The 144,179-nt window shown below is 37.8% G+C and overlaps 1 protein-coding gene across 1 annotated transcript; it reads left to right on the top strand.

Moving 5' to 3' along the window:
* The first annotated feature begins 65,328 nt into the window (after positions 1 to 65,328).
* Positions 65,329 to 127,214, top strand: PRKX (protein kinase cAMP-dependent X-linked catalytic subunit). Its single transcript, XM_075094897.1, has 9 exons — positions 65,329 to 65,797; positions 96,204 to 96,372; positions 100,626 to 100,889; positions 107,410 to 107,529; positions 113,425 to 113,520; positions 117,714 to 117,771; positions 120,898 to 120,975; positions 123,965 to 124,113; positions 124,633 to 127,214. Exons 1-8 carry the CDS (start codon positions 65,605 to 65,607, stop codon positions 124,088 to 124,090), a joined length of 1,104 nt encoding a protein of 367 aa, XP_074950998.1. The 5' UTR covers positions 65,329 to 65,604; the 3' UTR covers positions 124,091 to 124,113; positions 124,633 to 127,214.
* The last annotated feature ends 16,965 nt before the right edge of the window (positions 127,215 to 144,179 follow it).

The raw sequence follows: 144,179 nt of genomic DNA, 5'->3' as shown, positions 1-144,179 counted from the left end.
TTTTCAATGTATAAACAACAGCCTGCAAAAAGGAAGAATTTTAACCAGGTTTCCTGGATGATCTGTTAAACCACTGAGCTTTTGGTTTAAAGAGGCCTGGAAGTCATCATCAGTTCACATCATCTAGGACAGAAGAATGAGAACAGGTCACAACTGCTGGCTAAAAGTGTTTAAAACAATCAGAGAATTACTAACCATATATTATTTCTGGCAGTGGTGCATTTCCTCCAGGGCAGATCATGTTTTTAAACCTATAGCCAGTAATTACAGCTTGTTTTCTTTGTCTTGCACTGAACAAGCTACACTGCTACAAGTCTCTTCTAGGAGTTTGCAGCTCCTTGTTAATGTTTTTGCACCCTCCCTTAGGGAAGTCATGACACTGCTCAAGATAATCAGCATTATCCACTGCTTTCAAGTTACAGCTCTTGGAAAAAAATATTTTGCTCTGTCTTTTCCTTTTTGGAGCCTAGCCAAGGAACAGCAAAAGTGATAGAGGGTAAGATAGGGGAGGGGTGTCCGTGCCACACTAACAGGCTTGGCATAGGCACAGAATGGCAGCAACTTCAGATAAGAACTTTTCTTTACACACAGTAAGGCTTCCCACCCCCACTCACCGGGCCAAACAAACTATGATGGATTGGTAAAGCCACATTAACCCTCCCTTCTCCACAACTGACTCCACAATTGATGATAGCACAAGATGGACAGATAGCAGAGACAGATGACCAAGCTCTAAATCTCTTAACACCAGGACCACTGAGCTCACTGATGCCCATGACCTTTTATTGTAGCCTTTATAGATTCTGGCCATGCATCTGCTGTGTACTACATGAGCTCCACACAATTGTTACTCACCTTAACCTGTTCCTTTTTTCCTGCTCCTAGCTCATTCCCTTAAATCTGCACAAAGGGAACTCAAGGAGTCTGCAGTAACTGTTATCTGAGCAATTACATTATAAGCAGCTGCTTCTCTTCCCTCCTTGAGACACTTACTTGAGAAGCTGGTATGGGCCCGGAGGTGGAGTCCCAGACAATGATACAGGAATGACAAGTTCCCTGACTAGCAAGGAAAATGTCCTGACATGGGAAAATTTAAGAGATTCAAACGGTTTAGTCCTTTGTATCTTGGGTAAAGAACATATGAAGCAACAAAAAGTTATGTCCCTTCAGTATATGAGTGACAGAATTATTTTGTCACTTACCAGCAATTTTAGATGATTATCCGGCCAGAAAAATTGCATGTCCCTGATACTTCTCTCAGCAGGAGGCCTTGTATCTAAGTAATATTGAGCTTTCATACCTGATAATAATCCATGGTGGCAAAAATAGATCTAATACGCTCAACTGGCAAAACCCTTCAAATGGAAGTAATGTCAGGGGGGAGGAACTATTTAAGATAAATCCATTTGGCCTTATCATTGCAACTGCTAGAAGGCTGTGGATGGTACTTAGACACTTCATATTATGGCCAAGAGCCCCCAAAGCACTCAGAAGAACAGCACAAATCTAAAGTGAGATCTCTGTTTTCCTCCAGCTGCTCAGATGACCTTCCCTGTGGATTAGGCTACTAGCCCAATAAAGCTGTTCTTCCCAGAATATGTTTGCCTTCCACTTACGTCAGTTCCATTGACAACAGTGTTGTGGTATCTAAGCTGGAGAGGTGCTTCAAGAGTGGCAAGAGGTTTGGGAGTTCATGCCTGAAACACCTGCAGTGCTTCTCTCTTGGGTGACCCAGACATACAGAAACTCTGGTGAATCACAGCTCTCCCAGCGGCGGGGTCAGTTTGCAGAGTTATGCAGCTGTATATTGTGTCAGGATGCTCTCTTCTCTTCTCCTCTGCTGAAAAATAAAATACTCTGTAGGAAGAAGCGGCAAAATTCTTATTGCCAAGTTATTGGACACAGTGACCTGAGAGAGTCTGAAAATTATGCATAATTCTAAATCCGTGAAGCTCATATTTATTAAAAAGAAAGAGACAAACACAATTTATGCATCATGATAAATGATCTGTTGCTTAGGGGAGATGAATAACCAGCCACCTAGTCTATGAAACACTGTGACATTTGTGTGCTTTTTTATTAAATGCATAATCAAGATGAAAAATCTCTCCCTGATCGAAGTTCTCTCCTTCCCAGCTTTGGAACGTCCTTCCAAAGGTAAATGAAGCATTGCAGCTACAGCCCCCTCAGGTGTTGTATCATAGCATGCAGAAAGTTTTTAAATGGGCTTAGAATAAAATAGCTATGCAGAATTGAAAATACATTTTCCTTTCAATGCAGTTTTTTTTCCAAAACTGTCTTTAGAGAGAATATTCCTGTCCAACCCTGATAGCCACAGTACCAGCAGTCCAAAATGTCTTTTTAGAAATCAGACTAGTGCAATTATCAGAAATTGCTTCCCAGAAGAAACTGAAAGCAGAAATGTACTCCAAGAGAGATTTCATAAAATACTAAAAAAAATTGAAGCAGATTTGCAAGCCTCGAGACGTTTCCTTTATACATGCTTTTATGCAGTGACGTGCACAGGAACAGGCAGCCTTTGAAACTTGGGGTTAGAAATGGAATCTTTCTTTTTATTGGTGAACATTTGCTGCCTGCAACACTGAAACATTCCTTGGTTTTTCGTTAGTGTGAATAAGTAATTTACAATTTGATCTCATCTGAATGAGCCACATATCTTCCATGAAGCAAAAGCTTTCTGAAATAAACCATTTCACATTATTAGCATAAACTGAAGTACAACAGTTGTCTGGTAGTATATCTGTAATTTACCAAAAAGGTGGTTCTGCAATTTCTGAAGGTTATTCATTTGAACGGTATTTACAGGACACTGATCAAAACCACCCTTCAGTAAATAGATGGTAGGCTGTACATCTACTCCTGGCAAATAAGTGCTAGTCTGCTTGTAAGTGAGTGCTATTACTACCCAAGCCTTGAAGTTAATTAAAAGACTAAATATCACACGCACCATTTGGCACCACTCAAATTACCATTTGAATGTTTCGTCCAAATATTATGGTATTTTTACCAAACCACTTCATTAACCCAATTAAGAAGCTTCAAGTGGTCTGCTTTTCTCCTTTTCATTCATCCTTTTACTCAACTTTATATTTATTGCTACATTTTTGTTTCCCTCTTACATAGATAATCCTGTTAATTTTCTTTCTTCCCATCTAACTTAAGTTCTGTAAACATTTACAGTTTTCTGTCATTTCTTAGATTTTATTTTTTTTTCCCCCTGGATAGGCTTTAATAATCTCAAATGGGAGTTTTTTCATAACTTGTTGTGGCATTTTATGAACTTTATTAAATCCTTGTTATTATACTTCACTTGCTTTTCTTAATACATTTTTTCCTTGTCTTCACACAATAGTATGCATCATTCTAGAATCAAATCAGGTCTGCCCTCTGAAGACTTTTTGCAATACTCAGACACTTCTCCTCCATCATTTATCTAACTCCTCCTGTTTATGGCAGACTCACTATTCCGCACACACAGTGGTTTTATTCTGTATATTCCATAGTGCTAAAAAGTCGTATTCATGGCTAGTCTGACTTTGAACATACTTTCTCTGGGTCAGATTTAAAAAAGCTACGTATATCACTTCCTTGTCTATCTTCAGCTTTACAGAATCTAATTTCCTCTTCTCAAGGTATTTTGGGGTTAATTAAGAAGCATCCTTTTTTGCCTGATTTTCAGATACTGAAGACTCAAAGCTCCTACCAAAGCCACTAGAAGCTGTGAGGATTCAGCGTCTCTTGCCAGACCCTGAAAAAAGACTTTGGCAACATCTCAGTTCGTCACTCAAAGTTTGCTACTTTGTCACAAATAATGGCTACTTAAAAGCCATTTTAGGCCACTGATCCATCACCTTTCACATAGGAATTTCCCAGTTCTTTTCCATTTACTATTTTCCTCTTCTTCAGCCACCCAGTTTATCTTCTTCCCTTATTCTATCCATAGGTCTGGCCTCTGGACACCACAGGACAGGCACCTCTGCCAAGACTGAGAGAACGCATTATTAAATCTGTAATCCTGATTCCCTCTTCCCCTCCCGTTTCTTGTTTGTCATGGTTGACACTTAGTCCTCCTGCAAGACAAACTGTTCTACCGCATTAGCAGAAAAATATTCTGAGGTGACGCTAGTCTGTGAGCCTCTCTTGGGGCTCTTACCATAGACAACACAGGGAGCGTCTTTCTTGTGAGCTAGGGAAAAGAATATAAGCTTGCAGTGTGCCTGGGGTTTTGATCTCCCAGGTTACACCACACTTCACTGTGTTAACCTCTGCAACTTCAAAAACCACTCCTTAGCAATCACTAATTGCTGAACAATGTGGCACTTAGAGGGCCTTAGTATGCTTTCAATTCACTACACGTTTTTAATTAAATAATTTCTTCAGGATTTTTAAAAACTTTATCTCTACTTTGGCTGGATCCATCTTCCTTTTTTTAATCCTCCATGCAAATCCAGTGTTTGATACTATACAAACAAGTAATGTTTCAGGCTCATTTCTATCCTGCTTGGTTTTCTTTTTATGTGGGAAAATATTTTCATGTCATCTCCAAAAAACGCTTAGAAAAAGATAGACAGACTCCCTAAGTCAGACTTACACCGCTTATTTCTTCGATGTTTGTTACTTCTTTCTGTGAGTCTTCCTACAGAAATGCTGAAAAAACCTTTGACCCCTCAGCAGGGATCTAACCCAGAAGCAGCCCGTAAAGCCCAGCTACACAACACACTACTGCTCGGGGTCCTCCTCCGGCTCTGTTTTAAGCGATGGAGAAGGACCCGGGCTTCCCCATTTATATAGTGCACAGACAGGGTAACAGAGAAGAGGAATGCACGGAAGTGAAAGCATCCACCTTTTAGGAAGAAGTCCCCCGTCAAGGTTTTCTTCGCACTGTACCAGCACCCAGAGCCTGGTCCCAGCAGAGGGTGCTGCTGCCCCTGCAGCCGGGGCTCAGCGCGGGAAGCCCTACCGCCCTGCCCTGCGGGAACCCCGCTTTTGGCTGGACAGAGCCCATTGCTCTAGGCGGAGTAACCTCATGTCGCGATGGAGGTAACGTCTTCTATAAATGCGAGGGAAAAAAAAAAAAAAAAAAAAGACCAAACTTACCTATTAGATACAAAACAAAAACCAACCAGATTACAGAAAAGAGAGATGCCTGAGTAACTTTACAGTCCACATTTCTACAGATGCAATCCTAGCAATTCAGAGTGGGCACTAAAATGAAGGATTTGGGAATATTTGGTGACCTCAAAGCTCAAAATAAACTAAAGTTTCCCAGAAAAGCATGAATTTTACTAAAATGAGACAGGTTAAGTAGCTTAATGCAAACAGTTCACACTAATGTAGTAACACAAGGGGGGGGGTTGCAGGGTTTTTTTAGCAAGTTCTCTAATTGCAGGTTAGCGCTGTCTTCCCTCTTGTGAAGACACAGAGAAACCGAAATACAAGGATGGAAAGTGTCTTCTATCAATCTCTCATCAAACAGTTGTTAGAAGCAGGAAGACACCAAATCCTCCTGAATCCAACCCCAATTCTCTAATCTGCTTGGCACGTTGGAGAAGGCCGGCAAAGTACTTCTGCACAAAACTCGGAGATGTTTAAATGTGATAAGCTTGGGGAAACACTATTGCTAGTTAGGCTTGGGATTTTCCACCTGTGTGCTCCCCCACTTCGTAACAAGAGCACAAAAATTATCTACCATTCTATGTCATACCAAAAGTGTATCTAGCACAGTATCATTTTTTCCACCAATGAATGGCAGCAGATGCCAAAACATTAAAAATTTTAAAACACAGAAAACACAGGGGAATCTTTCTATCACTTTGTCTACCATTTCTGAGCAGCCAGTTGTTCAGGGAGTTTCTGAGCCAGAGGCTGTGACTGGACTATTTTATTGGACAGCCATGGATAAATCTATTCTCAGCAAAATTTTCAAGCCACTTAAGCTTTTAGACTCCACAACATCCTGTGGCAGTGAGTTCCATCAGTTAATTATCTGTCAAAAGAAAAATTACTTTCTTTCTTTTAAATCTGCTGCCTGGTACATTAATGTTGTATTGTAGAACTAATTCCTTCTCTAGGTACCACAACAGCAAGTACATCTCCTGTAACTGACTGGGAGAAAGATGTCACAACTATCTTGCTTGCTTACACAACTTCTGACTCACAAATAGTTTTGCCACATTTGTTGACACTGGATATCAAACAGCAGATTCAAATCCATTTTCATTTTAATTATACCACATTATGTATCATGTTGACCTGAATCATCAGATTCTAAGTTACTCCTTATAGCATAAAAATACAGAGGTGATCAGCCTATTTATGAATTGGGAGCAGTTGTTTTTCTTTTTTTTTTCTTGCTGTGAAATTAATTACATCATTAATTACTGAGAGAAAGAGCATAACAGAGTGGCTGGCTTTTGTTCTGTTTCTCCGAGTCTGTTCTTACATTCCTGTATTATTATTGTTTTCATTTGAAACTCAATACATTAAAAGTATGACTTGTCATGGACAAAACATATTCTTGCCAGCATGAAGGATGCTATAGCTTTAATTAGCTATCACTTGCAGCCTCTTTCACTTACATGCTGGTATCAAAACAAAAGCAGTAACTATGTCTAAAAAAGCAACATGAAAAGATCAGTGTCATTCAGGCAAGGTTTATTAATTTTTCCATATATAAAATATATATAATATATATTTAGTATATTATTTAGTATATAAATTTTTAGTATTTACCTACCATTACACAACTTTTACATTATGTCATGTAGTTGAGAGAACTTTCCCAGTTCCAGCCCTTTATGCTGTTGCGCCTTTCAGTGAGCACAACCACCACCACCCCACCACCCAGCCAAAACTCCTCTCTCGGTTCTTCTACTTCTGCACAGACAAAGCACTATTGTACTTTGTCAGCAAAATAAAGACGTCATCTATACTTGAGAATTGCATCAAACTCTTGGCTGATCAAACAATAAAACTATACATTAACATCAGCTGATATTCCTCTGTAACAATTGTGCAGCACAAGTAAATCAAGGGCAAATATATTACAGATTACTTTGATAATTAACTCCCTTGAGAAACTCATTTTCATCTGGGGACAGTAACACTGGTTCTCCAAAAGGAAGAAAAAAGTCAGTTTTTCCTTTACCAATTCCCTGATGATGCAGAACAAACTTGCAATTAGTCCATGCAAGAAATAAATATGATTTTAAGGAACAGGTTATACCTCTTTGTGTTACATTGATTTCAAGACCAAAAAGGCAAGTCAAAATTCCCAGGCTCTTTGACATTATTAAAAAAATAGTGTATTGATTTGTTTAGCCTATAGCAGGGTTTGATGGGACGGAAACACTGCAGGATTTAATATGATAAGGCTTCAGGACCTGACTATGCAGGGTGGATTATGGGGAAAAATATGTAAATGTAAAGTCCTTGTTATGAAACTCCAGGCAATTCAGTTGGTGGGAGTTCTCCTTACAAAACAAGAGGTTACGTTCACAGTTGTGAAACTTGGGTGGGGCTATAAATGCAATATTCAGGCACATGATACACTTGGTAGTCAGTGGCTTAAGTTATTCCAAGGAAGTGAATCCCTGCCAACTGAAAGAGGAAAAAGAGTTCAGTCTTGGCTCCCTACAAACGGGGTATGCTGGCTGGTAAGTATCATAGCACAAGCAATGGAAAAGACCTAATGGGCTCATAGGGTTCATCTTTGCTTTCCGTTATCTTTACAGACAGTGGCTCAATGTTCTCCAGCTCAGCAGGCTCTACTGCAGCTACATGGGAGCCGCGTCCTTGTTACTGTCCTCAACAGCCAACCAGCGCATTGCCATTTCCCCATTCCTACGTGATGAGTTCCTCAAAATAAGAAACCACTGTAGCAAAAACCTCTCCACAGCTAGCAGCTGAGTATTCCCCAGAAAAATACATTATGATGGTTTTCATCAGAACCCAGGTCTTTTTCTGGATCATCTTCTTCCTCTTTCTGGCCATCTGATAGATGCTTGGCCTTTTAAACCACTCAAATCTCACACATCAAAACTGATACTCTCTCAGCGCATGCTGTCACCACTGTTTTGGCTTTAGCAACTCACTGCTTCACTTATTGCTCAGCCATAGGTGCAGGGGTCCAACATGCATGGCCTAAATCCCCACTGATCACACGACTGGATTTAGCTTATCTCTGCCAAGATGAGGAGAAGTTCTTCAAGTGCTGTAAATCGAATCTTGGTCCTGTAGGATCAAAAAGCAGACAACAGCTTTCACCATCCACCCAGTGGATATCTCCTGCAGAGTCAGGCCATTCTGCTGGTTCACCACCATCCTCTTCCTGCATGCCATTTCTCTTTCCTTCTTCCCATCCAAACTTCTCTTCTGCTCATCTGCTGTTGTTCTTTCTCTCTGTGCAGTACTGAGCTCAACCATGCTGCAAGCCTGCAGGCTTCCTTGCATGAATGGCTGAACTCTGGCGAGCTGAGAGAGGGAACCTGGGGGGCCAGGTGCAGCTGAGAGTTATGCTCTTCTAGTGAACATGGGGAGCAGGCGATAGACTTTTCAAAAACATGTTTCAGCACCATGTCAACACTCTACCACCCATATTCTCATTAACTATTTTGTAGAACTGGATGAAGAATATTACCCAAATGATACATGAGATTTTTTATGTTAAAAAAAAAACCCAACCTCTATGAATATTTTTACTTCAGTTTCACTCAGCCAGAAATAGAAATGGGGAAATTTATTAGTACATCTGCAAAATATTTCTATAGGATTTTTTTTTATCTTGGACAAACTGCAATAGGATATTTTGTTAAAAATATTTTCTGAGACTATCAACCCATTTTTTGTTTAAAAAAAAGGAAAAAAAAAAAGAAAAACATGATTGAGTTTTGCCTAAATCTGTCAAAGCCCTGCTAAATTTGTCCTTATTTTATTTTATTAATCTTTCTTCCCATTGTATTTCTATGAAACATTTTCTGTATCTGATGCCTTTAGAGAATGTCACTTCTATTCACTGTAAAAATTCACTTTCAAAACAATAATTTTGGCAACAGAAAGGAAAATGCTATCATTGGTAGAGGAACACTGTATCATATTAGAAATGTTCACTCCTATTAAGCTTTTTACTGTTGAGAACTAGAAACACTCACAAATCGTCAGGAAAGATACAGAAACACATTTGATATACCTAGCAGAACTAATAAGCTAAGGCTGCTTCATAACGCACTGTAAAAGCATGTGGAAAGCCAATCCAATCTCCCTGCTTTGGGTGAGCTTGTAAGAGTGTTTCATTCAAATTACCGGTACGTCTTTAATTTCATACATGTTGGCCCGATCAGGTTTCTAGCAATTCTCCTGGGAGTCAAAAGACAAAGCTGTCATGTCTAATGAAAACTTTGAGCTGACAGTGGATTTAATATAAAATACCTTTAAAAACAAAAGAAAGGGAAAGGGAGAAGGGAAAAGGGAAAAGGGACAAAGAAAAAGGCTGAAGAAAAAAGGAAAACGGGAAAGCGGAAAGCAGCAAGGGAAGCAGACAACAAGATGATAGAATATCTGTTTCTCTATCCTTTTTTCAGAATGAATGCCATATGGACAGACTGGTGTTCAATGAAGTCTGTGTCTACATTTTTAGGGATTTGCTAAAGTAAGGGCTAACATTTGCTTCCAAGAGCAGAAACAAGCAAATATAGCGGTGCACAGAAAGGCTAGAAAAGGGTGGTGATAACTTACAGGATAAGTGAAAAGAGCTGATGAAGAAGCTTGGGGGCTGCAAAGGCTGGAAAGAGGACATTAGCTCTAGAGGGAGGGGTGACTCTCCCAAGAATTGGGGACTTTGCTCAGGTAGGGATAGGACTGAAAGGTCACTGGCAGCATTTTGGAGAAAGTGGCTACGTGTGGGCAGGGGGACATGGCATAAGCAAAGAGTCTCTGGATGAAAAGGTCAAGAGGATGGGAAACAGTTCTAGGGTCAGAGGGCTTGACATGGAACAGGAGCAGCCCATAATAATACTCACACAGATACACATATATTTTTAAGTGGAACCCCCATTTTGGGTTTGGAGGTGCACACAAGGCCACTCTTCCTCTCGTCACCCTTGGTAGCAAGGATACTTTTGTGTGCTCAAAATGGACAGAGGCCAGTTCTCTCACACACAGTGTCCCAGGCATCACCGCTTTTCAGCCCACACATTCTAATAGGCCAGTCCCTACAAACAAGGTTCAGAAAAGGGAAGTAGTGGGAGAGTTGAAGGCCACAGAAGATTATATATAAGGCATAAAATAAACTAACACCAAATAGAAAATTAACGTAAGTTAGATTTGTGGTTTTTTTTTTTATTTTAAAAAAGGGTTAGACATTGGAGTGGTTAAAGGAAACTTGGATGAGAGAGGAGGGGAGGCACCAGAAACCTGCATGAGATTAAGGGAGAGATGTGTTTGGGAGGGCACCTGTATTACAGTCATAACAAAGGAGTGGAGATACAGCTTGAAGACTACTATTTCTTCTCAGTTTTCTTACCCCTCTATTCAGCCTATAACCCTTATGGGTCCCTCTTTTTATAGGAGCAAAGTACCTCCTCATACTCTTCCTTTGGCTCACAGCAAACCTCACAGTTGGTGACAGTTGGATCTCGGGGATCTCTTCCTCTGAGCATTTCTGCCTCTTCTCTGCAGTGTAAAGTCAGAAAAAATAGAAGTGGAAGAAAGAACAGGTGGAAATCTGCTTGACGGTAGAAAGGCCCTACAGAGGACAGGCTGGATCGATGGTCTGAGGCCAACTGCATGAGATTCAACAAGGCTCAATACCTGGTCCAGTGCTTTGGTCACAATGACCCCATGCAACGCTACAGGCTTGGGGGAGAGTGGCTGGAGAGCTGCCTGGCAGAGAAGGACCTGGGGGTGTTGGCTGACAGCCAGCTGAACATGAGCCAGCAGCGTGCCCAGGTGGCCAAGAAGGCCAATGGCATCCTGGCTTGTATCAGGACTAGTGTGGCCAGCAGGAGCAGGGAGGTGATCGTGCCCCTGTACTTGGCACTGGTGAGGCCGCACCTCGAATGCTGTGTTGAGTTTTGGGCCCCTCACTACAAGGACATTGAGGTGTTGGAACAAGTCCAAAGAAGGGCAACATAACTGGTAGGGGTCTAGAGCACCAATATTATGAGAAGCTGCTGAGGGAACTGGGGTGGTTTATTCTGGAGAGGAGGAAGCTCTCTCAGCTACCTGAAACTACCTGAAAGGAGGTTGTAGTGAGGAGGGGTGAATCTCTTCTCCCAAGTAACTAGTGATAGGACAAGAGGAAATGTCCTCAAGTTGCACCAGGGGAGGTTTAGATTGGATATCAGGAAAATTTTTTTCACTGAAAGAGTGGTCAGACACTGGAAGAGGCTGCCCAGTGAAATGGTTGAGTCACCATCCCTGGAGATATTCAAAAAACACGTAGATATGGTGTTTAGGGACATGGTTTAGTGGTGAACTGGCAGTGTTAGGTTAACAGTTGGACTTGAATACCTTAAAGGTCTTTTCCAACCTAAACAATTCTATGTTTATATGAAATATAGGGAAAATAATGCTGTCAGGGACAGGATATAGGTGAGGAATCATTTTACATTCAGAACAAATTTTAGTTATTTGACTACTTGATGGAGCAAAGAGAACTAATCCTTATTCATTACTGTTCCCATAAGGTGGAGGGTTGAGGGGGGGAGGAAGAATGCAAAATTTACACCGCTGTACTTTTACTTGAGTAAGAAAATCATGGTATGATGTAACTTTCCAGTTCCTTGTAGATTAATAAAAATGCAAACAAACAGCTGAAGCAGTCCAAGGAAAGAATAAGTGTAAGGGTATTTGTGTAAGACATGTAAGCTTGAAGTTCAGTTATTTGCCATGCATTTCTCTTAGACCAGAATATCCTTTCAGTCACTCTGATCTGCATTTTCACATGCATCCTCTAAGACACAGGATAATCCTTCAGATATGAGGTTCAAACTGCAAAGACAATTTGGATGGGTGAATGAGCAGGTATTTTTTCCAGATGTATTTTTACTTACTACATGTTGAGCTGTAGCCTAATCTACTTGGGGAGAAAACAGGGAAGGTATTTTGCCCAGGTTGGGCTTCTGAGATCCAGGTTTAAAGTTGAAATCCCCTCCACCTCAGCCAGTAAATACACACCTCTTTTAAGTGTACATTAATGTGAATTTAGACCCATGATGTAACACCTGACAAAACTGTTTTCCTTCTGGAATACAATGATAAGAAGAATACACAGCAGAAGAAAAGTGTTAATATGGATCATTCAAAAGAGATAATTTTTTAGGGTGTGAATGACCTTATTAGACCTTGGGTTGCTGTTGTTGGTTTTCCCCTGCCTTCTGCTTTGTTATTAATAGAAGTTTAAAAATTAAAAGCAGAACTCAGATGTGAGAAGCTAGGAAGCAAAACTAAAATGACTTTGCTTAAACTCTATTGCCTGAAGTAGAGAGCAGAGAAACAAAAAAATTCCCCTACTCATCCCATCTGTAACTCAAGGCAGGCTCAGGCTTGAAGCAGCACCATCTTTAGGCAGAGGCAGACAGACTAACTGGCAAAGACACAAAAGAGCCATGTATCCTTGGCTGGCTTTGCTTGCTCTGGGATATTGGAAAGTGATGCTGGCTGCTGTGTGGCTACGAAGACCCGAGGTTGTGACTCACACCCGGAGCGCTGCCCCTGGAGAAGCGCTCTTTGTTGGCACTGCTTTTCCCTTTGCCGTGGCCGGAGTCCACCCGCCTGGCTCCCCAGAGCTTTCCACATAGTTTCCGTCCATCTTGGCTCTCACCCACAGTCGTCCTCGCCCAGCTCACATATGGGGTGGGTGACACAGTTCTCATAGCAGAGAATTCCTCCTCAGTTTTGGTATTTCCCTTTGCCACAAAGTGGGAGAAGGGCCAGAGACACAGCGAACACAAAAGAAACCCTGACCTGTTTGCTACAAAGAAACACTTGCTAGAACACAGAGGCAAAGCTATAGCCACTTCACAATTACTTTTTCTGCTTCGCTACAAAATAAAGGAAGGAAAATTACTGAATGTTTCCTTTTTTATTTTGGTGGGTTTTTTTTTCTGGAGAAACCATCCTAGGATCTGTACCTGACACAGCAGCTTTGAAACATGGGATTTGCCCCTTTGGCAACAGTGTAAAGGGGTTGATATAGGCTCTGATACACAGCAGGAAGAAAATACTGTCACCTGAATCTCCTCTAGCCACTCACAGCACTGTACTTGATGTTTATGACATGACACAGTTGCTACACACAATTATAAAAGCACCTTTAACATATGGCAGTGTTGGTAGTCTTACACTTTAATTTCTAAATATCCTTTTTAGCTGTTACTCTATGTAAGACAAATATGAAAAATAGAATGGAAAGTATAGAATTCACTATCAACTTGGACAGAAATGCAATTAAGAGATGAAATAAAGCTCTTTCTTACCTTTTAGATAGTCATCTTAGGTGTTTTTCACAATTACTGAGAAATAGGTAGGATTAAATGTAGTTAAATAAGGGTTACAGAAAAACACAAAGAGAACTGAGATTAAATTGATAATGCTTTTAAACATATTTAGCGTTTTGTTCTCTCTCACTTAGCTTGTTATGAGCAAACGACCCTACCTTTTTTTACACGGTTGTTGCTATTTGCAGTGATTTTTCTTTGGTCTGATTTACTACTATCAAATAACATAACAGCTGCAGAAGTATGTTTTCTTCACTGAAATGTCAATGAGGTTTTGCCAGTTCCTTTACAATAGAGAAAATACAGCTGTGATGTGTACACTTTACATTTCTAGACTGAGAACTGTAATTTGTTCTACGGAACTCCATTTGGACCATTGGACTATATTTTATCTCCGACTGATACCAAAAAGTGGGGCAAAAATTAGCAGCTTGCCTTGGTGTATTTTATTGTAAGCATTTATGCTGTTGCTTCTGACATGGCCTTTAGCTTTGCCTCTGGCTTTCTGAAAAACAAATGGCTTTTCAGGGATTTGTTTTGTCTTCCAGAATCCCAAAATTCCTAAGAGTGAGACTCACCTGAAACCATCCTTCAAATTATGATCACAAAGATGTTTCAGGTACACACCCTAATTGGGCTTTTCAGCTTTTACAGAGGTTTTCTTTCATCAGCCATCTCATCTGCATAATTGACTAAAGACTTAGCCGAGAAACTCCAAGGAGTGCTGCAAGACCAGCTAGATTTCCGTTAGCAGGGATGGATTATGATATAGATCTTGAATGCTTGTAGCTATTGGTGGTTTCTGTGGAATGAGGTTTGTATTTCATGGCTGTTTATTTAAGGATTGCCAAAGAAGAATCTAGAGCAGAGTTAAGATGTTTCTTTGAGTAGATGGAACCTAAGTAAGGATATGCAAAAGAAAGAAATGTTGAAAGAAGTGGTTATAAGCTCTAGCACTCAAAAGCTAGAGAATGGCAAAGTAATGCATCCTGTACAAATCTTGGACTACACTGCAGTTTCTACTTCCCTGGCCATATATGCTTTTTTGTCCCTCCAGTAAATGTCTGTCTTTTTCAGTGTGCAAACTGAACTGGTTTACTTCTTGTGCTCCTACTCCTTCCTCTGCTCTACCTTCCAAGCAGATGAGCCAAGGTCCGCTTACCTGCCAAAATCAGGTGCAGCCAACATGTGATATCTGATGCCACTGCTGATCTGTTCTCTTTCCACAGTTTGTTTATTATTCATTGTCTAAAATGTGGCCCACACCCTGTATAATGCACGTGACTCAAGGCCTTCCTCAGATACAAAATTATTATTTTCCTCCTGGGCTTTCCTGTAGCCTGCTGTAGTTGCCAAGTGATGCACAAACACCAATTAAGTTATTTTCACAACACACCAGTGAGACAACGAAGTATTATTATCCATAATTTAGATGTGGAGAACTAAGGTATGAGAAACTGTGGTTCCATGTGTAAGCTATCAGCATCTTTAACTACACAAGCTTGGACCATTCCTGGAACAGGGCTGACCTATTAACTAAATGAGGTAGGGTTACTGTGGAAAAATATTATGCGATCATGTAATTAAAAACTAAGTCATACTACAAGTGCCCAACAGGGTCAAAAGAAGGTTACTCAATCAGCTGTCATTCGGACATTTCCTAATCTTTCAAGCTTAATTTCTAGTCCTTAATTATACAGCTAATATTTGTAGGATTTGTAGGATTAACCCCCCACAAAACCAGAAAAAAAGAAATTTCATTAGATCTCATTGTCCTGATTTTCACACAAGTCACCAGAAAGGTGTGAACTTGCAGGCTCGTGGTATAGTTCTATGGTCCTGCAACAGCAAGCTGCACTTCCGTGGAGGTTTAGACCCACCTGATGCTAGCTAAAAGGCAATTTGAGAGGAAAATATGTGCACCGATTTTTTTCTAGATTATCAGTGAAGGGTCAATGAGCACTCACAGTAGACAGGTGCTATGAAACCACAATGTAAAGTAGTAGCAGTAAGTTGTTCTATTTTTTGTGGATAAGCATTAGTTCCAGACATGCCATTTTATCAACAGGTTTCACAGGATTTTTTTATAACATCAGTGACTCAGATATAGTCAGATTTTTTTCCAGCTTTGAAAAGAAAGGTATTAATTTTCTCAGTCTCCCAAATATGACCCTTGACGTTCCACTTCTTGCACCTTGGACTCTGTTGATCATAAACATTTTGAGCATTAAAAATACACTCAAAATGAAATATAAATGTAGTTACGTGCTACATAGTGTCCCATCAGGCTCATGATGCCCCAAATCCCAGTTTGCTCCCACTCTAATGGACATTTTCCTTGACTGTTTCCCCTCCCCAAGTACTTACCCTGCATATTTTTGTCATCCATTTCCAAATGCTTACTTCTGTTAGCTGGACAATCACTTACCTGCCTACATTTCTCTAGCTCACCGGATTATAGTCACAGTCTCACTCCCTGAACATCTTACTCCATTTTAGTTTGACCTAGCAAGTTCCCATTCTTCCTTTTCTTATTGATATAGCTCTTCCTTTCCTACTACCACTTCCATTCAGCCTTTCAAATTTTTTATCCTGGTTTAATCACTTTCTTGAGTAATCAGCCTCAGTCTTCAACTCCATGCCTATTCCTTTCGTAACCTATCTATTCCTGGGGACTTCTTTCATACCTTTCCTCAGATTCTTTTCCATCAGCTCCATTGTCCTCAACCTCCTCACCCATACCTTTCCTTATTCCACCTCAACACACTCAACCACAGACTAAAGAGGGTCTGGTACCCACCCCATCTTCATTCTTCATTTAGATTACCCTGTTTCTTCCTACACAGATCCTGCACCAACTTCAGAATTTGGAGAAAGAAGATAAAACCCCTTCCCTCATTTCAAATGTCCAGGTCAGGATAGCTACTGAAGAAAACTAATAGGTGCAGGAAGGTAGATCCAAGCCCTCACATTCACCACAGCATTCAAGGAAGCCCACAGGAAAACAGAAGAGGTCTCCTCTTCACAAACCATGTTTTTTTTTTCCTTAGGTTTTGAACAAGGCCAAAAGTCTGCCAATTCTAACCTGGGTTTCAGAAAACATGTCCATGCATTGCATATCCAGTTCTCATACTGAGTTCATTCTTCAAACATAAGGAAGAAAGGTCAACAGCAGTTATTGCTATGTAGATATGTACAGCTATAATAATGATAAATTATACATAAGGCTTTTCAAACTTTATTATTATTTATAGAAAGACTGGGGGCCATATTTTGTTCCGTAGCTTTCGTCTCAATAATACCAAACTTTTATGGCTTCAATTTAAAAAACAAAAATCCTATTCCAGGCTCAACCCAGCTTCAGAAATATGCATCCAAATAATCCATATTTGGCAAATTCAGAAGAAAATGAAAACACAGAAAAATGGAAGAACGAGGCAAACCCAACAATGGGTAGGCTTGCCTTTAATAAAGCAGTTTATTAATCTTAATGAATCTTCTTGTAGAAACAGAGATTGTTTGCTTAAGTGAGCAATTTATAGGATTAACCTATTATAGGGAAAACTAGCTCATTTAGGAAACTGAATGTTTGAGAAAAGAAGTCCTTTATATGTGTTGAATTATGGAAAGCTTTGCTCCACATTGGGACAAACTGCACATTTCTCAAGAACTCAGTACCTGTTGTACATTTGCCAAAGCACACACATTACCCACTGCTCTCTCTTCCTAGGACTCAGCATTATATTCCCTGAGGAGAGGTCTACTGGGAATATTTTTGAATGGACTTCTACCGACAAAGAAATATCTGCTTTTGAGTAAACAAAATGAAGTGCTTGTCAGCAATCTGTTGATGAAAAACGAGTTCAAAAGTTGGTGTTGCATGATCTGCAGTATTATTGTAGCATTTATTCTACTAGTAGTGCTTAGCACAATCGGAATTAATTGCTGTATCTTTTTTTCTTTTTTACCAGACAAAGCTGGGCTAATAAAGCGATGATATAGAACTAGTCTAAAATTAATTGCAACAAATATCTATCTGTATATAAAAACTACATATTTGTTCTGTGTACTGCAATATATTTCATTTGTTTATAAATTCATAGAAGTCTTTTATAAAAAAAAAGACATGAATCACACAAAAAATATAAGTATATAAGAAAAAAAAGGGTTTGATTATTTGCTAATTTATTCCTCAAGGAATGTATTTTATTTCTTGTCACTGTTCTTGTTATCTTTAACAACTCCTGTGATTTAATTGTGGTTTTGATTTATCATGCAGACAGGTGCCATGAGTTCAGTCCTCCAATATCCAAGAATTTATTTGCATTTTTATTTTGTCAGGAGACAATAAAAGCAATGAGTTCTATCTAAATTAGAAGCTTTGTTTTATCTTTTAGTTTGAAACCTGTAATCCACTAATTTCTCTGGGCAGCCAGGCACAAAGATGAATCAGAAGACTTTAACGATATCTAGATAAGTCATATACACAGCTTGTGCACGTTAGCATTGTGACTCAGCGCATCAGCCTAGTCTGTGATTTCTGCCACACTAGTAATACATCCTGTTGATCCTTTGGCTACATTATGCAAGGCTGGCCTTGAAAAGGGACCTGGTATAGGAAACATAAAGATGCATAGGAAAAATTAAGAGCATTTATTACTATTATTTATGTGGAGGGTTCTTTTCCTATACAGAAAAGAATGTTTTCCTAGGGTTCTTTCACCTTCATGTTTTCTCCTACTCGTATGGCTGAGAAAATCCAGAAAAATCTGCCAGCAGCTGGAGCTGTAGGTTTGTGCAGAAGTTTACACATTAAAAGCCCTGGAAATACCTGTCGTAATTAATTTCTCAGAACTACAGTTTTACATGTTTAAAATAGAAATTGAGTAAAACAGAAGTAACACTAAATCTTAAAAGGATTACTTTGAAAAGGTTAGCTCAGAAACGTTTTCCCCTTGAATTTTCTTTGTTTGCAGACAGTGACTGTAAGTCTCTTCCATAGCAATATTTGTCCTATGAGCACAGAGTCCTCAAGGGTTTATCAAGGCTACTCCCTCTCTAGCGCTGATGTTGACGTATACGTGCTCTGGAGATGAAAGGGAAACACTTCTGATGGCACACCAGAGGCAACATCTGATTGTTTCAAATTCCTCTTACCAAAGAATGACCACCTCTTTCCAATTCTGAGGAGCCACCTCTTGCATAAGCACTATATGGGTTTGGTCTTTTCATGGTGCTGTGCATACCTTTAAAATGCTCAGTGCTCTCAAGTCCTGCTGAAGTCAGTGGGATCTGAAGTGCACTTTGCTTCTAAAAGTGATCAAAGCCTGGCCAAAGGGAGGCCCAAACTGATGGTCAGAGTAATTATTAAGACTCAGACATTAAAAACATCTATGAAAGCCAGAGGTGCAGCCAAAACACAGTTTCAGACACACAATATGAGTATTTTCCTTCACATACAGTCTGCCAATTATTGAAGGCTGTCCTCAGGCTCTAGCTCAGCAAAACAATTGAGGCAAGTGCTTAAATTCATGCTTAAATCACACTGAAATGTGTACTATTATTGTCCCTTATTATTAGGATTTATTCTCTCTATCCTTTCTTAGCTAAATTCTCCTTCCCTTCCCCTGAGACCCACAAAACAAGCTTTGAAAGCCCTTTGGAGCTTTCCTAGGCTGAGAATTCTCAGGAATATTTATCTGCATTTCTAGCTTTGTCCCTCCTGTAAACATTTTTACAAATAAAAACTTACTTACCTGATTCTTGGGGGGGGGAAAAAGGGGTCAGTGAAGTGGCAAGATGCAGTTTCCCACTTTTTTCTTTTTGTTTTCCTTGTTTTTCAAATAAATCCTTTTTAATTTTACCAAAATCTGCTGCTGATTTTTTTTTAACATATACTGCATAATTTCAGCTACAGGCTTCTCAATAACATTAGGCTATTGAGTACTATTTTCATTTTAATGTGTCAGTGTAAATCAATAGCAAACTGGGTATTTGACCCATTAGCACATTTTAATTGTTACCCTAAGTTTTTTATTTACCATATTTACAGATTTATTTCTTTTAAATGGGGAAACAAATCTTTTCTTTGTCTCTAGGAGGATTCTTCAGCTTGTCAATTAATGTACAAGTTACAAAGTTTGACTTCAAGCCCTTGAGGTGCTCTGATCCCACACCGAACACAGCAGAACTTTCCAAAATAAGCTTGCTAACGTCAGAACCTCTTGTTGCTAAGAGAAGAAGAAAGTGTAGCCTGGTAAAAGCACATTGTTTCAGCAAATCCATTTGAATTGGCAGCCAACCTGTCTAAAGACAATGGAAGTAGTTTTAAGCAACACATGCCAGATTGTTACATCAGCCTGTTTTACTGGAGCAAGAAAAAAGTGCAAGAGTATTGAGGAAAACAGCAGGGGAAAAAAAAACCCCATATCCTCTACTTAGAGAGACTGCAGAATGTAAATGTGTTCTATCAGTCAGAAAACTAAGAGGTGAGAATGACCTACCCCAGGCTAATAATGTACAGTACAGACAAGTTCTCAAAAGAATTTCCAATTAAGCTTCTTTTTATTACCACGCTAACCAAAGGCTCCACTACTGCATGGTACATTACTTTTAAGAATTGAACATTAATTTAGATCAGAGGTAGGTATTCCCATCCCAACTAGGAGGAATGCTATGCAATATTGACCCTCCTCCAGGAACAGCATTTACGTTCCTAAAGCACTCCATATGTCACAATGTACACTATACGTCATACGTACAATTCAGAGTCAGCTACTGACCACCTGGATAGATCTCTGCACCTTTATTTCTCTTCAATTTCTAGCCCATTAGAAATGAAACACCTTACAGTCTTGCATTCTGACCTTCTTAAAGGCACTTGCAAACACACAAACTCTGGAGAAGCTGAGAATAAAATACAAGGGGATCCTCGGCTTTCAAATTATAAAATAGCACAGGATACTGGTTGCATGAACAAGAATTAAAAACTTGCCACTTTTTTGAAGGCTCACAAGCTCTACAAATAAATGGTAGCTATCACATGCTTAACTAATGGTAGTGGAATGCAACTTGTTAATCCTCCCTGGGTCATGGGAGAAAACAGAACTGTGGCTCCACAGAACGAAAACCTCTAGTGAGTTTCACCGTGAGATATCTACCTTAACAGGCAAACCACTACATATGTATGGCTGATCCATTTATCACCTGTTTTGTAGAAATCATTTACACGTCAGTGGGATTGGTTTGATTTTTCTTCATAAAATTATTGTATTATAAAAATGCTGAAAATATAAAAATATTTTTAAAAGTTCAAAAGCATGAGAAGAATTTATTCTCGTGGTTTGTGTGTCCTACCTTTGCATCTTTTTTTTTTTTTTTAAATAATTGCATTTTAATTCCCTTTAAATCCCTGCAGGATGAAATGTCATGTTTTAATGACCGATTTTCGTAGCCTTTGGGGATACACATGCATTTATACCAAACCTGTTCTGTTTTGAGTCCCAAAAGAAAGAAAAACATTCCTGATTTTGGAAAATAGGTCTTGATTCAAAAACCTATATTTTAGAGTTCTTTTTTTTGGCTTAGAAGGGTTGTAAATCAAGTCACTGATTAATGCCTCTATCCCGGAGAATATACAACTGACACTGATTTCGGCAAAATTCTCTGAGTTCAGGGTATATATATGCTTATATATGTGATTGAGCTAATTGCTATTGAGGAAAAGCCTTTCAAATAACATAAATAAAAAAGAAACACTATTGCTGTAACCAGTCAGCCAATACTGAAAGGAAAAATCAGTTTTACATGACCCTGAACTATTTTCCCTGGGAGTCAGTAGAAAGACTCGGGATTCATGGTGGTCTTCCCATCAACTGCAACAGACTTTCACGTAGGACTTTCTGCTCTAGGCCACATATGTGTTCCTGCTTACTGTGTGGTTCTGCTGATTTTAACATCGGGCACCAAACTCTGCTTTGCTTTTCTCAGTTATCATTAATCTAATCAGTTAGGATTAATTCTGTGAGGTCCTGTGGTGCAAGACTCCAAGTTTGCATAATGCTATTATTTCACACGAGCAATTGAAAAATAGTTGTCCTTTAAATATAAGTTTACCTCAGCCATGATCTTTTGAGATCACTTGCAGCATATAGATGAATTGGACTCTAACTATGTATAGATTTACTTGACAAAATTTTCACAGGGTTTTATTTCAAATTCTTATATACAAGACCTTGAAGGTGAAATGTACATTTACTCAATCACAAGGCAAGGATTTAATGTTCCTCTAATTTGAAACATGACCAGTTGTGTTAATTTACCTGAAGGAGGAAAGGCTGTGCAATGGAGTGAGCATTAATCGGGGCCTCAGGAGACTGCCACTCAGCTCCTTGCTTTTCCAGGTACCTCCTCTGTGACTTTGTATGAATCGCATATACCCAGATTCTGAAAGGTGTTTCATTATCTGCCATTAAAATCTAATTCAATCTCATTCAGCTGCTTAAATCACAGAGCTAAAAATAACCCTATGAAAATAACCAGGGATTTATCTCAGAATATTCCCTACTCCACTTAAGCAGCCCATCTATACCTATTGCATTACTTATGGGTGTTTGCTTGGTATTGCCACCTGTTTGACCAGCTTTTAAACGTAGCCTGTTAAGGAAATTCCTTGATTTACCTCAAAAAGCTATTCCAGTACTTACTTAAATGGTTTTCTGTGTATCAGAACTGAAATCATTCCATGCCTCATTTCTTAACTTAGAAAATGGGGTTTATTATTTAACTGAACTGTTGCAAGAATAAAAATACTTTCATCTGAGAAAGTTATATTAATCAAGTTTAGGTGCTGAAATCAATGTACTGCACATTTTAACAGCATACTTGAATAACTAATCACTGTTGGATAAAGCAAGCACTGCAATTTGGCATATTTACAAGCAGTCCACAAAAAATAGCTATCTGAAACATTCAAACATAGTCAAGCTACACAGGTTTTTGACTAAATCAAATTCTGTTGACAGCAACAAATATATTTTTGTAAAATATAACAGATTACATTCCTCCATAGATATTCTAAGAAAAAGGACTAAATAATTGCTTTATTTCATGGTGTTATCTTCACCAATTGCTATATAGAAGTCAAAAGAGAAAATACTATATGCAAAGAATACACCCCAAAGGAAACACACTCTGTCTACTCATAAGGGTACAGTGATAGCATTCTTTTCAAAACTGATCTCTGTAAAAATATGACAGATGCTGCCAAACATGAAGTTTCAAAAGAAGATATAATGCCATGTTTCCACTTTTTTGAACTTTATAGTTCAGAATTCATATCTTCAAGAAAAAAGTTAATTTTTATTTTTAATTGTTAATTATATTTCTAAAAAGAAGATAAATAAATAGCAATCAAAATTGGAATTCAGGATCTTCAGACAATCAAAATGAAGTATTTGATTGCTCAGTAACAATTTTCTGTTTGATTACTGGACCCTGAAAATTGATTTATTGTCTCAGCGGCATCATCTATTTTAGACTTGAATATTCAAGTACCGCAGAGGATTTTTTCCTATTTAACTTTGCTGATAATCATAAAGTTAATGCTTTTTTCTCAGGAAAATCAGGTTGGATTTGTTCAGCAGATGGCATTCAAAAGCCAGTTTAACTTTAAACCATCAATTGCACAAATTTTGGAAAAGTAACCTCTTCATCTTTGTCCACATTCCCTTTCCCACAACAGATTTTAAAATCTGACACTCTTTCCTATGTGTGAGTTAATAATAAAGTTTTTTCTCTGTTTCTTGCCAGAATTTTCTAATAGAGTAGGGATTGTTGATCTCTAAGATCTAAAATTGAGCACGTACTCTGGACTCAATTTGTTCAGCTGCAGCTAACACACGTAAAACAGAGAAGAATCAGGACCCTTTTATCATTGTAAGTTACAAGACATGGAGCTTGCACTGTACCTTCATTCCCAATCACCTCTGTAAGTACCATCTGTGCTTCTTATTTATGTTGCCCTGCTTTCTAATTACCACCTTGCAAAGCTGCGCACCTGCAGCAGCTCTGTTCTCACCTCACCGCACATTACCCATCAAGTCTCTACAGCACACCCTATGCAGAAAGAATTTTGTTGCTATATCCTTATACCTCCTCCCATTCCAGGGAATACAGGCAAAAATCAACTGCTTAAAATTATGTTATTCTTGGGGAGCAATAGCTATTCCTTTTCTTTTGCATCTTTACTCATTTTCACATAGAATTAAAATCTCGCATCTTCAATGTCAGTATTGCAATTGGCTCTGTTAAGACCAGGGTACAGTGTCATAAACAAACAAACAAAAAATATCCCCAAACAAACAAACAAAACACCCCAGAAACCGAAGTTTTTCTCTTTGGATCTCATTAACAAGTATGCCAGACCACAGCCAAATGTTTTGAAATGCTCTCACTGTTGAAACATACTTTTGCATTAGTTGCATTTCTTGTAAAGTGACACCAACCCTGTTCTGTTGGGCTGGTTGCTCTTGATGAGGGGTTATTTGATTTTTCTGTGTTGCATCACATTTTGCGTAAATCACCTGCACATACAAACACACACTGCGCTCACCCACAAGTCCAGCTGCTTATGAATAGCTTAATTGGGAAGTAATACAGCCAACCCTGAATATCATGTGGACAAAAAGCATCACTTCAGGGGAGTCTGATGGTTAGTCAGATTTTGCACTGTAGTAAGGAACACTGTTTTCTTATGCATTCTCATGCAGTAGAAGTGTGCTCCTGAGCCTCTGTCATATAATCAGTACACCCTGTCAGAGCCTGTATTTTCCTCCGATTCCCGGACAGGTGTGCACGTGAGTGTATGCATGCAAGGAGTGCACAGAGTGATAATCTGCCCTAATACTATTTAAATCACCATAGTACACTTACGATTATTAGTGATAAATTGCACGTATAATGGAACTTCTTTTTAATGTTGCACTGGCTTTATTTTTCCTCTCCACTTACCTGGTATATGTCTTATTTAAGAAAAAAAAATGTAATATTCTGGGATTTTCTTAGTCCCCTAGTGCCTGTAAGTCTGTTCCTGTGTGATCACTTATGCCTCTTTGAAGCAGGTGGCATTGATGCTAAATGCTACCCAAGCAGAACTACCACAAATTGCTCTCATTTTGAAGCCATGTTGCAGAGTTGTAAATAACTTCACCAAAGCCAGTAAACACCGCTTGGACAGTCACGTGCTCTCTCAAAATCAGAGTTTTGCAGTCTTCACAAAACATAAAATCACAAAACACAGTAATGGAAAATTATGGCTGGGAAGAAACTGTGATCCACATTAATAAAATAGGTACGTTTACAAAAAATGAGGAACAAAGTATATGCAGAATGACATTTTCTACCTGACCCATGTCCTTTGTTTAGCAGGGTCTGTCTGTGCCTTCAGTATGGTAGATCGCTGGTCAGTCAGCCAAGGACTGGTCTGAAAGCTCTGTGCTGTTTACTGGTATTTTTAAGAAAAGACTATGCAACTGATCCTTATTGAAGAAAACAGTCATAATCCATTGACTTTCACAGCAAACAGAATTAGGACTAAGAATACACGCAAGCAACTTAAAAGCAAAGACTTTTCAAGGAAATTGCAGAGAGTATTTAAGATCAGAACTTTCAGCAATTAAAAATACTTCAAAAAAATGTAAAAAGCATGCTAAGGGATGGAAATAAGCAATACAATTTAACTGCCATATATTTATATGCAAAAATGACAGAAATTTGCAATGCAGAGATGATGTTACATGTTTGCAACTCAACAATAACCAAATACTAGCTTCACAGTGTGCCTCTTCTAATGATGCTCCAATAGATTGGCATCAAAGGATTTCTGCCAATGAAGTACACTTAATGTAAAGCTCAGGTTGGTCATATACCACAAATATGTCAAAGAATTTAATGTCTTTTTTTTTTTTTTAATATTGAATGAAAATAAATGTAGCCTGGAAAAATTTCATTAATTGGAATTTACTGGTTGGAAAACCATTTATTTGCCACACCTTCAGAAGGGGAAAACCCCATCCCATTTCCTGTCCTAATCCCTGTTCCAACTTGCACAGCATATTTAGTTCCAATAATTGCACTACTTAGCAGATACATTCCTGACCAAGAAACCCAGCCAAGTGTTGAGATTATATCTGTATTTAAATTGTAAGATAAAAATAGTGCCACATGCATATATTTGGGTAGTGCTTCTCCCTGCCCCATAGTATTAAGAGCTAGATATCAATCTCTGTAACAATGATTCAATGAAACAAGCCATGACTCTAAAATCCTGTTGAGAAAGCACACATTATACGGTCACAGAAACACAGAATGGTTGAGGCTGGAAGGGACATCTTGTGGTCATCTGGTCCAACCCCTCTGCTCAGGCAGAGTCACTTAGAGCCGGTTGCCCAGGACTGTGTCCAGACAACTTTTAAATATCTCCAAGGATGGAGACTCCACAACCTCTGTGGGCAGCCTCTGACAGTGCTCGGTTACCCTCACAGTAAAAAAGTGTTTCCTGATGTTCAGAGGGAAACTCCTGTGTTTCACATTGTGCCCATTGCCTCTTGCCCCATCACTGGGCAGCACTGAAAAGAGCCTGGTTCTGTCTTCTTTATAACCTCCCTTCATATAATTATACACATCGACGAGATCCCCCAAAAGTCCCAGTTCAAATTCATGTATCACAAAGATTAGCTCAAACCTGTTTCAGCGTTAAGCCAATGTCCAAATGGCTGCACTAGGCCACAGACAACTATCGTAATACCTAAAACATGGACATCTGTCCTTAACAAGGTGAGTCCTGATACTGTTAAACATGCAGGACGTTTTTTGGTTTGTGATTTTTAACATTGCAAATCATCCTGAGAGCACCTCTACTCGCTTTCCGAGTTAGTCAGCAGAAGCAGAAAAGCTGACTACTGGTTTAGTCATGGGCCTGTCCCTGTGTGTGTCCACACACTCCACAGCATGGACCAAACAGCCTGAATATGTCTGTACTCACCCATATAGTTAGGACTTCAAACATAGTTAGGACACAATACGTAGAAAAAGCTAAATATCTCTGACGGGGAACTGCAGCATTTATGCACACTAACCAGGAAACTGCCTGAAGCTGCCTGATAGGCCACGTTAAGCCCTTTCCGCATGATAAGTGGGGAATCCAAACCAGAGTAATTTCTTGGACTTTGCCCCCAGACTAGCAGGGGTCATGCTTTGTAAACAGAAGGAAGACGTCATTTAGCCATGCATGTCACCATCCAGATTTTCTAATACCCTAGAGGTTAACGTATTCAGAGCAGGTGTGAGATTTTTGTCTTTTTTCAGTGATTTCTTCTAGGAAAGTGTCCAGTTACCCTAATATAGAATTGACTCAGAGGGAACGCACTTCATCTCTATGCTGTAGCTGGACCACTGTGTAGCCAGGAGATAAGGGTAGTTACTTTTCTTCACAAATATTTCATCTAGAACACGCTATTATTATTCATAATAAAAATTATATTACATTTTAAGTACACTAATCATGTATAATTGACTAAATCTACCAATCTGCCTCTATTCTTTGTTCTTTCTTTTCCAAATGCATTCTGAAATACTTCTATGCAGTCATAGAAAAATTGCCTATCATATGTCAAATAAATTAGTCCCATAGAAGATATAGTTTATAAAAAATATCTCTTACACACATAAATACTGAAATGAATATGCTTATTTTGCAGTACCAATGCAATTAAGTCATGTCATTTTTGTATACAGCCTTGGGAATCACAGCATCAGTTAGCATTAATCAGAGGAAAGAATACAATAAATACTAATCTGTATAAAGAAAAATAATCTGTTCTTTTGCAACCACTACCAAAATAAGACACAGTGGGAACACAAGTCATTTATATTTATATGAATTATATGTTTATATATCCAGAGAATTTAACATTTTAACTAGACTTTGACTGATTAAACATAATGCCCCGGTGATAACCTGTACTCTGAAAATTCACACATGGCATCGATATAAATTATTTTAGTAACACAGCTGGGAGACTAACTCTAAATAAACTATTTCTCCAAAGAACTCTGCTGCTTATGAAATACACACTATATTCTCAAAATACATTTTGTTCTCAAATGTCTTATTACTCTCTGTCACTCCAGTTGGTGGGGGGTAGGGGGGGTAGGGAGTAGATCTTGCTAATTCTTGGAGCTGACTGTGAAAACTTCAGTGGAAGCAGTCACTGATCAATCTGCATTACTTCTTTTAGCCATGCAGTATGGTTTATGCATTGTGAATAGAAGAGTTCATAGCCCCTTTTTGCTTGAATGCCTATACCTTCAGGTATTAAAAAAAGACTCCTCGAACATCAGTGAAGACATTTTTACCATTTATGGCAACCACAACTCACTCACATGGATATTCACGCACACAAATAATAGAAGTTTTCTGTCGAATACCCAGTGAACAGTTATGCAGTATAGTAACACTTGCATCTATTAAGCGAACTCATAACTTAAAATTTCTCTCCAGTTTTCTCCGATATCTCTGAAAAATTTGTGGAGGTATGTCTGTCCAGCACCTGCATTTTGTGTCAAAATATTGCTAATTCTGATTTTTGAATAAGCTTTTTGATATAACAGCATATGTTCTACAGAAGCTATGAATTACAAACATTTTTACAGACATTTTTTCTTGTCGTTTCAGTGTCATTACGCTTCCAGTTGGTCTTGAAATGTAGTATTATATCCAGACTTCCTTTAAAAAGAAATATGGTTTTGGCTGTCCTAACTTTTAAGCCATTGTTTACAGCTTCCCCATAAAGTGTTGTATGGACGTGTTTCGTACTTTAGTTCTGCAGAGTCATGAACACAGAAGAGAAAATGAGCATGTGAAAAATCCATGGATTGTGCATATATTCTTAGGAACTCTCTGCTGGACAGTAGCAGTGCTGACTGCTGCTATTAGCAAAAAAAGGGTACGGTTTATCCTGTGTTTCAGCAGTAAAAAGTGGTGTACTTGCATCCCCTCTCCATGAATGTAGTTTTAAACCAGTTAATTTGGCCAAAATAAAAAGGAATTTTACTTTCATGAACTCAGAGTCACACAGTGAAAATAATACACTAAGTTCTATATGTGGCACTCCAATGTGTAAATAACTCATCTCTTAATCTCCTCTAAGATTGCTGATGGACAAATATGTTATCCAAATACAAGAGTTTCTGCTATTTTACAATTTATCAGGCTGTCCCATTAATTTTTCAAGCTTTTCCAGTAACAAATTATTTAGATAAAAGGAAAGAGGCAAACAAGACAAAAAATTGTTTATATCTTCCTTAAAGTATTTTCTCATCAATGGAACTGTTGTAACTAGCTGCTTATTCAAGTAGAACGCATTTTATCTCTCCCTGTTTAAATTCATGATATTAATAGCTGTTTGATCAGCTAAATATATAATTATGTAATGTATGCAGATACCCAAAGTTTAGGGCTTTTTTATTTAAGGAAAATGAAATACACCTTCACTAATACTGTAACACTGTAAATTCATTTTCCTTACAAACCAGCCTGTTGAGGAGGTGTAAGCTGCATTGCTCTACAAAAGGGCAAGGTATTTGCATATTTCACATCTGTGAAGCTTCATGGATGAGCAAACAAAAATAATCACTGCTGCACATATTTGTGTCAGACAGCAGTATGGATACATATTTCTGTTGCTGAAATCCTCTATTTATGTGCCAAGTTATTAGAGCATCTACAAGGCAAAGAAAGTACTTGAATTAATATCGTGCAAGACAAAATAAAGGTACTATAATTGTGACAGTTGTTTCCTCTTAGAGGTTTGATTGTGGGCTTTTATAGTTACTGAAACAGAATTCCAGTAATAAACAGGCCATATCGACTATTTTAAAGCATCTCTCAACAAAATGAATTTACATATTATCACAAGAACTAAACTGATTTAGAAGGAGTAGTTTCTACAAGTAGGCTAGCTGAAAAATATTTTGAAATATTAAGGCCACCATTTTGCTTCTATTAAAAACAAAGAAATGCAGAGGGTTCCACTGGAGTAGTGCAGAGCCTGAAATGAGCTTTTTGACTCCAAAGAAAACAAACAAACAGAAAACCCAAACAATCATTTGCATGTCTCTGCTCAGAAATGCCTCACAGCTGCGTATATTCCTATGGGAGCTTCTTTAGAATATGTGGAAGGGAATAATTAATCAATGTTTCACTTCGGTGTTTGGTTTAGATTTTATTGTTTATAAATAAATAAATAAATAAATCTAGTTGTTTTTTTATTCCCTTTTGTATTGTGCCTTACAGCAAAACTCAATAAAATTTATAAGACATTAAGTATGTAAGTTTCCATTAACATTAAACATATTTTGTGACTATTAAATCAATTAAAATTTAGTAAATAATTGCCTCAGAAAATTTTGTGGGATGGTTTAAGAACCCTAAACAAAGAATGCAATTCCATATTAAATTCTGTGGAAAATGTACATAAGCAATGCCGAGCTAGCAGGACAGACGCAAAAATTTTCAGAGCACTAATAAAAATCCAAAACCAAAATTTTTCACTGTTTAAAAGAAACAATAGGATCACTATGCAGAGACCATTGTTTATTAAAATGTTAGGCATGTTTATACATACTGTACATAGATTAGAGGTTATCTTTTGTGAAAAGTAGATAAAGTCCTATTGATGGACGATTTTAAAAAAAATCTGTCATGCATATAAGGCACAGATTACAGGTCCGTACTAATAACGCATTGCCATGAAAACATAACAGCTGTGAGGAGTTGTGCTTTCAGTCATGCTAAAGAAATGAAGAGCAAAGCCAATTTCAAAGCACAGAAGACTCGAAAATAAAGCAGGCTCTGACGTGCACTATGCATCACATTGTATACTTGGATTTTTGCTGTTACTTCATATAAATTTCACTGAATGAAGATTTCTGGCTTAGTGAAAAGAAGAAATAGTAGTCAAGTAGAGGTAGATTCACAAGTAAGAAGATTCAATATATTAATTTCCTACAAATTTATTAAAACATGCATATGCTGGTTCACAGCAGCAGGGAGGTACTGCACTTTTACTACCTCTTTTCCTTTGAAAAATTTCTTCAGACTAAGATGGAAAGGCATAGTTCTGCTTTGCCAACGGCAACCTAATTTAACACAGTGATCACAGATTATTGTCTCTTGGTCCTCTGGCAAGGGTCAAATTTGTAAATTCTCTCCGTATTTGTGCAATTCAAACTCATTAAACTGATATTGCTAGGTGTTGCCAGAAGGCTACCACAAGGTTAGGGATGGGTAGTCAGACTGTCAGATTCATTTCCATGACTTCTAAGTAGCTGATTCCCTCCTGAACAGCTCCAAATATATATATATATATTTTTTTTATCTTTAGAGGTCAGAATATCTCAGTTCAGTCATAAGGATTGCAGAACTGAAAATTGTCCAGTATTTCAGATTTTGCTGTATTTCATAATAAAGAGTAACAATATGAAATATTTCTCTTAAATACCTTCAGAGAAATATACAGCAAGAACATGTTAATGATGGCGCCAAATAATCAGTATCCCTCTATCACTGTAACTGAAACATCCAACTGGGATGTAACTGTCCCCTAATGAATGCAACAATATGTATAATTTTAGCTTAAATTTCAAGAGACATGGTCATTCATCCCTAAATATTAGACTGAAGCCATCCTTTTTTTATGCAAAATCCAAAATAATGCAACATAAGTTATGCAAAATTGGCCAATACCTGTCCGTGGACATTTGGACCAGTGATGAAGGACAGTAAGCCCAACAGATTTCCTTCACCTGTCAGACAGAATCGATTGTCCCAGACTTAAATGTCACCTTTTATTTTATTAAGTATGTTGGGTTTTTAAGCCACAATACTGTTTTTTAATGCCTTCAGTATAACAAATTTAAGCAGAGTTTTTATTCAGTAGCTAGAAACAGTGATCTATAATTACTTTTGTCCTACCCAGTTTATACATACCTAGGTCACTATGAGTGGTAAATTGTGGAAACGCATCTTTTGTCTAGCTCTACTTATTAAAAAAAATAGAGGAAATTAATTAGTAGAATCAGTTTCCTTCCTTGCCCATTTAACTTGTCAAAGCAAAGCACAAGCAGAAGGTGTTTATCCCTGCTGCGGGTGGGTTACAATCCCAGCACCACACGCTGCCACTCCAGCTGCCTGCTCCCAGCGTGGCAGCCATGCCCAGCACCCTGAACGTGGCAGAGGCGCACGGGGAACTAAACGTCCATTCACGACCTGGCACGTCCTAATGAAATCCCCTTGCCAAAATGGCTCCTGGCGAGCGATGGGGCCAGCAGGCGGGGGAGGCCCTGGCTGGAGGGCAAGGTGGAGGCCCGCCGGGAGGCCCGGAGGAGCTGCTGTGGTGAAGGACACCAGTGTGGGAGGTCACCCTGGTCACCGGCCACCAGCCACGCCATGAGGGAGGCTGGACCCCACCGGGGGGGACAGGGCAGCCCCCCAGGGAGGTCACCAGGGGCCTGGACAGCTCAGGAACAGTGTCAGAGGCATCAGCCCTGGTAGCAAAGAGAGGCAGCAAAGGCAGGTCCTGCATGGGGGAGAGGGAGGCAAGGGCCGCTAGGGCGCAGGAGAGCAGGAGGGAGGAAAGGAGCGAGGGAAAAGACTTCTGCACCAACTTTGCATTTGTAATAAAACAGAATTAGGATTTGCCTTGTTAAGAAATATTGCTCTGTGTGTTTATTTCGTTAGAGACAGCACTATATTGCACATGCAGGCAGAAAACTGAAGTAACAGCCTACCTTCATCCCTGCCATTTCTACTTTTGTGCTCTATTTTCATCTCTTATTTGCTGTCAACAAATTTTTATTCCAAAATTATTTTGCACCAACATGGAGTGCTGCATCCAATTTATTCTGTACTGAAAGCAATTTAGAGATGTAGCATAAATCAAACACCATCTCAAAAAGGAGACATAATAATGAAGCAGTCCTCTTCTACTGAAGAACTTCACATTACCACACAAATGTTAGTTCTTCCCTTTGAATATTTTTCTCTGTGATGGCCGAGTCAGCCGGTTAATGTTTTGTCATCCAAAAAGCCAGTCGTGTCTCTGCCGTACCTCTGGCACCTTTCACAGAAACAGAACTAGACCAAAGGGGTAAATTACCAGCTTGGCATAAGGTTGTATACCAAAGCTACTGAACAGCTTGGGACGATTCCTGTTACACGCACAAGTTTTAGGTCAAACCCCATTTAAGGGTGGTCCTATGGCTCCTGATACAGAACTCAGGAGTGACAGACATATTGCCTAATTGCTGAACTTTGTAAAAGGAACACCTCTGCCATGCAGTTAAGTCCTCAACTATAACTTCTTTGAAATAGTCATTTGAACTGCATGGATAAAATGTCCTGTCTGTGCTCTTCCATGACTGAACATGGGCAGCACCATCCCTAAAGCTGTAGGAATAGTTGGAAAGAATGGACAGCAAAACTAACACGGGATTATTTGTTAGCACAGACTGCTAGTTGGACATCAGTAAGGAGCAAATACAGTAGTAGGAAAAAGAGAAAAAAAAATGATTGCAAATAGTTCCTAAAAATTACTATCAAATACTGTACTCATTACAAATATCCAGATGTATACGTCAATGAAAAGAGGAAAGGTGAAAAGTCTGGTCATTAGATTTCTGATTTTGCCAAGAGGAACAATTAGAAATACACCTACATACACATATAGAAGCATAAATGTATGTAGGATGAAAGGGTACTCTAGAGGTCCCAGATCAGAGTGAACTTCCAAGCAGGTGACGTTTCTCTGGCTTTGTCCAGCCCAGGTTAGAACAGCTCCACAGGTGGAGACTCCAGAGCCTCTCTGGCTGGGCAGTTGGTCCAGCCTCACATCCTTAGCCACTCTGAATCCACAGTCATTTACTTCTTATTCATCTCTTATTGAAGTATAACACCCTCACGGCAAAGAAACCCAGCCACGCTTGTCACTGGTATTCAGTTTCTTCTGCTTTGTGTATTTATATACGGAGTACCTGACTCCCAGTGATATAAACTGAAGAAACTAACAGATACTATAAAGGAAAATCTTTCTGCAGTTAAGGGTGGAAGGATTTGGCCACATGAGGCTGTACTGATATTCTCCCGGTGGTATTGACACATGAGTGAAAGCTCATGATCAGCTCTTTTTATTAGCACTAGATAATATCACATTCATTGCAAGATTGGTCTCCAATCTCACAAGGGCACCTTGAAATCTGTGTACCTCTGGGGCAAAGAAGTCAGTGCAGTTTTGCTAGCTGTAATCTGTAACAATATTTTAGATATACATACAGGCAAAAAAGTCTGGGATAATCTGACTCTGATTCACATTCATAGTTTAAATGGAGGCTATCTTTGATCAGATTGTCCATCTATTTGTGTGCATATTAAAAGAAAACAGAAACAATTCAGAAGAAAAAAAAGAAGAGTTATCTAAAAGGTAATTTGGGGGATAAAATATGGTCTTGATCCAGGAAAATATATTTTTTGCATGTCTTTTTGGAGGGGCAGAGGGGAAAGTTATCTACAGATTATCAGTGTGTAGGTGTCTGAAGATAATGATAAAAGGGAATTTATTTTTAAAACAACATGTTGTCAAAACAGGCATAAGCAATTTCATCATACACTGTTTAATTACAAACCCTTATGACATACACTAATACAAAAATAACCATTACAGTGATATTATCCCTTCCTTAATTCAGCAGGATGGCAAAAGTTTTCTCCTAAAATGTTCTGAGCAGCCTCCACTACAAAGTTAATCATGTTTATCACATAATTCTGAATTATTTGTATTTGTGTTATATTGTAACATAAATGTTTTCCAAATATTCTCGAAAGCATTTCAAAAGACAAACTTAATCCAATTCTGTCTGCCAGAGCATCCACATGCTGAACCTTGAAAAATCACATTACTGCATGAGTCAAGTTTCTCTCATCCTTTCACCTAATTTTGTTCTCTGATTTTTATGCCAAAGATATACATTTAGAAATATTTAGAGTCAGTGCAATGTTGGACAGAAAATAAGTTTTCTATTATTGTAAAATCAGTGACTTAAGCATTTTCTTTTATACACACACAGAATAATGTAAATTATTCACATAAACACACACTAGTTTTGATGCTATTTTTAGTGCAAGATCTAGTTAAAGACTTGGATGCCTTAACAAGAGTCTGAGTGTCCTATCACTGATGTTTATTTCTCCTTGTGACTGAACAAGGCATTCATAAGTGTCAATACCAAATGGCTCTTTCTGCTTTTTCTCTTAAGCAGCTGCAGGATTACATTAAAAGAGAAAGAAAACTGAGAGTGCTATATTGAGAAATGGGCATGTTCATGCATGAAGTTCAAACAAAATATGCTGGCAACACAGAACAAAGTTCACTGGGTAATTCCAAATACATTCTTTGGTAATTTTTCAGAGGGCAGTGACCACAGAGTTAGCATAATAAAGCCTCTTTCAATAAGTAAACTACTAAAGGAACTAAAAATGCCCTTCTTCTCACACGCTTCTCTTGAAGCATTGATGTAATGCCAATGCTCTGCCAGCATGCTGGCTTTCTGTGTGCCTGCTATGTTCTCTTGTGTGTGCCTGTTACTCTGCATGTGCCTGTTACTCACCTCCATATGTTCTCTTGGCCTGCTTTTCTCTTTTTTGTGTGTCTCTCCTGCACAATTTTGCTCTTCTCCATGCTGTGCCTTGGAGAAAAGAGGGTCATCCATTCTGACAGGCTGCTTCCCAGTTCCTGTTAGAGCTCCTTTGAATAAAAAGGACACCCCTCACACCATACTTCTGAAGTACAAGCCATACGCAGACAATTTTGAGCTGGTGGAGCACTCTCCAGGTCTACAGGTGTGGCCTGGGAAGTGAATGTATCTGGTGCTGCCAGGATCAAGATATGTAATTTAGGCTAACCCACATGAAGACCACAGGTTAAGACTATACTAATGAAGAACCCCAAAAGGAAAAGGAAGCTTGGAGATGTTTTCAAATGTAAGCCACCACCATAAAACTCAGAGAATGTGATTCAGTCACCCTGGAAGTGTTGATGTTACAAAGGAATGCTAGAGTTAGTCTGGTGTAAGGTGTATTAGAATATGTTAATATATGCTTAATAGAGTTTGTTCTGATACTAAACTGGAAGGAATAATGCATGGAAACATGTATGTAGTTAACAGTCACCCTTATATCTTAATAGGATGACCACGAACTGATCTATTCTGTATCTTTGATGTGGGTTAGCCTATACCATGCAGATATTTTCTAGATGGTAATTTACACAGCAACAGTAATTCAACTTTTTCTCTATTTTGTCAATGCATAAGTATATCTTGCATAAACATTTACATATTTTAAATACACGATTTCTTAGCCCTGCCTGCCTTAAGCCATGCAATGATAGTTAGACCAAAAAAGAGTATCTGGTGATATAGCAGACCCACTGCAAATCTGCAAAGAAAGCCTAGGGCCAAAACACATACACAAGAGATGGAGAATAGCTCTACAAAATACTTTTCAGTAATTGTCCACTGAATAGCCATGAAAAAGCATTAGGCACAGAGATGGGTGAACACAGCTGTGGATTCCTCTGTGATCCTGTATCAAGAGCTGTTCTGTGGATAATCCATTTAAAATGCTCTTTGGCCTGAGCTAGCATGTGCCAAGTTTCTGCATCAGTCATGACATTCTGCCTTGCCCAGACAGAAGCCAGACAACAACTAATGCGATTACATGGGCACCATAGTTTCTAACAGGAAAGTGGCTTTAACAGGAAACTTGCAATTGGATTTCAACCGATAATCCCTTAAATGCAAAGGTGGCTTTTCATGTACCGATGCTGAATGACTATTTCTAGCAATGGAAACAGGAGATAAAGGTCCAAAACAAATTTGGTTTTGTATTCTATTTTTTAAGGCTTCAGTGTTTTAAAGTGTTTGTCACTTAGCTTGGAGGTCACACCTCAAATATTTATCTGAGAAGAAAGATCTATTTGGAAACAGTGGACATATTCTGATCAGCAAAATATTTACTGTAAATGGGCTGTGTTCTTTGCAATCTACATTGCAGGGCATTTCAGCTTTATTAGAAGGCAGCGACAGTCAAAGATGTCCATAAACATAATTTACTTCCCTTTGAAAGTGCAATTATGGTATAGCGAAGTTTGTACTATTTGCAGCTAAAAATTGCTTATTAACCATATATGAAAATTTAAAGTACTATATCTTGGCAGTACTGTTCTATGTCATTTTAGCAGAACTAAATTCTGTTTTAGTTTAGCAGAACTAATTTTATCTAAATATACAAAATACATTACTTCAGACCACAGGATGAACGAGACAGAATGCAAATCACCTTAGTGATGCTAATTGTTCCATTTCATTCAGGTGAACAGCAACCTACTAAACATCAATTTGTTGCACTAATTTCCCTCTCACCTATATTTTTTCCTGAGTTTACTATCAAAAGACATGAAGCGGAGCACAAAACATAAAAGTTTTGCCTTCTGAACACATGGGCCTATCTCAGCAGAAAGTTTTAACTGCCTCAATGACGCACCACAAGGTGGAAACTCAGCTCTAATCAGGGCGATCAGAAGGCACTGCAAATCCAGAATAAGATGCAGCATGAGGATTACCTGAGCAGAAGCATATAGAGCCTACACTTGCCTGCTTCCTTTTGTCCATCACAAAAAGCTCTTTTAATGGAAAATCTTGGAAATTTCCCTGGATCATCTTACTAAAATTTATTAGTAAGCAATTCCTTGGTAATTTTAATTAATCACTTTTTAATTTTTTTAAATCTCCCTGCAGTTGGAAGCACTTGTATTTCCCCCATATTTCTAGCCAGGAGAAGCTATCTTCAGGAGCTAGCTGGGTGCCTGTACTCTGAGGAGCTTTAGGCAAGTGTAAGCACTGTGAATGCAGGAGTCCTTACATGACCTTAGGCTGACCCTTGCATGACTCTCAGTAAATCTAGGCTATGATAAAACATTGTGGCTTCTCTGCAACATGATACATTGAGCACACCCCTCATATTAGCTTCCATCCCTGTCTAAGGTTGCACTTGCCTGCTGGTCCTTCATCACTGGAGAAACTAGAGCTGTTTTTCTATGGTGACATTCCATCCATCAGACATGTCTGCATTCTTCACTCCACTACTTATATTAATACTTTCTACCATGGGTTTTTTTTCCACATTTTTATGTAGATTTTTTCAAACTACATATTAGGTTCTCCTTTTTTTTTTTAATGTAAACCTAAATATTATGAGTGAGTTTATTGTCAGCAAAAGAGGCTGGATTTCTTAAATTAAAAACTGATGTGCTCATCATCCTTCATTTTGAATAACTTATTAGTCCAAACCCTAAGAGTACCTTAGAAAAACCTGAAACCATACCTCCTATGAACATACCACACCCACATACACAAATGCTGATCAGCTGAACACTCTCCCTACAACCTAATTAGTATATCTGAGCTATTTGCTTCTGTGCCAAAGTAATCTATGGCCAAAGATTCAGCCAAAAGCATGTCAACTCTAAGTGTTTTTGTTGTTTTGCATCTGAAGTTAAATGGCTTTTCAAATCTCAGACTACATTTACAAAAGACGAATAAAAATGCATTACCTCTTCCAATGGTGGGGAAGGTAGTGGATCTGAGTAAGCCTCTCTTCTTCCCAGAAAGTAGCTAGATCTTGCTTCAAGATATAATGTGAGAAATGTGGGCACAAACTGAACAGGGTGGGTAGAGTTTAAGGGTGGGATTCATCAGAATTAAACCTCAGCAAAAGTTTCAAAGAGCTGGTTCACATCCAAAGACTTAACTGTCGGTTTCAACTGTGCCAAAACAAACCAGTGACCTAAAAATAAGACTCTGCACTATGTCTACCATCTTCCTCCTTGTTCTATTTTTTTTCCTAAATAAAGGAAAATTACAGTGACACAATCCATTAGGAAACACAAAGAAAATGGGGGAGCATTTTTTTAACCCATTTGCCACTGAACAAAGAGGTGATCCAAATAAGAAATGGTAAGCAGACAACTACTTTACAGTCCACATCAGACAAAGGAAGAAAGAAGAAGTCAAGTCCATCTATCCTTCTGGTTTTTATAACTCATTCATTTAAAAAATAAATAAAACCCCCAAACCTCTTCTAACCAAATTAGGTCAACAGACTAGTAAGGCTGCCTGTTTCCTATTTCATCTTAATTATTTTTATTTTGTTAATTAATTTTGAGAATATTAACATCAGCTTTAATGTTAAGGTTCCTACTTCTTTGTAATCAGATTAAGGGATTCCAAGGTCTTTCATGTGTTTTCTAGTTCTCCTTTCAACAGCTTTCATAACTGCCTGCTTCTATTTATATTTCTCCTACCGCAAAGCCAATGTCACTGAGATACTTCTGCTCTTGCGTGTAAGAAATGTTAAATCTGCTATTTTTGGAAAGGAGCTCAGCATCATTTGTGCTGACTAATTACTTTCACTTCTTTCATCTTGTTTTCCATTTGCCATCTCTTTTAGTTTGCATTAACCCCTTACTGCTAACATTCTCTGGGCAGCAAGTCTAGTGGAGCCGGGCTACCACAGTGCTGAGAGCTCCTTAACAATAGGCAGAGACTTTGGAGCATTTCTGTGTGACAGGCTGCAAAAAGCACCCCCACTTTCTTGATACACACTCAGAGATAAGCTGTGATGGGTCACATGTTTTCCTTTCACACTGCTTGTTCCTGCCCAGTTGAGCAATGGCAGCAGGGAGACATTTTTCTCCTAGCACTCATCAAGATGTAATAACAGGGTTCCTATTGTTAGAGGCAGGCCTTGCTTTTCTTGGCACTGATAAGAGTTTTAATGTAAACATCAACCTTGAAAGACGACATACTTGCAGTTAGGAGAATACAAAAATGTGTAATAATAACATATCTTTATTCTAAACTCTGACACATGCTTCTGAGACTGCTAATCTTTCCTCTTTTGAATCATAAACCTAACGCCATACCTTAAGTAACAGCAATCCTATAAAAGACATAGAGGTCAGAACACAAGGTGGTTTTCCCCCTCATGAAGCTTGTTTAAAGCTAATACTGAAAAGAGCCAGAGCCTTCTCACAAAGAAACGGATGTAAAAATAAAGGATAGGATCCTGGGTCTGCCTGCCTCTGCTTTGGCCAGAAGAACGAGCCCAGAAAAGATGTGGAAGCAGCTCACTTTGTGCTCCTTCAAAGGGCTAGCAAGGGTGACACTGACATGTGGTATGCATCAAAACACAGTGCCTCCTGTTCTTTGCTATTAGCTGTCAGACTTGATTGTACTTAGCTCCAGGCCTGCAAGTGCACAAAACACTTCCGGAGCTCCTAGGCCAAAATACCTTCCAGCTTGGTACATACTATCCCTGCTCTACTTGCAAACAAGAGATCTCAAAGCAAGATTTAGCATGATTTATGTCTAACTATTAGATGTTATTTAATAGTTCAAGTCTACCTATTAGTCTTTCTACAAACCAGATAACTTTAGGAGTAGTCGGAGGTGATAATAATCTTCGGTATACTGGCCTGCTCTCTCCTGGCTGCGGAAAATGAATAGAATGAAAAAGTCATCTGGTGTTTGGCTACTGCTATAGTTCTGATCCACCGGAGGAAAGTTACACCACAGTGAAATGCAAAGTCAGGGGGAAAAAAAGCAACTCTGGAATGTCAAGCTTGTACATCTAACACTAGTGTTTTAAATCCATGCTCAGACAGGTAACAAACCTGATCACCAGTTACTGAGGTCACAGGACCTCCACTGAGCCAAGCGTCTGATTCTGCAGGTTTGGTTTCTGGTTGCCAGAGCACTGTCCAAATGTAAAGAAGTTTTTCAAAGCATTATATATTTTACTGAGAAAGTAATCAGTGGCCTGACAATAATTAGCCACAAGCTCCACAACGTCATTAGGACCAGAGAGACCAGTCAGTATGACATTCATTTTTCTATTGCCCACATAAAGCCAAGGGTAATGACTGCCAGATATATCCTATCCACTTTGCCCAGGTCTTACTGCCAGGGAACGTGTATAATATGATTATGGTCCTGAGTACATCGCTGTACTGTGTCAGAAGCTTTTTTAAACTGCCATCTTCCAGATTCATGATTTATATTTAAAACACCTCTAGTCCCAGTGCTTTAAAACATAAAATGAGCGTGTAATCAAAGCAGTGATGTCTTTCTGAGTTTACAGCCTGGAACAATAGCTTGAAATGGCATAAATTGCCTCATAGTTCCTGGCAGGATGTTATTGCTGAAGTTTGATGACAATTCTCTTACCATCAATTATTTCACTACTGATTCTATTAGATCACTACTAGGTAATCATCCACACTGGATGTACATACAGCTTTTGGCAAATGCATGCTGGAAGAGGTTAAAGACATTCACATAATTTCACGGCATGTTTAAAATAATTCCCTACCTGGCCAGCAAAGTCAGGGAATGAAGAAATATGTCTCTTCTGAATCAAACTGGTCCCTTGATGCTGAAAACCAAACACTGTATTATCCTAGTTTAGGTGCCTGAGGATCCAATTACCCTTTCTCTAACTGCCAACCTTCAGTTTTCTTTCAGCTTCTCAAATGTCTTGTGTTGTTGAATTTAATTAAATGATATTTAATATAAAAGTAATACTAGAGGAACAGATACCTATTTAATAGGCCTTTGTGAGAAAGTGGAAAACAAGAAAGAAAGCACACTGAGTCACACAGCTACTTAATTTCATGGTGCCTACCATACATTTCAAATCCAATGTGTCGCGAGTCACTGTTTATCTATTGTATCTAAATTGTCAGTGATATCCATGGATAGATACTGCTCCAAGGACAGGTTATTGCTGGGTCCACAGAGACACAGCTATAAACCTTCCTCATCTCCCCAGAAAACTTTCCAGCTTTCTAATATGCAGTGAATACCACAGCATGCCATGAATGTGCCACAGCCACCTTTCTGTTTTCTGACAAATTTACCATGCTTTCCTCAAGACTAGCTGAATAGGTTACTCTATAATGTGTTACTGTGCCTGTGACAGGAAAAAAAAAAAAAGCCAGAAATAGTTTTATTTACTAAAAACATATGCTGCCTTTTTCTTGAAGATCATTTGGTTTCATTTGGTTAGCATAAGGGAAAGAGAGGGAAAAGGAAGGAGCAAGCAATGTAGAATAAACTGTACCCTATCTTCTGAAAGCAGCATCTGGCACACAGACAACTCACTAACATTTTCTTAGTAGTGATAATTAGCAAGTCAGCTTCTGTCTGTCTGTCTCCTGTTCAGTTGTGTTTGGCTATCACGGTAGTTCTGGTCATCTTCTTTCTTCCCACACAGCGAAACTACCAGTAGATGAATTATTCTAGCACAATTTAATAATTCATTTTTTTATTGTCCACAGGGTTTACACATAGCTATTTTTGTAACATGAGTGAAATTGCATTACACAGAGCATTTTTGAACATTTGCCCTGTCACATCCTTTCAACTCTTATACTTGTGGAGGATGAGCTGAACAAAGTGGTTTATGAGCTAGATATAGGCACCACTAAGTGAAGGACTCACTTATGATGGGAGCAGACTTCTGGGACTACAGCTACAGTCCTGGAGCAGCAGCATTCCCAGCGGGCAGAGAGATGTCCAGCTGAAAGAGGAGGGCGATGAGCCTTGGAAAGGATGACTTTATACATCTTCCAGAGACCAGTTCTTTTTTGCTAAACTGTTTTTGATTTACCTGTATTGTCACAACAGCTGCAGAGATATGTGTCATGACAGCTTTTTCTCCACTTGTGTACAGAAGAAATGTTCAGGAAAAGGTAAAGTCGCACGCTGCAAATTTTGAGGCCTCCAGACATCAAGACCGTCCTTCAAACTCTTCCTTTCCCCTTTTTCTCCCTTCCTTATGAGACACCTTCATCTTTTTACCAGGTTTCTTCCATCTTCCTTTCTTCATCTATACTCTCACTTTCTACCTGTTCTTACTAACATTTTAAGGAAATTTTCATTCAATTGCTGCTACTACTTCCTTCAATCAACTGTATTTTTTTTTCAAATTTGGGGTGCAAATCATCGGGCTTTTTTTCCCCTAAATGTAAAAATAGATTGCTTCTCATTCCCCTGATGTTAGGAGGGCAGGTCAAGGAAATGATAAAGAACATAACTGAATCAAAAATTCTGCTTTGCATTCATGAACTGTTTATAATAATAAAATCTTGCCACCGATTCTCTAGCTACAATCAAGATCTACATCCCATGTGTGACTAGTAAAAAACTCTATGACGACAGCAATAAAGCTGCAAAAACAATACAAATCAGGCAGCAAGGCAAAATGACTCTGCCAGATCAAATGTTTACAGCTTTCTTGAAAAGCTTTACTGTAGGTTGGTTTGGAATAGAGACAAGGGAAACAGTGAAAAGCATCAAAAGAGAAATAATAAAGCTTTTTTTATTTGGAGAAAAATATTCTCATGTCACAATACCAAGGAGACAACGCACTGCTACAGAAATCTGAAATCCTGACTGAAAAAAATACATATATCATAAAAATGGATCTGTCAAGAACCATCATACTCTCAAGCAGGGATGAACATAAACAGAAAAAGAAATAATCACAAATAGATTAAAAATGTTGGTATAAAATTTCCTAGAAATGAGGATGAGTATAACAAGCTCCAGTGAAATTTGGAAGAGAAAGCAGCTTTTAAAGGCAAATTTTCCCTTTAGGATAAACAAAAACCAGTCAGATTGCAGACAGATATTTACCCATGATAATTCATACTTTTCACTGAAAATTTCATGCAGTTTTAGAGTGCTGAATCTAAGGTCAAGGCAAAGGACAGCTCAGACTAGAAGAACTCAATGGATAAAAATCAAGCTCTCAGAAAAAAAATCAAGCAGCAATAAATTAAGGTTACCTATGCCACCTTGATTCAGGCTCCCACTGTGTCATCTGCATTAGCATGGATGTTATTACATGTTCATTATTATTGTGCTACATTCAGTGAATAACTGCAGTACACAAAATAGATGGTGTTTGTTTAATAGAAAGTGAGCCACTAATTTTTCAAAGGCTCCAGCTGCAGTGAAATTTAAACCTCAGGTACTGTGATTACAATCACCACCATTGTGAGAGCAGGCCCATGGGACCAGGCCCTGTGATCATGCAAATAAAGGTAATACTATAGCATAAGAGGCAAGCCTGTGTCTGGCATTTCTTAATTTTGATTGGGAACTTTTTATTTCCTTAATGTGTCCTTCTCTGTATGTATTTTCTAAAATGTAGACTGAAGTGAAACAAAATAAAACAGAAAATGTTGTATCATGGTGATGGGCCATATAGGTTGTCAGTAAAACCAGGAACTACAATAGAGGGTTGATGACACTCAAAGAGTACCTACGTCACCCCTAATTTCTGAATAGGAACACGTGACTGTGGTCACAGAGCCTTTTGCAGTCTTTACCCACTCTTTTCCATCTTCTCCAGTTTGTTCCACACCAGGGTTTTCCCCATGGGTTACCTATTTTTTCCCCTTTTCCATTCTTCTTGACTGCACAGTGATGATTTCCCCCTTTCTGCATCTCACTCCCACAGTTTGTCCACCTTCTCTCAATACTTGACTAATAACCAGATTTGCCCCTGATGATCCCAACCACCAAGCTTGAGTTCCTCCCTCCCTGTACCGGTTCTGCCAAGCTGTGTATCACGGCCTCCTCTGCATCCAGCTGACTGTCCAGGATTTTCCACCTCTATATTTGATGCAGGTACTCAGAGAGGTTTTCATAAAATTATCTTCCAGTTCAGGGAAGAGGCCTAATTTAAAAGCCTTTCTCTCTTCACGAACTCTACAGGATTTTAAAGCAAAATGGCTTTGTAACTTGCAAGCCTAATTTTAAGTGGTACATACATCAACCATAGTGCCTGGGCAGTGACAGCAGTAATGGGAGTTCCCTTATTTATGCAGGGATATAATCTTAAGTTTTTTACTGATGAATTCTAAGAAAACTACCCAGTGACTGTATATAAATGTTCTTTAAAACCTAGAATGGCTGGATTTCAAAAGGGACAGCAAAAGATGACGGAAACTTAGCACAGTGGGCTACCTCTGTTTTCATGAGCAACCGTTCAAAAAGAAGGAACATTCTGAATATTGCTATCACATCTGAACAATCAACCATACATATGGATCGAGATGCCTGTAAGAAATAGGCTTTACAGCAATTTAAGGATACATCTCTTTTTACTCCTTTCACACCCTGGTACTTTTAAAGAGTTGCTTTTAAAGAGGCTCAGTTATGTTATCATAAAAATAAATATCCCTAACATTGCTTTCTACATAACAGAAGTTAATGGGAAACCTATTCTAGATGGGTACCTTAGTGTGATCATTCATAACATCTTATACAATAAGAGTACATTAATATATCACTACTTGCATAAAAACTGCCACTGTGTGGAACTGTATTTTTCTATTTATTCAGAGCAAATCAACAATTTGCATGGCATTACACTTTGCAATTCTGATTCAAATTAATAATGCAATGTTTACCGTTGCTTTGTGTGTCCTTTTTTTTTAATAAGAAGTGTTGCAATTTGAAATGTGCTTGGGTGACACCTATTTTTCAGGCGCAAAGGTCTATAATATCTTGTAGTCAGACAGCATCGCTGCACAATCTCAGAACTGTAAGAATTGCTAATAGAAAATTCCTGCGTAGTTCTGACCCTCTCTAAAGGCAGATGATGATCTGCACGGGCTATTAAACCTTAGTATTAATTATAACACTCGTTATGTGCTTGTGGCTTCCATTGTACAAGGCTAGCTGTTGAGTGATGATTTCTCTGTAATTCATGTCTGACATTGACTCGATAGGGAGATGTGAGTAAAATTTTCTTTTTACACTCTAAAAAAATTAAGATGAGGAAAGCTCTAGCATTTAAATTTTCCAAGCATTTTCTCAAAAGTCAGTCTCTCTTTACTGTTTAAGGTGGGTGAGATTTTTTTATTTAGAACATTACCTGATTACCAAAGGTACAGTTTCAATTTGATGTCTTCATTTATTTATATTAATTTCTGCATTTGTTCCCAGTGATTCAAATCAGATTGATAACATATCACCCACAAGAATAAAAGCTTATTAGAATGAGTCAATTATAATGAGAATTTATAATTTGAATCTGAAAGAAGGCACTCAAGTGGAAATTATTTTATTTTAAATTGTTAGCATCAATCTCAACTCCTATAATTACGAAAATTTTCAAATACCATGATGTAGCTGAGCTATGCGATTTCACACTACACACTCAGTGTATTTTCTATCTAATTATCTAGTTTCTGGGGATCATACACTAAACCCTGTGATCCAGTATAAAAACTGGTTAGAGGTAAGGAGGCATAAAGTTCACTCATTTATTCTGATGTTACATTTTCCGTGTATTGAACCTTATCTCTAGCTTCCTAGTCCCCACAGAGTCCAGCTGTAGAACCTTGGAAATGTCAGAATGGCGTAAGAGTAAAAAGTTACTGAGTCCATCTCCCTCTACTGAGGCAGGCTAGACCATTCTTAATAGATGTCCACCTAGCCTCTCTTTCAAAGCCTACAGTAACAGAAAGGCTAGTTTTACACTAGGCAGCTTGTTATTAATGATCAATGTGTTTTGAATATTATCTTTTTCCATTTAGCTTAAGCCTCTCTCATTGCAAATTCAGCCAATGTTGCCCTTGTCCTCCAGTGGACATGGAAGGTAAATGAATGCTACTGCGTAACAGACTGTATATACTGGAGGATATATCCTTTAACAGTCTTATTTTTGTAGACTAAGTTAACTCAGTTCTTTCAAATTCTCCTCAGAGATCATACTGTATAAATCTTTTAGCATTTTTAGCTTTACTCTGAACTCATTCTAACTTGCCTACATCTTTCATACAGAGTAATTCCTAAAATTAGACACATCACTTTAGCTGAGGCCTCACTAGACCTGGAAAAAGCAGAATGATTGCTACCTGTGTTATGTATAACACAGCTGCCAATATCCCCCACAATGAAATTTACATTTTTTTAACCACATCACACTGTTGATTTACATTTATTATGTTGCTGTATGCTATAGCTCCAAAATTTTTTTCTGTAGTTCTTCTGCCTAAGGAGTGATTCCCTATTTTGTATTTGTGTAATTTTTTTTGATCTCCAAGTGCCTTAGTATGCTTTTTTTTAATATATTGGATTTCATCTCTTTGACTTCAGATCATTTCTCCAATTTATCGTATCACTAAATTCTCACATTTTTTCTGTATTGACATATTTTTCTGTAGCAAAATCTAATTAAGTCTTTAGCTGAGTTATACCTTTCTACCCTGATAGTTATCCTTCTTTCAGTCTTCCCAAAACACCCTGCCTAACAGCACTTTGATTTTGCTAAGTCTTCTTTGTAGCAATATACTTCTGTCAGTCTTTATCCTCCTCTTCCCTCCATGCATCCTCTTCCTAAAATCCCAGATACATCATAACCACTTAAATCAACATATCTTCTGTCTGGATTTTCAAGGGGCATTGTCTGGCTAGTTAGAATCACATCTAAAACTGCTAGTACTAACCATTTATTCAAACAAAAATAGCGTCCATCTGACAAGTTGTTATCCATTGTGTGAAAAGCAAAATTAGTCTTCCAAAGATATAAACTTAATTAAAACCATCTGTCACAACCCTGATATTTCAATGCATTACATAGCCACACAAAAATAGCCTCATCCACCTACTCCTTCTGTTTGGCAGTTTATAGCAAATCCCTACCATTAAAGTAACCTTATTCTTTTCCCCTTTCATCTACACCCAAGTATCCAACCACAATGCCTCCTCCTGAACTTCAGAGCAGGTATGCGTACATTCTTGATCCACAGAGCAACAGTTCCCTGTGTTTTTCCTTCAGCATAAATACAGGGTGAAACCCTGCCCAAACTAGATGTGAGCATTGTAACTATTTCACATAAATGTTGACTTATAACCTGAAGCCTCAAAACTTGTTTGGGTACTTTTCAGAGAAAACAAAGGATGACCCATTGTAGTGACCTCCATGTGTACCAGCCCAAGAACAATGCAGACTAGAAGTGCATGTAAGGAGAAGCTGGCTGAGTAGGGATTGAAGTGTATGAACATAAAAAGACAGTATTTTATTAACACAACAATATGCCACACAACATAGCCAAGTGAGTAAACAAGAAAAATCTGTAACAGCCCTATAATTATCATATAAATTGAGATTAATAATAGCAGAAATACTCATCCCATGCTCTTCTAATCAACAAATAGTAGATTACAGGATAATTAGTAGGGAATTTATATATGATTATTAGGCTCTAGATTACATGGAGACTAATTATAGTAGCAATCTGAAGGCACACTAATGACCCTGGGATCACCTGGCAAAACACATATATTAAAGGTGTAGCATGTCCTAGAATTGTACACATGATCAAACATTGATATAAACATAAAAAATATTTTTCATTATTTATACATTTCTTTACATTAATGAGAAATAAGGCATCTAAGTCATATTTTAGAAAAACCACAAGGTAGGTTGCCAGCACAGGAATTAGTAGAAAATATTATTCATGATTTACTGAATGACCACGACCATAAAAATATCTGTATCATTAATTTCAAAAGAAGGCAATTCAGAGAAAATTTGAAAGCCTAAGCAGTGTGATGGACACATGGGATTTTTGTGACTGTCACTCCTAATTAATGCCAGTGAACAATGTATATGACAGTCACTGTCCTTTCAAATGATAGCCCATCCTTAAGAACTTATAACCAATGTGAACTCTTCCTGAAAACATAAAAATAAAATTTGTTAGATTTTCCAATTCAACCAGATATAAAACTGGCTTCCTATGTCCACACAGGGACACAACAGTTGATTTTCTGATGTGGTGGGATATGCAGCAGCTCTCTTGGGTGAACCTACCAAAGACTAAGCACTAATGAAACACAGACCTTAATTTAGGAGCCAAAAGCAAACTTACAGTCTTAAGTTTTGACAGCCTTAAAAACAATTCACAGAAGAAATGACAATAAAGCATTATTTTAGGATGATTATTTTAAAACAATAATTTATTTCCTGGGAAAACCAGAAGAGTGGGTAATTTCTGGGCAATAGAGGAGAACATTTGTACAGCCACTGCCATATCCACTCCTTCGTTTATCAATGTCTGCTTTCTACTGCAACCCAAAACAAAAACAATTATCTTTAAAATTGATAGAGACTCTGCAACAGACTTGAAAAGAGAGCAAGAGAGGTTATGGAACAGAGCATACACTCAGCAGAATGTAATTAGAAGAATGGAAAAGTTAAACACTAGTAAAAAGAGTAAAGTGTGGGAGAAAGAACATCTAACGAGAAATAATATGGGAAGAGTGTGGACCATACTCTTGTAGCTGCCTAAACCAGCTTGACTTTTAAGTTCTAGTTATAAATGCTAAAAAAGATCAAAAGACTTGTTCTGAAGTGAACAATTTGACATAGCATGGTTCATTCCCATATTAATAAGGACCTGGGAATCTGCTAGAGAACATTAAACTGTACAGTGCTGCTTAGCCCTATGAAGATGCTTCAGGGAAGGTCTTTCTTAAACAAGGGCTGCATTCTTCTCATAAACTGTGAAAAGCACTTATAGAATTGGGACATATATCATTTGATCTGAGAATTTGCCATTGCTCAAGGCAGGAATTATTTCTGAAACTCTAGAACTACCTGATTTCTTTTGAAAGTCAGTTTGGGAGGAGACATGGCATGTACAGTTCTTCCTCCTGCAGCGCAGAAGACTGACTTGGTTGCCCCTCTAGCATCATCCAGCCTCCGTAAGCTGGTACAGAAACCTCATGGGCCTAGAAATCACACAGAGAAGAAATGGTTATTGAGTAGCCCATTTTCTGGAGCTAGTGACACAGGGATCAAAACCAGAGGATTGTTCTCAACCTCAAAAAAAAAAAAGATTAGGAAGCCTGAGGCTATTTCTTTTCATTTTGTGCTAATATTTTACACCTTCTCTGTAGGGGTTTTCTCCAGGGCATTTTGCTAGACAAAGCTTAGCAGTGAAGTGACTCCAGCATTGCTGTGAAGAGCACATTGAGGCCAGAGGCGGAAATGGATACCTTGGCCTGCAAGATGCAGTTAAAGCAGCAGCCTTTATAATGACTTATATAGCTTATATCTTACTCTGTCAGCATGTTTCTCCTCTTCAGCTGATTTTTTTATTTCCATATGGTCCTCACTAACGTTTTCTTAATACTGTTCCCATGCTAAAGTCACAACTACAGGGCCCAATAGTGTTAATACATTCCCTGGTACAACGCAGAAGCAGCACTGCTGCATTAGCCGTCATTGGACCTGAGGTAAAAAGCACTGTCAGCTGGGTACTTGCAACGTTTCACTGCTTCCAAAATCCCAAGTGAAGATAATTATGGACTCTGGTCTACCCTTCACTCCATAGTGAAAACAAATTCTAACTTTTTCCTGATCCTTTTTTAGGGAAATCCAGGTGCTATATTTACCTTATGCTCATTAATCACCAACATAGCAACAATTAATCAACCCATTAATCACTCAAAGGGAATTTTTGCCAAACAGATTTTGAAAAAAATTAAGGGTTCAGCTGACAAAATAAATATATGTGAAATGGATGAGAAGGTCAATGGCATAGGAAATCTGCTAAATATTTACATTCCTGCAAAAGAAGTAAAAAATTTAATCATTAGAGGTCATTACATTTTTAAAGGCACGCATGCAACACAAACAGATAGAAGTGCCACTGGAAGGTTAAATAAATTTAAAACAGCAGAGGGGAAGACAGTTGTGAGTGAGAATGAGTGAAATATGCCAGAAATTGTCATATGTTTTACAGAAATGAAAATTATATAGAATAGACAGTCAGTAAGTTTGTAGGCTACTGAACAACAAAGAGTAGCGAGAGCACCAAAAGAGATTGTTTGTATTCCAGAATGCGAAAATAGATGAAAGATAGGGAGAAATATGGAGCAACAGAAATGTTAAATACATCATAAGAACAAAATCTAACACGTAGTTTAGAGTAGTGCAAGGTCTAGTCTTCAAACTAACATCCATGACAGATTTCACATATTTTGTATTATAAATGGTGAGATGCAATTACAGCAGAAAGAAGATTGTTAAACACAGGAAAAACAGAATTGTGAAATAGTGGGAAAAGGAATGAAAAAATATCAAAAATCAGAAGAGATAATAGCACCTTGATAATAACTGTTCAGAAATTCACATGGGGACCTGTCCAATATTTGTGGCAATGTGTTTCAATGGAAGATACTAAAGAACTATGAATGATAAAAAGAAGTCAAGATTGGCAAGATCTTGGGTTGAATTTGGCTCTGTTGAGAGACTGCAGTAATAAGATTTCAACAAAACAAACAGACATTAGAATGTCATATTTATTTTTCAACTGCATGAAGATGGGTTCTTCCCAAATACTTGTGAGGATAAGGCCAAAGTAAGAAAAAAAAAGACAGCAAAAGACACGCCTATGTTATAAAAGGTAGGTAATGCACTATAGGAATGCAAAAGCAATAGAAGTACAAAAGAAATCACTTCACTTGGAATCAACTCAGGGATTATATTGTCAAGGACTACAGTTAAAGATTCAACTGTGAATGCAGTCCAAAGAATGTCAGAAATCACTTAAGACAGGTTTCACTATCTTTGTGTCTTTTATGACTGTTCTCATTAATTTTGATAAACCAGTTTATTTCTTAGGTAAAATAATCAATTTCATAATTAAATGTAGATAAGCAAATGTAAGTTTTTCTGTTTTGTTTGGTTTTATTTTTTTAAGAACAGAGGTCTTATAAAACAGCTTTAGATATCTAGATTCAGGAGGAAACACAGGTGGTGTGACTATATTCTGTTGTGAGTAAATGGCAAGAAAGTTTGACAAAAATGCGTCTGTAAGGTCATCATCTTATGTTGATTTCTTCAGCTGCAGCACCATCACACATGGCTCACATACATCATCTATTCCTGTCCACTTCTTTCATTTTTCTGGGAGAGCTATTTTTGCAGCCTTGAGGTTACCTAAACCAAGGAACTGGAAGAAGCCCTCTCTTTTCATTACGTCAGTTTTTAGCCTGATGTCTTTGCCAGGACATTTCTTGTGTGGTTGTGCAACTGAGGGGACAAATGGAAGGGGCTGGGAGAAAAAAGAATGATCAGCTGAGGGCTGCTTAACTTGGCCTGAATCCCATTTTGCCCCAATGGCTGAGGTGATACGGCACCTGCATTTCCATCTTGATTTTGTAGACTACTAATCTGCATATCAAAGGTAAAGTCTTAGCTTTGCCCACACTACACTTGCCCTTGCCTCCTCTCCCCTCCACTCACTCAAGGATGACTACTAGACCCTCCCTCAATGCACTGGGCTCTCCAACTCTGGTTTCAGTATTACGTTAGTGTAGTTAGCATTGGTCACTCTTACTTCATTTTATGCCACAGAAATAATCTAGTCCTTCAGGGAGAAACAAGGAGAATTTTGCAGAGTGAAAATAAAAAATAGGTAATTCCCCTGCACTCACAGAAATGGAACTTTGTCCAGAAAGCTGTGTGCTATCTTGAATTAATATGGCTGTTTTTAAAATTTAAGCAGTGAAAAAAACCTCAAGTTTATATGAGATTTCTAAAAGACAACCAAAGATACAGCATGGCATTTTACATTGTAATTACATGCTTTTGAGAATGTGCAAAGCCTAACTGTCATAGAGGCACTCAAGTAATTATCAAATGTGTCTCTAAAAGAAAAATGTTAGCCCCTTAAGCAATGTTTGGTTTAAATTTGAAACGTTTTGTTTCAAACTAAAATATGGCAATATAAATTCTGATTCTAACCCAGTTTTAAAGTTCCCTGTGTCAGGTAAATTAACTACTCAGAAAATGTCTGATTTTCATTAGCATAAACCTAGATGAAAACAGGAATGCTGAAATAGACTCTTCATGTTTATGTGTTATGAAAGCGAAAACTAAAGAATAAAATAGTGAGTTAATAATCTGAGTTGGTTTTTGGAGGAAATATATAAGTGTCTTGTAAAACTTTTGATATGAACACTTCCTTATTGTAATGACATGAAATTCTGCTAAGTAAGGACAAATAGATACCACCAGAAATCTTTCTGCGTTATAGCAAAAGGCCTTGAAGGGCTCCAGAGGTCACATAGTTTTTCCCATCTTAAAATAGTTCCCTACTTAGACCTTACCAGTCTTCACTGCAGAGGAGGTATTCTCATGGCCTTGAAGGATTGTCACAGCTTCAGCAGGAACGCTTCTCAGAACAGAGGCAGACCTTCCTCTCATGTAAAGAATAGTATTTTCAGGATATTTATATTATCACAGTTTTGTTTTAAGATGTCCAATGCATAATTACTTCTAATGACAAGTTATGGTATTTCTGTAATATAGGGGAACCCAGTTCTTTATATTAACACACTTGGGCTAACAGAATAATATTTTAATTCTTTGGAAGGCCTTAGCACAGAGGTTTGCATGTGTCTTATTTCTGCACTGCACTGTAGGGTTCATTTGGCAAGAAATGATTTAATATTTTCAGCAAATGTATAAAAACACAAAAAAATGTACATTTCTAATATCATATTTCCTTTGCATCAATAGTTCCACTTTTGCTACTTTTACTGCTTTGTAAAACTAAAATTTAGTACATCTTCAGAAAAGAATAAATTGGGGTGCTAAAGAAATACGTGACAGTGAATTTTTCAGTTGTGAGCACACCTTCACCCTCTGTCAAATCATTACCCACTCTCAGAAACTGTCAGTGTGGTACTATATCTTTATGAGGTATTCCTTGCTCTGTGCTTATTTTGTGCTTTTGGATTAGCAGAAAACAAATTCATATCCAGTAAAAGCAGAGTTACATGTAATAAGAATATGTAGTTTGAAGCTTCATTCTGCTGAATTGGCCTGATTTGGTACAAATGGTTCCTAGAGACCTGTGCCTATAATTTAAAACAGTTCAATGAGATTGAAGATAGTCTGGAGAAACTGCAGAAAACGTCTAAATTATAAGACCTTCAATCTAGTAAAATACTGTTAAGTATGTGCTTAGGTTTTTGTTCATCAACATAGCACTTAAACATGTATTTTGTTCCTTCTGACTTCAAATCATATGTAAGCTTAAACTGCAACACACATATTTGCATTTGTGACACAAGGCCAAACTGAGAAATACATGTTAAATGGACTTGTCCAAGAAAAGCTTCAAGGTGCCATGTGAGCCCATTAAAATTCATTAAAGATTTTATCCTGCTCAAAATCCCTAAGTATAGCTGGGAAGATTAAATTGTCAACCTTTGAAACCTTATCTAAAGTTAAAACCTTTCTGGCAAAAAACTTTAAATAAGTATCAAAGTTGTCATATTATTTGCAACAAGTAACTACTGATTTTTAAGAAATAAAAAATAATCTATGATGTAATAAGATTAAGATATGCCATATTTATAATATTGAGAAATAAGTGTTAGTGTTTTTCAAATTATCTATCTGGTGATAATCACTTCTCACTGAATCTCAGAAATAATATCACCAATTATTCTGGCATCTCTTCTCAAATGCACAAGCCATATTTGTGCTGCCTTTTTTAACCCATCAAATATTATCAATGAAATAATTTTGGTAGAACAGCAGGCTACATTGTTAAAGATCTTGAATATTTATAGTGAAAAGAATATCTCTCAATGGTCAGATGAGAGTTACTCCACCCCACATAACAGAGTAGAAGAGTACTGAATAAACCTGAAGAAACAGTGGATGTCTCCATTTTCCAGTTTAGCCTTATTACCCTACTATCTGTAACATCATCATAATATGATTTTCATATATCCAGCCCTCGATTTCCTAATTTCTGAAAACCTGGCTGCATGTCCCTCTGTTAAGATCCTCGCTCATCCTACATGACATCCACTGGGGGCATAGGCCGGCACAGTCAGGTATTACCACGGACAAAAAATGAGGTGGTCAGCTGTTCATGGTAAAGAGCATATGCTCAATCAGAAACACCTCGCCAGGTGTTGCCGTAGTCACCTGTACCCTAAAACCTGTACCTCTGCATTTTTAGGGAAGCACTTCTGTCTCTTCACCTCTGTTTCTTTGTTAAATCCCTGTATCCCCTTGCCTAAATTTCTTTCTGAATTACAGTAATTTTCTTCCTTTCAATATTCACCAAGTTCTAGCTGTTCAAATCTCAGATACTAAAAACAACTGACAAACCTGGCTAATTCATCCCCAAAGAACTTCATCCTTCTGCCATTTATTTTAGAGTTAGATCCATATCTGGAGTCTAAATCAACCAAAGCTTACATAAACTACAGGCAGCACAGACGCCTTGATGAAAAAAAAAAAGTCATGTGCCACCATATGTGCATTTATTGTCCATTCCACCTATGGGATTTGAAAGGGACAGAGCTGGCCAGGACAAGTCATGTCACGAGCCATGGTATGTTCTGATCCAATTTCTCTCTTCAACATTTTTTATAGGCTGGGTTTCTCTGTCCCCAGGGAAATGTAAATCTGCCGTTCCCCACTAGAAGTTCAGAAGGAAGCTGAAAAAGGAAACCCTGCCAACACTCTCCTTCAGGAGGTTGTCTCCGGGGCTCAGAAATCCTCTGCAGCCCTCTTCCTCAGCAGCTTGACCTGGAAGTGCTGCCCTGATTCCCACTACCCTACCCACTCTGCATTTCACTCAGTTTTTAAACAGAAACACTCTTTATCCTTGGCCTATATGCCTGCTGTTATCTACAGCTGTCATTTTTCCCACACTATGATTTTCTACAGTGAATTTGAGTATCCTTTTTAATGGAGAATGAAAAAGATGAAGCCATCTGGCACAGACGCCTATTCGTTTTCGAGTAGTAACCTTCTCAGCTGTGTGTCATTGGGAGATATGAGCCTTGTTCAAAGCAAGGAGACTGTTTGGTTGTCTGATGAAAGGGTATGTAAAAACAGAAGCAGATAAGAAGCCCACAGTATATAAACATGAGGAGAAGAGCTTCTTCTGAAAGCAGCATCACTGATAAACTGCTTAAGGCAGTAAAATATCTGAAGGATAACAGTCACAAAAAAGGAGTAACCAAACAAAGATCAAACCCTTATCCCCATGCTACAGGACCTACCAAGTAGTTAAACGCAGCCCAAGTTAAAAACAGCATTAACAAAAAATATATTTTTATTAAAATATATCTAGACAGGGATTTTTTAGTAAAATTGGTTATATAAATCAGTGTGGCTTCCATGACACATATAACACACAGGGAAAAGAAGGAAGGAACAAAGAACTGCTCAAAATGAAAATAATTTGATTACGTGCAAAAAGAACATTATTATGTTTTTTGTTCCTTCCTCCACCCCAACTCCTTCTTTTCCCCTTCCATTTCTAGTTAATAGGTTGCAGAGGTACCCAGAAACATCTGAGAGTAGAACAGCAACAAGAACTAAACATGTATATGGAAAAAAGTGAGTGCAGATACATTAGATAAAAAAGATTACAGATACATTATGTAAATTGTATTAAAAAACACATAATACTAAGGGTACACAGATAAAAGAAATACTATACCTTATACCATACCTAAAAGAAAGGTTTCACCTTATTCTGCTGTACCCGTTTATGTGCCACAGTGCCAGACCAAAAGGAACAGGGGTCCTGGGGGACTGCTGTGCCCCTTCTCAGGCACAGCTAGAGGTGGAGAAGCAGGATGTTCAGCAGAGGCTGTTGTCCCAAGTGTTTGCCTTGTGAAGCCTGCCTGGAGAAGCTGGGGACTGCGAAGAGACAAGCCGTGGCTGAAAACAAAACCCCACAATTCATTCCAATAGAGAACTCAAGAGAGGCCTCTCCTGCTCTGTGGTGTGCTGAGTAGCAGTCAGCTCCATGCCTCCAACACTGAGCCCAGTCAAATCAATGGCAAAACTCCTCCTTTTTATAACACGCGCAGGATTGCCCATCACATTTATAAAGCAAAGCAGCAGCTACAAAGGGTTATCTGCAGCCCCAGCAAAATCACCTAAACATCTCTTCCACCTGCAGTTTCCTTTACCTGCAAATATACCAAAACAGGTAAAAAGCTACAGCCAGAGCCCTTGAGAGCCTTCTGCACAAAAGGAATGTCCATGTGCATGTAAAAAGGTATTCAGAGCATTTCAGACAAACTTAAAGTATTACAAGAATTGCCTATATTAATGGCAAAGAAAACACTTGGTATATTTAAATGGTAATATTTAAAATTAGATTTCAAGTTCCAATAATCTAAGTAATTTTAATATAACTTAAAAGTTGTCTCTTTTTTTTTTTGTTGTTAATATATATAGATATATATACACATCATGGGAAATGTGAATAAGCAAATAATACATTTTGAGAAATTTACTAAAATGAAGTGGGGGAAACATTAGAACTAAAGGCCCTTTTTCTATAAGGTGAGACTCCCTAAAACAATTCCTTTTTTTCTTTTTTACAAAATCATATTATCTACTAAACTTGGAGATCGGAAAGTGCAAGATTCACATTAATTTGCACTAGGTTTGAATCAGTGTCTAAACAACCACCTTTTAATACTTGAATGTATGTTGTATAGTTGTCATTAACTAATCACAGCAAACAAACAGGCCAATGCAAGTGTATGTAGATTATACCTGATACAAAGCCTCTGCCATCACAAAAATACCACTGTGCCTATGAGGAGTAGGTGGGTGGATGAAGAAAAAGAATGATGACAAAAAGAGATAAGTATGTTGAAAAACTTTCCAAAACACTGAGTATAAGCCTTGATAATTTGTTAATAATGAGAACTATTTCTCTGCCTCATGATGGACACGATCTGATTCCTAGATATACTAAACTCAAAGATGGCAAAGAATGCTTCCATCTATTTTCAGGTGACTTAAAGCATCTCTTCTTCCTAAATTAATTTTTTCCCTGATTGAAGCCACTGTCTTCCTCGTTCTCCTTGGACTTGCAGAAAATTGCATTGACAGTGCATCAGCTGAATGCAGTTACCTACCTCCTGAAATGCTATTAGCTTCACTTCCAGCCATTGGATTTTACATTTAATTAAATAACCCTAATTTCATCTGTATATTACATCAGTCTGAAATGTGGATAACAGAATAGCTGTGCACAAACCTTGGTTCTCTAAAAGTTCTCATTCTTAGCAAAACTGTGAATGAGTGATCCACTCCAGCTGCCCAGAAAAATGACCCATTCCCTTTCAAAAAACACCAAGACTGGAAACAAGATCAACTCAAAGGCCAGAGATCAGCTGCTAAATATAGTAGGGGAGTTATGTAATTAGGTATTATGCAAGATCAATGAACTATTGGTCTGCTTATATATTGCTGAACTCATCTACATTCATATTCTGTATTGTCCAACATTCACTGCACTATATACTTGTTATGTTGACTCTTTTGCAGATTTTATACTACACAAAAGCAATATATGAGGAAGAATAAAATGCACCATAAATTAGCAAAGAAATGTGAGAGCACTAAATGAATTCACATGTAAGGCCCTTGGTGGTAAACTGTGCTTCTCCACGAATGAATGAGACCAGCTACGTAGTATTTATGCTTGGATATATACCTATGGTCTGCACAGCTCTATAATGATTATATATTAACTTGACTTTTCCAATAAGCCGCAATGTTGTTGTTGTTGTTTTTTTTTTCTCCCCCAGAAGTTCATAGTTGAATGGATAAGATGCCTGAGTAACATGTGTTTCCATTTTATGTTAGAAAACAGAGTCATTCTCAGATTTGTTGCTTGAACAGTTTTATGCTTTTTGGTTTGTGCTGCCATTCATAAAAGCACACAAGTGCACGCACGACTTTAACTATGCATGTAAACTCAACCGTAGTCATTGAAACGTTGCACCTGGTGACTAATTCCATTGGCTTTAACAGAATCTGGGCACTTGCTTAAAACAAATAGAAATTAAGTAGGTACTTAAATATTTTGCTTAATGAGTCTACAGTGACTCTCATGTACTGAACAGTTCATGAACTGAACTGTAAACAGAAGAATGAATCACAGTTATATCACTTTATATTTGTTCACCAAATATATATTTGATTAGCAGAAAAAGTCTGAAAATCATACATAAGTTTTATTTCAAACATAAGAGTACAACGATGAATTCTAAGAAATATATTTCTTCACCTCCAGTAGTGATCAGATTGTAAGGGTATCAGCAGAAATATTTTGAAGGCTTTTCTATTTACTTTACCTCTATTTCTATCAGTATATTAACGGGTAGGGAAAGATAAAAGTATATATTAGACCAGCTTGGAGTGTTAAAGTGTTAAGTGTGCCATTACAGAATAAATTTACAGACTTTATAGTATCTTAATTCAATTAAATTAATGAGTTACAGAACACGAGAGAACGGATTAAGAAAAGGATATAATACTTCACAGCAGAAGATATCACCTATGGATAATAGAAGTGTAATGAACATTGCTGGATTCAACCAATAATGTCCTTTCTTTTCACAATTCCATTCCATTTTTAAGATGTAGCTATCATGCATGCAAACATTTTGCTTTCAAAAAATAAGTAAAAAAGCTTGCTTACATTTAGCCATGAATATTTATAAACATCTTTGTGTAGTATCTGTAAAACTCTGGGGACTGTGGTTTCATCTTCATCTTAGAGATGAACTGCAAAGATTTGTAGAGATTTGCCTAAACTTGGAGTAAGTAAGGGTTAGATTTTGCTTAGCCAATTTTAAGTGCTACAGAAGAGAGAGACTGCCAGCCCCTTGCCTGGAGTTAACTTGGGTTAAATCCAGCTACATATTTCCTGATAGAGCTAGGCAGATACCTCCAGAATACAAGAAATCCTGATGACCTAAATGAGGTGCCCATCTCTTTCCTTTGGTTTTATGGGCAGCCTCAATGTCACTGTTAAGTGATTTATTCGTCCAGAACACTGCATGAAGGTCTCTAAAATCTAGTCACAGGAAACACTAACCTCAGCTGCACTCATGGAGTGTTCAAAGTGCTAATTTTTTTCTTTTGAGGGGCAATGAGAGGGACAGCAAAGGCATAAGCCAAAGAAAGAGGAGGATAAAGCTGAACCAGCTTGATAGAAACAGAGCCTGCCTCAGAACTGCCCCCAGCTGTGTGATCAGGGCACCTGATGCCCTAACATCCTGAGCATGGCACTGGTTTGGGGAACTGATGTGGCTAAAACCCCTAATAGCTTTATATTATAAATAAATCCCGGAACTAGTTCCTGAACTGGCTTACCAGTGAGCTACCTAAATGTCAAATGCAAGAGCAAGCACGTGCATGGGACTGCTGATGCGAGAGAGGGAGGAGGACGATAGAATTGTGGCAGCCTGCATTTGGATCAGCTTAAAACGGACCACGCCTTTCTAAGCCTGAAGACTGCATAAACTGTCACACTGGGAAAATCTGACACTAAATCAATTAAGATGCAATGGACTCTTAAGCCTCACATCTTTCTCACTTTGATGCCTGGGACTACCGGAAGAGTTTAGCTGTTTTTTTCTTGCTTGTGCTAGTCCTTAGTCTTGGATATGAAGATACCAACATGAAACCAAATAGAATTTCAAAAAATGTTGAATTAAAAGATTTATTCTGTTCATGCATTAGATGCATATGCCTTAGAAAAGACATTATATGCAATTTCACTTTAAAAGTCCTTTAACCACTCTAAATATAGGGGGGGAAAATGGTTTGGCCCAGAAATTTTACATTTATCTGAGGACTCCTTGATGAGATAGCTTAGTCCCGAGGTTGGTAGCAACAGATGGGTTTTATTATTCTGTTTGACTACCCTGAATGTTATAAAGTTCATGTAATGCATGTCCTGCTCAAAAAAAAAAATTATAAAGCTCATAGTAATTTAATAATTTGTGGAATTTATTATTTTACAATAATCTTCATAGAACCTTGATGAAATTTGTAGAAACACACCACAGTTACATACCATAAATTGTATAAATAAATGTGACTTGTACTACATTTAATTTCTGTGACTTTTGCAGCATTCCACAGAGCAGTGAACCAAGCACCTCACCTCATGGGCACAGTAAAAAAGGAGTGCTTGTGAAGTAGCAATGCACAATATGGGAGAATGTGTCCTGCATTTGCCTTTTGTAATTTAAAGGAAGGAGGCTGGAATGAGAACTCCCTTCACACAATTAATTTAAAAAATGCTGAGTGACTGCTATAACCAGCATGCTATCCTGAGTATTCAAAATGAGATGTGCTAATACAAATATACATTACTAGTTCTGTGGGGAAAAGACTGAACAAAAAGGTGTCCTAGTGCAATGCCACTCTAGTCTGCCTTCCACCTGAAGAATATATCACCACCTGTCTCTGAAGAGCATCTCCAGCACACTGGTATTTCCATGTTTCCTATTAGATAAAACAGCATTTATCCAACACTTTTTTTTCTGAAAAGGTTGCCACGACTTAATTTTGTGAGGGGAGTGGTTTTGCATACATGTGAGATATGCTTTCAGAATGCTTAAGAGAACAAGTTCCTCAGCAAACGTAGGCAAAGCACGGTCTCATTTCCAGATCTCAATCTAGTTTTGGCAGAAGCTAGGCACAAACTTGTTCAGACTGGGCAGAAGTCTAGACACCCTACTAACAGCATTTCCGTGTTTGAACCAGCTAAGTTGATGCACTTCCAAAGTGAGGCATCAACTCAGCAAGACTCTGTAGAATTGTGATTTTGGATATAGGCATCTACCTTATATTCTTGGTGCTTCAGTTCTTGTTTGGAGTCAGCCACTATACTCATAATCATTTAAATGCTTTAAAAAAAACCCATTAAACATAACCATATTAAAATACAGATGTGATAGTTGCTTTATGAATGTGTAGATACATTCACATGATGTGTGATTGCTCATTACACGAATGGTCTTATTTCCATACTATGAAGGAATTACTTCAGACGGGTGGAACAATTTCCCCCTTCCTTTTTCACAGGCAGGGATTTCTTGCACGAAAGGGTGCTCATTTACTTTGTAGGACTTGCCTGATCATGAGCTTCTTTAGCAAAACAAAATAAACAAGAAACACAGACCAGTACTAATTATTTTTACCAGTTATTCTTCCTCCTCAAAACAGTCCCACTTTTTCAGGCGCTGTACATAATGTGACAAAAGGAGAAGATACAGAGGTATTTACTAGTAATAACCACCATTGAAGGACTTCTCCATTTCCTCCCTATGGGTCTGAACAAGTTCTGTAACAAACTTCTTGTAGTAGTTTTACTATGACGGTGATGTTGAAGATACACTTTAACAAGATTTGTAAGGAAAATTTTGTATTTGCAGGGAAGGAAAAAGCACACTTTCAGGTAGACAAATGCAAACCTGCTCAGACCACAGGAGAGACTCCTGTCTGCAGTCATGGAGACATTAAAATGACTGATTCCTTCCTCAGAGAGCCAGAAGACCAAGAGTTAGGTGCTTAAACCATATTCCATTTGCATAATACATGTATCACAATGTCCCCTTGAAATGACAGAAGATTGATATCTTGTATCATCAATTCATAGGTAGCCAGGTAGAAAGTTTGTAAACATTTCCATTAGTATAAAATTGTTAACCAAAGGTTTTCTGGGGGGGAAACAAAAAACCTACAGAGAAACAAAAAGGAAGGAATGGGAGGTAGGTTAGTAATTCAGCACCTACTGGTGTGGCTGTACCTGAGACAAACTGAAGTCTGGCAAACATACATAAATGAAAGGCAGCATGGAGTAGCCAATTTGACACCTGGGACCCTTCTGGCCCCTCAAAATTCTGAGCTTATAAAGGAATATAAGTACACGGAACACTTCTTGCAGCAGAAATGGAAGAAAAAAACCCTCACCTAAAATCCTGAGTATTGTGAAAGCAATTTAAACTACTCTTCTCTATATTAAAAGTATCTTTCAGTAAGGCATTCACTGTCTGTGGAAAGAATACTCTGTAACATCTGGTACTTTTAAAGGAAAATGAAAATAGAGCTAACCCCTGGTGTAAGGACCTGCAAGGTAAAGGAATGGAAATGTAAGGCATTAAACTCTGCTTTAAACTAAAGGAACCTGGCTGTAGGCATCTACTGCACGTGTAGGGAAGGTGAAAAAGAGGAGAACTATGAATTTTCAAGGGCAAAGAAAAGGCTAAAATTATCTTTAAAGCACCTGTCACAAAATGTTCCCATATTAAGTTAAAATAATGGCAAAAATGAAAGACAGGGCTGCAGACTTTCCTATCAAGTGTGGACAAATTGGGCAAGAAACTAGGTTTCATACATGCTATTGCAACCCTGTGGGCAGCTCTACTTCCACATGAAATTTATGATTTTTTTTTTATATATTTTTAATTGAATTGAACTCACATTCACAGAATCAATCAAAAATTTAAAGTTTTGATTCTCAATCTTGTATTTAGAAAGAATGTCTTTTCTTTCCTTGATATATTGTGAATAATAATCAGTATCTGCAAGATAAATTCTAAGTAGGTTATACAGAGGTGGTAAAGCACACTAATAATATGTTGACATTCTAAATATAAACACTGCAATTACCTTGCTACAGCTACAGCTAGTGAATGCTTTGGATGCCAGGCTAGCAAGGTAGGAAGCTAACTTTAATCGTAACATGAGAGACACTGCATTGAACGGAGCTAATCCTGCGCTTATGAACCTTGCTGAATCACAGACTTTTTGATTGTGTGCTGTCATACAGGCCACCGACTGTTAAAGTATGGCAGGAGGAGGCTGTTTAAACAAAGTTTTAAGTTCCTGAATGCAAGTCATTTAACTACTGATTAAAGTCTGTAGCATAAATAGAAATATCAGTTGAAAGTAATCAATACCTTTTGTAAAGAATTTTATGTCCTTTTAAACATCTAGGCAGTGAGTGAATGATTTCTTAGCTTTTATGAAAAAAAAAAAAAGTTTTCAGGAAGACCTCATATTGATCTTCTTGCCTACACTGAAGTCAAGGTACTCTCTCCTGAAAATTATGATCACAATTAGCTTGTACCTTTTCCTAAAAATCATCTCAATTTGCAATTATTTGGCTAAAAAACAAAGTTACATTCATATATACACTGAGATTTCCTCAGTGTATGAATGTTCGTTTTTCAAACTGTTATCTTAAACAATATTTTCTGTTATTGTTAAGAGAAGTTTGTTGGCTCACTCATCTTTTGACCAAACAGGAACTAAATTTCTAGCCTGCCAGAACATTTACAATCTGCAATTGAAGCAATCTCTAAAATACTGAATTCAAGGCATAAATCACAGTAACTTCTGTATACAAAGTACAAAACATAATACAAAAAGAAATTAAGTACTAAAGCAAAATAGAAGTGCCAAACTTGCATTCTGAAGAGTACACAAATGAAATTTGAAATTTTGTAGCAAAAGTGACATCATCCTCCACAACTGGTGATTCTTTTCTCAGGCTGACGGGAAGCAGAGATGACCTAGCATTTTCCCAAATTAGTCATAACCTTTCATGTCAACAAGCTAAAAGATAAAAATACATGTTATATCCTCTGAGTAACATGACTATGAACAAGACTGTAAAATCTTTTAAAATTCAGGAAAGATATGTAAGAATTACAAGTTTATGTACATCATTTATATATTTATACTCATTTTCTGTATACTCACACATAGTTATTTCTATTATTGAACCTACTCCAGACAGAAACTAGTAGGCCTTACAGTCCCATGCTTCCACATTTCATAAAAACGAGATGCAAAACACCACCTTTGTGACTCGATTTACACATCAGCTTCACAGATATTACTGGAGCATAGGGCAGGAGCTGTGAACAGTGTAAAACTGGGCCTGAAGAAGGCTTGGAAAAAACTAGGATTTCCCTCCCAATTTTGACACCAACGCTCCTCCAGTGACTCGGCTCGCGCACCGATTTTCCCTGTCTTTCACCATAATCGTCAACAGTTTCTTGGCTGCCGTGGAAGGAGCTATATTCGGTACTCGCCCGCTCCTACGTTAGGTGCCCTCTCGGTTCAGCTCGGGGCACCCGCCAGCCGCCCCCCCGTCACCTGAACGCTTTCCAGGCTCGAGCAGGGGACACGGAGGGGCCGCGCCCGGTGCAAGACCCACACTTGCTTGAAAACAGGGAGTAAAACAAGGCGTGAGAAACCCTTTGAGATGCGGGGCTGAGGGACACGCGCGAGCCCTGGAACAGCCGCGCTGCTCCCAACGCGGGCTCGCGCGCGTGGGGAGCGACCGACTCTTCCCCAGCGTGAAACCCGGAGGGCCAGGAGGCCGCTCTGCGGGGGGCCCGCCACTCGTTCTGAACTTTCCGCGCGGAGCGGGCGGGACCTCTCCCCTTCCCCGGCAGCGGCCAGTGCCCTGCTCCGTGTCGCCTCCCCACCCCCCGCCACCCGGCGCTGCCTCTCAGCGGGTGGGGAAGGACGAGCGAAGGGCACCGGCCTCACCAGGCGCCCCCAGGCCGTGCCCGCGGCGGGGGGCGAGCTCCGCGTGCCCGCCGTGCGGCGGGGCCGCGCCTCCCTCCCCACCCCTCTCCTCTCCTCCGCCCCCTCCCCGCCGCGCCAGCCCTCTGCGGGACCGTGCCGCAGCGGCAGCAAGGCAAACCCCGCCCCGCCTGTGGCGCGGCGCGGCGCGGCGCGGCTCGTCACGGCACAGCACGGCACGGCTCGGCCGGGCTCGCCCTCGCCATTGTCTGCCTGCGCGGCGGTCGGCTGGCCGCGATGCTGAAGGGCTCCGCGCCCCCTCAGAGGCGGCAGCGGGAACGGGCTCCAGCCACTCCGCCTGCTCAAGACTGAAACTTTGCGTCCTCGCCGCTCCCTCTCCGCCCCCTTCCCCTCAGCCGGCCCGGCTCGCCCTTCTCCATGCGCTGAGCGGCCGCGGGGCGCCCGCTTGGCCCCATGGACGCCTTCAGCGCCGCCAAGGCCAAAATGGGGGCGAAGAGCGGCGGCGAAGCGGCGGCAGCCGCGGCGGTGGGGCTGACCGTGCCTCAGCCCGCCGCGCCGGCACCCAGCCCCGCCGGACCGGGCTCGCCCGCAGCGCCCGAGCCCGCCGCCTACAAGCTGGAGGACCTGGAGACCCTGGCCACCGTGGGTGAGTGCGGGAAGGGGCGAGGCGGCGGGACCGGGGAGGAACAAAGGAGCTGCCCAGGTGCCTGTCTGCGGCCGGGCGCGGCCCCCGGAGGCACCCCAGCAGCCACATACCCCCTTCCCTTCCCGGGCGCCCTCGTTTTGTGGGCGCTCCCCCTCTCCTCCTCCTCTTTCTTTCTCCCGCCGCGCCCCGGAGCCACGGCCGCTGGGCGTTGTGGGCCCGTTCTGAGGCAGCGGTGTTGGACCGTCGGCCGTTAAACGGCCGGCAGGTGCCGTTGGGGGCGACCCCCATCGCCCCGACACACACGCCAGCGCTGCCGGTGTCATCGTCTGCGGCTGCGAGACCGTGGTTTTGATCCCCCGCTTGTGAGACGGGGACAGTCGGTGCAAGACCTTTTGGCGTGAAACCTGGTTTACCAGGTTTAACTTCATTTACCTGTATCATGATAAAAAAATTCATCATGTAAATGTGGTTGTTGGGCCAGCGAAGAGATCAGACAGGTTAACTGAATATAGCAAAATACATTGCAAAACTCCGACGCGCAGTTGCCCTGAATATTGATGGAAAGATGCTTTGCGTGCGTAGAATTTTGGTAGGAGGCAAGGTCACGTCTCCCATCTACTACGCTTGCTAAAAACTGCCTGTAACCAGCAGCATTGCAGAGTCAACACATGTGTTTTGTAAATTGGTATTTCAGACATCAGTGATGATGTTCCTTGTGTTCATCCCCACTTGTATTTGTCTGTGCATTGTGTTTGGACATACGTATGTGTAGTTGTATACATTTTTGCACCTGGTTTGAAGGATTGTCTGTTCAACCATATGGAAGTTTTATTTTTTCTTTAGACGACTCTGAAATAATTTTGGATAGATTTATTCTAGTAAGTGATGTAAATACCAATGTCCCCTAAGCTTTCTTCAGCAGAAAAAGTGTGATTTAAACCCTTTCTTAATGAAGTGTACATTTTTAATAGGTATTTTTAAAAATTGAGTTGGAGAGGCCTAAGAATGTTGTGATCGGTGAAGACCATGTTATCTCTGTAGTGCATTGTTTTTATTTTATATCAATTTTCCAATTTGAAAAGTGAACTGGTATCGTATTGACAAATTAATTGAGATTATTAAGAGACTGCTTGAGAGGTTCGTGATGCTTTTTTTACACCAGAAGTGGTTGATCTTGTTTGTTACATCGTGACTAGTGGCTGTGGATACAATTGTCATCACAGAGGATTATAACTTGAAGTGAAGCATAGGCTGCAGAAAACCAGCAATTTTTAAAGAAGGCATAATAGTCATGGAAGTGTTCCTGAGGCCAATGAAGAAATGTAGACATAATCCTAGTGTCAATTCTAAACAGCATATCTCTCTAGAGTGTTCTTTAATGTGCACCTTAGAGGTTAAGGAAGAGGAAAGTCATGATTCCACAAGGAATAACGAGAGACTTAAAAAAAGAGAGATTGCTTGATGTGAAGACACAGAGAAGGGAATAAAGTGTAAAAGGAGCAGATAGCTGCCTATCAGGGTACTGACAGAATACTTGAAGAACAGTCTCCCTTCTCTGTCTTCTCCAGCTTGATTTTTTTTTTTTTTTTTCTCCAATTGCCCTGTCTGAGAAGATGACTCTTCTTTTCACCTCTTAATGAACCATGGCATTGGTTGTTCAGCAGGGAGAAGGAAGACAAAACACAAAACTTGAAGGGTATAAAAATGTGCCACAGATAAATACAGAAGGCCTTACCTTATCAAAGAAGCTGAGCTGGCTTACTGGAAGTTGGTTTTAAAATAAGTTTATGACATGCCTTTGCACCTCAGTAGAAAGCTGTAAGGAGGGAAGGGATCTAGCTCCTGACCGGGAAGTAATACAGCAGCCCCAAAGTGATACTGAAACTGAAAACATTTATACCTGCCTCCAAGTGTCAGAGTTTATAAGAAATGCAGTGCCCTGCTAATGTGTCTGCAGTGCATCTGAGACCTGGGCCAGTAACTGCCTGAGGTTGGGCTGCTCCCTATGCACCTGCTAACATGCTACGTTGCATTCCCAGGTTAAATGGGCTGCAAGTTAAATCAGTGCAGAGTACTGCAGAATACTCTGTAGATGTGTGGTTTAGCTTGAAAAGCTCATTTTTTTGCTTGGTTTAAACCTTTTTAAAGTTACTTCAGTACAGTTTACGTTTATATCAAATGTACTGAAAGAATATATCTACAATTTCTTTTTAGCAGTAGTTTAAGTCAATATTACCCTATCCTCTGTTTCGATCCCCCTTCACAAATAGATGAGATTAATGTATTGTCATCAATTTTACTACATCAATTTAGAGTTGTCTGCAGTTTGATTGCTGTGATAAGAATAGCCATTTCCTTTCTGCTAATGTTCTCGAAAACTATGTGCTTTATCTGAGGTATTTGGAGATGTCTGTGGAGGGGAAGGGAATACCCAGAAATTACCAGACAGGAAATTCTGTTATCTTCTGTGCTAGAATCATTGTTGATTATAGACACAGCCAGGCTTAGAAACAGTATGGCCTTGGAAACTATCAATTTAAGAAAGTGGCAGAATAGGGAGGTGAGCTCCATGCTCTTACAGCTGTTTATGAGTAGTATTTAAGGTAACAAAATGACAGTGTCTGAGATTGTGGTCATCCCTGACTTTAGGCATCTTCTCCTGGAGGATGGAATAAAGTTGATGTAAAAATAATAATAATTAAAAAATCAGAAGCAGTACCTGCTTTGTATGTAATAGCTACTGTTTTAAATATCCTTCATAGTCTAAGAGAATTAAGATACCTCTGTTAACCTGACCACCATAATGCAGGCTGGATTGGATGTGCTCTTTGTGATTGACATTGGACACTGTGCTTGTTTTAGCAAAGATCTCACTGAGGGAAGGAAAGGCAAAGTCACATAACGATTGGGAGGACATTTACCTCCCCCAGATACCCCAGGACTCAACCTTTGTTTTACTGTGTGTGGGCCCTTTGGTAAAAGGCATTGGAAGCGGAGACTAGAGTACAGGTATGGTTTGGGGGAAGTGCCCTAATATTTAGGTGATAAAGCGAAGTTATGGGTTTGGGGAGGGAAAAGGAGTGGGGTGTGTACTGGTTTCTGGCACTAAGAGAGGTTGAACAGGAAGAATATTTCTTTGAGGGTACTTCCTGAGAGGTTGAAGATGTGGCTTTGAACCTTTGAGGTGTATGGGTTTTTTAACTAGTTCTCTTATATGAAAGGCGAGTGCTCTTGCTCTGGAGCTGTTGAAGGCGCCTGGTTGTCCACTGCTGTTCTGGAATTAATTTTCCTTTCAAAGGAGGTCGAAATATGAATGTTTGCTCAGCACTCTCAGAAACTGCTGTTCAGACCAGGCCGAAATATCCTGTGAATCGCAATTGAATTTACATACTCAGCTGTGCCAAGACTGAGGTGGTTCTGCGTTGCACAGAAGTAAAAATTTATATGCCATGACCACCATGTTCACTGAAACTTAACTGCTGAAAGTTCACGGCCTGCCCATGCTCATCTGAACCCATTTCAAACTTTTTGTAGATCTGGTTGGTGGAAGAGAGAGTCTCTGAACACTAGAGGCATAGTTTCTGAATCATCCTTGGTTTTGATGAGCATTTAACAAGAGCAACCTTTCTATTCCAGCAGCCAGAGTGGCTGTGTTGGACAGTTTACAGATACCCTGAAATGGAGATATTAAATTTTTAATTATGCCTTAATGAAGAAGTTATTCAGGTAAACTAGCATAATAAGTACAGGAAAACCAGAATGTATTTCTTCACTTTTGAGTAGGTGAAGTTGGGAGACCAAATGTTATGTTCCTAAATGAAATGTGTGATAATAGGGAAGGGGGAAGGAAGAGAACTCTAGGAGGGGGAAGAGGACAAACTTATTCTTGCCCTCTGTCCTGTGAGATATGTTTCTTGCCCATTTTTCAAAGCCCAATGAATTCCATAGCAGGCTTTATAAATGTAAATTGGGTTTTAAAAATCTATTCAATTGATTGAAATATTTTAATAATAGTATTTTCATATGAAAACATTCTTTTAAACAACTGTTCCCATGAAGTGCTTTACACTAAACAAATGCAGAAATAAAAAGTTGGGCAAACCAGTATTTTAATTTTTATGAGCATGGGAAAATTTTAAAGAGTACATGGGAAAAGTGAGGTGCAACATATTTTTAAATGCTTAATTTCACTGTGTTCACACACAAAATATGGTAGCCAAATATATTTCAAATGACATTATATCAGCAGGACAGTAGGTACAGAACTGTAGTCTAATGCTGTAAGGAGGAATCTGCTTCTGTATAGGGCACTACAGTACTATTTTCCCTGTGTATAGTCTAAGTAAAAAATTCTGCACTAGAATAGCCAAGTTCTACTTTACTAGCAAAGAACACTGGTGGCTTGGTGGTATAGGGTGTTGGTTTTTTTAATTATTTTTTATTTTATTTTATTTTATTTTTTTCTTCTGAAGGGACTCAAATTAGTTTTGTTTCTTACCAAGTGTTATTTTTGGTTTCACTACTGAGGTCCTCACCTATTTAGAATATTATATTTTAAGGGATGTGTGAGCATTTTTTCCTGTTTTGTTACCTTTTCTTGATCCCAAAATGATAAATAATGATCCATGATTTTACTTGGCAACATCCTTAAATACCACAAGTTTTGAAAGAAAACACGGTCTGAATGTTGTGACTGTAACGGTGACCTGAATTCACTCTCACATTTGTACATCTTTAAGACTTTAGTCATAAAGCTAAATGACTTGGATTTTGTTTTCATTCTCTGTCTGTGGAATGTCTTTCTTGCTTCATTTTTCCCTCCCACAAGATCATACTTGTCCCAGAATAAGTCCTTAATATTGTTACAGCTGATGTTCTAGAGAGAAAATGACCAGGTGTGACTCAGCTTTCTTCTCTTGCTTTTCCTGTTATCCACTGCTAAGGTGAACTTCAGTAGCATAATGTTCGTTGCAGCAACAGGTCCTTTCCCATAAGGTCTTTGTACTCATTAGACTGGAAAAATGGATTGAAACAAATGTTTTATCTTTCAGAAAGGTCAGAAAAGTGAGAGTATATGGAATAAGGCTGAACATTTGAAAACTGAAAGTTCACATTTCTGATTTTCTATCTTCAGTGTTTAAAAATCAGCACTGAGGTAAAAGGCTAGTGTCACCTGTTTCTTTTGCCTTAATTTTAGGTGTCTGACTGATTGCAGGAAGAAACTCAGTATTCTTTGTGTGATGTTGTGAACATGATGGTATGTTATAGAATAGGCCTTGACACTGAAATACACTTCTTGAAGATAAATAATTTGTTAAGTCTTGTAAATAGCCCAGAGATGCCCAATATACAAATATTAGAAGAAAGAAAAGGGTGGCAGAGTGTATGTACAATTTCTGTTATGGGAGGCATTAGATGTGTATACAGCAATGAAGAGTGAATTTTTGTGAAGTAAAAGACAGGAACTTTGTGTTTACCTTGCAAGGGCTTGTCTGGGCATAAGCTGTTCTTAACCAAATTAGGTTAAACAACACAATTCTCTTACTGTTGATACTTATCAGTGTAAAATATCTTCACCATTAGCTTGTACTACTCAGGAGTAGTTTAACATGATGTCTTCACTTGGGGAAGCATCCTCCCATTTCTATACAGTTTTAGAGGGTTTTTTAGCAGCTTCAAAGGTGTTGGTAAGTACTGTGTGTTAGTGTGCACCTGCGATATTCAGACGATGGGGAACAGCAATTCTCAGAATTAGACTTTATTTCTGTTTTCCCACAGGAAGACTATCTTTCAAATAAAAAACTACATTTGTTCATTCTTGTTTGTGTGGGTTTTTTTAAAGGGGGAGAAGGTATATGATACAACATTCCTGTAACCACTGTTTGCACTTTGCATTAGAGCAGTGGTTCAATCTTTATTTGAAATATGTATTGCTTTATTATTGTTAATACTGAAGTGGATCAGAGATTTTCCCCTAGTACAGCTTCTTTACCATAGAGACTGTACATTTAGAGTGCTAAAGAAATTCACCCGGGAGACAGGTGAGAAAATTGTGAAAGTAGTTAACAAAACACATTATATTTGGAAAGTGAGTGGAATGCCACGGAATGAGAACGCATTGAAAAACCACTTATGTCAGTCTCATTATTGTATTTCTGTGGATAATTGTAGTCTTGCTTTGTTAATTTTGGTAAAATAAAATGTTCAAATTTTTGCTCTTCGTGTTATGTTTAACATTTTATCTTGGGTAAATGATATATTTCAAGGGTATTGAAATAATTTTAGTTGTGATGGTAAGACTGTAAGTTGGCAAATTAAAGACCTCTTTCTTGAGGGGTTTTGGGGATGGTGTTTGAAAAGATGCCACCTCTGAAACAGTGAGTGATTTTTTTTTTGTTTTCTTCTAAAGGTTTAAAGGGACAGGAAGTAAAATAGATACAGTGTTTCTGTGAGCAGTTTTGGCCTGAACCCATTGATAATTAAAAAAAACCCCACAAAAACAAGACAAACAAACCCCCCCCCCCCCCCCCCCCAAAATATTCTGAGAATAATACAGATTTATCATTTTGGAAAGTTTCTTTGAACTTGAAGAAAACATCTTTTCAACTCTGAAGAGCATTCTGAAAATATTAAAATAGCAATCTCGGTATGAGTATTAACTTAAGCTTTTATTTTTACACAGTTTAAGGGCCGCAGTCTTAATGAACTCTGAATTTCATGGTTTTTAGAATTCAGTTTAAGCAACTTAACTGTTCTATGTAAATACCTAAGCTCTTTCACTGAAGAGCCAAAAGGTGACTGGAGCAGGGAAAACAGTGTTGAAATTCTAAGTCATAGCGTACTAGAAGTATTCAGAATGTGGTCTTCCGGACATATCTACGTTGCAGAGTATGCAATTAGAGTTCTTTTTAGACATACCTAAACTAGATTTCAGCTGTCTTCATTTCAGTGCAACTGCTAGCTATATTGCTGAAGTGCTTGTGCTTTTGTGCTTGTAAAATAAGCTTGCCTGAGTTGCTGTGTAATGCTCATGCTGAAGGATTTGTATTAATATCTATACCTATTTTAAGGCAGTTTGAGGATGTTTGTGTTACAGAGTTGCCCTTCAAATGTGTGGACACTCAAATTTTCTTTTGGTGAATCCTGACAGCTGCCCTATCCAGTCTTAAACGGTGGTGATCTGTGGTGTTTGTTCATGAAAACTTTCCATTTGGCTGCCCTCTTTCTTCAGTCCCGTCCCAGCTTGGAGCAGTTGATAGCTGGTCTATTAATTGACTGACAATAAGTTAAACGTGTTGTCATTTTTCTCCAGGGAATCAGTTGGTCTGCTTCAATGTGCTTCATCTCAGACAAATTGCTCGTGTGTGCGTTTTATTTTTTTCTTTATAACTGAAACACATCAAAATTAATGAAGGAAGCATCGTTTCCATGTGACTAAACTACATGGTACAACATATTTCTGTATAATACTAGTGGTGATGGTTAAGGCTCTGTCTGGTTGGGTTGATCTCTGGTCAGTGGAACCACTCCTGAAGTCTTGCTTTGACCCTCAATTTTCTTAGTCTGCTGAGGGAACAGGGAAGTCCAGCTCAATTTGACCTACATTCGAGTTAAGTAAATCTGAACTGCACCCCTCGGGCAATTTGAATACTTTGTGAAGTATCTGGGTTTCTAACCTTGTGACTATTTGTTGGGAGTGTTTATTTAATACCAAAGTAAAAGTAGAGTACTTATATGGTTTTATTTAGTTTGCAGTGTATTTTCTAGCTCTTATGCCAACAGGTTATGGTGTCTAAATAAGACTAATTTTTATATACAATCTTCTTTGCTCTTGAATATCACCTACAGCTTTGTCTATTGGATTATAAATTTTATATGTGCATTATATAAACTCATAAGTTCTATAATTCTACAGCTTGATGTAGGAAGATTGAGAATATGCAAAAGATTTGTGCTCATTTTCTGTCTGCATATATAGCACTTCTTAATTGGCTGTCTATTGCATTTAGTAGATCTTTTTCTACAAACCATTCATACCATATCTACAGCATTTAGCAATTCTTTTTTATTTTAAATTGGATAATTTTTACTTCCTTAAAGGATTGGTTCTGAGCTAATTTTTCTTGAAAGGTCATGTATCTGGTATTTGTTAATTTGATTATACCATGCAATTTGTAAGAATTCAGGTGTAATGATTTCTATTTTGTATTTATTGGAGTACCTGAGAAAGGCAACTCAAGGCAGAAGAGCTATATAATATAAACTATTACTAGCGGTTTGTAGCCTGTGACTTAGACATGCATTTGTTTTTGTTGTGTACTAAAGCTATCAATGCAATACATTATTTTGCCTGGAAAATGTGGCTATATAATCTCTGGCATTGTGTAACAGAAGAGGAAAGTGCATGGAGCTGCCAAGGTTTGTGATTTTTTTTTTTTTTTTTAAACATGATTCTTACAAAGGAGGTAATGGCTTGTTACCAAAATCATATAAAGTGACCAATTAAGTTACACACTATGCAGTATATTTTATGAGGTTTGGTATGGCGCTTCATTAAAATGTAGCTTACACAGCATTCTTGGCATTTGCTTAAGTGTTGTTGTGTTTATATTGGGGAATATGGGGACTCTGAGCAATCTGAAATATTTACAGTAGTGACACTGCCATTATTGTTGAAGGTGCAGGGAGCTCTCTGGATTAAAGCAAAATGTCTGGTTTGTATTGCTTTTTATGCCTCTCAGGTATTGCTCCAGTCAGTAGATTAAATGCTCTAAAATTGTTTACGTAGATGTTAAGAGAGCTATCCCTCCACAGTCTCTTCAAAAAACAGGCTAAACTGGGTTAAGATTTTTACTTTGCAGATCTACTAATTAGGATGCACTGTAATAGCTATATGGATGGTGAACATAAAAAAATAAAAGGCTGAGAGCTGACTGTGTTTATGTGAAACTTCTGGATGCTATCATAGCAGACTCCTCTAGCCACCTGCCCTAAAACTGATGACAGACTTCTAACCTCAGACCTCTTCCCCTCAGCTTGGTTTTGGCTTCTTACAGCTCCTTGGGTGCAGGAGATAGTAGCCTGTACAGTTTTAATTTGCATAGCCTGCCAAAAATAACTTCAGAGTATGCATGGTGAAATTTTAGTTTGTTTTCAGGAAGATTAGTAGGTAACTCCTAGTCTGTCCCTGGAGAACGAACAATGCTGGTCAGTCTATTTCTAAACTGGGATTCTTGTCCCCTGTTTCATCAAAATGTTTCAGATTGCATGTTGGTATGCTGAATTTGTGTTCTGAGGCCACTAAACTCTCCCTGACTTTCGTGACTTTCAAAGGCTTGTGAAGACTTCTGCAGCATGTCTTTATTTAACCCACACAGTTGTCACACTCAGAAGTGGTGGATATAGAAGTTATACTGAATCAACATTGTGCGTTGTCTTTTTTTAGCAACCAACATAATTCAGTCCAGTTAAAATAAATTCACATTAGTGGCCATATATGTAGAAACTGCTCATTCATTGATTCCTTGGATCTGTTCACGGAAAATTTTCCTTGATTAAAGTTAGTTTTGTTCCTTTTTTTTCTACTAGAAAAGGCATCTGGGAAGAAGCTGTGAGAAAGACAGTGTATCCTACAAGTCAGAACCATTAGAAGGAAAACAAAGTAATTGAGAAGAGATTTGGAAAGAATCTGAAAAAAAGATCTAACACTAAAGTTAATGCAAAATATCTTAAAAGACATGGAAATATATTTCTTCTGGGGAAAAAGAAAGATGGTTTTTAAAGTTAATTTTCTGGATTTCAGTTGTATACATTTCATCCTCGTGAGTTGAAAAGTAGAAACAAATAAGTGCTTGTCCATTTGTGATGCTGTAAAGCCTGTGAAAGCTATCCCTTTCCAGTATTTAATAAAATAAACTATGTCCTATGTTCTGAATGTCATCAATGAAGACGGTTTCTAGAATGATCTCAACTCTTTTAACCTGCAACACATCACTAAATCATAGAATGTCCTGAGTTGGAAGGGACCCACAGGGATCATCAAGTCCAACTCCTGTCCCTGCACAGGACAACCCTGAAATTCACACCATATCTCTGAGGGCGTTGTCCAAGTGCTGCTTGAATATCATCACACTTGGTGCCATGACTGCCTCCCTGGGGAGCCTGTTCCAGTGCTCCACCACCTTCTGGGTGAAGAACCTTTTCCTAATATCTAACCTAAACCTCTCCTGGCACATCTTCTTGCCATTTTCTTGGGTCCTATCAGTGGTCACCAGCGAGAAGAGATCAGTGCCTGCCCTTGTGAGGAAGCTGCAGACTGTGAGGAGGTCTTCCTTCAGTCTCCTCTTTTCCAGGTTGAACAAACCAAGTGACTTTAGCTGCTCCTCTTGGCTGCCAGGGCACTTGCTGTTGACCAGAACCCCCAGGTCCCTCTCTGTGGGGCTGCTCTTCAGCCTCTCATTCCCCAGGCTGTATGTACATCCAGGGTTGCCGTGCCCCAGGTGTAAAACCCAGCACTTGGCCTTGTTAAACTTCATACGGTTGGTGATTGCCCAGCTCTCCAGTCTTTCCAGATCACCCTGCAGGGCCTCTCTGCCCTCAAGAGTGTCAACAGCTCCTCCCAAATTTGTGTCATCAGCAAACTTAATTCATATTCCTACCAGTCCTGCATCCAAGACATTTATGAAGACATTAAAGAGCAGTGGCCCTAAGATGGATCCATGCAGAACCCCACTAGTGACTGGCTGCCAGCCCAATGTAACCCCATTTACTATGACCCTTTGAACCCAACCCATCAGCCAATTGCTCACCCACTGCATTACGTGTTTATCCAGCTGTGTGCTGGGCATTTTGTCCGAGAGGATACTGTGAGAAACAGTATCAAAAGTTTGACTGAAATCCAAAAGGATTGCATTGACTGTCTTCCCTTGGTCAGCTACATGGATAACCTTGTCATAGAAGGAAACAAAATTTGTTAGGCAGGACTTTCCCCTCATGAACCTGTGCTGGCTGGGACCAATGACTGTGTTGTCTTTCAGGTGTTTTTCAATAACTCTCAGAACAATCTTCTCCAAAATTTTACCAGGCACAGAAGTGAGACTGATGGGCCTGTAGTTACCACGGTCATCCCTGTTGCCCTTCTTGAAGACTGGGACAACGTTTGCCAGGTTCCAGTCACCTGGGACCCCTCCAGATTCCCACGAGCATTGAAAAATCATTGAGAGAGGTCTCGCTATGACATCAGCCAGCTCTTCAAGTGCCCTTGGATGAATCCCATCAGGCCCTATCGATTTATAGGGAGGCAGATGGAAGAGCAAGTCCCACACAAGGTCGGGGTTGATTGGGAGTTTATCATTCCCACAGTCATGGTGCTCTAGCCCAGGGCTCTGGGGGTCCCTGAGCCCACCATCGGTGTTGAAGACTGAGGTGAAGAAAGCATTAATGGTCTCTGCCTTGTCTGTGTCCCTGTTTGTGAGGTGACCATCCTCACTGATGGAACCCGGCACAAAATTTTTTTTAATTTTTTTTTAAATTATTATTTTGAAATAATTGTTTCCTCCCCACCACAGCTCCTTGTGCTCTGTGCTTGCTGTTGCAGGTTTTCTCTTACTTTGATTACTTACTGTAATAAGTAATATAGTACATCATACTTACTGTATTTGGTTGTCCACTGTGGTTTGCCTTTTTCACAGACACTTATACATAAGTGTATACGCTTCACATACTTCACATACACATGCTTGACTTATTGTAAGCTAAAGGTTTGTTTTGGTAGTGGTGGAGATTATTTTTTGCTGCCTTTCTTTTTAGGCCTAAATTTTTCAATTCTCCTGCTGTACTGTCGGTTGTGGGTTAGGCAGAGTATTTGGCTTGTTGGCTTGTTGGCTTGATTTGGGATAATTCTGGGAAAACAATGCTCTGGAAATCTGTGATAGGACAATTTGAGTGGGTCCCATGCATTTTGTGAAATAACTGTTTGACATCTGAAATCTAAAGGATATTTTGGAATTATGCCTTCCCCCCAATAAAAAAAAAAAAAGTAATATGATTTAATTTTGTGACAGGAAGTTGAGCATAAGATGTGGCCAGGGTGTAATTCTGTAAATATTCAACCTGACTGACATCAGAGGCAGACTGAGAAATAGAATCTCAAAATCCTGTTTAGCAAGGATTTTTAATGTTCTTTTAACATAAATATGTATGAATTCTACTATACTGCAGGTGATGTTACTTACCAATGTCTTTATCTGTTGAGAGGAGCTTGCAATGCCTGCTAACAGTAAATAGAGAAGCAACATTGTGAAGTGGGAAACACGGAAGATGACTGTCTTTGTGGCTAATTAGCCAGTCCCTCGGCAATATTTATTTTTTTCCTGACAGGTCTGCAGGTAAACCCATCTAACTTAAAACTGAAGCAGGATTTGCTGCAGTTATTGATTTTATAGCTTAGAGTATGCCTGTTTCACATTGCTTTTAAGAGTTTCCCAGAAGTGTACCTTGGTGATAAAAGCCTGCAATATAAATAATTTTGTCTTTGAGTCTTTATCTTCAGTGTTTAATTGCAAGTGAAAACCTTTGACACCATGTGTTTGGAGACACAGTTTCACACCTCCATGTTAATTCTAAATATTCTTTTAGAATTTTACTGACTTCTTGGCATGGTTGCTATTTGTATTTTAGTAAGGAGGATTTTTAGTGAAATGGGGACTACCAGGGTGGGTGAATACTCAGAGAAGGCTGGCAGGCAGTAATGGAGATGAACGCATAGGAGAGGCTATACCTTTGGTTCAGAATGTTGGAATTCCTACTTAAAAATGATGTTGGAAAAAGAGAATAGGAGAAGGGGAATTAACAATGTTTTAAGATACTCTTCCATTCTGTTTAGGTAGATTGGTGTTTCCTCAAGACTGTTTCTTTTCAGAGCAGAACAAGTAGAATGGAATGAAAGTCTGACTAGGGGCATGGTTGGGTATTCTAAATGATTGTATGTGAAGGAACATTTGTTACTAGTGTTTGATTTGGTAGGTATATCTGAACTTATTGCTAGTTAATACTGAGAGTGCAGTGTCAGCAACTTTATGTGGAAATAAGTGAGCTATGGATTCACTGATATCCTAAAGCTGGGCACTCTTGCATGGAATATTGCCAGTTTAACTCCTATAATAAAATACATTGATAAACCTCTCTCTAATCTTCACGTGCTTTGGCATTTAAAATATTTGTAAGAGGAAAAAGTTTCCTGCTGGCTGTTGGATGTAACAGCTAGGGAGAGATTCAGAACTCCAGATACTCCCAGGCTAGTTGTGATTTCTAGCCTAATTGGCTTTCATTTTTCATAGAGATGTTAGGAACTGCACTGTTTGAGAACAAACACAACTTTGTTGCTTGGCCTTTCTTGATTTTCTGAAATATGATTCTTGAAATAAAATTAAACAATGATTGTAGCAATAGGAAAAAACCCAAAACCAAGCAACCTAGAGAGGGAGAACAGAGAGATGGAAAAAATCCGTACTGTTTGATCACTTTGCTTTGGACATCCTTCCGTAGCATAGTTGGCTTAGTTTTCTAAGCAAGACAAATCTTCTTTTGTGTGTGTGCATGCGTGTGAAATATTGAATGATTTACCATGAAGTACAGTCATCCCTAGAGAGTTTTGCATGTCATGCACAGAGTTCATTTTAAAGACTGAGGAACTCAGTAAACTTGACCTGACTAAAAAGGAGAGTACAGTGAAAACAGGTGCTTAGGGACTCTTTAAACATTGATGGTACTTAACTTGTGTACTGGCAAATGCTATTAAGGATAACATTTAATTTTTATGTCAAGAAGTAAGATATTTGTATTACTTATTGGCACAGCTTTCTTCTGGTCCTTCCTGAGGAGGTATATTTTGGATAGTGCAATGCTAGTTTCCTCTTCCATCAGTGATATAGGAGGACTTCTTATATATGAAATAATAATTTCATGAGTCTGTGTCATGTCTTCTGAGACTGTTACTTGCTCCTAGGAAATGTGCAAGTATCTGAAACAAACTGAGGTTCACTTCATAGAACAGTAAATACCTACTGTGCCTAATAATTTTTCTTTTTTGTCATATTTCATTTCTCTTCAGGGCAGAAGTATGCCTTTTATATTTGCTGCTGAAAACTTAACATGCTTCAGCTTCTGTAAAAAGTGTTAATGGAAGATATACTAATAACCGTCAGATACCAGTAACATTCAATTACAACTGATTTATTTGGGTTATATATGAACTGATGACCTAGCCCAGATAGACTGGTTTTGTGTTCATTTCTGAACCTTATATCTGCCCTGCCTTCTACTCTTAGCACATTTGTGCTTGTGCAGTATTTCTTTAAGAGTAAGTCCTGAATTATAAATGATATTGAAATGCTTATTCTTTGAAGTGAATAATTTAAAACGCGTTTCTGTTGAAAGGTGTGCTGTGTCAACTATAATAGTGAATGAACTTCTTAGCAAGCAATGGTGTTACAATTTTGGAGAAACAGTCTACAAGAGCATGTCAAGTACTCTTGGCATGTGAACTACAGCTCATGAACTCAATTAGCTGTAATTTAATCTATCCTATCAAGGTGGTGTTGGATTTGCTATTCATTGCTCTCTGTACTGCAGACTGTGATCCTGTTTTTAAATATATCAGATTAGGTTCAGATAATTAATTCTGAGATTATATGGGGCAAGAGAATGGGAGAGAGTAGAAGTAAGAAGCAACTATGGCAGGAAACAAGAAAATAGATTAAGATTAACCTGAGGGTTAACTGGTACTAAATTATCAGTTAAACCTGAGGATTAACCTGATACTAAATGGGGGGGTGGTGGTGGTGGTGGTGGTGTATATATATTATATACCCATATATCTATGTATATAGGTATGTGTTGCTGAGAAATTTGATGTACGATGAAGACATACATAGGATAAGAGAGTGAAATAACTGAAATCTGAAAGAAAATATTGATTCTTACGAAAAAAGAGAACTTGTTTTTATTTTAAAGATTTGAGTATTAATGACTAGCTGCTTTCAGTGACTAGAAAGTGAGAACACTAGGAACATACAAAAGGCTCTGTATGGCTGACTAGCTCATAACCGTAACTGATACAGTGAGTTGGAAATTGTGTTTCTATTAGTAAGGTCTATCTAGTAGCCTTCACTATTATTACTACTATATAATACACTTGATACTCTTCATGGCCATACAGAGCATTATGATTTAAGATTCGGGAAACAACTCCTCAGGGCCTGTGGAATAGAGCAATTGGTAAATTTTTAATGCTGAAAATTGGTTTCCATGCAGTATTCTAAATACACTATATGTAAAAGTTAAACTCTTGTGTTTGGAGTAGAGATTTGTGAGAAGGGGTGTTACTAGGTAACACTAATCATGGACTGATCGGTTTTAGATCTTAAGGTTCTGATCTCCTGATGCTTTTGATTGTCACAGGTAATGGAGAGGGGTTTTATTGTTTTTCTTTTCTTTTTAAAGCTTTGTTTTCCATTTGAGACATTCTTTAGATTAGCTACTCCACTCTAGGATGGAGAGCTGTTCATGTGTATTGAGTCAGTGTATTGTCCAAACAGTTGTCCTGAAATGTTGTTTTTAACATCTCAGTTGACTTTTCTTGTGTACATATCTTAAGTGATTTGCTACTGTACTACTTTGACCTTAGTTAACATCAGGTTAGTGGGTGAAGCCAATGAATTGTTAAACTGAGATTCTGCAATTTGAGGTGAGTCTTGAACGCTGGATCATTAGTAAGGATGAGATTTTATCTGCCCAAACTCAATACCTGTAAGTAGTTATATGGGCTTTTATTCGGGATGCATTTAAAACCTGAATTAAATTCATTTGACAGTGTTTGAGGTGCTTTCAGATTTTATGGCAAGTTCTCAGGTTTTATAGAGATTTGTGTAGGGTACGTGCTCATGTATGTTTTCTTTCTGGATTTATAAGGATTTGTGTCTATGGTATTGTTCAAATCCTGCAACATAGGGAGGGATGAGGTGAGTTTTTCAATTTTATTTTTTTCTAAATTTTAATGGAGGCAGTCCTTCAATTGACAGATATTTAAGAAAGTCCTACTCATAAACAATTTAGAAATTGTAAATTTGAACAAAACTGGCATCAGAAATGTCACTTGAGATCTGTATTTTGAAAGATTATATACCATTTTAAAAAGCATATAGTGTGCCATTAATGGGACTTAGTAGTGTTCTGCAATACAGGTTTTGGTTTTCTTAGATTCAAGCCTTCTCGTACCACACGCACTGTTTTATACTGGATAGTTGGTCATTCTATAAAACCAACTACCAAATAGTATAAAATTGCTCTGAAATCACATACCCGCATTTTCTTCTCCAGTGTTTATATTAGCTTGGAAATTTAGGAGTGAATATTGCACCTTGGTAAGTGTAAATTGAGGTAAGCTAAATTGTCCTCACTTGTCCAAACAAGGCATCCTTTCAGGAATCTTAAAAGCCTTGACCTATGTGTGACTGAAGTATATGTACTGTAGGATATTTTATTTCCCTATGTCATTGGTGTATCATTTTGAATGTTATCCCTGTCTTTGCTCTTTATGTGACTGTGTGAAAAATTCTCATTTTCATATTGTGACTTCTGAATAATTTAAAATCGGATAAATTCTTTATTATACATATATATTTACTCTTTAAATATTTTTGTTCAGGAACAGCTAATAATCATTGCAAATTAGATTTATTTCCATAACCTTGTATGTCAAGCTTGCTTTTGCATGGGGAATAATTTATTGTTCAGGGAGTTCACCTATATAATTTCCTGTTCATGATGTACTGCATCTTCCCACCTGTGTTTTCAGGTGTATGAAATTAGCAAACTGTATTTAATGCAATGCAAATGATGTTAAAATAGATTTTGTACCTTAGGTGATTTTATCCTTTTTTTTTTAAAAAAAAAAAAAAAGGAAAAGCTGTACAGAAACAATGTCCAGCACAAAAATGCTTTCTGGGGTCAGCCAAAAAGTCTATCCTTACTGTTCCAAAATTAATCATATTGTTACAATTGTTATGATGTATGCCATAGCCTCTGGAACTTACTTTAGAATTGGCTGTAGCGACCCATTCACCTCTTGATTTCTATTTTCTTGTACAGTTTGTTTCTTGAGAGTCACTTTGCAAATTAAGGTTGTTTCATGCAAGGAATGTATTTGTAGGTTGTTTGGGTGTACTCTTTCATAAATTCTCGAATGTTCTCATCCTAGTTCGTCTTTGTCCATTTAAATAATTGCCAATTGTATACAACCTGCTATTTAAAGTCTTATTTGTTGGCTTCAATCTGTTTCTTGCATATGATATTCAGAGGTATAATATTGGAGAGAGACTGGATCCCAGTTTGGAAATGGGTGGGAAAAGGAAAGTGTGTATATAAAACCAAAAAAGGCAGTTGGCTTCTAACTGGAAGCTTTGTAGAATGGCTTTTCTTTCCTATTAAGAAGCTGTATAGTAAAAATAGAAAAAACTGATCTATCCATTCTGTGTTTCAGTCACATAGTAGGCTGAACTGAAGTTAGAAGACAGCAGAATTTTGATTGAGTTTAGACTTACGTTTCTGCATTATAGAGAAAAAACATTGTAGTGGTCCATACAATCCTGAATAGTGTGACAAATTTAAAGACCACAGTCCTTTTCTGCGAGAGTGTGTACGTGTTTACACTAAGTGTTAAATCAACATTGGCATGTCTTCAGGAACATTAGATATTAATACAAAGAATATTTTCAGTCTTTACTTCTATAAGTCATGTAATTCCTGGGAACTACAGAGATTTTCTTCTGAAATGTTTAACTGATATTTGGAATTTGGAGACTGGGATTTCGAAACTTAATACTTGTGTTAGTGCACTTGTTCCAGTTTCATGTCAGATATAACTTTATTTGGAAATTCTAGACTTACTCTCTTTTTCTCACATAATAGCTCTTTATGTGGAGAATATTATTATGTCCATCCTAGTGCCAAACGACAGTGATTTCATCACCTTTCCTTGGACAGTGTTACACTATTTTTTTGTATGATGTACCATGAGAGAATTTGGAAAGGTAATGAACACGTGAAGTAAATGCTGGATATGTAATGCATCTTTACTCTGTAGTCTCTCAGGAATATCAGTTGATACTGCCTTATGAATTCCCTTTGAGGAATACTTGGTTCCACTCGTGAATTCTCCTTGCACTAACCCTTAATCAAAAGTAAATTCATTTGCAGTGCTTGTTCTAGATTGAAATAGTGTTTTAGGACAAGATTCTTACTGTCTTGTAGCTTGATTTTGTTTTGTAAAACCGAATTTATGGAAGATAAAATAGAGGGTCTCAGTGGCCCAGCACACTGTTAATAGCTTATAGATGTAAAGAAATTATTTGAGTCTTTCAGGAAGGTATTAATTTTGCTACAGCTACAATGCTAAGTCCTTTGTGCATATTATAATAAAATCTTTAGTACTCAGAACAACCCATTCAAAACAAAGATAAAACTAAATAAAGTTTTCAGAAAAGGGCTTAGTTGCATCAGAAATCTTTTCCCTTTTTTGTCTGCATAACAGCTCAAGTGTAAGGTAAACATAACAATAGTTTTAAGTACCTTCTAAGACTTTTGTGCTGTGTAAACTGGAATAGCATATGTAAAATTACAGATTACATGGGTAAATGCAAGCTTGCAAATTGGATTTGGTTTGCGCTGTGATTATTTGTAAAAACTGCGTTTCTTCTTTGTTGTGTGTAATATTCTTTCTTGTGTGTAATATTAACTATATAAATATTTTTTTTAAAAAAAATTGCTAGATGAATGAGCTGACATTTTTAATAGCACATTTGTGATATTGTGCCAGTAAGTTTTATTTGGGTCACAGTGCTGAAGATTATAATGTTGTATAGGTATCATTAGGCATAGTTTTGGTGACATATATGAAGAATTTAGTGAGTTGCTATTAATTCTTTTTTAAACCTCACGAATGTGTACTTCCTTATGCAAATTAGCATATTCTCTGTTAATAATTTCCATGTCGTGAAAACCTATGTGCACTTATCAGACCATATAACTTTGAGGTTGGTTTCATCTGTCTGAATGTAGACCTATGCAGTGTAAATGACTATGAAACCTACATGTGTAGAATCACTTTGTAATTAGCAGAGGGAAATAGGTACTTCTGGGTTCATAAATTGCATGTGTAAAACTGCTCAATTGAATACAGAAGTGCCTTTTTTTTCCCCTCTGTTGACTTGGAAGGAATTCCAGCTGGCTGGTCCAAAGGTAAACCCTGTAATAAATGAGGAAGCTCCAATTCAAGGTGTCTGGGAAGGCTGTTGGTTGTTTGCCTAAAAGATGGAGAAATGTCTCTCAGCTTCTGTTTGGGGTACACATGAGTTGGTCAGTTACTGCTTGTGTACATGATTTGCCTGCGACTTTACTACTTCTGTTTTTTTGTACTGTGAAAACACTTTTTATAAGTTCCCACCATAAATTGCAACAGGCCAAGAACAATAACAGCCTTTCAGGACATATATCCATTGTATCTTTTAATGTCCAACAATAAGGAGATGATATGGGGCTCCATGGTTCTCTGTGGTAGTCTTCTACCTTTGAAAGAACTCCAGTTTGTCATTTTTCAAAAACACCAATCTTTGAAGGTATAATGCAAAGAACAAACTTTCTGACGCTTTGAGGCCTTTAATTACTACTCACTAGACAGGCTTTGTCTTCAGTGTGAATGTCCAGAGGTTTAGGGATTTTTTGTTTGGTTGGGTTTTTTTTCTTTCTTTTCTTATGCTGAGTTAGTTCTATGTCTCTGAAATTTTAAAAATGAAAGTCAAAAGTCTGAATAAGAAAAGGTTAAACTTAAAAAAAAACCTGGAAAAGTAGGTATTGGCTGCCACTGAACTTTAATTTCACTGCTAATTTAATAGAATTTGCATTCTGAATATTAGCGTGTCTGGTTTTCAACCTGGCCTTTATCGCTAAATCTCAGTTTTGCTGGTGTACGTGTGTGTAAATACGTGTGCAAGTGTGTTTCCGGACTGGGGCCTTCTATGCCTGATTTTGTGGTAACGCACAAAATAGCAAAGAATAGGTAATCTTGAAAAATTTCTATTAGTTGCTGATTTAGCTACTTCCTGAAACATAGAAGACAACTGAATTGTGCTGAGTGCATCTAAGTTAAGTCAAAGTCTTTGATATGTCTTCATCCAGGAGCTCTTCAACATAATTTAATCTTCAGTCTTATACTTTAAAAGCTTTGTAGAAATACCGGATTAAGTAGTGAATGGATAATCTGTTTTAAAAGTATTTAAAAATACAGTTTTTGTGCACTAGGTGAAATGTCCCCCTCAATTTGTTTCTTCTTTAGCACTACTTTAGATGAAGATGGAAATGAAATGTAATTGAAAGGAATGTAGTACAAGAGATACCAGTCCTGCAAAGGCTTCTGTCCAGCACTGAAGGAGGAGGAAATTGGTCAAGTACAAACAATGTGGCTTTTATTACCTTCATTCAGCAATAATAAACCTTTGTACTTTAATAAGATTTTTTGTTTGCTTTTTAAAAGGACACAGTCAAAGATATTAAGCCTGATACTTTCTTTGCATTAATATGGGACTGACTTGCATCAAGTAGTTCTTCTGGAGAAAACGAAGAAACCTGCAAGAGCTGAGTTTCAGGACAGACAAATTTATGTTAATTACGTAAAAATCCTAGAAATATGTAGAGGTGCATATTTCTGAGTTGAAAAGGAAAGTGGTTAATCAGGTGTTAGACACCTACTAAGTATCCCTATTTAGCCTCACATAGTTCAGAGAGGGCTGCTGTTAAAGTTTTGACCCATGCTGCTGCATGTATCCCTGATCTTTATCAGACTCCATGTAACTTTAACTTCTGTGGAACAAAGTGACTCTTTAAATCCTTCATGGATTATTGCATTTGTAAGTGTTTTTTTCTTAGTCATCAAAATGTTGTGGGTTTTTTTTATTTTATTTTATTTTATTTATTTTTCTCAGATGAGAACATGAGTTTAGGGCACAGCTATGTTTTGTAGTTAACTTTATTTTAAGGGTCGCTCTTTTCTTTGAGTATAATTATAAATTTTGTCCATAGTTTCACAGCAACATATAGGGCCTAAGATGTTCGACTGTAGGAACTGACAGAGCAAAAGATACTGGAACAATCTATGAAGTACCTGATCTATGGTGTATCTTCTACTGAGGTGCTGTTTTAGACTTCAAAGACCTTAATGACTCTTTCTTTTAGTTTAAGTTACTTGAAAAGGTTTTAAGTCTGCCCTTGACTTTGTGACACAGCAAACTGCTGCAGGTGGTTTTGTTTTGGGTAGTGTTTTGGGTTTTTTGGGTTGTGTTTTGGGTTTGTTTTGGTGTGGTGGTTTTCTTTGTTTGTTTGTTTCTTCTTTTGTTTGGAAAACCAAACTAAATATCTCCATGCTGAATTTGAGTAAAGCAACTAGCCAAATCAGTATTGTAAACACATCCTGTAAACAGGGAAACTGAAGGTGATGATAGAAGTGCTGACAAATGATGAGAGAAAAAGGTTTACTGTTCTTTTGGGTAAAGATTTTATTGTGGGAATTAAACTCAGCAACAGAGCTGTTTTTTTCCAATTTAGTATGTCCCTGCGTTGGTTTTACTCACCATCTTTCTTCTTACCTTCATTGAGAAGGGAAAAAAGTCACTGGGAAGCACTTCTAGCTCATAATCAGAATTGAATAAGTAAAAAAATGGTGTATTAATAATTCACCAGAATTGATTCTTTATGCACTACCAGAGATAAACTGCAAGGTATTAATCTTCATAGAAAACTAGAGGGCAATCCCTTTTGGCTTAAACTTCTTATGGGACACCCAGTTTAAAACTTTGAATGTAGTACTAATCCCAACTCGAGAAGAAGGTGCCATGTGTTCACAACATCAGACCCAAATTTAAATACTATCTGAAGAGAGATCAGGATTCATCATTCTGGGTTATAATGTAAAGTGTTTCTGTCACAACTTTTTTTTTTTTTTTAAACAACTGAAAGGAATCTTGTAGCCTGAAATCTGGGATTTGGTGGTACCTAGATTAATGCTGGACTCATTTTTTTTGGTTTCCGGTTCCCTTTGCCTAAGTCTTGTTACTTTGTGATGCATTCATGTATTATATTTGTGGTAAGTGAAAGTGTAACATGCTTTAATTAAAATAGTAACTTTTAGCCTAAATGTCCATCAATTTACTTTATATTTCATTTTAAGGAAGCTGTTTCATAGTGTTTTTAAACACTTAAAGAAAAAAATAAAGCAATTATAAAAGATTGACTTTGAGCACAAATTAATTTAGAAAGAATCCTGAATTTCTGTTAACTTGATGGGAATTTTGAGCACCAGTTAATGAACAGGAGGTGGCTAGATATATGTCTGGCTTTTGTTGTTGTAGGGACCTTTTCGGGGGGGGGGGGGGGGGGGGGGGGGGGGAAGGCAACACAATAAAAATTCTTCTCTTTAATATTTACATTCCAAGAAGCTCTGAGTTAATGTGCTTATTTTAATCTTTCCCTACCTCTATCTGAAAGAAGCAATTCTGTGAATAGGATTTGAATGGTGTTTTGTAACTTGAAAAAGTCCAAATATGGCCTATCTTGCTAGTATACGTTTTAATTTATTATTTTCCAACTATAAAAAAGTGACATTTTTTGATAATGCTGCAATTACCTGAAATTCATATCAGATTAAATATATAATTTAATGCTTTCTAGTGTTTTAACTTGGAATGTGTTTCTAGCCAGACAGGCACACAATTCTTAGCTTAACTGTGCTTGTCTCTTAAAATGTGATAGACCAGTTTTGTTTTGGTTGTTTTTATATTTTTTAATCTGGTCAATACAGATTGATGTCCTTTACTTTTAGCAGGGGTTTGATATCATTTAAAATATGCTGTTTCAACAGGCCTCCTAAATTTAGTTCAGCAAAAGTAGCATAGAGCTTAATTTCTAGATGAAAAAGGAATACATCTTTAAAGGATTCTGTCTGAACTGTTTTTATAAAATGTTTACATCTTTACAGTTTTGCAGGTGAGGCCTCTCAACACTTCATGGGCAATATTTATGTAGGTAAAAGTAGGAGTAGTAATGACTTTGCAATGTCCTATTTTCAATACAGAGGAAAAACTTCTCATGCACTCAACTGTTCATATTCTTTATGTCAACGTGTCATGAATCACAGGTGGCAGAAGGCACAGGAAGAGTTACAAAAACAGCATTGAACAATCAAGTGGGGAAATATGAGTTTTATGAGAATTGTTCTGAAGATTGTGGATGTTAAAGTTTTGTGAAGGGAGATGGACAAATCCAGTGTTCTAAGACTTTTTATGAAATGGAAAGGATTAAGGATTATTTTATCACCAGCAGGCTGGTGACTTTCTGGTATCATTTATTAATTGGTCCCTGGTATTTAAAAATAACAAATAAAGAATAAAGAGAGAGAAGAAACTTTCAAGGATTCTGCTTATTTTGTTTAAAGATACTCTTGAGAGTTACAGTATTTTGTAGACACCCAATAAGTTGTGAGAAAAAAAAAATTATCTGTATTAGAAAGGAATTCCTATCATGGGTGTACTGTTGAATGGCACTTTTTGGAAATCAGGAACCTGTCTCTGAACTATGTGAAAAACAGGAAGCTTGACTAATGGGTATTAATTAGCCTGGTGATTCCTGTGTTCTTAATTCTTAAGGATTGTAATTCAGAAAGATTTAAATGGGTGGATCAACAATAAGAGTTGTTGACAAAATAGCTTGGTATTCTCTGTCATACCAATTCTTGTGCAAAGTTGAAAAGAGACTATACCAAATTCCAGATTGTTAAATGTAGTTTTAGTGGTGTAGTGTTAGAGGTTCCCTGTATGTCAAGTAAGAAAGAACCTGAAAATATGTCTGATCTTTGGAATCTGGAAGCAGCAAAGAGGTGGAAAATTTTTACAGCAGCATCTTTGAGTCAAAAGCTAGGTTCTACTTCAAAACGCAAAGTTTCGTTTCAACTTCAAATCAGCTGGGATAAAGTATTAATGATAATGAGCTTTCATTGAAGAATGGGTTGACAAGGGATGAGTCTAGAATCCAAAACAGGCGTAAGAGAGAACCACTGATATGCCACTACCAATAAAATTTCTGGGACAAGTAGTCTGAAAAGTGATGATCTTGCCTGAAATGTAATGGGCATGGTTTTTTTTTTGCTGTAGTGTTTCACATTATTGCTATGTAGAAAGAAATTTTAGCTATCCAAGGAGTTCCTAGTGTAAACTGAATCATAGCACAATGGATGAATGAACAAAGTCATAGAAGGAAGCTGCTCTGGGAGAGCTGCACATGGTGAATGCTGCACAATGCACCTCCATTTTATATGCTTTTAAGATCTTTTATTCAGACTGTCTCCTCAGATATATTATCACTGAAGGATATACAAAAGCTTTACAAAAAGTATTGTCTGACATTTACTTCTTGCATTCATTAGTATGAGGCACTCAGTTCTAGACAGAAAAATACGTAGCTTGTAAAACCTCCTCTAAATTTATTTTTCTGGCATGTTTTTCACGTTTAGATCAGAACCCTCTAGAGTGGTATAGGAGTAGAGGAGCAGCAGTCTAAAAGTTACGGTGATCAATCCACAGCTGGTTTGTGGAGCGGTGTGAAGACACTGAATGTGAGAAGGCTGAATGGTAGTCTGCAAGGCATTTTCAGTTGACACTGGTCTATGGGTTGAAAAATAAAAAAAAATGTGAACCTGGCTACTGTGATATCCAAAATCATTATCCTCGTTCTGTGTTGCCCTGTTCATGTGCCAACCACATCTTCTGTTGTAGAAGCCCACAGTTGCTCATATCGTGTGGTTTCCCCCTATCTTTCTCTCAAGTGTTCATCTTCTGATTACCAGTCTGTTTGGGCAGACTGTTTTCCTTTGCTGCACCACTTCTTCCCATCTTTTTCAAGAATTAATGACAACCCCCACTCCTCCTTTTAAGACATGTATCGCTAGGCTGTTCAAGTTCCATCCTGAGATGAGACAGATATTAAATGGCAGACAAACTTGACATTTAAGAGTGAGTTTGTAATTTGATACAATTCACCTAGTTTATCTCTGATATTCAACAGAATTAAGTCTGTCATGCTTGTGGTTATCAGCGAAGACTAATGTGGCACAGTAGGAAACATTTCTTCTAACTGTAAATAAAAGCACATACATCTGATACTTTTTGTAGGTATCTGGAAGTCAGGACCAACCCCTTTGGGACTCAGAAAGCAGCCCTCAGGGTCACGGATCTCACATGCCCTAGTTTATTCTTCATTAAAACAGATGGTATCTATCTGAGCAAGGCAAACCCGGTTTTAAGAAAGAGCTGGGGATTAAAAGGATGGGAAGCTGGGACAGCTGGGCCTAATTAGTGGGAGCAAATAAAGAGGCAAACTGAGCATTAAATTAGTCACCTACATCAGTAGCAAAATAGTCACTACCTGACTATTCACTCAGTTGTTTTAGCTGATCAAAAGCTTCAGGATTGGATTGGTTTTCCTAGCATCAAAAGTATCTAAAATTGCATCAGAAATATTCCCACATTCTTTATTCTTTTTACCAGGCTTCAAAGAGAGTAAAATCCTGGAACCTTGCTATGGTTTGGCACAGCATGAGGGAGTCCAGCTTGTTTTGTAAGGCTGAGAATGCCCTTCTTACCTTTGATACCTAGGCCAAGCTGGTCCTCTGCAGTTTTTAGCCTCCTCCCTTTGTGTGTTTAACATGAGAAGGTTACATATTTGAGAAGATTGCTGGCATTCCTTCAAGTTCTGTATCTACATTAAATTTGCAAAGGGATCAAAAAATTTTATTGTTTCTGTTGTAAACAGATTATACGGGATTAGTGGTTAGCATTTTGCATGCTTGTTCTGTTTGCCTGTTTAGTTCTGAAAATCTTCAATTGTGTTGTTGGATTGAATGTTGCAAATAGCACAGGCAGCCTTCGCTTGCTTTTGTTACTGGTGGCCGGAAACCTTCATTTGCGATATGCCTTAGGAGGGAGAAGGGGACTGCGCAAATACACTACTTTACCTTCTAATAATTACCATTTCATGAGGTATAATTTTCTGACGTAAGTGCATTTTTGCTCTAAAAGTCTGATATTACGTGCTATAATAGAGGCGCGTAGGGGTGTGTGCGTGTATGTGTATGTGTGTAGTCATTCCTCTTCCTTTAGCAGGATTGTACTTGCCAGATCCCAGGACTCATCCAGAGTGGTACACAGTCCCTGAAGTTCACGTTTTGAACTCAATATTAAACAAATGTCAGTAGAACATTGTGCAAATCTGTAAACACTATTTCCTTTAATTGTTACATCTTAGATGGGCAAGTACAGAATATTTCTATTTTAAGGTAAGCCTAAGGAATGTTTACTTATCTGTCACAGAGGGTCAAATTTAGCTGGTTTATACAGCCGAGCTCTGAGGTGATTGGGGAAAAAAATGAAAAAATCTTTCATGTGGATTAACAGAAACTGTTCCATGAGCTCAGTGTCCCTTTCCTAGAGGGCAGGAGGCAGTGGTGCTTTATAGAAGGCTAGTAACTTTTCCTTTTTCTGCTTCCAAAAACCTTCCCTGAAATTTATGGAGCTGGTCCTCCATCTTACACGCTGCCGCTTTGCTGCTTCAATTTTTTAGTTTTCTTTCCATGAATGTGAGGGGCAGGATTTCCACCTAGTCACAACAATAAGGACCTGTTTTTGTAAAACAGCTAGCTTTTCTTGACTGTGCTAAACAACCATAACAATATTTTGTTGCAGCCTCCCACCTTGAGCGTCATGTCCCATCCCATTCCTCCTTTCAATTTGCAAGGAAGATAATTTAAAAAAATCTTTGCAGAAATGGCTAAAAGCATGAGCAGGAGATCCCGACCAAATGTTTGAAGTGAGATATTTGAATTTTAGTCATCTTTGCATGCAAACCTGATCTGGTTGTCTGAAGACTGGCTAAGCATAAAAAAAAACCAACTCAACAATTAATCCGGTATGTGGCTGTGCAAAGGCATAAATTAAAATCCATTTGCATACTTTTATACAACTGTTTTTAAGTTTCAGCAAGTTCCCCTGCTCTCCCATGTTAATGGCCCCACACGGTTGAAGTCTGTGGTTAAAAAAATATGTAGTAGTCACCATGTTTGCTCCTTGCTTCTTTTTACAGTAAGAGGAGTTTGACTGAGCAGCTTAAATAGTGTAAGTAATTTCCAGAATATCACTTTGATTTAGGGCTTTAAGAGAGCATATTGTTTATCAAAAGTGCTGGAAGGGTGGTGGTTGTGTGTATGGGTATTGTCACTACCAACTGATGTAGGTCTGATGGATTTTTCTGAGAAGACCGAATGGGAGAAAATTCATATTATGAAGAGATGTCTGAAACAAATGTTAGATGCGCCTTGGTCTGTATTGTCATCCTGTTTTCCATAGTTGCTTGAAACTGGGCTGAAGACATTTGAAAAAAGACTGCCTGCAATTGGTTCAACAACAAAACTGGTTAGAGAGGTTGTATGTTCTCGCCTGTGTGGTCTTTTGGTTTTCCCAGAGGCTCTCTAGATTGCCACTGTTCTGGAATAGCCTGCCAGGCTTTGCTGTTCCTGTCAGAGACTTTTTTAAAGAGCCTGGGTTTCCAAAGTTAGGGCTATTGCTAAATAAGTCCCTGACAGGTCCTTCTTTGAAAATGGATGGAACTTGTGATTGCTGTTGTTATTACTGATACTATTTCTGTGCAGCACCATTTGTAAAGTTAGACCAATAGCATAATGAAAAATTAAAGCATTTTACAACAAAAATTTCCAGGACAAGTAGAACAAGTCATGAAACATGAGATCGCTAAAGACCTAGGAACAATTAGATATGTGTTCACTTACAACTTCCGTGTTGAATATGTCTATGGAAGCATTTTGTTCATACAAATACTAAAATGCATATAAACCCAGCATTTACTTACAGATACTGTTAATGGCCCTGAGTTCACATTTGGAAGTCTTAAAAATATAAGACAATTTTTACTTTTGGTGTGCAATGCAACTAGTTATTCTTGACAGTGTTCCACATACTGAGAACTTAAATTTCAGCTCCTAGTTCTGAAATAGCCTAAGTTAATTTTTGTCTATGCATTTAGTAAAGATGTAAATAATCAGTATTTTAAGGAGCTTGAACAGATGGCTCTGCTTGGAAGCTTTTGGGCCTTTTTTTTATATGTTTTTTTTCACTGCAGAAGCCCATCCCCATGAAAATAAGGTTGTTTACATGTAGTGTTATGTAATATGACTGCATTGTTAAAGGATTTAATTGCATGATAAATTTTCCAGGGTAGCCTGGTGGCTTGCTTCACTATAACAGCAGGCTTTATCTGAGACCTATTTACACTTCTCATGGTTAAAGGACTGTAACTCAGGACAGGTGGGAATGTAAAACTACTTTGATAGAATCTTTTGTGCTTGGACAACTGTAATCCTTGGTGGGTTTGTGTAGTGAGAAGTTTTATGTCAAAAGCTGGTTTTGCAAGCTGTATTGGTAATGGAGCTGCAAGTTCCATAAAACTAGATTGCTGAAGTTGATAGTTTCTAGTTTGTAATATTAATATTTTATTTTGGTTTTTAGTAAACGTGGTACTCTTAAACAATACCAAAAGTGACTGGAAGCAGTAACTGCTGGATAAAATGCAAATGTTTTAAGTGAGACTACGCATACAGAACACAAATGTTTTTAAATAAATTCTCAAGTTCTTAAACCTACAAGGGGCAAAAACTCCCTCGTTTTTTTCTCCCCTCCTCAAGTAAAGTAGTTTTGGAAGTTCATTTTCTGGTGTCTTCCTGCCCTGCCTCCCCTCCGTCAAAAATCTATTTTCTTTCACATACATACTCATCTTCCTGCACACACTACACTTCTTAGAAAATTGTCTTGTCATATAAGTTGATTATAACTGGTCAGCACAATCTGAAATCGGTTGACATACTGCTTAATAATACTGAAACAGGTCCATGGGCTGCCCTCCTATGACATGTGCAAAGGCGGGGATGATTGTGAGCTTAAATATAAGATTTTTATGTTTTTGGAAAGGTGTTTCTCAACAAGAGAGTGACCTTTTACAAGTTAGGCAATTGGCTTGAATGCCAAGCGTCCTTTATAGTGGCACATACTTCTGCCAGAAGATAGGATTAAAAATATCTGGTGTACTGTTCTAGTGGAACCTACATGGCATTTTTTAATGAGTGAAAAAAAAATGAGCAACCACCCAACAAGCTGAAATGTGTGTTCATCTTCAAATGTATAATGCTGTGCTGCAGTTCAAATAGCAGTGTGGCTAAATGTGCTAGTTTTAACTTCCATTTCAAACTAAAAGAAGTTCTCAGCTCGCTTATGTATAATTGTCTTGAGTGCAGTGCACTTAAAAGGAACTTCAATGACTACTGTATTGAATAGAGAAATGCATAATATATTATTGAAAAGACATGTTTTTATTTTTCTTTCATACTTCTAAGAGTGAATTGAAAAAGGAGTACATTAACTACCAAGAAAGGGTGCCTGAAGTCTACTGTTTCCATGTAATATAACAATGCAGCACTATAAGGAGCTTTGTTTGTTTGTTTTTAGAAGGGTCAGCAACTTTTAAAGTATTTTTTCCCATCACTCCCTTATCCTACTGAATTACTTCACCTCTTTGTGCACATTTAAGGGAATAATCCTGATTGATTTTTAGCTATTTTGTTTTACTAAATAATATACAGAAAGTTGTGTTTTGTGTTGAGGAATAATTGAATCCATTACAATTGAATCCATTACATTCTTGGTAAGTGATTATTTTTTTTCTTTCCCCTTTCATGCCCCGCACTGTGGATACAGTAAGCTGAATGCTACTTTCGAGTTTATCATGCCCCTCCCGCCCAATCTAAATTAAAACTGAACTCTGAAATTTGAGTTTCCCAGACTTTCTTCTGCACTTGAGAAGAGTTTTGCTTGTTTCATTTATATTGGTTGCATTTGAATCTTACCTATTACATACTTCTATTTTTTTTATACATCCCCCATACCCTTTCTGAGGACCACTTCTCTTCTTTGCAAGAAATGCTTCCAGTATCTATCCAAAGAGTGGCAGTATCACAATATCATTATTTTTATTAAATCATTATCACTGAAAATTGAGACATCCCAAGAAAATATTGTGTGAAAACAGGTAAAAAATGTAATACTGATATATTGATGAGGAAAAAATTCCAACCCAACAATAACCCCAGGAATTGAGTTCCAGTAGGTTTTTAATTTAGTGAATTACCTTTGGTTTTTGGTTTTTTTTTTTACAACAAGTTGGCATTTCTTCTTCAACTTTTCAGGCACGGGTACCTTTGGGCGTGTTCACCTGGTGAAGGAAAAAATGGCCAAACGTTACTTTGCACTGAAAGTAATGAGCATTCCTGATGTCATTCGACTGAAGCAAGAACAACATGTGCACAATGAAAAGTCAGTCTTGAAAGAGGTCAACCACCCCTTTTTGATCAGATTGTAAGTTGTATTTTTTAATTCATTTAATTCATATATAAAGTGCAGTTACTGTTCCAGAGTCTCATTGCAAATTCTTATGTACTTAATCAACACCAAGCATTTAATTTCTGTTATGTAATCTAGAATAAAATAGGCTTCAAACTAAAATATTTATCATAGAAGAATAAAAAATTTAAAATTAAGAGGCATAAGTTAAACATTTAAGCAATAATTTATTATAAGCTTTACTCTGTCTTATTATCATATTACAGAAGAGGAATTTTCTTAAGTGAGGGGAAAATACTAATGAAGAAATGTTAGGGTTGTCTCATCAAAATGACTTCTAGAATGATTCTTGATGTTAGAATGGCAAGAAGTGTTTCTACATATATATTTCCTGTAGATGTCTAGATAAAGATGTAATTAAAGTTTCAGTTTTTTGAAAACTATTGTGAACTGTACTTTTGCAAATGTTATTTTTAAAGAATTTAAATGACTGCAGTGCTTCTTGGGCTTTGTTATTCTCATATTTGACATTAAGTAATGGAACCTATTGAGAAACACGATTTAAACACATTTCATGAAGAATAATTTTTTTAGGGGAATTGTGATGATTCTAATTATCCCTTTATGGAGGAGGGAAGGCGTCATACTTTTCTGTTCACAGCACCACAGTGCCTTTTGTGTATCTGAGTCCATATTTATTAATGGGATAACTAAACTTCTGGGTGATTGCACAGTTAATTTCCATTTATATTTTCTCATGCATGGATACAAGGCCATTGACCAAGATCTGTTTTGCATTTACATGCCTTAATCAGTTTTACATAAAATTAGACAAAATTAACCTTAGTTAATCTCTAGCTGCAGGGAGTGCAGACTCCTCCCAGGGCTAAGAAAGTATCAGAGGGAAAACAAGAGGCGAAATCATGGTAGTCATCTGAAAGATGGAAAGAGCCTTGCAGGAAGAGGCTTTTTCCCTGGTGTGCTGTTGCTTTTTGCAGCATCATAATGCTATTAGTTTCCAGCCAGTGTTTTGATATCCTCTGTGTCGCATAGTATCAGTAAGATGAGTTCTAGGATATATGGAGTCTGAGATGCATGTGGGAAAGCAAGATGGAGAGGCTGACTACATCTGGTTGGACTGGTTAAAATATGGATGGAACAGGGGGAATGGGGTTATATATGTATATCTATGTACGTACATAAATTCTTAAAAAAAAACCAACCCAAACAAAAAACCCAACCAAAACCCAAAACAAACCCAGAAAAACTACCAAAAACAACCATAAAAAAAACCCCAACCAGTACGTCTGTGAATCTAGAACAGTGCAGCAAGAATGGGAATAGACAAACTTGGGTGAAAAGTCAGACAGGGATGTGAGGGTTCGTGTCTCCTCAGAAGTGATCAAAAATCCAAGCTGACAAGTTTTCTTGGATTTCGTTCATGCCTTATTTCCACAAGGTCAGATTTTAAAGTTGCCAAAGGAAGGACACAATTCAAATGGAAGTTCACTTGTGTGCAAGGCAAACGTTCTTCATGTCTTCTAGCTCTCTGCCTTTTCTGTTGACATGTTCAATGAGATGCTGCATTGGCTATGCTCATGTAATTGTCCATGTGCTGCCTTTGTCCTTTGGCAAAGGAGACTCAAAGCAACCTAGCTGAAAGGAGGTAGTTAAATTTTAAGTCATGTTATTATTTGTGTGCTTTAGGTTAAACAAGCATTCATGTACGGTTATCACTGGCTGTACGACAAATAAAACTTTCTGCAGCTTTTTGTGTGGCTAATAGCTTTTTTCAGCTGCCTCCTCCCCTGACCAATACATGTTTTTTCCTTTAAGTTTTCGACTATAATTGATCAGCAAAAGGAGAAAAAAAATTTTCAATATACTTCTGCTTTAATGTCTGTGAACTCTGTTACCTACATGGTCCGTTTTTTGTATTTTCTGTTAATGTCACCATCTTAAACATGGACAGTATCTTCTTCTGGTTGCAAAACAAGGATTATGTGCCAGCGTAGCATAATACAGTATTTTTTTAGCACTTCATGATGGAATTAATGCTGCATGTAATTTATTTCTGGTGTTCAGCCTTCCTATGTATTCCTGTATATAAAGACTTTTATATAAGATTTTTTTTTTTTTCTTGTTACTTTTGAGAAACACTCTTCCTGCGTGTAGGGAGGTCCTGAATCAGATTTTCTGTAGATAATGAAGTTATTTATCTACTTATTCTTTATACTGTTCTTTGGAAATGCTGTGGTACTCTTGCAGCAGCTGGTCACCAGAGACTCCTAGGTAGCCTTTACTGACATATTTAAGTGACGTTTCATAACTCTGTGGGCGCAGCAGTTCATATTGTGCTATAATTTTTTTTCTTTTTTTAAGGGAACAGGAATTAATAAAAATCAACCATGTCTTATAAGCTAAAATAGGTTATTTGTCTGTAAGAGTTCACACTGGTGTCCAAAGTTTATGTAGTGAAGCTGAATTTTAAAATTGCCTGATACCATGCATATTATTCTAACCACAGCTTCTGAGATATTTTCCTTTTGTGTATTAAAATACCATTTAAAGTATTCTGTGTTGCAAATATTAAAGTTCTTTATTTTGTTATTTTTCATGTATATCAAATAGTGTATCCATTTTTTTTTCTGTAGTCAATCCTTTAAGTGAGTTCTTTGAAGAAATTAATTCCAGTAACATTACTGTGTTTTAATGGTCTTCCATTTTTTCTCTATATTCTTTGTCAGATTGTGATCTTTCTCTCCCCTGTATGTGTTTTTTTTAAATATGTGGTTTGCTTAATTTGTCCATTCCTGTTCCTCTTTCTTTGTTTATTGTACATGCAACTTTGCCTAACTCCTTAAAATACATCTCAAGAGTGGTTTTACATAGTCAGTAAAGATACTATGAACATCACCAATAGTCAATTAATTACGTTATTGACTTTGTGATAGGGAAGTAATGCCATAAAAGCAAAAGGCAAGCCTGGGCTCTGCTTTCTTCATCATTTTGAAGGAATGGAGGAGCTGTTGCTGATGTCTGACAGTCTGTCTCATTTTCTTGTTTGCCCTCAATGTCAGTATCAGGAAGGAAAATCTTGCTGAGCAAAAGTCACTCAGGGGTTTGTGAGCTCAGTTTGCTCTGCTTATCTTTGTTGAGACTCTATGCCTTGATTAGAAACCAGCTAATGTGGGGGTGGGGGTGGGGGGAATATATTTGATCTTTCATTCTTGTAACACTGCTGAAGCAGTTCCTAGAAACGAAAGTAACTTATATTCTTGTGTCATTAAATAGGTAGAGATACAGTGTTCTATATATGTTGTCGTTGTAATAGGGATAGATGTTTGTTTTAAAATGCTAAAATATTCTTCAAGATGGTACCAGATACTTACTTTCATCTTAACTGTTGAGTTACATTTCTGTGTGGTGTGTGAGTTGTTTAATGTGGGTAGAAAGAACAACAGCCTAGTTTTGGGGAATGTGGAAGAGAAGATTCCTGTATTCTGTAATGAAGCATTTGAAAGCCAAGTGGAATTATTTTCTTTCTTCCTTAGCTGCTCTTATACTGCACTCCAGTAATGAATGTACCACAATAATAGCTCTTAAATTAAAGGCAATGGTCTGAATAATGGAAGGTTCTTATTAGGTTAATTCTGAGGTACAGAAATGAATCTTGTTTTGCTGGTGTTTTTGCCTTTCTTTTGCTTTTGTTAAAGATCCCGCAGACAAGCAAGCACTGTGATCTGATGCTTATCTAGGAATGAGCCACTTGAGTTGGATTGTATATTTCTGGGGAGGAAGGGGTAGGAGAGGGGAAGGAGAACTCCCTGGTGTTGTGGTTTTGAACATATTTTCATAAACATCTTTACAAAAGGAGATTCTGCTCACCTTTGGCAATATTTGATTAAATAAAAGGTAAGGTGTGTAATAATTTTCTGGTCTTGGCAGACTGGCAGCGTACTAAGTCATTTATTAGGTGCTTAGCAGAGACCAGTTTTGTACAATTCAACAGAGTGTAGCAGTTAGGTTTTCTTTCTTAGCCTGTGCTGTGCTCATCCTGACCTGTTTTACTTTTCAGGGTAAGTCAGCTGTTTGACTGTCAGTTACATAATCCTGCTGGATTCTTGGAGTTTTAATATTTGCAGAATAGGAACCATAAATTAATTGTGTACATAGTTGGGGCAACAGAGATCATTTTACAGAAATTTACTTCAAAGCAAATCAGAGAGACAATTTGTTCATTCAATAAAATAATATTTTCATTACAGATATTGGACCAACCATGATGAACGTTTTTTATACATGTTAATGGAATATGTGCCAGGAGGAGAACTTTTTAGTTACCTGCGCAACATGGGGCGTTTCAACAACAGCACAGGACTGTTTTACTCAACAGAAATTATTTGTGCAATAGAATACTTGCACTCCAAAGAAATAGTTTACAGAGATTTAAAACCTGAAAATATATTACTAGACAAAGAAGGACATATCAAGCTTACTGATTTTGGATTTGCTAAAAAGCTGGTGGATCGGTAAGTGGGTTTTTGTTATGGTTTAACATGCAAAAATGTAATTACACTTAGAAGAAAAAAAGTTTAATTTCTGAGCTCAGCATTTTACCTGATGTTCTGTGTGGTTCACACATCCCTTAATATGAAGGAAATAATCATCTTAAAATGGCTGTATGGAAACTGGTACTATACCTTAGGTATAGCTAGGAGCAATATCACAGATAAGCTACCACAGAAAAATGTTTTATCTAAGTAGCTTTGTATATTTACGTTGTCAGCAGGCATCTTGTAAAAAGGGAGTTCAGTAAAAAGTAAAATGAGCAAATACTGATATGTGTCCATCAATACATTAAATGGAGCATTAATCTTCCACACAAGTTGAATTGCTAAATTTATTGTAACTGCTGTTTCCTTCTGCTTTCCTTTTAGGGAGTTTTTGAAATGTGGGAATAACATTTTAAAACTGGATACTGTGTTTTAACTAGCCTGTTGCTAAAATGAAACTGAAAAATGTAGACAGAAACAATAAGACCAGCTTCAGCAGAAGTATTTATTTAACTGTAACTTCTACAATACTGTCAGCCTTATGTCTGGTTTACTTGCATACATACTTTTGATAACGCAGAGGGTTTTTTTTCCCAGTGATATCTCTGTTCTCTCCGTTTGAACTACCCTTCCAAGATTATAATGCATGTTCTTCAAAGGAAGGAAGAGCCATTACTGGGATTGAAAATAAGGGAGGAAAACACTAGCCTGTCATATTAGAAAAGCAGCATTACAAGATTTGGTATTATGCCTTAGGGCCACCTCTTGAGGGAGACCATATCTGATTGTTCTAGTTGAGGCAGCCTAGTAAGCGAGTTAGGCATCACACAGGTGCTAATCCTCTTCACTCATCTGGTTTTGCCTGTTCGCTGCTGCTTTTTCAACAGTTGGGGGGGGAGGGGGGGGAGTGTCAGAATTCTACAAGATCAATTTGAAGTGATGGTGGGTCTGAGGGATCTACTCTTAATGGATCTGATATGAAGTACAAGTCAGATGGGACAGATCAAGTTGTGGTATGGAGGTCATAAAGGTTGCTTCCCTACTGGTTATGTGCTCCCAGTGCTGGGCTGCTTCAGCACAGAAAAATGGTAGGCGACTAATAAGTACACTGGTTCTATTCACCCTTAAGGTCTAAAAGTCTGTTTTAAAACCATAGTGTCTGTGTGTTTGAATTAATTTTCCACTGGGCAAGCAGGTAGGCCTACAAATGTTGGCTTTTTTTTTAATGTTTTGTTTTTAAATCAAAATAACTTTTTGTAGGAAGAGGTAAGGCTACTTCCATGTTAAAAAAGAAAAAAAAAGATATCTTTATAAGACATTTTCATACAAATTCTTATGACTTCCTTTTTACATGTAGATACTGCCACTTAGTGGTTATTCTTAATTTTGATTTCTGTGGATTTCAGGCACAGTAGAAGTAACCGTTCATTAAATAATGTGATTGTTTGCACATCAAAGTATATTTTTCAATCTGGAAGATGATTCTATGAGTAAATATGTTCAAATACATTGTAAAAACTTGTTTTGATGTCCTACTACTTTTTGAATTGGATTTTCTTGTCCGTGTCTTGTCTTGCCGGGGGTGAGGAGAGGTATGAGGAGGGGTGTGAAATTGATCAGTTTGTGTTGAACTGAATCATAGAATGCTATAGTAGTTGTATATTAGTACGTGCATTACCTATAAATGTACAACAGGTAATATAAAATGCAGAACACAAAGTTGGAAGGAGCAAGGACTTTATCAGTTAGAGCATGGTAGTTACCTATGCAAGTCTGATTATTTTCTTTTCACACACAGACACTCCCAATTATATAGGATTCACCCTATTAGCTAGCAGTCATTTTCACAATGCTGTTTTTGTCCTTGTAAAAATACACAGTTGTCAGCAATTTATCCACTAATGCACTCCAGCAGGTTATTTTGTTTCATAGACCATTTGACCCAAAGTATAGGAGATGTTTTGTCATTTTTATATACGGCAAACATCTATACACATGAACCTTAACATGTATGTATGTGTATATATGCATACATGTATATAGTGCATATGAAATGTGAAAATAAAATGGAAAGTATATATGTTTTTCAAACAGCTGTGAGGAAGCATGCCACTTAGGACCAACAAATGTTTCCCTAGAGAAACACGACATGTAAAATAAAACATGGTCTGCAGAAGACCTTCAGTCCAAGTACACGTTTCTTAATGCATATTATTTCCTGTGAATGATTCTGTGGTTGCTTCATTGAGATTCTTCTGGAAGCATTTTCCTTTCTTCCCACTGTCCTGTGTAAAAGGGTGAAGTGTTCACCATGTCCATCTACAATTAAGCTGCTTTTTAGAGAGTGTGTCTGGCTTGTAGCTCACGTTCCTGCTGTGGGAAGCAGCCTGCACATTTACCTTCTTATTAGTAAATTTTCTGAAGTAAATTTTCTCTGGTATTTTTTTTTTCTAGAGAAAGAGGAAAGGGAGGAGGTTTTCTTGTCTCCTTCTGTTCCTTATTGATATGTCCTTCTGTTTATCCTTGTTCTTCCCTTTTGGGTCATAGTTTACTTCTAAAAATTCTAAATTTTTCTCCAAAACAGTGTGTCTTTGCCTCAGCTGCTGTTTATTTCTTCTCTTTCCCACCTTGGTGTTCCTTAACTGAAGACTTAATAACCTTTTCAGTTTCTTGTAAGTACATTCACAAAATCTAGATGTGCCACTACTTTAAAAAAAGGGCAATGTCAAGAAAAAAGGAGGGACAGGGGGACTGGAATAAATGACTGTTACTTGAAGGATGTAGAAAGGATTTGCTTTGACTTACATAGCCATTACATTTTTAGACCTTTCTTTTTCTGGAAAGCATATACCACTTTTCAGGTACAATATATCCATTAAACATGTTTCTAATCTTTCTTACTGTTTTTCTTTTGCTGTTGTTTTTTTTTTTTTTCTGAGGAGCTTTTTATCCCTCTTGTGCTCTTTCAGAGAAACTGAAACGTTCATAGAATTTTGTATTTTTTTTTAGGCACAGATTTCACACAATTTTTGAAAGTTTTAAGTAAATTTATGGGGGTTTGGTTGGTTTTTGTTTTTAAGAGGATTGTTGTTCGCTGTTCTCTTTGGTTTGCTCGGTTTAAATTAATACAAAAAAAAAACCTTAAAGATTTTGGGGATGCTTCTGCACTGTTGCTTAAACTGGATATACCTCATGACTATTCTGCAGAGTGGACTTGAAGAGAAGGAAAAAAAAAAAAACTAAACAAGATGTAGCAAATCTTGTTTGTAAAGTGTATTGTGTGTCACTGTAGAAGCAAGAATGTCTTGGAGAACAAACTTTTATGGGCTGGAAACAAAGCAATCTCTATTGAGTATAATTATGGAGAAACTTCCAGAAGAGAACACTGAAAAGGACATTGTTGTTTATCTCTGGCTCGTTTGCGAGAAGCTTGTCAGGAACTACAGAGGTAGATACTGAATAGTAGAACGTGAAAATACGTTAACCATTGAGACTTAACTTCTTCAAATAATGCTGTTACCAGGTCCCACAAATATTATTTTATAGCTTATCTTTGTGACCAGAGTAGGTTGTGTTTCAGTTTCGTGTTTTAAAATTACATGTTCAACCTTATCAACTACTGCTTACCTGTATTTCAGCTTTTATCTTGAAAACCCAGAGCAATGGAATTTTTGTAGCAGTTTGAAGGAAAACCGTCTATTCTTATTTTTCTGCTTTATAATTTATCTTCAGAAGGTTAATCTGGAGTTTCAGATGAATATGCAGCAGTCATGAAATAGTAAAGCTAAAAAAATACTTAATTTAATCTGTTTATAGAAATTACTTGATGCGTTTTCCAAAATATTAGTTTTTTTCATGACCAACAAAAGAGGAGATAGAAGGCATGATTGTATGGCACAAATAGACAGCTTGACAAAGAATTTGAGCTTCCTCCAAGTTCTTGGGTAGTTAGTAAACATAAATTTCTTGATTGATATTAAGAGAAGTACATGACCTGCTGGTGGTAATAAATTTTATTTCCTAGTGCAACTAGGGGGTTTCAAGTTATGTTGGCCTTTCCTTAATTTGTGGTTTTCCTTTTGCTTGAATAAAAAAGATGTTGTTATTAACCTATAAGGTAATTAAGGGTCATTTTAGTTACATTGTCACCAGCAAATTAGGTGGATCCTGGAAGTCATGGTCAAGCGTTAAACTGATTTTTTAATTATTTTTTTTTTATCCTAAATGACCTTGATAAACCACGAAAACCACCAAAGGCTCCATCTTTGCTGAATTTGTGGGTTCATAGGGTTGGCAGGTTTGGGGCAGGAAAGGATGACCGATGTGGGGCATTGTCCTGCAAAGTGTCTGGGTTGTGGGTTAAAAAAAATGTGCATGCCTTGTCTGCTTTATTTATACAGCCCTTTTTCCCCCAAATACAATAAAACTGGTAGCTGTTTCATTTGCAGAGCTGAATAAATCAGTATGAATAAAAATTCATACAATGGATTGTAATACAGCTTTTTAGATTTGGGGTGGGGATGACTATTTTGTTTTAGAAGACAACAGAGCTTTGTTGTTTTTCTTAATTGTCTGATCTAGGCAACTGCTAGATGGCAGTAGTGTGTAAAGCAGTGCTGTATGTAAGAATTTTCTTGCGTATGCTTGATTTGGAAAATGAGAGTTTATGTTTTCTAGCAATAAATATTATGCCACCCTTCTGTGATAAAAATTAAAGATGTATACTTTACCCTAATGAACGTAGTTTCAAGAACCAATTGAGTACTTGGGTGCCGACTGTGTGTAACACATTCTGTGAGTTTAGCCGGACTAATTTAGCTTTTGTCATATTAAAATCAGGCCTAAAGAAATTCAGTTCTGTTTATCATGAATCTTCATTTAAAATTTTGACTGACTGAACAGCTCCTCTCCCCTTGACCTTAAGTGTTTTTATGAATCAAGGCTAAGGCTTTAAAAAAACAAACAAAAACAAAAAACACAAAAACCAAACCACAAAGCAGCAGGGAGAACAACCTGTTTAAAATAATTCTGCAATCTCAGAAAAGTATATTATTTAATCTTTAAAAAAAAATTAAAGTTACGTACCATAGGTGCATCTTGAATATCCATTTTTGGTTAGGAAAAAGAAGGTTTGTAAAGTTTAGCAGAACAGTGGTAGGAAAAAGCTAGGGGTTGAAAGAGGTATGTATTACTTCTAAAAGTGATTGCTCATCATTTTAATGCATTTGTTCAGGACCGTGTTACGAGTTTGATTTGTGCTTTGGAGAAGATTCTTCCTCCACTCACAAATAAAACTTTTGGAGTTTCTTCTGCTGCAAGTTAGAAATTCTGTGCAGTGACCATTAATTTTTGACTCTGTTCTTTGTCATTTCATACTAGAACTCTTCTTAAAATACAATATGCTTTTTTACTATTATTCTCTGCTGTTATTTCATCCTCTCTTGAATTGATGATCACTTGTTCAAAGTTTCCTCTTCTGACTTGCTGTCAGGGAAGTTTAATTTATTCAGAATGAAAGCACATTTTTTTCCTCTAACGTATTTAAACATAAGTCAAGGTAGTGAAACCAAGCAAATTCTACATGGGTATTTTTACAAAGAAGATTTCACATTTCTGAAAGAAATTGTTTCAGAATATTCTGTGTTTCAAATTGTGAATTGGTCTTTGTAAATATTAACAGCTTAGCTTCAATTTATTTCCTGAAGTTATAGAACTTGTAATATGCATTTCAACTAGGTAGTAATGTAACACTTTTATATCCTGAGCTTATATAAAGAAAGATACGAGTAAAAATGACATTAAAACGTATCAAAAATAGTATTAGTTGTATACCTTACACTTGCTTAACTAACCTTGTAAGTATTTTAAATAATGAAAAACACAAAATGTTTTGCTTTAAATGGATATTGTGAAAGTGATACAGATTACAGTTCAATAGTATTTGAAAAATGTTACTTATATCGTAGAAGGAATCTTACATATGTCTGCAGCTATTTACTGATGTATACTACTACATCTCCCCCTCCTCCCTTTGTTTTTTCTAAAGAAAAAATTTTCCTTTTGCTGGAAAGTGCCAATAAGTTTGCCTTTTGCTGGGCCTGTCAGTAGTCAATGAACTCCCCAGGGTTTGCAGCTTACAGGATGAAAACCACTCTTAATAATTTCAAAGCAACATGTAGCCTAATGGATAAAGTACCACACCAGCAGTTGGGAAACTCAATGCACTGATGTTTCCTGTAGCCAAGAAGTTTCTTAATTTCTATATATCTTTCCTACAGTAGGGTTGGAGAGCATCAGTAAAGCACTCCTGTCAGATCTGGTAGAGGTCTTTTTTCTCTTGTTCCTAAATACAATAAATGCATAGGCATATGTTGGGTACTTCGTATCTGAGTGTTTGCTTTGTTTTATTAGTGTTATTTCAGTTTCACTTCAATCTGTTTTTGTTGTTTGTGTTTGGTTTGGTTTGGTTTGGTTTGGTTTCTTCTTTTCCTCCCAGGACATGGACGCTCTGTGGCACCCCAGAGTACCTTGCACCAGAAGTTATACAAAGCAAAGGCCATGGAAGAGCTGTGGATTGGTGGGCCCTGGGAATTCTTATATTTGAGATGTTGTCAGGGTAAGTGATAATGATTACTATATCACAGCAATATTATGTACATATATATTTACGCACATATACAGGATTCTTATTAGTTCTGTTTACGATATTCAGAATAGCAAATTTGACTTAAATTATTATTCATATACCAGTTTCATTTCTACCTCTGAAGAAAGGAATTGAGTAGCTATACCAAAGAACATACTTCACTGTTGTGCCTAGGATTTTTTTAGTTTTTTGAGTTTGTTGGTTTTCTTTGGTGTTTTGTTGTTGTTTGGTTGGGTTTTCTTTACTTATGACTTTTTTAACAGCTGCTCTTATCCATTCTGGAAATTCAGGTTTTATTGAAATTTAGATTTTAATACATAAAATCCTTTATATTTAAAGGGTGAAGATGAGGACTACCAGTTTTCTTTGAAACTTCTGTAATTTCTAGCACAGTGAAATAATATTTGCAGGGGGAGCTTTAGTCTGTAAAAAGGCACAGTGGCATTTAGGAAGACTTATTAGTACAGCTTGTATTACTACTGAGCACTGGCTTTGTTTAAGCCAAAGGAAAAAAGCACAGGGAAAAGCTTAAAAGGTCTATTCAGAAATCAATTTGGTCAAACACTACTTTTGATGTTTCGGAATTTGCTTGATAAGCAGTGTTTTCAAAAGATTAAAATTCAAACTGAAGAGAGACTTTCTGGCATTAATATAATTAACTGTCTTATTTTGCTCTGATTTCAAAAAAATTTCATTTTCAGTAGAATAAATAACTGATTTAGGGAGTGTCATGGGAGAATGTGAAATTCTGCTTGTGTACTGAACAAGGCATCTGTGTTTTCCCTCGTTTTTTCTCTTGGCTGTATCTTTTGAAGGTACTTGCAAAAAAAAAAAAACCAAAAAAAAAAACCACCAACAAAAAAAAACCCCACCAAAACCCAGAGTCAGAATTTTGAAAGAAATTCGGTTTTGCCATGGTTGGTGCAGTAGAACAAATGCAGGTGAAAGCAAGGCTTTCATAGCTTCAGAATAAACATGGTATATTTAATCTGTTTTGGTTTCATAGTCATTAGAACTTCTTTTTGGTACCAGGCCCAGCATGCTCTGTGCCTTCTCACTCCCTGAGCATGCATCGCATTGCCTCCATGGCCTTTCGTTCTGGATCTGCAGCCTCATAGAGTGAAGTTGGAACGAAAACATCCTTGCATGGATTTATTCTTCCTTTTCTCCATGCAGTCCTGTCAGCTCAGGGTAACTTTGGTGACTGTTCTGGTGTTTGGACAAGCTCATCAGATTGCCTGAGTAGACAGTTCCCCTGATGGACGATCACTTCAGAGCTCCAATCCATTATGTGTGTTTGATGTGAAGAAGTCCAACCACTAGCATCGAAACTTTATCCCAGGACAGCGTTGCTGCCCACCACTTGTGCTCTTAATGTCCTGAGGGCTTGCATGTGCATTTACTTTGAATCTGGACAGAAAAAAACATAAAAAAAATACTAATAGTTCCCTACTGACCCCAGCAGGCTTGGCTGACTGGTCTAATAAAATGTTGTTATTTATGTAGGCAGAGGCCAGGCCTCACCTTTCTTCCAGCGTTCCCTCTAAGGGTGAGTGGCCCAAGTTGGTAAAGGGGATCGTTCTTGGAGGGGTGAAAGAGCAAGAGATTCCCAGCAGCCTTGCTGCCACTAATCATAGTCCTAGACAGCACAAAGAGTGTAGATAGAAGTCTCTGATGCTGTAACATTAGCATAGGTGCTGCCACCTCCCAGCTGTAGTCTGAGTGATTTACCTTCCTGCTGTGGGTTTCTGTGGGACCAGTCTCTGGTCCGTGTGGTCTCAGTGTAAGTAGATATTGGGCATTTTTCCTTTCTGTGCCTTAGAGATGCTGATAGGATTCTCTCTGCTAGAGCAAGTAATAGGAATATGGTTTCCACAGTTAACATAGGGACTACAGGCAATAGTCAAGCGAGATATCATCTCTGGAGTCAGTGAGACCTCAAGACTGCAGAGCACTGAAGTACGACTGATATGTATTCTTCATAAAAAAAGGGAGCAGTTGCCATCATTTCTATGTAGTATCTTCTGTGTCCTGAAACTATCTGGCTCAAGTGATGAGATCTGGATTCCTCCAAGCTTAATATAAACACATTGGCTCTGGAGACTCTTAACCAATAGAGGTAAATTACACATTTCTAAAAGGCAACTGGGATCTCATACAGGCTGATTGACAGAGCAGCTGTTTGCTGCAAGTGATTTCATAATGGTTTTTACCACAGTATTTGTGTAGATACACTCTTCATAACGATTGGATGATGCTTTTTATTTTTTACTTTTTGGGTGAAGTCCCTTTCCAAAGCTGGGATAGGGAATCCACACAAGTTGGTTGGTTGGTATGGTTTTTTTGTTTGGGTTTTTTTGTTGTTGTTTTTTGGGGGGTGCAGGGTGTAGATTGATACTACTCGATTATGATTTTTAAGATTCTGGGGTTTGGGCGTTGAGGGGGGCAGGGCTTGTGGTTTGTGTGTACTTTCTGTAAGAGGGCAGGTTGTCAGGTAGGGCATATGCTTTTAGCATTCTGTCAGCTTTTTGCTCTTGTTGGCAGAAGTGTTTTAAAATGCTTTCCTCGCCAATTCAACATGTGGCCTGGTATCAAATCCATTAATGCAAAAACAGTCCTAGGTAACTTTATTCCTTGAAATTCAAAGAAGATTTAAGAAACATTAAAATTAGTTGAAGGTGAACAAAACCTGACTTGAAGACTAAATTATTGTCTGCAAGTAAATTACTGAAGACATTTGGTAGTTATTTCCTGAAGTTACTCTCCCTGAACCCCAAAAGCAATTGAAAAGAATTTGTAGATGTGTGTGTAAGGAAATTGTTTCTATAAAAACAAACAAACAAAACCACACGTTCCTGTTCTGCAGTGTCCTATTTCTCTAACTTAATCTCTAGAGGCCTGTGGAATTCTAGTTCTGTGCATACTAGATTTAAGGCAAGATCCCATTTAGGTTTAGGATAGTAAAATATAGGAAGGGGAGAGAACAGGGAGAACCAGGGGTGAGAAGAAATCTTTACAGAACTGATTGGTAATATCAAGTACATCAAGTTAATCTGAACAAGCAAAACAAACTGTCAATAGAAAGAGTTGAAAGATCTATCTATTTTAAGTAAACATGTTCTGTTACAATCCATCATAGCGTAAAACATACTTGTTTAACATTAGCTATGTTGGGTCGTAATTGTACTGTCAGCAGATGTGTAGCTGGCTGATTTTTCTCATCTAATGAGGGTTTTGTGTTTTCCATTTTTGCTTTGGTGGGCACATGTGATGTGCCTATCTATCTTTTTATGGAGGTAATGGTTCCTGTCTATGGTTTCATTTTCCCAGACCTGTGCGTTTTCCCTTGAGGTTTTACAACTTATCTTCTGCAGTGCTAAAACTGTTATCTTTGAGACCAATGTCAGTGCCATTGTTATGCATCAGTTAGCAAAAGGAATGATTTGCAGCTGTTGTCCCATATACAGAGATCATTTTTTTTTTTTAGCTTCTTTTCGGTTGGTGGAAAAAAGGCAGCTGTTTGTATTTGGGTTATGGTGTGAAGGCAGCCTGACACTCAAGGGGGTTTTTGTTGATTTATTAGGTAGCTTCCAGCACAATGCTTGCATTGTTTGGTCTGAAAACTGTGCTGTGCTGCAGATTAACATTTGCAGGTAGTATCAAAATCAAGTTATTTGGCTTGTCCGTAAGAAAACTATGTAATCTTACAAAGCTATTCTCATTTTGCATACAGTTCAAATGCACTTTAAACAGTATCGCATTAAATTATTATTTATCCAAGTGTGATTTAAATTTCTCTCAAGAATTCTAGACATAGTAATTTTGGATTTTCAAAGTGGGAGAGCAAAGAGCAATTTAAACATATGTAAATGTATAAAAACATATGCATACTTCTTATTCTTTATTTTATACCTCGCTATTGTACATAATGTTTGGAGATGGAGGAAGAAAAACCTGCATTTCATATCAATCTGCTTACTGCAGCTGGCACCTTTGTAATAGGTCATTACAAAGTCTGATTCTAATTGCTTTATGCATTTAGAGATGCTAATACATAATAACAAATACAAAATTGGAAACAGAGTTTTCTGTTTGTCAACCTGCTTTTGGAGAATGTGAAAGACACAATCTTGCCTGACTGAAAAAGAAACTTTATATGATAGTCTCTCTGGTGTGGGAAACTTCTATGCATGTTAAATATCTAACACATTTTCCCTGTTCTTTAGTGTCAAAGCAGGAATTTATAAACACACAAATATTTTTTTCCCCGAGATTTTTATGTTTTCCAGTTTCTTTCTGGCTGAGACTATTCGCTTTTTCATAATGAAACTACTCTGGCTTTTTGGACAACACCAATAAACGCTCTTCAGTCTTTCCAGAACCAGATATCTTTGTCATGCTTTTCTGTGCTTTGAAGTATTACTTTTGTTATCTTATGCATACAGACAGCTTTATTTAACTTTTCTGATGCAATTTGGTTTTGTCTGTGGCTGAATTTTGGAGTATTTCAAAGGAGATGCTAATCCACTTGGTCATCAGCTGAATAATGAAGAAATTAATACTTCTGAAAACACTTACAGAATGGAAATAATGTATAGAACTTGTTGAGAAATAAGCTAGTTTGAGTAACATCAAATTAAGAAGAGAACGTGTGTGCCAAAACCAGCACAACATGAAATGAAGAAACACTGTTTTCACCCTTTTTTGTGCTACCAGTGATTTCCAAAGCTACCAGCACTGTATTTGCGTGTGTATGCACATAGTTAAGTTCTCTTAGAAAGTAATTATAAAAAGTTAGAGAGATGTGAAAGTATTTTAAATGTTGGACTGTAATAGCGGTTGGATGTTATTAATATGGTTGATCCCTTTATTCTGTAAGGGTTTTGAAGACAGAAGCATAGTAAGAGAGATGCTTTGGTCATGTTACAGAAGTCAAAGTGGGACTGAGATTAGTGAATGCGTAGTTAGTTATTCCATTCCTCCAAAAGGTTTCCTGTAGAAACTTCTAAAAAGGTGACGACCACTCTGAAAACCTATCGGCACTTGGGCTTAGCTGCTTGTATCACCTGTACTGATGCACCCATATTCTGAGCTTCATGCAGTAATCAGGATATGTATTACACTAGTAAAGGAAGGACAGCAGAAAATTGTATCAATTCTTACTGTAACTGTAAAACAAGATTTAGTCTCTCTCTTAGCTCATAACTTCATGAAAAACTTTTTAGAAAAAAGTAAGTGTAGAATTTTAACTGCATCTTGATTTACTGATCATCTTGGGAAGATTCTGAAATAAGTACTTTATCTGTCCAACACAGAAATACAGCTCCACTTTGAAATAATTTCAGGTTCTGAACAGTCTGTCTCTTTCAAACCTTCTGTAACAAAACATACACTTGAATTCGAGAAATAACTGAACTGGACAATCTATTCATATGAGGGTCCTTTGACACTTTAGACAGAAAGTAGCAAATAGGGGTAAGCCTGCAGTTACAGGACAAGATCAAAAATGGTAATGCTGTTTTGGAAAGTATACCCTTGGGTTTTATAGATAATGGCAAAGCTTTTTTTACTTTAACACTGAAAATTGGTTTCATAATTGATATTTTTACTGTATTAATGTAAGAAGAATCTCTCTTGTGATACTTCAGCTTTAATTCTATATTCAGTGTATTGTATAAAAAATGTTTTTTGTTTTGTAATAGCAGTCTTAAGTTATTCTTCAAGTTAGTATTTGACTGATGATGCCCTACCAAAAAGAACAATATAATCAATGATTTCTAAGGGGAATTACTGTAACATAATATTGTTTATAAGATTTTTAGAAATCCTTTTTCTAACCTCTAAAAATTTGCTGTATTAAAATAGGTTTCCTCCATTTTTTGATGACAATCCATTTGGTATATATCAGAAGATTCTTGCCGGCAAAATAGATTTTCCAAGGCATTTGGATTTATATGTAAAGTAAGTCCATGACTCCAAACCCTGTCTTTTATATTATAAACACCTCCTGAGCACTGTTTCTAAAGGACCTCCATAGAAGACCAGATACCAGATTCTGATTTTTCTACAACACCATGTTGGAAAACATTTTAGATTATGTTTACTCTTGTAGTCCAAATAAAATTGTGTTTGGTATACTTCAAGCTGGAGACACAGTTGTAAGATAGTTTCTGCCTCTCTTACTTTTCTCCATATTTTGGAATATTAAATGTTTTCCCACCTTGTACAAAGCTCTTTGGTACCCAGTTGGTGTGTGGAAGGAAGAAAAGTGGAGAAATATGAGGGGTTAATTTAATATGAATAAAAATCAGGAGAGCAGGAAGTGAACACTAAACTGTTCCTTCATATGCATATATACCGGTTAAGTCACGCTTAACATAACTACTTGAATGAACTTTCTGATACTTAAGAAGCTCCAATGTAAAAACGACTTCCATTTCTGATTGCAGGGCCCCAGTTCAATATGCAGTCTTATATATACATGTGTGGGTTTTATTCAAAGTATTTTGCAGTCTTTACAGGTTTATTGCAGATGAAATGCTTTTTTTCCCTATTTAAATATTACATAATAGCTAGTAAACATTAAAAAAGAGGAAGTGCAATTTTGAGCATGGAAGCTTCTCCTCAGAAGCAGAGGTGGCTGAATGAGGACAGGAAGTTATTCTTACATTCCCATGTTAATCATTCAAGGTATTTTGAAGAAGTGACCCTAGAGGTGGCACTTCCTTACTGTGACCACTAGGTAAACAGGTAAAACATTGTATAGCAAGTCTAATGAAATCTGTCCAACTTCCTCTGAGCTTTTTTAAATTCTCATGCAAAAATAATCGTTTGGGGAGGAATTTTTTAAGCCTCCGTTGAATGAACAGGTGCACTAAATCAAGCATATCTACATTACCTTAGGACGATTAGTGTCTCATATTTTTGTCTGTTCTTAACAGAGTTTTCCCTTACTATCTTGATGCTGTTTCCAACTTAGTGTAGTCTTATTGTCTGGTCTTCCTAACCTGGTCTGTTTTAGAAAGAAAAATGAGTTTCTCACATAATATTATACGCACTAAAGTATAAGGGTGTGACCAGAGGATGAACAGCTCAAGTTAGGTTATTATCACTAGCAACCTGTCTAACATGGCGAAAGCATTTAAAAGCAGGGAAGCTGTTAGCTTCTGTTTGTGCTTGACGTTCACAGACCAACACTGATTTCTACCATCCAGAAGACACCTGATGCTGTGAAGTTTCCTAGTTATGGTAGTAAGCATGCACATGCAGGTTTTGTTCTTCAGTCTGTACATGACTGTGAATGAATTGTAGGATACATTAGTCAACATAGTTGTTGATAAACCTCTTTCCCAGCTTTTCTTATCCAGATGTTCTTTCAGTGTGTGCTTGGCAGCTCATTCCCATTACACTCCTGCCTTTAAGGGGTCTGATGGGATTCTAGCTTGGTCTTTCCTCCTTTCATATCTTGGTTTTGAGTGTCCTCATTCATTTGCAGGGCTTCACCCGCTTTCTGCAGCGAGTTGTTAGTGTAATGTATCTCTCTTGTTCCATTAACCCCTCTTCCTTTTTTTAAAACCACAATATGTAGAACTGGATAGTCTTAGACATCTTTGCACCCTTAACTTAAAGCAAGTGCCAAGATTGTTTTGTCCGAAGAAGGCAGTCTGCTTCTTACCTTATTTGTGTCGCATTTGCTTTCTCTCTCTTCTTCCCTATCAGTTGGTATCTCAGCAAGGATGGAGACTGCCTTGGGTCCTGTCACATCCAGGCTATGTCTGAAGTATTAGTGCTACACAGTGTTTGTAACAGTTGAACTTTAACTCTCTGCTCTTAGGCAGCAAACATGTTTTCCTTTTTGAACTCTGAGAAAACTTTTTTACCTAGATGTATTACATCACCTTACTGGTTGATGTTTTTCTACCCACCTACACCTTATCATCTTCCCACACTTTCAACCTTTTGAATTTGTACCAGTTTTGCTTTCCTTCCTGCTGCATGATGTTTACTGTCTGTTACTGTGCTATGAAACTGCTGTGTGTCTTGTGTAAGTGCTGTTCCTTCTGGCCTCTTTTTTAGTACCTCTTCACACTGCTCTTTACTGTGTGCCTTTTGTTAGACGCCTTGCAAATTGATTAGATGTTTTTTACAAGTCCTTTGTCCTGTATACATTAATTCCTTGACACATTTGACCATTAGTTCAGATCTCTTCTGAAGAGCAGATTCTGCCATGAAGATGATAAATTAACCAACTAGAAATTCCAAAATAAGAATGTCAGCAAAGTTTTGTGTTACTTAATTTCTGATAAAATATAAGTATTAATTAGTCTCCACCTATTTCTTTGGTCACTAATGGGTTCATACCTTTCTTTTTTCCTTTTGTAAGCTTTTCTTTGCAACACAGTTTTGGAAAATACCAAACAAAACATCAGTGCTACAGCAGTTTAATGATTATTGGTTTGGAAAGACCTTGATGTAGAATTTCATTCCCTAAATACATACAACAACTATCCAGTGGATTAACTTTAACATGATCATTTCTAAATTATTCTTTAGAAACTGTGTAGTAAAGAAGCACTAAACTAGCTACTGCTTGATCCAGTTTGATATTTGTTATATTTGAATGCAGCAAATGTCTTCATCTTTTGTGACAACACAGTATCACTGAGCGTCCCTTAACTGTGCTTTTCTAAGATGAATTTTTGAATGATCTGTTTAATGTTTTCTAGTTATATAGGAATAGGAAACTCAGTGACTTATCTTTGGCAATATAGCCTGGATTTCTTTTCAGTCCTACTCCTGTTTTAAAGTCTCATTATAGACAAGAAGGTGACTGTAAAAGGAGTTAGTCACATGATTTAGTCCAGTCCAAACACTGATTGGCTGGAATGATCATGAGAGTTTTAAAAATTGCTTTCTACCTTGACTTTTTTATTCTCCTTCTATCTGGCAGTTGACTATTTTTCCAGTTGAATGTTAGAACTATATTCCTGCCAAATACAACAGCTTTTCAAACAGTCCAGGACATTCACTCTCAGTTAATATATTCTTTGTGCATACGCTTTTATGATTTCAAGGATAGGTGACAGAATACTGTTTTTGTTTTGGGGTAGTAGGTGTTACAGTTAAGGGTGGAGAGCAGCACTGTGTCATTAATATGTTTGCATTCTTTTCTGTAAATGAAGTTGTTGGGTTTTTTAACTACTTCTGCAAAGTTAAAAATTGGAATTTGCCATACTCTGTAGATCTCCAGCATTTCATGCATTATTGCATCTCTTAAGTCTATTTGAGGCTGTAGAAAAAAGAAGGGTGGCTAAACTTTTGTTTTTTCCTGTCATTGGTACTTTATGCAATGAGACCAGGATTTATTCTAAAAATAAACAGCAAAATAATCTTTCAGATAGAAGATACCTGCTTTTACAAATGTGGAGCCAGAGTTTTTTCTCTCAACTCATAAGTAATCAAACTAACCTAATAAATTGTGATACTGATTTTGATTTACATTGGACTGTTTTGGTGCTTAATATATGAAGTACTTTGCTATTAAAATGGAAGTCCTTTATGTCTCTAAACTTAAAATTGATCTTTTAAAATGTTGATTTAGCTTTATGTAGAACTGTTCAATGAACTAGAATCTCGGGAGGCTTTTCATTTTCAGTGAAATTAAAGCTTATAGATGTTACTAGTTTTAGGAAGATGACTAGCTCTTCCTTGGTTTCTCTGAATATTTAGCTGCCACAGAATTTAAATGTCAATGTATAAAGTTGAGGGTGTGGCTTTATCTGTATTTTTTATATATATTAAAGTTGTGTTCTGCCAAATAGGTTTGACATTCATTTTGAGGTTTGGAATGCCCAGCAAAATACAAAAATACCAAGAGAGATATGGTACTATTGGGGAGGGGAGAATAGAGAGATCCTTTGTTTCTTGAAAGAGTCTAGCAGGAACTTGAAAGAATACTGCAAGTTCCTTTTAGAACAGGTTATTCCTTTCTATCATTCACTCTTAAGTGTCCTAAAATATGAAGGAAATGAGTAGGTAAATTATACATAGAATTAGCTAGTCAAAGGGAAGTATGCTCATGGTCTTTAATATTTGTATGATAGTCAAATAGAAATTTCTTTTGTTTAACAGAGAACATGTTTTCTTTACTGCAGAGACCTTATTAAGAAGCTGCTTGTGGTTGACAGGACAAGACGATTAGGAAATATGAAGGTCAGTATAAAATGTTAAGTGTAATGCAGAACATAGCACGAGGTTGAATGAATTCTGTAGGAGATATGTAGAACAGCTCTCCTATGGCTTTTGGTTTTATAAGCGTGAAATTGAGATATATTTTCCCATACATTGCTTCAGTTGTGCAATCCTAAATGCAGAGTTTAACTGTATATTTCTGGAAATCATACTCCTATTGTCTGGATTAATGCTATCCTTCATAATAGTTTCTTCCCTCCCCCTTCATCCCCCGCCCCACCCCCAAAACAAACAAACAAACAAAAACCCCTACCTGTTTACTGATTAATTTGAAGACTTTAATTAGACAAGAAACATGATGCTAAGTCCTGTAGGACAGAGAGCACCAGCTGGGTTGTTTCTTTGGAGTAGTTTAATCCCTCGAGGAGCACTAATCAAATTTGAAGCTTTAAAATTATTTTAAAGAATATAAGGGTTGTTGTAGTACCATGATGATTGGTCATTGTCCTGATAGTTTGGTGGTGGGGCTGATGAAGCACAGTCAAGTAGTCTTCTACCAAGAATTATTTATCCTGTTCTGAACAGACTTCTGAAGACAATAGCCTACTAGTCAAAAACACGCTCAAGTGTCTCAGGTAGCGTTCTAGCCTACCTCAGAAATATATCTGTGATATGTCAAGGGAGAACACAAAGCAACCGTGCAAATTCTGTGCGATGTCCTAATGTGGTACTACTTGTAATGCCAAGAAGATGACAGCTGTATTACAAGCTTATTTGATTCTGCAGCTGTGCAGTAGCTGTGGTTGGTAGCGCAGTGAGAAGTTAGCTGTGTGTGAACTAACTCAGGTACATTAACAGGTGCCAAAGCACCACACAGGACTCAGTGTAGGTTAATATACCCTTCTGCCAGAGTAAGTTAATGCCATATTCATTGTTAATGTTGTTAACGTTGCAGATACTTAAATTAGCTTGTGCAATCTTTTAGTCTGTTAGAGACAGCTAAAATTTCCATTTCCCTGCACAGGGGAGTTCAGAGGTTTGCTTTTTTGAACAAAGCACTATTTATGTTGCACACAGGTGAAGAAGGTAAGAGATGCAGAGCCATCCAAGTTCCTTGAATATATTATTTTAAGTATAGATGCTGGAACCTGCTGTCCAAAGTTCCTTTTCAGAGCCTTTTATGGCACAAGCATAGATGGGTAAGAAAAGCTAGAAAATGTATGTTTTCCATATCCTCCAGAAATCACAGTGCTTTTCAGGGCAGAGGGTGCAGCAGGAGGATTAAACCCCACTTTTATAAACGGAAAACTTTAGAAAGTTATTGACCAGTAAAAACTTCTATATCTTATGACAGTTTTGAAGGAAACCAAACCAAACCAAAACCTTGGTGTATTCAAAATTGGGTTTTCTGAAATGTGTTTGGCTGGCTTTTGGGTTTTGGTTTTTTTGGGCTGGTTTGGTTTGGTTTTTTTGGTTGGTTGTTTTTTTTAGTCTGTGGTTATTTTGGTTTCTTTTGGAGTTTTTCCCTACAATTGGCTAAAATGTAGTCATGGTTTAGTCCCAGTCAAGGACTAAGCACCACACAGCTGCTCACTCACTCCCCCCATCCCAGTGGGATGGGGGAGAAAATGGGAAGAGGAAAAGTTAGAAAACTCGTGGGTTGGGATAAGAACAGTTTAATAATTAAAATAAAATAACAAGAAAGGGAGAGAGGTGAAACCCAGGGAAAATAAAATTACAAAAAAGTGATGCAACCGCTCACCACCCACCCATCGCCTGATGCCGCCAGTCCCTGAGCCGTCATCACTGCTTCCCCTGGCCAACTCTCCACAGTTTAGATACAGAGCATGACATCATATGATATGGAATATCCCTTTGGCCAGTTGGGGTCAGCTGTCCCGGCTGTGCTCCCTCGCAGCTTCTTGTGCACCTGGCAGAGCATGGGAGGCTGGAAAAGTCCTTGACTAGCGTAAGCACTGCTTAGCAACAACTAAAACATCGGTGTGTTATCAACATTATTCTCATCCTAAATCCAAAACACAGCACTATATCAGCTACAAGTGAAGAAAATTAACTTTATCCCAGCCAAAACTATGACACATGTCAAATCAAAATTAGTTCTAATTAGAAGCGGGATTTGGAGTGGGGGCAGTAGGTCGTTCTTACGTCCAATCCTTTTCCATAATCATAGCTGGTTTTAAAAGATTTAAATCTCACTGGGCTTTTTCTGGTGAAGCATTCAATCAGATCTGCTTTTGAGGGAACTAGGTGATAAATCACTCTCCTTGTGCCTTTTTGGGTATGAGCATGGATAGTCCCACTCCATATAAATCTTAAAAAAAACCAAATGTGTGGTATGCTTCATTCCATGGAGCTGCATGTGGTATGAGCTTGAGTGCTGTGCATTAAAACTATGCTGTGATCAGGCCTGAGACAGAGAACCAGCTGTTTTTCCCCAGTGCTTAATGCCTTGAGCATGTCTGTCCTTGAACCAAGCTTCATTGGGGGGGAGACATTTTCATTCTTTACATACATAATCAAAACAGCTCAGGGAGAATAATCATTACAACACAAATATGCTTTTAACCATATATCTAAAATGAAAACAAATGCTTTTTTATATATATACATATACTTTTGTAACAGTACTGAGAACCTCTTGTTGTTGGCACTAAACATCTGTAATATTTGATAGAACTTAGTGGTCCCCAGACATGATTTTTATTTAAGACAACATCAACCCTCAGGTATGTTTTTTTTTTTATTAGTGTAAGAATTAGAAAGTGTATCTCAATAAGAGTCATTCTCTAAAATGTTGGGAGAAAACAGAAGTGAATAGAATGGCAGTGGATGCTTTTGTGGGTATTTTAAAGCCTATTCTTTGGTCTCCTTTGGGTCAGAAGAATGCTGCTAAAAAAAGAAAAAAGAAAAAACTTTAGATCTTATTACTGGAACTCAGGATGTGCTAGGGAAATAACACCAAATTTATCCTGTAGGATCTTTTAACGATTATCACCTGAGAAAAGAAAAAAGGTTAGACGCACCATTAGCCTGCCTTGGTACCACAGTTCTTATGATGAAATGCATGGTTTGGCATACATATAACTTCATAAATATTTATGATGTTTGGTTTTTTTTTCTTTAAAGAATGGAGCAGATGATGTGAAGAGACATCGATGGTTCAGGTCTATAGATTGGGATGCTGTACCCCAAAGGAGATTGAAGGTATATTCTGCAAAATACTGTACAGGACATTGCAACAAGAAATCATTGTTCATTTAGCTGATCTGTTGAGGTTTTGTTGCCTCTTGTGTCTGTTCATATGTGTGTACGAGCATGTGTGTATACGCACGCATCAGTGCATTTTGCACTTCTACACTGCTGAATTAATTATATGAATGTTGACTTGCATTTTTGTCTATATACAAAATGTCTAAAGAAAATTCCTGATTTGTTTTCCTGAAGTTCATTAGTTAACACAACATTTAATTTTCTGTTTTAGGGTTTTGTAAGTAACTACTTTTTGTAGGTGTTTTTCTGTTTGGCGATTTGGGGGGGATTGTTGATTTGATGGGGGATTGTTTTGGGTTTTTCTCCTTTTCTTTTCTTTCTTTCCCTGATATTTGTGGAAGTATTTTACTCTAAATTCTTGTGCCAAGTTCAATTCAGGTAAATGCTTTAATGAAATGCAAAGCATATGGGAGCAGGAGGAATAGGGAAGGTGAGAGAGAAGGATTTATGAATGTAATTCTAACATACTTTTTAACAGCACTGAATTCTAGTATTATATGAGGGCAGATGTTTGCAAAAGCTATCAACACTGCAAAATGCCTTTTAAAGTCCTTTGGAAGTAAAACTGCCTTCTTTCTTTCCTTTTCCAAAGTTCTAACTAGTACAGTTTTTTACAGCAATGATTTTTCAGTAACAGGTTGCCATCAATCAAGTACCAATTAAGTGTTCCAGTTTCCTTTTCTTTGCATTAGCTTCTCACAATGAATTTCTGGATAGAGATTTTAAACTGAGCTCTTGCAAAATAGATAAGAGATGAAAATGTTCTCGATGTTCTTGTAGACAGTGTCCTAATACAAAGCTGTAGGTGACACTTTTCCTTAACAAAAAGTTTGCATCATTTTAAATGTGTGGGTTTGGGTTGTTTGGTTTTGGGGTTTTTTTTTGATGTTTTATGTAGATCTGTTTTAATTAAGTCACAGTTTTCAAATTATTTACTGTGCATTCTGGTCACACAAATCTGCAACGAACACAAACTGGATGATAAAATGTTTTATAAATATTTGAACTCCTGAAAGTTATGACAGCCTACTGTATTACCAAATAACAAACAAGTAGTATTAAAAACTGAATGTTAGAGATACAAATTAAAAGTCTCAGGTCCAAACATCCTTTGTGTTGCATTTTTATTAAAAAAAAAAATAGTCACCATGGTATTCAGATTATTGTGAATCCAAAACTTGTTTCTTAATTTTTGTGCTGGTTACATTAAGTTCTTAGAAGACAAGATGGTGCTTAATTATACTTCAGAGCAAGGGTGTGAATTGGGTCAGAAATTTACTTCCTTATTTCTAGAGGCAGCCATATTCTTCAGACTTAGTTTTCACAATCTCACTCTGTTTCATACTGATGAAGAGATTGAAAATATGAAATAATGGATACAGTGATCTATTTTCCCCTGTAAAAAGTGTGAATTGGCCTGTTGTACAAATGAAGCATTGATTCACAGTCCTGAGTAGTTCTTAAATACCAGTATTATACAAATTATAGTAATTGCTGAAAGAGAGAAAAGAAATTCCTTAATCTAAAATAGATTTTCCTTTCTCTCTTCCTTTCTTTAAAATCTTTCTCTTTTTTAATGTCACTTCACAAAACTGGTTTTCCTTCCAAAATGCTTACAGGGAGGTGGGGGTACCAGGCATCGTGCATAGTGGAGCAGATTCTGCACATTTTGTTCAGCATCCGGGCAGTATGCTGTGACTGCCACGTTGCAAAAGTATGACTTTGCTTTTGGCTGAAGCTTAGAAGTACCATCCCTCCGGACCCTTTCTTTCCCATGAAAAACCTGCCGATAGCGTTATTTCAAACTGAGAAGCCCAAGAGATCGGATAAGATCTCAGAGCTGGCAGAAGCCAGACTTTTATCTTTTTGAGGAGATGCTGAATAACATTTTGCTGTACCTTATAGTTCTGTCTGTGGTATGAGTTTTATTAGCCAGTTTGGTGATCATCCGTAAGGTTTTCTCATCCTAGTGTTCTGTTGGACTCATGACGATAGTTAAGCTCTTTGTTACTGAGAAAGGGATAGTGACGTGAATGTCCCTTGAGAGAGGAGAAGGGTTTTGCCCTACATCAACCCCTGCAATTAATTAAATGCTCCAGAAAGGAGCTTTATCTCATAGTCTGTAGCTAGTAGCTAGCTGTAGTAATCTCCATGCTAGACATAAGACAAGGAAAAACTACAGGTACTGTGGAGCTGGTGGGCAATACTAGAAATCTGAAGGATCCTCTGAAGAAAGAAATAGAAAACAGACATTTTTCTTGGCACTTCCGAGTTTTCTTAAAAAGATCCATTTGAATTAAGGTCCTTTTACAGACACCTTTGTGCAATGAGTTTTTACAGTGCAGCAATTATTTATTGCTAGGCTAGGAAAAAGCATTGTAGGTAGTGTGAGGCATACACTAACTAGGTAGTTATTTCAACCTCCTTAAAAGCAATCAATCTATCGAAAAGCAATGAAGAGGAGGCTTTTTTCCTTCAGTTAGAAAGCAGTTACCCATGCTGCTATCAAGACTTTCTTAGTTGAAAGGAACCTAATGTGATTACACTCCTTTTTTGCTCATAGGCCACAGAAGAGGGGAGGAGTAAGGAAGGAGAGTGGCCGAATGTGTTGTAACACCACTTGCCTGGAAGCTTAATTGTAGTAACCTTTTGCAGTAGTTACCTTCAGTCTGCAAAGTATCTGTATTATAAGTGTCTTTTAACCACAGTATTTAACTGCAATCTAGGCAAATCGTTGGAACATCTGTGTTTCTGCAAGCTTCTCTCTGTCATGCCATTCATTATTGGTGAAAAAGGTGAACCTTTATAAATATGTACCCCTTTTGTTTAATCAGTCTTTTACAGAATTTCTGCTTTGATATGATGGAGAGGAGCATTGTTTAGGAAACTGTACTAACATTTTTGTCGTGCTTGTTCTGACCAGCCTCCCATAGTACCGAAAGTATCCAATGATGGGGATACTTCCAATTTTGAAGCTTATCCTGAAGATGACTGGAACAAGATGCCTCCAGTACCCCCTAAAGATCTAGAAATTTTCAAGAACTTCTGAATGCTGCATCTACACTAGATAAGGTATGTCCAAATGTCAAGAGTCCTCTTCAAAATATTAGAGGTCTCCAAGTGAGAGCGGTATGCAGAAATTGCCTCTTCTGATTCATAAAAGTGATTAATACACCTCACAACTTGTAAAAACAACATGAATCACAGTAACAGATAGTATAATTAAACCGTTAAAATAAAATATTGTAAAGCAGGCTTGTGGAATGACAAAGATAATTTATCTCACACACTTTGGAGTTCTACAGTGATGAAGAGTTACTTGCATACAGACATTTAAGTCCTTCTGTCCCTAAAACTTTTTAAATAGTGTGTTAAAAGCAAATATGTAGGTTGATTTGACAGGAAATGTGATCGTTCTTGATTGTAAGATTTTTATGTTCAGAATGAAGACTTTAGTTAGAGGAATAAGATTGTCAGATTAATTCTGTACCCTGGATTCTGTCTTATAACTGTTTTAGGTTGATACTTGTTATTCAATTCACATGCTCCACATTGTATTTTTTATTCCTTTTTCATTATTTTTTGTCTTAGAAACTGGAAGGAAATTGAAGTGCTAGGAGCAAGTCTGAAGAAAAATGGAGTTCATACGTAAATGAAGACTTTCTTTGTGGATACGAATGATACTGCATTCAGATATGCCTATTAGTATATAGCAAATATCTAAGGAGTTGGCAGGCAAGAATAATTTTTTGCTGTAAACATTTGACATTAGTTTAGTAAATTGTAATATTGATAGTCTACTCTGAAGTAGACTCACTAAAATGGTATATTTTAGGATTTTTTTTTTAACTTATGGTTCAGTTAAGTTTCCTGCTATTCCCTGATCCTTTTTTGCATAGTTAACTCATAGACTTAATTTTATAAGTTTATACTAAACTTGTGTAATTGAAAGCACAAATTAGTATATGTGTATATAATGAATACAATACAACTAAGCACAGGAACTGTGCAAAGATGTAAATTTTTGTACTTTGCAGAGTCTATGATTTTTATTTTTCAAATAATGTTTTTCAAGGAGTTCTCTAGGAATAAAAATCTTAAAAGGATAAATGAGTTTTTCATCATCTTATATACATTTTATAATTCTTTGTAAAAAATAAAAATAATTAAGTTTTAAAAAAGATTTGTACCTAAAATTTCCAATGCCTCACACTTGCAACCATAGTACTTGAAAGCAGAAGACAAGGGCATGTTTTATTGTTGATTAATATGCATCTTAATGGCTAATTTATGAAGTTTTGTTATAGTGATGTTTCTTTACAAACCAGGATATTGAGTGATTATACACTGTCTGAAATGAGATTCCTCACATGAAGACTCTCTGTAAACATGCAATTCAGTGCATACCGATAAAAGGGCTCTAACTGGCTCTTCCAGGAGTTGTTCTCTCTCAAGCTCGCTGTCTTCTCCAAATGTAAAGCACGAGTCATAACAGACTTTTTTCATTATTGAAATAGCTGTTGAATTCTTGGCACTTCAGAATATCAGAGGGAAGACTGAATATATATCAGAGCCTGATTTTTCTGCTCCTGCTTTTGGAAATGTCCTAAAGTCTCTGCTGCCAGGAATTCCATATGTACAGAGTTCAAACCTTAGATGGAAGGAGTCTGTTTTATTTCACCCTGTACTAACGTCTTTCTAGTAGCTTTAGTACACTGTATTTAGGAAGTATTTGCAATATTGCTTCATTTTAAGTAGCACCAAATAACAGTACTTGCATATGTATATGAATACACATAAAAATGAAGGTAGATTGAATGCAAGTCAGGATCTTTTTTTAGGGTTTTTTCATGTTCCATATTACAATACTTGTGTTAATATAGGAGAACTGATTTTTGAAGTGCTTTGGTTTCAAAAAGTAAGTACGTTCTTTCAGATGTTGTGATTTTAGATAACTTTTAGTGAAATTATGATATTTAGACCAAAATGCTTTGTTTCGAAAGCACATCAGCTCACTGGAGTTCCACTACTATGACTGATGGCTCTACATAAAACTGTTTAAGTAGATCATACAGACAGTTGCTCCCACAAACTGCTCTCCGCATTTTTGATCTGAAATGCCATAAGAAAGGTAGGCCAAAGATTCATTTTTCTGAACTAGATCCTGAATGCTCATGAAGTAGACATTCCAGTAATCACTAATGAAATTAGCATGTTTGTAAGTTTATGACAAATCTGCAGCTGGAGTCTTCATGTGGAAGAGTGACCTCCATTTTCTTTTGTTTAGCTCTAAACAGTACCAAAGTGCTGTTGAGAACTTGCAGTTTCTAGGGTATTAGATCTGTTTCTTCATAAAGCAAGTCTAATTTTAAGAGAATGCGTAACTTTTTGCAAAAATACACAATGTGTAACAAAATCAGGATATTTAAAAGTGGTAATTCTGGAATACCACAAAGTCTTCTTGATGTCATATAAGTGCCACAAGTTGATGGCCCCAGCTGCCACTCAGTACTGTGTAGGAATGTAGGACATACAGGAAAATCCATAGAAAAATATAATCTTAACCGGGTAAAAATACCTTATTCTCTTAAAAAAAAAAAAAAGATTCTGGTCCGCTGTATTTGTATTTGCAGAATTAGTTATTCCAAATTAATCGGAAAAACTGAAGCACATAAACACAGCTTACTTTGTCTGATGGGAGCAAGCACAGTTCAGGGTTTTTTTCAATGTGTAAGCCTACAGTATTTTATGGAATCTGATTACTACAAAACCAATTTCATATTTAAAAATGTACATACTGCAACAAGCAAACGTGCTAAATATATATTTCTTTTTTAATTTAAAACCTGCACTGTGTTTAAGTCTTCAAAGCTGAGGAAATGCAGTTGCATTTGAGTAATGTGCCACATTGGTGGTTAGAAGTTTTGAATGCTTGAACAACAAGAGATAGTGGATTTCCTTTTGATGAATCTTATCCATTGCCGGCAGTGGATGCACTGACACTCATTATGACAGAGACTAAAGAAACAAATACAATCTTGTTAATAATGCTAATCCATTGACTTTACATTGTTTCCAGAGCCATGTGTAAATATACTTAACTACTGACCTCGTCAACATGCTTTCTAGTACAAAACTACTTTCAAACTTTTTTAATTAAAATCCTTAACTTTAAAAAAAAAAAAAACCCAAAAACATTTTTGAAGCATTATTTTAAGTAATCAGTTATTTTCTCTACAGTCTTGGACTTAATGAGCTGTTATTACCTGCCTATTTTATTTATTTGCACAAGTGGGTCTGTTTTATTTTAAGTCTTTGCTGGGACTTCATGGCCCACTTATATAGTGCTGTCCAAATGCTCACACAGAAGACCCTGGATACACACTGCACTAAGGACTTTGGATTTATGGGGTTTTTTTTTAAGCAGACTAGATCATTTTCTATTTTCTATTTTGTTTTCTGTTCAATTATGGTAGTCTCTGAAGTTCATTTTATTATGGTTGCTTCTGTTAACGTGTGTGTTTGCGTATCAACTGTTGCATAAGGACTGTTTTATTGCCAGAGCCCATAGGCCTTTGGTGTTCTGCTTCAGTGAACAAGAATGTTAAACATTAAAAAAAAACAACCTTTATTTTGGAGTTTTAGATATATATATATATTTTTAATTGCCCAATTTGAGGTTTTAAGTGATAAACGTGCATTGTAAACTCAATTGCCTTGTAACCAAATGATATAAATGCTTCATGATTTCAATGGAGAACATGCTGTAGATTTTCCTGTAAATTAGCTTGATCAATGAATATGTGTGCTACTGAGCTTTAACTAATGTGATCTTCCACTGTAGAAAGTCATTGTTAATTGATCAAAATATAGGTACTAAACTATGTTTAAATGGATGAACAGGGATTTTGCAGTTTTGAAAGCAATCACGATATGGCTGTTCCTCAGGCCACCTGCTTGCCATTCAGAAGAGTTGTGACGCAGTGCTTCCTACGCTATAGAATTCTTTTTCAGCTTTCAATGACTGTAGCATGATTCCTTTTTGTACTGTACTGTGTACAGACTTTCCATGTTTTGCACTTTTCTATGGCAAACCTTGACTGCTTTATAAATACTCTGTTGTGTAGTAAGTAGTGATAGTGGTAGCAGGCATTTGTGTACTGCGTAATCTGTTTGAACTGCTAGACTTGCGAGGTTAACTTGGACTAACGTTGTATGTTGCTGGTTGCTTGTTGTAGCTCACATGTGTAAGTACTGTTCAAAGTTACAAAGTCAGCCCTCATTGCACAATGAAAATCACTGTGATCTGTACATAAACCCTAGTAAAATTTTATTGCTGTTTAATTTATGTAATATCTGTCAAATCTGGATTCATTTAATAAACCTTTATATCTTTTTAAATGTTTAAACCTAGTTTGCTTCCATTTATGTTGGGAGGAGGTAGAGGTTCTTCATCCAAAAAAACGATGAAGGCGAGAGGAGAGGAGTAGAAAAACAACTGTTCCTTTTTTTCAGGAGTTAAGCCTTTCCAGAGCAAGGCACAAGTGGTGGAACATATTTCAGCTGGCACGGAAGAAGCACCAGAAAGTATATTTTCAAATTTATTTCAGATAGTGCACTGATAATGAAAAGTGTTAATTCTGGCTACTCATTAATCTTTGATTATATGACCCTAATTGCTTTGACTTTTTCACAACTTAATGACCTGAACACTGTCCAGAACACTAATTTCAATCTATTTCTTTAAGCATCAAAAAATATTCTCATGATGTCAGGCACACCTAACTAAGCCATTATTTCATCTTCTATCAAGAACTTCAAAAGTCCATTTTTAACAAAATTCTGTTACCTGTTGCTGTTAAATTACTTCTCCTGGGTCAACTGTATTTTTATTTCTTACCCATTAGATAGCTTAATCTTGCAGAGATAATTATGTAGACATAGAACCAACTGGATAGAGTCTGGACTATTACGGGGTGTTTTTTCAACACGGAACTTCGTGCTTTCTTTCTGCCTGGCTTAATTCTAAATTTTGTTCATTGACGTTTTTCTCTTGTAAACCACTATGTCATGTGCTTCAAGAAACTGCTAATGGAAAGTGAAGGAACACAGGAATGAGCCCTGGCAAGCTTTTAGTCATGTCTTTGACATGAATCAAAAGAACTGCTCAGTTAAAACATAACAAATTTCTGAATGTAAGCAAGTGTCCAGGGTGTTTGTAAAGAATTTGATTTGGCATCTTGTTCTTACCCCAGCCTTTTGCCATGTTGTACAGTTTTTGTTCATTTGTTCTAACCTGAGTACTGCCATCTTTTTTGTCTGCACATATAGCTCTGGATCTTATCCAACAAAGGCCATTTTTAAATATACTTTTTCACTCATGCAGGGCAGGTAAGTTTTGCTGGTGTGTAACTGTCTGGACCGTACTCAAACAGCATTACTCACTACTCCAAAATCTGTCTCACTTCCATGGTTCATTAGCCGTTTTTACTGCAAAACACTGTTAAAACATCATTTGACAGGAACCCACCCTTCTGTGACCCTACTGTTAGCCAGTAAGAGTATGATATTATAAGAAATGGTTGAAAGCAATTGGCACTGTTGCAACTCTGGATCTTGCCCAGTGCTTTGTGAATGGGTTTTTAATTCATAGACCAAGCTCTTCCTTGTGTGATATCCTGCTAGCCACTGCAGTCTCAGCTTCAGAATTCAGACAGCTTTTCACAGGGATAGTAAAGGCTCTTCTGCTGTCCCAGTGGAAGAGTCTAGCTATCCTTCCTCTCTTGTACTTGTCCCTTCTGTCTGCCTTTCAAAGAAACGCCAAGCATGAATGCGTGTCGAGCTTCATATTTATACTTGAAACCAGGAATATTGTAAAATTTTACCAAGCTGACAGTAAGAATTTCTTTCATTGCGTCCAGATATTTTTCTAGTCTTGTGCAGGAACATTCCAAAGTGTGACAACAGAAAATTTCAGCAGGAAGTACAGCTATTACACAGTCTTACAGTTATGGTACGGTTTTATCTGATCTGCTGCGTTTGTTTCAGTGCCAATAAGAATGAGTTGTTGGGGCAGTTGAGAGCCGAGCATCTCTTACTGCATCTGGAGTTTAGGACACAGGCCACTGAAGTCTCTGAAGGAAATCCCAAAACTAACCTGCAGCATGAAAACGCAGGCCTATCTAACTTCTAGTATGTGAACTAAGGTGCTGTGCAGGTGCTGTCTCTACTCCAGTGATTTACTTAGTCTGTAAGAGTGTATTACAGATACCTTGAAAAGTGTAGTCTGTTTCAACTTAAACAACTAACCAACTTGAGGTTTTGGGTTTGGTTTTTATTTTAATTTATTCTTTCTTGTCTCCAGCATATTGTCCCTATTCTGGACTGCTGTCATAGAGAAGGGAAATGGAAGAGAGAATACTATTTTGGGAAATGAAATAAGCTTGAGTTGGACTTTAATCCAAGAAATTACTTAGTATGCCTGGACAGTATGTACTTGTACATGTACTTGCTCTATCACTAAAGGTTGTAGAGAAAATTGTGCTGCTCTAGCTTTATGCTGGCTGCTAAGCTATAAACTGCTTTTCCCAATATTGTATAAAAAGAGGTAGTTGTAGGAGCCAGGGTTTATTTCAAATTTAGTCAGCATTTACTCTAGTTTAGTGAATTCTTGAGACTAAGACCTCTTGGTTGGAGGAGAAAAGCGCTTTACAGCCATCATCCACTTAATTTTCTGTTCTGCGCAACTGTAAGCTGTGCAGAGGAGATGGTTGTGCTTTGAATGCTGCTACTGTTGTAAATCGCAAGAAGAAAACAGCAGCTCGCGCAGGCATGCAGTGTCAGGCTTCCTTCAGAGCCCAAACTTAAGTCTTCTCACCTTGAAGGACCAGGTCTTTTTTTATCTTTCAGCCGCCTCGTGAAGGTGTAACCGAACAGCTTAGCAAATATTAAGACTGGACCTTAGAAAAACTCTGAGCTTTTCAATGGCAGCTTTCTTAAAGTCCACATTTCTTCAGAAGTTAGGTGTTAAGACAGCTCAATGATTTAATGGGGATACAAAAAAGAAAAGATTCTGAGTTGTTCAGTGCTTCTGAAGTTTGGTAAATAAATGTCATAAATGGAGTGTTTCAAATTGTGTGTGTAATACCTAGTACTTTCTCTGACCTGATTTACTTTCTCAGTTAAAAAGAAATTTAAAGTTAGTTTAGAACCCTCTTCTAATCAAAGTGCTTGTAAAAAATATTTCACTGAAGCAGGGCTGCTAGGCTATGTTAATGTAGCTAAAACCTTCACAAGAGGAATGTCTTTCATTTCTACTGATGAAGACTTTCCTTTGAGGCATGCTGACAAAATTACACAACTTTCCGTTCTTACTTTTTGGTCAAGCTTTTACTCATTCTAGTAACACACTTTGCAAAAAATAAACACAGTTAAGTAAATAGAAATAGGTAAATTATTTTGTCTTTCTGTTAGTAATACTGAGCTGGGAGTACATATGTAAATTCATTATCAAGGAACAGCAAAGTTTGTTCCATATTAATGCATCCGTGGTTTGAGCGTATTCAGATTTAGGATTTTTCCTACTGGCCTCTATCTTAAAGCAGTGCTGCAGTCCCATGCCATGACACTTGCGTCCTCCTGCCAGTCCGCCATCCCCGTAGCAGCAGTAAGTCAGCGCATTAACTGATATGTGAGAAATGTTTTCCTGCTGTGACTTGAACTTTGGATCAAAAGCACTACTACTTAGTTGATCTGAAAAGGAATTTCCCATAGCTGAGTGTACCTGAAGTCCTTCTATTCTCGCTGCAGGTATTTGCCACTAGGGAGCAAGACTATTGCAATTTGCCATGAAGTAACACAAAATTCAAATAGCGCATTTTGAACTTATTTTAAAATCTTTACAAAAGTTCCTGTGACTCATGTAATCCCTGGCAAAAACTTGGTGATGCAAGAAGGGAAATGTGGTGGTGGATCATCTAACTAAGCATTGTTAGAGACTGAGGCTGTTCTCTAATTTCACTGTCTGGCCACTGAGGAAAGGGAGATTTTAATTTTTTCTTTTTACTAGGCAGGCCATCGGTATGCAAGTGGCCATCACTCTTCAGTCGGGTTTTCTTGTTGAGCTTTAGTTCTGAGACAATGAATTGTTGGATTGTGAAAGTGTCTGAAGTCTGTTTGGAGACTCTGTAGATTCTTCCAGTAATTAATGATCTTAAATGTTATTTATACAGCTGGTGATTATTTACTTGCAAAATATGACAGGTTTGAAATGAATACATTAATTTGGTTAGAATTTTAATACACTGAATTGGCAGTCAAATAAAGAAAATCCATTAATTCAATATAAGAACAAGATATTTTAAAATATTCAACACTTTTGATGTAAAATATTTGAAGATTGGTAATAGAGTAATATTGTCTGAATAAACAGGTATCAGGAAGGTGGGCTGATTTCAGTTCTTCAGATGGGGATTAAAACTGGAAGTTATTGAATGAGAAAAGGAAAGAGGAAGTTAGAACCCATTCCTCTCTTCCAGCCATGTGTCAAAACACGTAGTAGTAAAAATGTAGCTACGGCACCCGCTAATATCTAACAAGGAAGCTGAGATATCTGCAGGGCGTTTCTCAGAACTGCAATTCAGGTCATGGTGAATGTTCCACATCTTGTCCGCTGTTTTGTATTGGACAGGTTTTACTAGGGTGCTTTAATTTAAAAATTAAATTAAAGTGAGATATGTTGGGGTCACTTACCTCCTGAAAACAAATTGTTGGTTGTTGTCATTCGTTAATACTCTCTAAATGTATTTTGTATGACTTTAAAGTGTAAGTCTTTGATAGAAGTGTAAAATCTGGCTTATAACCCCCAAAAGCAGTGTTCACCTGGATGGAAAAGGAGTGGCTGAGTTAATAGTATTAACTGTGTCTTTTTTTTTTTTTTTAACGCATTCAAAATTACTAAGTGACTACATGAAACATTAAATGGCTTGAAGTTCAACATGTGACGTCACATTTTTTAAGCAAAGGAGTCATTACAGCTTTAAAATACGGGGCTTTTTCACTGTTTGTTCCTGCATGGGTGTTAAGCACGGAGGATGTCAAAGGAGGAGTGGAGTTGCCACTACAAGGAAGTTTTCAGCTTCTAGGCTTTCTGCAGAGTAGATATATTCTTGTAGGTGATAAGTTTACCAGAGGATGGGGTTCATGAAGTAAAATAGCCTACGTTAAGGATAACCTATCAGCCTAGGAAGCAAGCTTCTGTTAGGCTTGTGGTGGTAGACAAGAGTTGCAAAAGGTTTTTTGAATTTGCAAGTATAAAACAAGAAGATTCAATGATCAAACAGTGGAATGATGATTTTTGTCACTGTAATTCCGAAATAAAAACAAATAGACTTTCTTATTGTGCCAGTGCCAAGATAATGAACAGTACAGAAACGTATCCTCCATGTTTAACTTTGTTATGCGTCTTTGTGTTCTGGGGGGTTTCTTCTGATTTCAAACTGTCAACAATAATAGAAATTAATACAGTAAAAATGCAAATGATGAGACATTTACCTTGTAATATCTTTAAGCTTCTAGTGTAATCTGTACACTGAGTGGAAATTTCATCCTACTTGAAATAATTCAGTCCATAACTTATTTCTCTCTAAATCCCTGGTTGATCTTAGACTGGCACAGCTTCAAGCAGCTAAAAAGAGAAGAGCTGCAAGAAGATTATAGAAACAGTCAATGACTTTTAGAACATATGTTGTCCAAAAGTGCATTGTTGTTTTTTTCTCTGCACAGGGCCATAGCGTATGATGTATTGGAAGAAAAAATAGAAACCACCTTGAAAATCTGGTTTGAGTTACAGTATAGTTTTTGAGTTACAGTATAGTTTCATATATTGCCAAAAAGTTGTTGCATTTACTGGCTTCTTTTAGCTAGTTCCCTTTAAACACATCCATAGCTGTGTTTTCCTTTATTGTTTTGGAAGTGCTTCCTTCATGCTCAAGCTTCTTCCCATGTTGCCCTGAGGGTGATGTTCAGTGGACTTCTCTTCTGTTTATTCTGTTAAAAAAAAAATCTCTGATCCTGTTTCTTCTCAAGGTGTGACGGGAGGTAGCAGCAATAAATTACAGATTGAAACAGTGCATTATTGTGAGTTGTATGAAAGGCTATGAACAAGAAGCAGACAAACAGAAGAGGGGGAAAAAGTCCTATCCATGCTGGAGTCTTTAAAAGGATTTCCAGTAACACGATCAAGTTAAAATTCTTTAAAACAAGGTCTTGAGACACAAAGCTTAAGGATCAAAGACAATTTCTCCTATTAATGTCACTTGTTCCATCTACCCAATCTCTATCATTTTGCATGTTTTGAATAGGGGGAAGTCAGTAAGTAGGGGTGTACGTAATTGGCTGGAAAAAGAGGGTCTCTGGGTAAGGGAATAAGTGAAAAAAAATTATGCTCTACAAACTTATCTAATAGAAACGTAGCACTGCATAACAAATGTTTACTCAGGGCAAGAAGTGAGTGGGGGGGAACTGCGTTGCATTTGTTTCATGGTATTGCCATAGCACGTTTAGGAAGTGTTCCTTTCTTTGGTCAGGATATTAATTTTTTTTCAAATTGGAAACGGGACTGTGCAAAATAAAAATCTTCAACACCTCTTCCCTTTGATACTGTATCCTCTTCTGTAAGAATAAAATCAAAACCACCTAAAAAAACCTCCTCCATCCCTGAAGTAGTTGATTTAAGGCAGATGCAGCTTCTAAGGGCAGCGAGAGTACTTGAAACTCAAGTACAGCAACATCTCAGGAACAGGAGAGAAAGTGTTATTTCTTTGGTTTTGAAAGTTTTCTATCTGAATCTCATACTTGGTGCCTTACGTTACGGCAGAGGGACTCAGGACTTCAATTAGGTAAATTAATTTGAGGGAGGGAAGGAAATACTTAGAAGTTTTGACTTTCACTTGACCATTTCACCGAATCACAGGATGGTTGAGGTTGGAAGGGATCTCCGGAGGTCATCTGGTCCAACTCCCCGGCTCACGCACGGCCACCTAGAGCCAAAACAATAAAACTGTATTTTGCAATGATCATAATTTTTTTTCTATTTCACTCAAAAATAAAGGATTTATAAATTTTTTTTCCATTTTAAAACTTTTCCAAACAGCCACCAAACTAATAAATTCATTATCCTCACAGCTTTAGCTTCAGCAGAGTAGAAATAACCAGTGAAGGAATTTGTTCATTGTCTCCTTAAATGCTGTGGAAGGACTGTTTAACCTCTCTGAACTTAATGAAGGTCTAAAGCTGTGAATTGGACTGTGTGTTGATGTCAACAGCTGTACACTGCTTGCTCGTGACAATCAAGTTCTTTTGTTTGAATGTGGTGCTGCTTTGCTGTCTCTGCAGGCAGCTTTGGATTTTCATTTGGAAGAAAGCTGATTCTGTATATCTACCAGCTCATGGTAGAAAGAATGCTGCCACGTTGTCTTCCAGGTGCAGAAGTTTCCAGAAGTTCATAAACACTTCTGAGATAAACAAGTTTTAAGACATTCAACCTCATTTCTCTCAAGTCTAGAAAGCTAAGCTAGCCTGGCCTTTCTCTGGCTTGTGGAGAGGAGCTGAACCCAGGCCTTTGCAAACGGAGGGACAGAAGGCTGGTGTGCTCACGTGTTGCTGGACGCGCACTGCATGCAAAGGCTACTGGATGCTGCTCGGTATATGCCTCTGTCAGATAAAGAGGTTTCTTTAGAAAACTTACTTAGGAGCTTACTTTCACCCAATTCTTTCTATGGTGATGCGACAAGCTGGCAAATAACGAAGTCTAATGAGGTGGTGCTTGCATTTCCACCAGACATGGTTGTCTGGATGATTCATAAATGCTGAGGAGCTCCCGTATGGCTAGCTGGAGTGTGGAAAGAGAATGTGTCACCACAAAAAAGCCCTTCCAGGAACCACGAGCCCAAGCATGATCACGTTTGGCTTGCCAGCCAGCTCTTTCGTCACAGGCAGGCAGGAATGGAGCACAGCAAGACCTCTCAGAAAAGACGGCGTTACCTGAGTCAGGAAAGACATTGAAGACACGTCCGTCCCTTGGGCTGGGTGACAGTTGTATGATAGGTCTAAAGACATAGACCTGTCTGCACCCACCTGGCTTTGTTCAGGCACCCTGAATGTATAACTACCTTATTGTTTGTGCAGGGCTTCTCATGTCAATAAAATAATTCCCTCTAATATTGTGTCTTTTACTAATACAGAAAGTACCTCTCCTTCCTCCTCCACTGAAAACTGCCATGGGAATTGGCTGGGAATATGTTTAATTGGAAGCAGAGGAAGACTGATGCCATTTCCAAGTAATGCCTTTCTTGTGATATACTACTCCTATACTTACTTAGCAATCAGTTTATGTAAATACAGGAACAACATAAACTAACTTTTTAATACCCCTCTTTTAAAATACCATATAATGAGAAAGAAAAACTTTCCAGACAAAGTCAAGAAGCATTTGACCACTGTTAATTAATAGAACATGAATCATTCCTGTCCTTTTGGTGACAGGAGGATAAAGGAAGAATTGTTCTCCCTCTTAAAAAAGAAACGAGAAAAAAAAAAAGTATCTTAAGGAATAAAACAACCACAGAAGTAATTTTATAGTATACTCTAGAGTCATATTATTTATTTTTAAACAATAGTAAATCATTTGATTGTTTCAACCGGGCTTAGTTCCAAACACTTCTAAATTTGGTGTTAAAGAATTGATCTTGAGAGGACATATAGAAAACAGAACACTCTTCCTCTCTCATTTCCTTTTTGAAGTGATGGGAATTCAGGCTCCTCTTTAGTTAACTTGGCAAACATTACTCCCCTATGAACTGTCTTTTTAGTTGAGGATCACAGAATGTCCTCTTCTCATATGAAAAGCATGAATTTATAATCCAGTGTGTGTTGTAAAACAGTATTTTTTCTTTAAAAAAATGAGCCGCAGCACTATTAAAAGAATTTTCATGGCTGTATACTACTGTGTACAGAAGTGATTCCACTTTCAGCTTGCTGTGTTTTGAATACATTATGTATTGCCTTCTAACACTGCTGATCGCAATCTTAGAAGTGTAATACGTAGCAGTAAAAGCACGGCAAGGCACAGTGAGATAACAAGGACATCATCAACTGTCATGCACCAAGTGCTCTGATTCCTCTTGATCGTCCTGAATCAAAAAGGAGTGATATAAATGAATCAGGAGATGGAGACACTGTACCAAGAATTTAAGTAAATGGCCAAGGAACTTCAGAATGTCCTTAGATGGAAGGAGATTGCGTGGACCTCTGGAGGGGCTCTGCCTTTGTTCACATGGGGCATCAAGGGTTTCTTTGAGACATTAAGTGTGGACTTAGAGTATAAGGAGGCTCAAGAGTTTTGAGACTTCGGTCACAAGGTTTTTTATTGTACACTTGTGAGTCTGTAAAACTTTATAATTGAAATACATATTTTGTGATATTTATGTCTGCAAATACTAGTGATTCTAAAAGTGACAGCATCATAAGGGTCAGTGAGTGTGGGAGGCACCACTCACAAAACAATCCATTTAACTGGAAGGCATTTAAACAGAACGTTTTCCAAAACAAAGGTAATTTTGTTTGACATTGGTTTTTCTGATATTTTCTAAGAATTTCTAACCCAGAGCGGCAACCATAGGTTTATTCAGATGAAAACTATGCAGCTGTTTAACTGAGTAATCATTAAAGACTCCCTATTCAGGTAAGTCAAGGTCATACAAGCAGCTCTGACATCTGATTTAAGAGGGCTGTGATGTTGACATGCTTTGCTATCCTTTTAGGTTGCCTTTATTCACTAAAAAGTAGACTTGTCATCACATTAACAGCACCTGTAAACTTGGCTTATACTTGAACATGGTAATGAGATTAGAAAGATTATTTCTTCTGTAACAGTTTAGGTGTTTCAAAGCACTTTACAAAAACAAGATAATAAATTTCTTCCGGTGTCTGCGAGTCCATCTCTCTTAACCCAGTCATAGTGGGTTAACATCATAATGTTTCTGTTTTAACTGAATGAAACAATGATTATTAGCTTTGAATGTAAAAATCAGGAAGATAAAAATATATAGTACTTGGGCTAGCACCAGAGTACTGTGAAGGGGAAAAAAAAATCCAAACCTGGATCAAAATTTCTGGTTTTTGCTTTAAATAGTCTTCCAGACAAGTAGCTGGGAGATAAATTAAGGACAAAGAGATTCGATTTGTAAGAATGCTTCAACACATGATTTCAGAGACAAGAAAAACCTTTACTAATACACAAAAATATTTTTTGTGTCCAGGTGCCATACAAGACCATTAAAAAAGTGTGATTCATCAGGCTGGAGATGTGTTATCTTAATGTAGAATGACAGTGCCATGATCCAGTAAAGAGCTGCTGCAGACGTTTATCAGTCTGAGCTTTCCACAATATCCTAGATGTGTCCAAGTAGTGGGTAAAAATTCTCTTGAATGCCTGCGGTACACTGGTTTTTTGCATGCTGTCGGACACTGTACCGAAGGGAGTCTGGTACCCTGAGACACATATTTCAGCCTGAGTCAAGGGCTTGGTACCTTCCAGGCAGTTATCCAGCATCTGTCGTAAGCAGTTGCTGTAAATGTGCTTCTAGAGCCAAATTAGGACTTAAAATTCTTTGATAATTTTATCTCTGCAAGCATCTGCCAGCATTAAGGAAGCGGTGCTGCTCTCTGCGCTGCTGGAAGAAGGTAGGTGTTAGCTCTGGGGAGGGCAACCCTGTGAGTGGTGGCGTGGTGTGGGGAGACGTGACCAGAGGGACAGGGACCTGCTGGCTGACGCAGAGCAGTTGCCTCCACCTGTCAGTACCTGCTAACCACAAGTGCGCAGCCCAAAAGGGCATTTTTAGTAGGTGTGTTTGTGGTGGAGGTGTTGAAGCATCCTGTTGTGCAAGGCGCCAACCCAAACACCCACACGCCTCTCCTCTCTTCCAGCAGACCTGTAACGGTAGCATAAATATGGGAGCCAAAATAAGGAGTGGTCTTTTTCCATTGTATTTTAGTAAGATGAGAGTCTGTAAGCATGATCCAAGGGGAAAAAAAGTAAATAAATAAAAGAAAAAAATCTTGTGGGGTAGAGCCTGTGGACTGGGGTTTGCACAAAGATGCTAAATGGCAGCAGGAGAGAGAAAGCAGAGCTTTGACAGCTAGCTGGGGGAGGAGGTGACGTCTGAAAGCGATGGGGTAGGAAAAGGAAACTGTCATAAAGCATAAAGCCAAAATGAATTAAAAAGGAGTGAGGCTGAAAGGACTTGAATGGAGAGATTTTATTTGCCTCTTCTTGGTTGAAGAAGCAACCTCCTTGGAAAGGAAAAATATTTTTGAAGTGTTTGTAGCCTGTTGCTCCCTAGGAGTAGGCCTGTTCTTATGGCATAAGTGGGTCTGCAGATAAATCCCCCTCTCCCGAGGGGAGCTGGGAATTGAGGACAGACCCATCTCACCCCACCGCGCTTTGCAGTGGTGTAAGTCTGTTCCCTTCAGCAGGCAGGGCTCCTGTTTCTCATGGCCGCTGCTATCAGTTTAGCAAAGCTCATTGCCCTGCTGCAAACCTCAAGCTTCTTTAGCTTTAGAGACTGCAAATGTGCTGTTGTTTGTCCTCTCCTTGCAGTCCTCTCTCTTTTGGTCACTTCTAATGGATACTGTTTTATTATATCACAGATAAATAAACATATCTATTACTGTAGTTACGTAAGTAATAACATTGCCTTCTCTCTCTCACTCTCACAGTTTTTCCTGTGAAAATGGAGCCTACTTATTAGGTATCAGTTATCTATTGTGCAGCACCAGAACTGTAAATTTGAGTTTGTTTTCTAGTATAAATAGATAGCTTAATCTCATTCGCTGTAGTAATTTTTTATACTGACACCCTATATCGTTGCTACCTGTGCTGTGTCTCCTATGGGTAAACGTGTCTGCCTGGTACCTTTGCCTAGCTGTACATCCCTATACTTAAGACCTTTGACTGCCATGTGAGAATATATGTTTTCCAGTACTGTTGGGATAAAATTATGTAGAAATACTGTAGTGGGAGGGAAGGAAAAATTATTTAGAGCCAGGGGCACCAAATCTTCTTCTGTCACCAGAGGTGGAGAGAACACTAGAAAAAGTAAGGTAGGGGGTAAGCAGACAGCTGGTTTTCCAGGCTGATTACTAATAACTAGCTTTTGCTGTTAAGGGAACAAAAGCCCTGGGAGTCCTTAGTTTCTGCTCTGTTTCTTACCTACTCTGCCTCTGTATCCCTTTTGTGGCATTCTGTCGTGGTCGAACCCCAGCCAGCAGCTAAGCACCACCCAGCTGCTCGCTCAGCCCCCAACCCCGGTGGGATGGGGGAGAGAATCAGAAGAGTAAAAGTGAGAAAACTCATGGATTGAGATAAGAACAGTTTAATAATAAAAACAAAAGAAAGTTAATAATAATTATTAATAATAATAATAACAGAATATACAGGGATGCACAATGCAATTGCTTACCACCTGCTGATTGTTCGCAGCCTACAGAAGAACTGCTGTGCCCACTCGCTTGTGGAATAATAGTCTGGTGGCAGCAATACAGGTTAGGAGGAGCGAAGCAAAGATCAGTGTACATTGTAGGGCAATTATTTGAAAACTTTTAAAATGAGATTTGAAAATCCGGTGGGATAAGCTTAGAAAGAGACTGTTCTAGAGTCTTACTGTATAAATTAATCCAGACCTTGTACTTGCCTTACATAAAGGTCTTATTTTTTCAAGCATAAAATGTCATACGCTGCGTAGAGCTGTGTCCAGATCCTGTCTGATCTTGGCAAATTAGAAACAAAGATAAACTTTTCAGGACTGTAAGAAGTCAAGGAATATCCCACTGGAGTGAGGAGAGAGAAGTGTGATTCCTGAGAGGATAACTCTGATAAAAGACTCAACCTGCAGACATGGACTTTCCTAGAGATTTCTGTGATTGAGGAAGGAGCCCCAATTCTCCAGAATGCTGCCCTGCCCGCTCTAAGGGCCAGCCCAGTTAAACCATTGCTTCTTGGCCTTAAGAGAAGTGCCAAAATGGGGCATGCAGTTACTCACATAGCAAGAATTACTGGAAGATTGGCAAACTGGCAAAAATTAGGTGTGTATCTGAAAAAGCAAATAAGTGCTCCTGCTAGAAATAATAGGCATACTGCTGTTGTGGGGTGGAATTTCCTCTCCTCTCTCAAGCTTAGGCAGCCACACACAGACACACAAGATGTCTCAGTCTGACTGAAAGCCTCAAATCCTCTTTTACAGGTTGGCACAGGTAACTGTGAAAGCACAGTCTCCCAAGGAAATGGTGCTACCGCTGTCTTTTGTAAAATAGAGTGATTACTTACCCCAAAAATGAAAACAGAAGTTCAGAGACCACCATTTACTTTCTCAGCTCTGATTTCACAGGGCGCATGACCACACTTTTTCTTGAAGAAATGTGATATAATAGGGGCAAGGATCTAGTATGAATGGGTGAGAAAGAGAGCAAAGCTCAGGATTTTGGAGCCTGGAAGGGAGTCTTGGGCTCCATCCCTGCACCAGAGATTATTTCTGTGGAATGTAAACCTGTCTAACTAGGAAACATATCCCTGCTTTCTCAGCATCCTGATTACCTTTGTGAATTCCTACCCTTGGTAACTTACTGTCTTTCTAGTCCTGAGCCTGTAGGACAGAAGACCTTGGAAATACTTCAGGTTCCTTTCTTTGCCTAATAATTTCTTTTTTTTCCTTTCATTCCTGAGGAATTTGAAAGAATAAGGAATAAATAATTAAAACCAGATTGCTTATATAATCATATAACAATCAAAAAAATAAACAAAATACGAACAGCTCAAATAATTGAGGCTGTGTTGCCAAGCCTTGGCAGCCTGGCTTACTGAGTTTCGCTGTCCCCATCCACCTACAATCCCACTGAGTCTGCCGAGAGCTTGTGCTCATGGAAGGGGAGCTTGCCTGCCTCTGCTCTTCCATTGTTGGTTTCCAAGGGGAGGGCTCCACACAAGCAGGAAACCAACACAGATCCCCTTTCCTGCTCTCCGTGTATTTCTAATTGTCTACCAAAGTAGGGGCAAACAGCTGTGAGATCAGCGTGAACCATTTACTCTAGGTCATATGTCGAAGGGTTCCTGTGCCCTTTCTCATGGCTGTAAACAGTGATGATCTATTAGCATTTACATGCAATACAGTCATGGTACAGCTGCAAGTTGTAGTGGTGCCGAAAGTGATATAAATGAGGCTGGCCAAAGCTCCTTCTATCGCTATATGTTCTCCAGCTCTGGGGTTTACACCTGCATTGTGTTACAAAGGCTTTGGCCAAACTCCTTTCTTCCCCAGGGAAGCTCAGCACAGCTCCCTCACCTATCTCAAAGTCCAAATCAGAATCAAATTTCTGGATCATAAGCCAGACTCTTGGCCTCAGGCCCCAGGCCCAGCTGGCTGGGGAAGCATATAACTGCCTTAAAAACTGTCCTGAACATGCTGTGGAGTAAGACAGAAAGGAAAATGGCTTTTGCCCATCCTATACGCTCACAGCAGTAAGAAGAGATGGACATGCCAGAGCTGGCTGGGGCTCTTGATGGTGCCTAGGTTAAAGGAAACATAGCTCTCCTCCCATGCCTCAAATATCTACTCCACTGATTTGATCTGATTTTCCTCTAGCATTAGAAAGTTAGGGGGTGGAAGCTGAGATCATTTTCTGATAAAGCAAAAACATCTGTTAACCTGGAGTGCTGTTATGTCTGCACCCAGCAGCCAAGAAACCTCCATTTCTGCTCCACATTATCACTGGGCAATACTTTGATCAGCAGGAAAAGTCTAGGGAAATCAGATTTATGGAGAACAAAGCTTTGCTGGTGTGAATCAGAGGGGTGGCTGCTCTCGCTCAGCAGTGAGGTCTCTTGAAATGCAGGTCCTCCCCTTCACTTGCTCAGTGAATTAGCTGTGCGTGGTCAGTCCTGCACAGAGGACTCGGAGAGGGAAGGAATTTCTGGTAAATCAATAGCCAGGAAATGGACCAGCAGAGGATGCCGGTGGCAAACCAATGTCTTCTCGGAGCTATTTTAAATAATGATATTTGGGGGGATGGGGGTTGGTGTGTATGGTCATCCCAGCTGCCACTGCGTGGGAGTTCTGCATTGTAAAAGAACATTTGAGTAAACAAACCCCTTGGTTTTTCAGTACAAAATTGTCCGTGCAATCCTATGTGTATATAGGGATTCAAACTGGGAGTTAATTATTTTAAACAAATGCCAAAAAAAGAAAAATCTTAATTTAGGATGTCTGCAACCGTAATATCAGGTGGCACTATCTTAGACATAATCGGTGGACTGTCTCAGGACTCAGACAATCAGTACCCTGATGTCCTTTCCATGCATGTGAGAATGTCAGGCAGTCTTAAAGCTATCTCTGATATTTAATTTTTCATATCTCTGTTCCTGAATCTTACCTCTAAATGGCCTGAGATACTGTTAATTCTTCTGAAACTTGTCATCCAAGACATTGATACTTCCCTGAATATCTTTAATTAGAAACATTTGTAATTGATACCTGTTTATGTACATTTGGTTACTGAGAGAGTAGATCTAGTAAATTATTTTTGTTAAATCTTAGATACTGTGTTCTGAATGGAAAATCAAAACATTTTGCAGTGAGGTGTCCAACATCTAACAAATCACCAATGATGTAAGTAGGATTTTCTGCCTAGTATTTGTTACCCTTTCAAGGTTCTTTAAATACTTCTCAACAGCAATGCTAACAGCTGTGTGTTCAGGAATGCAGAATGCAGTTACTAGTCAGGAGATCTGACTGAATTTGGACGCTTTCCTTGCAATTTGCTTTAATTATGTGACTGCAATAGGTGCCATTAAAGATTTTAAGGGTCAATGAGAGAGATTTTGATTATATCATGCTGACAGTTCTTTTGCTTTCCACGCATAAAGTATGAAGTGTTAAAACCCTGGGCCGATTAGTAGGAAATCAAGATTAATGTCTTATCATACTGCAAAGAGAAGGAAATGTGGGCATTGTTAGCAAAAAAAAAAATGAACCCAGATAAACTAGACAGCTATAATCCTTTTGTGGAAAGGTCTAGGATAATGGAAT

This window comes from Phalacrocorax aristotelis, chromosome 1, assembly GCF_949628215.1.
Source record: "Phalacrocorax aristotelis chromosome 1, bGulAri2.1, whole genome shotgun sequence".
In the NCBI taxonomy this organism is placed as follows: Eukaryota; Metazoa; Chordata; class Aves; order Suliformes; family Phalacrocoracidae; genus Phalacrocorax; species Phalacrocorax aristotelis.
Note: the sequence above shows the minus strand (reverse complement) of the source record. Positions and strands in the feature narration are given on the sequence as shown.

Excerpts from the sequence above, each read along its gene's own strand:
- PRKX (XM_075094897.1), top strand. The coding sequence starts at position 65,605 with ATGGACGCCTTCAGCGCCGCCAAGGCCAAAATGGGGGCGAAGAGCGGC. Across the intron at positions 113,521-117,713 it reads CATTTGGATTTATATGTAAA|AGACCTTATTAAGAAGCTGC; the intron begins GTAAGTCCATGA and ends TCTTTACTGCAG. Across the intron at positions 117,772-120,897 it reads GACGATTAGGAAATATGAAG|AATGGAGCAGATGATGTGAA; the intron begins GTCAGTATAAAA and ends TTTTCTTTAAAG.